Here is a 128,301-nt window from a genome sequence, read left to right as displayed (position 1 = left end):
GCTAAACAGAAAAATATTTTGTCAACACAGAAGAATTCGAAGAATCTGAGGTTCTGTAAAAATGAAATTATAATCTGCTGGAAAGACAGAAAATAGCTTTTCTGCTGGAACCCCCCAGTTAGGTCTCTCAGTTGTTCCTTGCTAATCCAGAGCAGAGATTCTAAACATGAGAATTTAAACCCTTGAAATAGAGGGGTTTTTTTGTGGGACATATTTCATTCATAATGCCTTTCTCTACTTTTTGTTTTGCTATTAGCTCTCTTCCTTTCCAGTTCTATTGGGCCTAGTTTTGTTTGAAGTTCTCTTTTTCTGTTGTCACTGTCTGTACCATTTGAACAACTAATATTTCCGAGATGCTGTCTTCTTAGTACAAACAAATTAAAGCTATTTCATGTATTACAATATTTCCACAGAAATAACTTTGAGTCATACGTAGGAGACAGAGAGATATTGTTGACTTCAGTGCTTTTATTCAGTTCTTATACAGTTCCTATCTAAGGCTGTCTTTGAAAGCAGATAAAGCTACTTACTAAATTACAGTATTTTAGCTTTTCAAAATCATAAGATCATATGAATAATTTTAAAATGTTAAGCTATTGCCTTAGATTTTTAAACCATTGTTTATGAATTAACATAAAATTGCAAGATTTAAAAAATGATTTGAATAGTTGGAAAAGATTTTACAGTAGCTTTCTGTATCGTGGATAGGAAAGCATTGCCTCAAGTGAAAGATGCAAGTACAGTGATTTACTTGTGTTTGGAATTTCTGATAGGTTTATAGGCACTGGGGCCCTGATCCTGTACTAGACTGATGTGCTGATACAGCGCTGCAGTAGAGGTTGAGAGGGTTGCTGTGGTCACAGCATCTTTTCTGCTTACCATTACTTACTTACACAGCTGCAGGTTAATAAGTGCCTGAGATTGGCACAATAGATTATCTCCATTTTGCCCTGATGAAAGAAAAGAATTTTGTTTGCATGCATCCACAGCAAACATTTTTATTTTGATTCAATTTCCAGGATCATTTGGATATAGAATTAAGATTTTAAATATGAGTTAGTGGACCTTGTACAAGTCATGCCACAGTAGCCACCTGAAGCCTGTAGCCACCTCATCAGCAAGAGTGAGAGCACTGCTGACCTACATCTTCAAGCCCTGGCAGGCTGGGGTGGCCCCTTTTAGGAGTGCTCTTGGAAAGCTGCCTCTCTGATGGGCCTGGTCTTGCTGGAGTTTTGGAAAATAAACTGAAAAACAGAAATTATGAGCCTACAATGTGGGAGTTCATTCCTTCTAACTCATAGCATCCAGCACCCCAAAATTATGCTGCCACCAGTAATAGCAAGATTGTGGCAGTAACTGCAGGATTTTGTCAGTAAGGGGGAAAGAGTCATCTCAACCTGGTTTAGGGAACTATGCAGGTCTTTGGATTTGGTATTTCTCAGATCATTAATGCAGTCCCACAGAGAGGATGTACTCAGTCCAGGAATGAATAGTTCCTGGTGACTGGGAGAGGTTCCTTCTGGTGCAGACATGGCAGCAGGATGTCACAAAGCACATTATACCAGCCTTCAGCTCAATTCCTGATGCAGTAGGCATGCCAGCCTTTTCATGAGGGATCACAGGAACATCCCTATAACAATATATTGCTCTGAGGATTTTGAGCCACTCTGCCATCAGAAGGAACCCTGGAGATGGGCTAGCACAATCAAAATGAAACAGGTAGTCTGAGTTCAGTGATAGCACTAAACCAGTGGCCACACGCAGCCTAAAGCAGAATCTGAGCCCCAGCTGACTCCTCACAGACCTCTTCTTCAAAAGTATTTTCTAGCCAAGATTTATTGTGAAAGATATTTGTATTGTTATTTAAATAGCCAGGAAAGGATTAGATGAAGCTTTGGCATTGAAGAATGGGGAAATTCACTTACAGTGAAGTTACATTCCTGAACTCTGGGGGAAGGATACCTTTCCTTGAGATTCTGGGGTAAGAACACCTGAAATGTGCATATAGGGTGAAGATAGCAGAGAAAAATTAATGGCTTATCCCATGTTTTATTTTCAGTGACATCATCGGTTCACATACAGATTATCTTACTTTGGTTATTAGCATTCTGGTGCTGTTCTTTGAAATAAAATACTTTGTGAAGGTGAGATGTGATTAAGTAGCTCACACTGTCTGATGAGCTATTAGAACGGTAATTGTAGAACAAACAGGAATAAATAAATAGGCTTTTCACCTCTACAGCTTCCTAAGCAACGTAGATGATGTCTTCTTCTTCTTCCCCACTAAAAAAAGGTAGATCTTGGGAGAGATATGAAGGGGAGGGAAGCTATATGGACAAGAATGTTTAGTACCCATTGAAGAGAAACATAACAGAGGGATATATTTGTGTCATAAAGGTACTGAATGATCAATGCTCAGGTCTAACTTGACTTAATTATCTTGAAGACATGCTTCCCTCAAGTAAAAGCTCTGTTTTAAATCAAGAACAGTTTCTTTGATTTACAGTTAAAACAAATCAGATTTCCATCCAGGTCCACAACAACAACAAACAAAGGTGGTGAAGGAGTGATCGGTCATATCATTTGAAATATTGATCAAGCAATTGAATATTATTTAGAGAGAAGGGAAGAAAAAAAGTGTGGGGAAATGCCAACATGCATTGTTCTGTAAACAGACTCTTGCAATGGGACATACAGATTTTACAACTGCATGACAAACTCGCTTTCCACTGTAATGTACAGGAAATAATTAATTTTGCATTTCTAAAATGTTTCCATTCACAGTTTGCCTGGAAAGTTTTAATGTTCCTACAGAATATTCCAACAGTATCAAATTGACGCTTTCTGAGGGAAAGCCATTCTACTCAATAATTTTTTTTACCTTTGCTGGTTATTTGTACATCAGAAATTTTGAAGTTACTGTTAGGACTTTTTAAAGGAGTATGACTGAGGTAACTGAATTTGTGCTGCCCAGTCACATGCATAACTCCCATTTTTTCCCGTATGCTACTCTGTACAACTCTGCTCACACTGTTTTCACAGCTGCCTCATCTATCATCTCCCACACTGCACCTGGGGTTTACACCCTACTTGTCCCTCCTGCATTGTGTTTCATAAGGGGTAGGTAGGAACTGGTGTAATGAGAAGATCAAAGAGCTGAGAGAAGCCAGGATGCGAGATATAAGGGCTGGATGTGGGAAGAAACAAGGTGGCCAAGCCTTGCTCTGGTAACTGCAGCACTCCTTCTGATGAGCAGTGGCTTCCTGGGGAACATAGGATGGACTGATGTCTATGTGCAAGACTGTAACTTTGTGTCCCAAGCCTTTCTGCATGCCCTGCCACCTGGTTTGCCACTTCTTAATGTTGAGTTCTGCTTCACTGCTTTTCCTCTTTACCACACAGGTCTGCTCTCCACTACTATGTACTGAGAATAACTGGTGATTTACAGAGAAAATGGAAGTAAGCTGCAAAACCTCACTGTTCTGTCGCTTGCAAACTACAGTGGTGCTAGATTAAGGACATGACTTTTCTTAAAGCAAAATCTGAAGTGACTTACCTCAGAAATGACTTTATTTGAAATTTGGAGTTTGTGGTTGTTTAGACTGAGGAACAAAATTGCCTCTCCCTAATGCAGGTTGTGGTTAACCAAAGCACTTTTGACAAGCCAAGTGTGGTGCTGTGGTTGTGCACACTGAGGCAGCTATGGCTGTCGTTTACTCAGAAGTGTCAGCATTAATATTTTCTCTGAACTAAGAATGTTTATCACTGAGGGAGCGCTCCCAAATTTTTCTGGAGCCATTGATCACACACATTACAAAGTGCATGGGAGTGTATCGGCTTTAAAAAACGCTGCTCAATCACTGGTGAGGTTTGGTCAACCATTAAAGAAAGTCCTGAACACTGACACAAGATGCACTAGTAGAATGCAGGGTTTGATTTACTTTTAGATGGTGAATTTAATTGCTTTTTAACAAAGACCATGTCATTCAGAAGAAGTTGGAGACGAAAACAAGTAGCGAAATGTGTTGCAGATACAGGATAAGACTAGAAAATGATAAATGTAGTGCCTATCTTTAGAAAGAAGGGAAAGCAAAAGCCAGAGACTTATGGAACAAATAATCAAACTAGCTGCAAGCACAAATTGGATTTGTCAAGCACAAATTGTATTATACCAGCCTAATTTCCTTCTATGACAGAATAACAGGCCTTGTGGGCTAGGAAAGAAGGAATAGAGTCCATAAATCATGACTTCAGTGAGACTTTTGTCGTGGTTACATATGGAATTCTCATGAGTAAGCAAGGAAAATATGGTCTAGATAAGTCAGTTCAAAACCATTTGGAAAATTAAAGGTAATAGTTCTCAGTGGTTCACTGTCAAACTGGAGCATGTTTCAAGGGGTAATGTCCCAGAGGTCTGTCATGGGCTCAGTAACGTTGAGTGTTGAACATTCATTCAGAATGAATTTCATTAACAACATTGCTGGTGAAATAAAGAGCATACTTGTTGAATTTGCAAAAGATATCAAGCTGAGAGGGGCTGCAAACACTTTGAAAGGCAGAATTAGAATCCAGACTATCCTGGTATCTTGGAGAAGGGGATGAGAACAAAATGCTGTGCCAGTCCATAAAGGAAAGCCCTACACTTTATGAAGGAAAATCTGTGCTCCAAAACCATGAAACTGGGAATAAATAACAAGGCATGAATGATATGGAGAAGAGCTAGAAGTTACAGCAAATATGAACTGAAGATGCATGTTACAGCAAAAAAGGTAAACATTGTACTGAGCAGTATATAAGGAGACACACTCTGTGACATACATAAAGTGCAGGTATGGCATAAGCTGGAGAACTGTGTTCAGTTTTAAACACCACATTTAAAGAAAGATGCAGGTGAAGTAAGCTTGGTCTGGCTATTTTCTTTATTCTCCTCTAGGCTCTTTGGCAAGATTAAACGAACTGGGCTTATTCAATTTAAAGAAGAGAAACGAAAGCAGGCAGGTTAACCATCTTCAAAAAGGTACATGGCAAAAAGGGTAGGAATAACCTCAAAGAGGACAGCAAGCAGTAAGCAGGTTACATTGCAACAGGAGAGGTTTAGTTGAGATATTAGGAAATATCTCAGAGCAACAACAACAAGACACTATATAGGTTGTCTAGAGAGACTGGCATCTTCATCATTGCTTGGGTTATGGTCTGGTTAGATAAACATTGATCAGGAAAGATTAGATATAGCAGATGAGTCAGGGGTGGATAGATGGCCTCTCCAAGTCTCTTCCTGTTTATAATGAATCTTTAAATATGTTGTATTAAATATTAGTGTAACAAATGGAACTTATAACAATCTTCAGTCACAGGATGTATGTGATGATAGCATTGATAGGATTTCAGTATCAGAACATCGATGTTGTACTTTCCTGCCCTGAGCAAAGCAGAGCAGGACTGGCCCTTGGCATAGGCAAGGCAGGTGTCTGCCTAACCATCAGCTCACCAGGCCCAGCAAAACAACACACTCCTGCCCTTTGCGCTGCTTGCTCCAGACCCCAGAAACTGAATGTGATAGAAGAGAATAATGTCTTCCCTCTCAGCTTTTCACAGATGAGTTAGACTCTAAGCCTGCAAACTCATCTCTACATGCTTAACCTGAAGTTTTCAGACACAGGATCTTCTCTGCACATAGGAAAAACTAGAAAGGTATTTTTACAGGCAAATCATCTGGTCTAACCAAATATATTATCTCTTCCAACAGATTTTGTTGCATGGTACACTGGACTGCAGGACTTGGTGCTCACTGATGGTGTGTGCCAGAGGGGCAGTGGTGCCTCCTGAGGGGACTTTGAGAAGTCCTTGGTGGCTGCGGTCACCCCAAGCTCAGAGAGAGCAGAGAAGGGCAGGGAGGTCGAAACAAGAGGTGAATGGGGAGCAGAGGCAAAAAGAAGACTCACCATTCACCCACCCGAAGCCCATCTCTGCCCTGCCACCCCTGTCAGGCCTTAATTTCCACTCAGCCCTCAGGCACCCCAATTTTGCCCCTAGTTCGTACAAAGTCCTTGCCATTTCTGGGCACCCAGACACACCAGAAGCTGAACAGCCTTCAAATCCATTTCTCTTCTTCCTTCTTTCAGACAAACCCACTCATCTTCCAGGCTGGACTCACCAGCAGCCGTCTGCTCCTCACATACCTATTAGCAGCAAACACTTGCCACAGATAAAAAGAAAAAAGGAGTAACACTGCGGTTCCTCACTTCACACAACTTCAAAGCTATTCTCTTCATCAAAACACTTAATGAATCAAAGTCTGAAACAGGAGAAGCAGATTATAACAATGAATCATATCACTGCAAGATCGGTTCGTAACTGCTAAGAAAGGTAAAACAAGATGTGAACGTTCCTTCTTAATGATAAAATAAGGAATATAATATGAAAAAAGTATAAGTAACTATTTAAAACAGAGTGAAGGCTTTAAGTCACCTCTTCCTTTTGAGTGCTTGGTGACTTCATCTTCTGCACAGTTTGTTCAAGTCCAGAAGAAGTGCTTAAGGTTCTGCATTAATTAGACTGTATTTCCACAAATTGTAGTCTAGCTACCCCTTTTCTGACCTACTTTAGATATTTATTTAGACTTGAGTTTGTGCTAAATTCAGAACTGGGAAGTATTTAAATGCTGAGTCAATCTCATAAGGAGGAAAAGAACCAAAGCCATAAGAGGAAGAATCCTTTTCATAGTTCCTTTAAGTAAAACCACTTATGGTAAAGACAGCAAGTAAATGGTAAAGAGGATGTAGAATTGGCTGTTTTGTGGCATGGCTAGATGGGGCACTACACAGCTGGTACATACAGAGACTCTCTGTTTCTTTCTGGAGTTATTTCCACCTCTGTCTCTCCCTGTGCACTGTTCTGGGGACATGGTGCCTAAATGAAAGCAGATTTCTACAGAAAGCTGGTGTCTGAGGAGTGCAGAATTTCACAAGGCAGTGTGTGCTCTCCAATGGCTGTATGCCTCGGGGATTTTTTTTTTTTTGGGTGGAGCAAAAAGAGTCATCCTGTCCTTAGAGTAAAGAGCTTTGCGCACACCAGCTCAGCACCCTAGCTGTTGTGTGGGTCCTTTTGTTCTAGGAAGCCAAAGCAATATTGCTCTCCACTGGTCCTGAAACGAGTTTAGCTGCTAATGTAAGTTGGACAAAATTGTTATCAATACCATTAGGGACACTTTGAAACCAACTCTCAGATGCATGTGACTTATTGGTGTTGCTCCGTCTGTGTTAGGAGCTCAAAGTTTTCAGTATCAGCTGCAGTAGAGACTGTCATTACCAGTGGCAGTGGCGTGACTGTGCAGTGGGACTATGCGTGACCAGTATCCCATGCTGTGGGGAGCAGTGCTCAGTAAGAGAATTTTGGTCAGAGGATCTATTGCTCAGCTATTGCTCAAAGCAGATGGAAACCTTCATTCAGAATGAGTTCTTGCATTGTCCAGTATGAGACTCCCTAGCTAGTGAATATGCTGTCATCAAACAGTGATGTTCCAATCTCAGGAAAAACCTACAGACCCACTGAACATTTCAGATTAGAGCCTGGAATACTATGTATACCTATGTTTTTATGTATTATGTCCTTGTTGTCTGTCAACGTTGGCTAAAGAGGATGAGAGAAGCTGTACTTACAAGAACCCCTGGCTGCGCCATGTAGGCACCTGCTTTGACTCTAAGGCTCTGAACAAAGCCAGCATCAGCTCATTACTTTGGCTCTGAGTAGTTCCTGGATGAGACAAGGGAGATTCCAGTCTAACACTAGCTTCCAACAGCTTTATACTGATAGCAAGGCAGATGAAATATTTCCCATAGCATTTTAAGACTTTCTAAGGGCTGCGTAGGCTGTGCTGTCCTCCAGCATGTTTAACTACAACGTACTTGAGGCTTGCAGATTTGTTCCTATGGAGTGTCGTGTGAATGCATGTCATACCAGGGCATTTCACTTATATACTGGTGACATTGAAGAAGCATATTAGATAGGTGTTTCTGGTACAGTGATCAGCAGTGAAATGATTAACTGTCCTGGCATTTAAGTAACCATAATTAGGCTTTCTGCGAACAGCCCTTTGAGATAAATAATAGAAATTCACACCTATCTTGGTCCTACCGTTTTTCAGTCTATTTGGAGGCAGGCTTAACAGGAGAACGGGAAATGAGGTGTGTAAATCTGCTTGAGCATCTTGGGCACTCTGCAATTGTTTTAAAGAGCTCTGGCACTCATTGTCTTGGCCTTGCTAGTTCAGTCTTTTAACCTACTGTTCCCAGAATCGCCTCCATGAATAAAAGTATTCCTGGCTTGCAGTAAAGGCTTCCTTGAGAATTATTCTGCTAAGAAGCCACAAATCTTACTTCTATTCTAAAATGGATGCCTCTGAGTATGGCTTGATACACCTAGAATATCTGTGGGAAATAAGTCCAAGATCTGAATAGCTAATTTAAGTACAAAAGCTTTTAATATCGATCCACTTATTGTGAATTAGCATATAAAAGAAAAAGTTCTTTAATTTCCACTGTCAGTTTCTTTCCATGAAGTCTGAAGAGATGCATGAGAGCAACTTGGATTCCAGAGAGGTTTGTTGCAGAGTGAAGGACTTAATTTTAGAATAATTTCCAATAAGTCACCAGGAAAGATTATGGGTTGAAGGTTTTTGCAGGATATTAAGAATTATATCATCCCTTCCAGACCTATCTGCAAATCCTGTGCTGATGTGATAAATAACCTTATGGTTAACAAAAGACAGGGAGCAACGAATGTCCTTGCAAACTAGAAGAGGTCTGTTTTCCAGACAGTGAGGTAGTGAGAGCTACAGTTGTTGTTCTAATGCTGTTAATGGGCGACAGTATGCTAATTAGTCAGATTAACTAAGCGGGTGAGTCATGCAGTAACCCTTCTTGAAAGAAAGTGCCCATTTTGAGATGCTAAATGAGAACATAAATGCAATCAGGCATAGAATTCTTGAAAGATAAGAGGAGTGCAGACCTGCTTGTTAATGTAGCCAGTGAAATTAATTCTCTTTTGGAGAGGGGCGCATTTTTTCATATTCAGGGTTCATTTTAATGGGGAAGGGTTCAAAACCTTCAGATATATACAATGCATTTCACTCAAGTCTAAGTAGCTTTAATGACCTAACATTACAAAGATATTTCTGATATTCTCTGTTATGTTTGCACCTTCAGAAAGACTTCTTTTTTTTAATTAGAGGCATTCAAATGTTTCAAATGAAGACAAAACTATAATATTCTGGAAAAAAACCCACAAAGCCCTCTCATCTATAATTGAAGTGAAAGTATTAAAAATGTTTATTGGGAATGTTCAAGTTCTTGTACTGAAAAAAAAGAGCCTCCCCTCATTTGAGAAATCAGCATCGATGCACACAGGGACCACATATGTGGTGCTGTCTTGGTGCTGGCAATCACAGCTTAGGGGAAGGGAGGGTGGTGAGTGCCTCACCCCAGCAGGGAGGACTGAGTGTCTCTCTGCAGAGGAGATTGGTGCCATTTTTTGGTGTATATGATTCCCTCCTTTCTTGGTGGCTGCCTCCAAGCCCATGGTGGCTGCATTTTAGCCTGTTTTAACCTTCATTGCTCATTAAGAAGATTCACTTTATGGACTTTCTCATATTTGGACAGAAAAAAGTGAAACCAAACCTGACCTAAATATATTTTTCTGGCCATGGAGTGGATCAAAAGAGACTGGAAGTGATTTTCTTGGCCCAGGGGAAGTCGTGATTTCCATGGCTGCCTGTCTTTCAGCTGCAGGCTAGAGCCTGTCTGGGAGAGCAAATGCTTTTGGACATGATACACCTGCAGGGGATAAGAACAGGCCTGAGGCTATTCGACTTCACACTATGGTGTAGAGATCAAGAAAATGTGGTGCTAGCAGCTGCCATACATTGTCTATGATACTTTTGGTCCAGAACCAAGCACAGGCAGCCAGGTAACCCAGGTGTGTGGTCTGAAAACCTTGTCAGCTTCCCAAGTATCTGACAGGGAGAGAGACAGAGAGAGAGAGAGAGAGAGAGAGAGAGAGAGAGGGTGAAGCACTTATGTGCCAAGACACAAGCCCATCTCTTAGTAGCTACTCAATAGTCACACATAGAGGTGGTATTTGCTTGTGCCAGCACCTCAAATTGTCATTTGTACACAGTGGGGTTTGCAGTTGAAAGCCTCTAGTCATAAAAGCTATGTCTCTATGTATGTTTGAGCTACCTGGGCAGGTAGACAGCACTGCAAGGAATATTAACCCTTTGCAGAAGCTTGAGGGAATGACCTTCAGGAGGTTTCTGTGGTGATCGGGACCCTGAGAAGATAATACAGACTTACAGAATTTACTGGCAAAATAGTTGAACATATTCTGCTGACTCATCATTTACCAAAACTGGTCATTTTTCTTAAAGGTTTCCTGTGCTTCCAGGTTGATTTTAGGATAGCTCATGGACAGTAAGATTGCTAGAAATGCTGGCTATAGTAGTCTTCCTTCCTCTCTAACCCAAAATATTTTCAATTCCATTGTAATGGCTACTGGTTTCTGCCCTAAAGGTGGCTGCACTTAGATGATAGGTGTAGTGATTCCTATATATATTTGCAATTCTCTGAAGTGCCTTGAGGCTTGCAAAAGGCACTATATAAATCAATTAATAACAATATCAGAGGTCAGTCAGCCAATAAGAATACAATTTAGTTTAATGAGAGATAAATAAGACAGACAGAGTGAGAGGGAAAAGGAGCTAGAATGCTCTGCACTGAGTGTCAGGCTCTAAATAAGCTGGCTCTTCAGTTTATCACAGTGATCATCACAAACACAGAAGATAATTGTGTCATTGCCATTTCTTAGTCCAGTGTAATATCTGTTACTGGTTTTGATGTCTTACTCAGCTTTGTACCAGTATGATTTTAGAAAGAGTGTACATTATTTTCATGAAAACAAATATGAGCATGAGAAAGCATTTTTCCCTTGCGTGCAATTCCTACTAAAGAATTTACATTCTTCTAATTTACTGGTTTACTGCACCACTTAGTGCACTCCTGAGATGTGCAGAATGTCCTCGCAGTTAAGAATGTGCAGATGAAATTTACCCTTTTTGCACTGAATCACTCACTCTTCCCTTGGAAGTCACCATGCTCTTTCCTCCCTCTAAATCTCCTTTAACCATTCTAATGAAAGAATAGATTATTCTGCACAGCTACAAAATGGATACAAAATGGATGGTTGACACTTTATTTGGAATTTAGGACAGTTAAATATTTTTGTAACCAACCTGGTACTAAACAGGCAAATGTGAAGAATTTTTTTTTACATTTGATTCTTCTTATTGTATGAGTCTGTGAATGTATGAATGAAAATTCTCCATTGTAGCCTGAAATAAAAAGCAGGGCTGCATCATGCTCCTCAAAAGCCTCAAAAGTTGTCAGAAGACACAGGGGACATGGGGCACTAACTCCTAATGGGGTAGAAATGGGGACAGGGGAGGCGTATGTGCCAAGAAGAGGGGGTGTTTTGTGTTCTTTCCATGCTGGCACACAAACTGCCAAGCCTCTCTCTGTGTTTGTGTCCAAATGAAAATGCTGGGAAATGCTGGATCATGCCTTGGGGCCCCACTGCCCTGGTCTGAAGGTCTGTTAGGAAGGGTAGCAGCTCCTGTCCAAGCCTGTGCACATCTATCCTTTCTGTGGCTATTGTGGGAGTGCAGATGATGCACATGGATCCAGGTGCTCAGAAATGTTTCAAGGTTATAGAAACAACCATTAGCGGCAGAGCATGAAACGTGTGTCTAAAGCAGAATAATGTGGTATGAAACATTCTCAATGAGCAAGTCCACATCTGACTTGGTAAGGCTGACTTTAGCTAAAATTTGGCACAGTTTGGTGTAGCATCATTACACGAAGAGCCTGCACTCCTGGTTATTTCCAGGCATCTCCGTTTTTAACTGCATCTGCATTCACTGCCTATTTGTATGTCTGGCAGTTGCCTATATCCTGATCTTATATGATGCCCTTCAGACCTTGAGCCCTATGGCCATGGTTAAAGGAGGCAAAAAAAGTGGAAGAGACATTCCTAAAGCTCTTTGGCAAGAGCAGACTTCATGCACGTCAGCATTTCCAAGGTATGAAAATCCTAGAGTAAAGCATGATCTTCCTTTTCATGTGCAGCTTGCATCCCCTAAAATTCCACTTATATTTTTGTGTCCTTTCATGTGCCTTAAAATAACTGCCTGTGCAAATGTGGGGCTGTCTGCTTCACATGCACCTAATCCACATGCAGAAACTCAGATCTGGACATGCAAATGTTGCATCTGGAAAAGAAGGGTTGCTTTTTGTTATCCTCCACCCCTGAAAAACATAACCAAGGATTAGCTCAAGCTGAAGCCAGGCTATAATGTAAATAGACAGAAAACAGAATGGCTTTTATTTTATCAAACTTAACGTCCCAAAGCTCTGCTGATTTCCTTGTCATTATGGTAGTGATTAATTTGACCCAGAATACTGCCACCCACTGTTAGAGCCTTCACTGCATCCCTGTTGATAGCTCTCATGACAGAGATTACAGTCTGCCACTGTGTTGTCCATAGTTAGTACCTGCCAAAATGAGATTGGCCTATGGTAGCCCACTGTCCATGAGAAACTCATTGAAAATTAAACATGCTTTGGAAAATTAGAGGATAATTCATCATCTAATTGAAACCAATGACTACAGAATGAAAGCTTTTTTTTTTTTTCCTCATTTATTAAGTGTTGTTCCGTATGTAAAGGATGAGCTCTTGAGTCCTCTCTGTAGCTTCAATAACTGTTCATTGATGAAATCTGGATGATAATCTTTGAAATATAAGGGTACAGATTCTGCTTTGCAGCTGGATCACAATTCAGTGATTTTGAGGGAAAGCACTCACACATTCCACTCCCTAAAGCAGTTTAGTTGAACTCTTTTTTTTCATCTGTTCTCCAAAAAGAAACAGGGCCAGAGTCAGGCTGTGTAACCCCTTTGCGTAACTGCTGATAGTGTCATTGTGTGGCCTGGGCCTATGGGCCCTCGCTATGGCAACATCTAGGCACAGCCCAGGGAATACCAGGGATCAGCCGGGGCATTTGGACAAGTCAGGGAATGGAGGAGAGAGGGGTGAGTTAAACTGCAGTATATAAGCTAGGCCAAGCCATGGCCAGAGAACAGCTCGTGGCCTGCCTTATGTGGTAGGTAGAAATGCAAGGCTTATAGTGATTGGAATATAAGTTAGTCTGAGACTTCACTCTCTACCATTTCGGGCTGGACTAGTCTAGTATCCAATTCACTTCTGCTGGCTAAGGCTACAACCCTGTATTTTTTTCAAATGCAAGAGGAATGACCAACATTATTGTAACCCTGAATGCAAAGACTCAGTAACCACATCCAGTATCACTAAATATTGCAATAAAAGTTTTTTTGTGATGTAACTCAGAGCTACAGGGCCAGTGCAAAGCATTTGCCAGCATGAAATGTGATTAGCCTGATGTTTCTGGTCTTGCTTTTTACATGCCAAGTTCACTCACTCATGTTAAAAAAGGGAGGGACAGAGAGGGAAAACACGCAAAAAAATCAGAAAATCTCTTCTGCCTTTGTCAGAGTGAGATACAATTAAATGAGTCAACATTCTGGTTAGACACAGTGGTATTCCCAGAACAGTAACTTAGCTGCTATAAATGTAAGTGGATGTGATGCAGCTTGTAGTGAAGTCTGCAATAAGGCAGGGCAGAGCTGGACTTGGTTTTAGTCAGTCCAGTCCACTCCACAGATCCCAGCCACATGTCTCTCTGGAAAATGCAGGCTGCATTTCCATGACAGACCTTGGGAAGAGAAGGGAAAGCAAGGCAAGTTTTGTTACAGACTAAGCTAGAGGCCTCTGTTTACATCAGGCACTGCTTCCATCAAACAGTAGTATTTTACATCTCATGAGATGAATTTGGGATAGGCACAAAGATGGTGAATGCTCTCAAAATAACTAACCAAACTGGAAACAACCGAAGTTGATATCCAATGACATTTTTCACAGAAGAAACAGGAGAACTGGTGTTTTCACGATCTGAAGCATAAAACCATACAGCCATGAAAACTATCCTCTCTCAAGCCGCATCTAAAAAAATATCAGGGAATGCAGAAAATGGCACATTTGTACTAGTCGAAATGGACCACTGTTGGATAAGTGTTGCATCTTTTCATTTCACATATTGTCACTATTCGGTAGCTCTTGAAACCAATGGAATATACAATGGAAAAGTGAATGCTTGGTGAACAATTCACAAGAGGTGGTGGTGTGCCAGACGTAACTCTGTAAGTGTATTTCATTTTATTCCACAAAAAGAAGCAGAAGAGCTTAGAAGACAACAGGATTTTTTTTCTAAGTGCCCAACCACTGATTAAAGTGCCACACTTTCCTACAACAGATTAACCTTTATACAGTCCTGTAGGTAAACATCATTCACTGAAACTTAGTGGATTGGACTCAGTACTTGAATCCTGGAGAACTAGGTCATGGCTTTCATCCTCATCTCCAAAGGAAATGTTGTTAAGAAGCATTTATAACTTCTTAAAATACAGCTATTTCACCATCTTGAACAGTGCCAAAATATCAGTCTGATCAGCTCTGGACTGGGTAAGTTATAGGGGGGGTCTTAATAGCGAAGGAAAGACCTAGTTGCAAAGCTTGAATCCACTGTAACTCTGGACTGCATTACTGTCTATTAGACAGGAATCTTCTGGTCTCCTCTGCACTCATTAAAGCGTAGCTGAAGATAGTGGGCCAGCTGGAGATGATCTAGAGGAGAAAACTCAGACTGCTTGTAGCTGCTGAATTTATAGTTGGTGAGGAGACACTTAAAAATCACAGGGTTAGGGAAAAGTGAAGACTAGTAGTCTCTGGGTTTGCAAAAACAAGCTGCTGCAAAAGAGTGGGATAAAACACTTCTTGTCCACTGAGAGTAGGAGAAGTAAAAGTAACTCTAAATGTTGTGTCATGCATGCACGTTTTAGGTGATTTAATTGTTGCAAACTTTTTGGAAAATATTTCTCTTTTAGGTTCTTCATGGAATCATCTCTTAAAACTAATGAGACAGTTAAGTTAGACATTAGGAAGCATTTTCTAAAGATGAGGATGATTATATACTGTCACATGTCACTACAAAGGTTAGGCAAGTCAGACAACCATCTGTAAGGAATGTCCTGGGTATCACTGGCCTCGCCACAGCGTGGGGATGGACGGCGTGAGCTCAGGAAGCCCCATTCTGTCCCATTTCCTACCACTCTAGCAAGTTAGAAGATTTACTTTCACCCTGAAGGTGATCATTCAATCGTGATTTTGACCTACAGTTTAATGTACTCTCTTACTATAGCTACAGACATCCTCCTTCTGGTTATGCTCCCTGCTGTGACTAATAGGATCTTCAGAGTTAAAGAGGTGATTTTTAAAGAAAAAGATCCAAGATGCAGTGCTATTACCAAGTCTACAGCTTTAGCAAAAACAATGGCACAACATTCCTAATATCCTACTGAAGAAGTGCTGTTGGCCTCTGAAGTTCCAGTTTTTAGGGTACTTGTATGTACATGTGTGTTTATACACCTCTCTCAAGACTTAGAGACCCATTACTACACAAGAAGCACCAGATCTTTTGTTACTATAAATACAACGGATCACCAATTTAGGTATTCAGTATTCATAGCAAAAATATGTTTAAGGTATACTTATTCTGTTCACATGCAATATTCTTAATCAGCCAAAGCTTTCTGAAAACAAGTGGCATACTGAATTGCTTTGGACAAATGCAAACAAAAAATGGAAACAGGTTGCAAAGGATCAGAATCTGAATACCACACAAGATCCTGAGATATAAGCAAAGTTTATAAATATGATTCTTCCAGTGTGTTTTTCTGATTTTCTGTTTTGTGAAATGGAAGAACCATTTCTTAAAGAGAAAATCAGATGGAAAAAAGGTATTTTACAAAATACAACCTACCTCAACCATTAATACATATTCCTGTTGAAAACACTGTGATGACTGAAAAACTGAAGCTTTTAAAGTGATGATGCCACTTTAAATAAATCCAACTTTTTTTTTTTTTGTCGATGCTGAAGGAAAGAAAATGTGGGAAAATGCTAATTTGCTTACACCTCCTTCCCATGCTTCCACTTTCTAAATAGTTTCCCCGTATCTGTTCACTTCTAAGGCCAATTAAATCTAAGTGCAACAGTTCACAAAAGCAGATGCTACTTGACCAAGATTTCTGCTCTGTGTGCAAAAAAATCAGGAGAAGGCAGCTCAGGTTTTGCTAATATTTAGTTTCTTGCATTTTTTTTTGCTGGGTAAAACTGCAGATGTCATTTAGTTGATAATGGGAGTCATCGTAAAAATCATGTTAGTTGCCCTGTTCTTATCCAACAGTGTGTCAGGTAACATGGTACCAATATTCTTCAAGAAAGATAAGTGATACAAAGGTACTTTTCTGCTGCAGGGAGAAAACAGAGACAATTAGAAAAATCACTATATATATTCAATCTCTGTTTACACTGGTTGACCACATCTCTTGTAAGCACACATTTCTCTCTTGCTTCAGATATACAGAAATATGTCAGCACCAGAAGTCTCCTCTCGTTTTACTTTGCAATTCAGGAATGCTTTATTAATCAGTGTAAGATGCATTCATTGAACTGGATTAATCCTGCATAAGTAATTTTGAAATTTCCTGCTGAAGTTATTTTTCATTTCTGGGAACAAATCATTTATTTGGATTTTCATATATCAGGATCACAGAGATTTGCCACAGACAGATTTTAATTTTAGTTTCATCTGAGCTGCCTTATATATTAGGGTATATAGTTTTGCATGCGAGCATCTTCTAAAATCTGTAATTGGTGTGGAACACTGACATGCATAGAATACATCTGACAAGGTCCAGAGAGTTGCGTTCAGTCTCGCTGATCAACATCTATGCTGCAGATTAACTGAATCTTTTATGGCATTACAAGCCCTCTAGAATTCATTAGTGTACTTTCGCTTCCTGCTAACCACTCTGACCTCCAGGGCTGCCACTGCTGCTTCCTCGGGCTGAATTTTAGCAATTGAAACACTGATTCTATCCTGTTGCTGCACCACCACAGAAATGAGAATGTCTGTCTTAAACTGCTCAAGGGTGCATATGTTGACAATTACAGTCTCACCATCTTTAGCAGCCACTTTTTGTGATTTCTGCCTCCTTTGTCTGTACCAGGAAAGCTCCATTTAAATATGAAGCTGAAAAAAGGCCTGTGCTTTAAAAGCAAGAGAACTATAGTATCTTATTGGTGAGTAATTATAACATAAAGAGGTATATACAATGAGGTTTGATATGGATTTTTCTTGTAAAATGGCTCACAAATGCAGTTGAATATAGAAAGTCAGTGAATTAAGAGTAGGAAGGAGGACACAAATGTGAAGGAAAAGCTCCCAAACAATGCCAGCTTTTGGGAGCTCGGTGCATAGTACCTTTGAAGCTAATGCTTTAATCGGTGAACAGCCTATTCCCTGAAATGCAAACTGAGCCCTCTTTAAGGGTATGCATATAGGTTGCAAGTCAGCAGCAATCTGATTTTCTCAGGCTTCTTGGAGAGTAGGTGGGAACACAGCTCAGAGTCAGGGACAGGGAGATAACCCCAGTCACTGGTTTGTTCTTTAACCCCAGTCACTGGTTTGTTCTTTGTTTTATGCCCAGCTCTTCAGAAGGACTGCTCTTCTTGCGTTTCCCCCGGCTACCAACGACAGCTCTCCCCCTTTGCCACCCATTGCTGGGTGCCTGTCTCACAGAGAGATGCTAGGCACCTAACTCATGGTTTTGTATTTCACCGAGGTCCACAAATCAAAGATTTGAACACTGTAACTCCAAAGTACCGTGCAGATTTAATTCTTTCTCCTCGACAGCTAGAACACTTTAAATGCATTGGCTGAAAAAAACCAGGAGAGGCACCATCACATAATGTTTATTTAGTTTAATGTTCATGTCGTCTACTGCATTTTCTCTTGCCTCTCTGCTATTCTTTACATCATCTCCCCTGTCTTTGCTTTTCCAGATTGCTCTGATGTGCATTTCTGAGAAACCATCTCTGCCTTCCTCATCATTCCAGACCTTCCTTTCTCTCTGTCCTTGAGCCACCGGAGCTTTCCACTTTCTCATCTCTCAGACTCTTGCTTTCTATTTTTCCCAATTTTTCCCCCCACTTCCTTACTTTTCCCCCTAGCTTCATTCCCTTCCTTTCTAAATCTTCTATTTGGTGATTCCCGTTTCTCCTAGGTTTTCATTTTTCTCCCACATTACTTTAAAACATATGCATAATCTCTCTTCTTCCCTTTCTCTTCTGCCCTGAATCAAAATTATTACTAAACCAGCCCCTCTCATCATAGCATCTCACTGTAGTCTCTTCACTGGCATGCGTTTTATATTCCTTGTAAAAGGTTTTGAAAAGGATCTCCTCTCTTTAAAACAGGCCCTTCAAACTCTTTCGTTATGCCTGCAGCCATCTCCGAGCACAGCTTGTACTTGCTAAACTGTTTGGGTCAGGGGCCGCCTCTTTCTTTGCTCCGAGCACCTATTTTGCATAGGAAGGTCCTCATCCAACAGTTAGTAGGCACCAATATAGGCACAAGCATAGTAGCTAACTATGCTTCCTGGCAAAATCCATGCCTTCCCCATACCTTCTCAGCCTGGCGATACCTGGTGTCCCAAAGCCTTCACTGCTCACCCGTGCCAGCACTTCCCCTCCAGGAATGGAAATGCCCACAGGTCACAGGCTTAATCACCACAGCAGGGACTTTTTGAAGAAGAAGGAAATTGCATGGACTAGTGTTAACTTCCCCAAAGCGAGAGGGTGTGTAACTGAGCGGTGCCTTTCCACTTCGCCCGCCACGAGCTGCCAGAAGGGGCAGAGCAGAGCATTGCGCGAGCACATGGCAGCATCTGTCTTCTGCTGCAGGCAGACTCTACCCACTGGCCCGCCGGTCTGGCTTTCCTGGGTGGAAGCACCGGCCAGGCGTGTGTGCTCAAGGGAGGAAGGTGATCCACAGTTTCAGCTCTTGGAGAACAGCGAGACTGTTACGCATGGCCACAAAATAAAAGTGTACACATCTACATGATAAAAAAGTTCTAAAGAATTTAATGTAGATATTATTTATACATACACTTTGTAAGTAGGAATATGGCAGACAGTTGAATTAGTACATAAAGTTTTATTTAAAGTTTTCCCCCTACAAGCAAGCTTCATTTACACAGTCTAATACTGTACAAAATTTACATTCTTTGTGTGACTTGTTCAGTTAGCACTTTCCTTGGTCATGCCTTCCTGAAAGATAGAAAGATTTACATACAGTCCTCATAAATCTTTAAATTATCTTGGTAAAAAAAGAACCACATAAAAGGACAACAAATATCCTTTACAAATGGTACATTTTAGTAGAGACAGGTGACAATCAGTGTTTAATGGCAGACCGTATCCTGATCTTAAATGTCATTCAAGGTTTCCTCATTTAGTACCTTAACAGTTTCCTTTTTATATATATTTATATTTATATATTTTCAACAGGAAAGGAAAAAAAAGTCATGATTGCACCAAATATATTTTACAAGGGATCCCTTGGATCTGAACAATATAAATAAATACAAAACCAACTAAGATTGCACTATATAGTAGAAATGGACTGAGATTTTGGGATATACACTCCACCTTTATGAGTTCCTTAGTGATGCTCACTGGAAAACTCCCCAACAGCACATTCAAATATTAGCATCTTCAGATAATTATTTTGTTTAAACAAATTTTTTCCAGGCGTGCAGCTACCTCATCAACTGGTTTATTGCATTTGTATGGTATCAGTCTTTACTGCATTACTCCAATTTTACAACTGTGTAATTCTGCTGCAAGCAAGGGAGTTGCACTGCAATAAAACTGGACTGATGCCAGAGAGAAACAGTCCCATGGTATTTGCTCTCCATTATTTATATTGCTCTCAAGCTTCAATATATAGTGTAATTTCTGAGTACATTCGTCCTCTTCCTATTTTGCAAAGCAAATAATGAATTCTTCCTCCCATCTATAGCCTCTGCAGCAGAAACCAACCTACAGTAGTTGCCCACTTCTTGCTTAATGCACTGGCATTAAGTCCTATCATGAAAAATATGCACAGGTTTGGAAATGCAGGATTTGAGTCTTCTTTGCCTTTTATCTGATGCAGCCAGTTACAACTATGCAAATTAAAGGCCCAATTCTTAGCTGACATAAACCAGAATACATCCATTGGCTTCACTGGAGCTATGTCAATTTAAATCAGTGAAGAAGACAGCCCTGAGGGTAATGGATGCAAAACACCAGTAAATCACAATGGAAGAATTTTACATATGCTGTGCTGAGGTGTAGATGTTTAACAGGCTCAGATTTTGTCTTTGCTTCTGCAAAGCCAGAACAGAAAGACATAAGCTTACAACATGGGTAGCCTGATTTGTGCACGCAACTATGAGTTCATAAAGTGAGTCCTAAATGCTACTGGTCCCATGTGGCAGCACTCTGAACTTGCTTTGCAATGTGTAAATAATTACACAAGCTATAAGGCAGTGTAAGTCTAGCTTCACATTACTTTGGATCAATAGTAAAAATCTTTTAGAATATGTTTTAAGATCAGTCACTTAGAGAATTTTAACTACTTTCCAGGGTCTCTTCAATACTGTGCATAATGCTTTAAGAGGCCAAAGTAATACATGTATACTTAAATTCAGTGTTCTTGTCTTTGGAAGCAAATAGCAGATATGCTCATATTTAACAGGCTGGTGAAAACAAGTGTCGGTTCTGGTACTTTGTTAAGTGGTCATGGAAATAACCTCCTTACAAACCCAGAATTTAAGGTTTAGGAGAAAATTCTGTTGGGCTAATTTAGAAATAGTCATTCCATGTGATTTCAGTGAAGTGACTCTGAATTTACACCAGTGTGATTAGGAGAAGAATTTGATCCTAATCCCTGAAATGCAATTGCAAGAAGTGCTCTGTAAAGCATGGCTTTACACTGTAGTCTGCTTTCTGCTGCACTTACATGTGGGGACTTTGAAGGCAGAGTGTATCAGAAGCCAAGCTGTGCAAAAACTGAATGATACTTCTTTACCTTTAATGATCTTCTGATGCTGTGTTGCTCGCAGAGCATGTGAAATAGCTGTAGGTTAGGATTACAGAGGAGGAGACAATTCTGCAATGCAGCGTGAGCTTTTCACTATCTGAATTCTGAAGCATTCATGAAAACAACATCCTCATGACTTCAACACAGATCACATGCAGGTAGATACAATGCACAATACTGATCTTGTCTCTTCAGGCTGTATTTGAACATTTAGCCTTCATTTTTTTTTACCATAAATTTGATGTGAGGAATATCTCTGCAGCAGGAAAAAGTTAAAATCAGTCTGAAATGGCAGTCTGTCAGCATGTAATGTTCGGTGTGTTTTAGCTACTTGCTTCATCAGACACCGGCATCTATCTGAGATGGGACAACACTTTGTTTTTGTTTTCTTTTAGTTTGCTCCTAAAGCCTAAATATGGAATAAGGGTCAATTATGTAGCTTTGTTTTAACAGGAAGTCTGTTCTATTAAAATATTTACGTCACCCGTCATTATTTTCCCAAATGCAATCAATGTTCATGTCAGTGCTCCTTGAGTATCATTTGTTGTATGGTACGCAGGCTGGCAGTATGACAGTTGAGCAAGCAGGGCCTGCGAGTGGCTCAGCAACATCTCCTTCTAGTTCTGTCCAAGTCCCTTTCTCAGGACTATAGCAAATTGTAGAAGATTTGTAGGCCCCCTGCAGCAGAGAACAAAAAGTCATATTGAAACACAGCCTAAGTAAAATCCATGTGACACATCAGCTTTAAAGATGAAAAGCTATTTTTTTAAAAAGCGGCAGATGGTTTTGGTCCTTAGTTTAAGAACTAGTTTAAGAACACTTAAAGTGACTCCATTTTCACGTGGGCTGAGTGCCCAACCTTTGCAAATCAGCCTTCTTTACAAGCGTCTTATAAGCAGAGCTACAGGCTTTCAGCCTCATCAATCACTCTTGCCAATACATCTGATTTTTGTACTACCCCCTATCAGTGAACACAAACTAAAAATAACTTATCTAAAGAGAAAAGCACAAAGCTGAAAAAATACTACATGTTCTCCACAAGCTGAAAACAGGTAGTTCATCCCTCCCCTCCTCTCAGGCCCACCTGCATAAGGAGCACACTGGCCACAAGAGCTCAGGGGAATGGAAGGGTCATTGGCAGACAGCAGGTACTTACCATACTCCAGCTGTAGCCTCCTACAAGGTAAATACTGTCATCCAGAACTGCACAGCCAGGGCCACTGCGGCCCTCCAAAATAGGGGTCTGAAGAATATTCCACTGGTCACCTTTTGGATCATAGCATTCCACAAGCATGACATCAAGATGAGAGAAACCTGGAGAAAAAGATGGAGAAAAAGAGAATATGTATTACAACCATACTATTTTATTATTTGTTACACTATTAAATTTATTAATGTACAAGTATAATTACATTACTACGATTAGAGCATTACTGTTAAACTTTTTCTTAGAAAATATTGCCATATATGTTTAAGCCATCTCCTGTGATGTTAATCATTCTTTCAGTTCAAGTAAAGCTGTTTGAAGTCTTTACCATTAGTTCTACAGATCTTCTACAAATCAGAAGTACAAGTGCATACAAAACCTGAGCAGATCAGAAAGTAACACTCAATAATAATGTAACAACGATAAAAGCAGATTCAAGTAATATTTCACCTCACCTATCCGTGCTGACACCAGTCTGAACACGTAGGGAAAGACTGGTCTGGCAGCCTTTCTCGAAGGACAGCAGATCTAACCTATTCAGAAATCACTGGCTTAAATCTCACTGAGAAATCAATGACTAACAATCAAGGTAGAGCTAAGACAACTGATGCCACATAGTTTCAGAGGGACATGGCGCTTAGCAAGAAAGCTGTCACATTCAGGACCAGTTTCAATTTTCAAGCTGATTTAAGGGGTAACCTAAGCATGTGGTTGTGATGTGACAGTCATCTAGGTGACAAAACTTAACCGAAAGAATTGCTGTCCCGTCCTCCCCGGCTGAGGCGGGAGAATGGCTCCAGCTGCTGACTTTGCAATCACCAAAGAGCAGACGGGTCTCAAGACTCTCAAGCTGTGATGTTTAATAACAAATAGATTAATTGAACACAAAAGTAGAGCCCAGGAATCCTGGTTCCTGCTCTAACATTTAGGCATTTCTCCATCTCAAGCTACTTCCTTTGTCAAAGCACAAAATTATGACTTTTTTAATATACCAGGATGCTTTACTTGATTGACTGTCTTCTCCATCTAGGGAAGATGGGAAAGAGAAGGTAAGTTTGATTTTCTGGAAAAAGGCATTTGGTAATATTGGTACTTCCCAATGATGGTGCTTGTAAGATTATTTATGTCAAGAATGAATAGTTGTGATGAAATAATTTTGCATTGCTGTAAAGTTTTCAAGGGGCCACAGAGAGGCCACTGGTGTGTGCCCAGAATCAGTCAGAAAGCTCCCTAATAAACTGCAGTATGCACATGATCAGTGGTGAAGAGGTAAATGCACTGCTGACACTAGTATAAAGAAGCAGCTTCACAAAGGACTGCTTTGCTGTTGAGCTATGAGGGAGCCTTGCTCTTCCCAGCCAAGAGAGAATTTTATCCACACTTCAACTCTCTCCCTCTCCTGTTCACTTGCAGTTCCTTTTCTTGTTCCACTTCACAGAGGAAACCGAAGTTTTTCAAAAACCCCTTCCTCCAGACCACAGAAGGCTTTCCAGAAGCCTAGACATTAAATACGTCTTGCAACAGCAGTTCATACATACTAAAAGTATCTAAGGCAAGCACTGTAGAGGCAAAAATACAACGCTCATCAGAAGTTCCTTCTCTCCTAGAGGGTGCTGGGTGAAACTGGGTGAAGAAGGAAGGAGAAGGCAGGGTGGAAGCATTGCAAGCCTATGCAAACCAACCCCTGTCCTGTGGCTATACTGCGGGCTGTGACATCTTAATGTTGCTACTTTAGTAGGAGAAAAAGCCAACACTGCGAACCTCCACAGGAGGCTGGACTGGGAAGCCAACGTCTATAACATTTGCAGGTGTGTTTGTGCAGGCAACTTTTACCTCATCCCTCCTTTCACAGCTAGTCCAGGAATGCCCACCACAACTTGGGCTGGGGCTAAGAGGAGGCAAAGCAGCCTTCACCTGGCAGCAAGGGTTTCTGCACCAGTACCATTTACCGGGGAAATTTTACATCTAAGACTGTGCCCCCTACATGCACCACAGACACTCAAGATTTTCAAAAGCAGCATGTGATTTCAGAGTTTCACTGTGACGTGGGGGCCAGATCCGTTCAGGTGCATGGGCAAGTATTGCTGGCAGTTAACTCTTTCTTTTCATTCATCACTCTTTCTTTTGCATTACTGGCTAATTTTATCTGTTGCTGTTATGAGCGTTTTTATTGAAACAAGAAAGGAAAGCAAAAAAAACCCAAAGAAAAATCTGAGTATAAACTGACAAATATCATCAGGGGACAAAGGAGCAGGAACTGTGCATTTTGTCTGAACTGACTGGATTAAGCAGAATCTCTTTAGCAGTAATAGCAATGGCATGTAAGTATTAAGACAAGAATTCCAGATGCCTATAAGTAGTAGCAATTTTAATATGAGAGCTTTTCAAAAGGCAAAAACAAGAGACCTCTAAAAGGAATTAACAAAAAATTGTAATTAAAAAGCTACATTTAAAACTAAAAAGGGATCTAAAGGGTCTAGTCCTAATATTTAATGGCTGCTTTTTTTCATTAAAATGGCAGCTTGTTTTTGTGTGCTGCTCTGAATAAAGCTCTCTCTAACTGCACATTTTGGAAAATGATTTACAGAGGAAAATATTGCTGGTACTTTCGGGTCAAAGAATAATCTGTTTGTTTCATTGAATTCTTGGTAATGACAAATTGTCCATGCCTTTGAGTAATGGAAGCTCCCATTTTTATTATCTAAAGCATTCATTACTCATATATTTAATGTACTGTTATAATTTTAAAATAATTTGCATAAAATGTTTTCAAAATTGCTGGCTCAAGTGTCCTGTTAAATTGTGTTGCCTGCTTTTTAACGTATTTAACAACGACTGTCTAACAAAAATATTCTTTATCAGGAGACGGGGGACACTGAAATGCTTTTTCACTATTAAAAATGTGACCTTTCAAATGGTTTCCTCCAATTGCATACAGTCGATCATTCATTACAGCCAAAGTGTGGATTGCTCGCTTTGTGTTCATGTCCTGTTTTCGGGCCCAGACGTCCATCACGGGGTCATAGCAGTATAGCCAGGGGACATATTCTCCATTGTGAACACCTCCTGCAAAGTAAATATACCTTTGTTAATTAGTGTAAATAAAGACATTCATTGCCTTGCGGCAGGAATTTAGCTCTACATTTTTGGCTTCTGGGTTTTTTTGTACAGCAGGAACTGGTAAAGGCACTTGCCTGAAATATATATCTTGCCATTGTGAACCGCTCCTGCATGGGCTGCCAGAGGTTGCGGTAAGGAAGACACATAGCGCCATTCATTCGTCTCTAAATTATAGCACTCCACGCTGGATAAGTAGCCAGTTTCGTTCCTTCCGCCGATCACATACAAGTTCTTGTCGAGGCGACAGGCGTAGAAACTGGCCCTCCTGGAGCGCAGAACAGAGCAAAACAAAACAAGCCAACAACAAGCCAATTAGCTGTGTCAACGATTTATTTTTTTTCCTCTGACTCCCTGAACTGAGATAGCTGCTACTTCAAATGCTGCTTCAGACAGAAATGTCCAGGGGATTCACATGCATACAGCAATACGAAAGACTATGTCTGCTTTGCTAATCAAATACTCAAACACATGTTCTACATCAAATGAATACTTTATTTTGGTGTCAAACAATTAAGCACACATAAATCTGGCGGAAAATACCTTTCTCCAAAGCTGTTTGTTGCTTTTGCACGCCCACGGAAGATAAAAAGGTGCTCATTAATGTTTGGGGCATTACCTTGTAAGGGATATAACAACTCAGTAAGACAAAGTGAAAAATGAGGTAGATAATGTAACAATAATAAATTATCTTGACATTCACTTTCTTTATGGTCCTTCAAGGGTCATTGTTCCCAATTTACTAAGAGAACCACATCATCAAAATTTTTCTTCAATTATCATTTTTTTCTTCTTTCTGCAGTACTGCAAATAGAACAACTTTCCTTAAGCTAGGCACAATATTACATTTCCGCCCGTTAACTCAAAAAGGCCCATCTCCATTCAACTAATTTTGAACAAAGTTTTAGCCACCTGTCTGATTTCACATGCAACTCAGGTATGCAGGGAACTAATTAATTTTTCTGCTCAGGACTGCTGGGCTCGTATTAGTTTGTCTTCCTTGTGCCTCCAAAATTAATGGTAGGTGTGCACTGGTGAAGTAAAAATGGAACAGTAGACCATTGTGAGATACACTGGGGTAGACCATCCTGAGATACACTGTTTGGGGTCATCCTCTTCCAGGGACAGCTACCCTCGTTACTCTGTGGCCGCAAGGGTGATAGGACAGAGGACTTTAATTTTAAGATGAAGTGATATGAGAAAGAAAATTGCAAGAGAACAGAGCTGGACTAGGATGAAGTCCTGCACAAAATGTTGAATGACAAGAATTATAGACCCTCATCCAAACTTCTTTCCGGAGTGAAACACTACAGGAGTTACAAGGTCTAGTCCTGACAGCTCTGCAAAACTGGCACACAAAAGTGTGACTGCAGCTTGGCAAACCCGCTGCTGTCGCTAACACAACGCTCTTTAGCTCATGCCTAGGCACCCACACTTGCAGCAGGTAGCCGTTGCAAATTGCACTACCCATCTCCTGAATCACAAGGTAAATTTGGGGATCTCCGTGATCACATGCACTGCCAAGGGCTTGACGCTGCAAACTGGCAAGGCATACAGGGTGAGCTGCAGAGCACAGCACGCAGCAGTGAACAGCTCATACATGCCCCTGCTCCTCCCTCGGTTTTTCTAAAGTTGTGCCGTGACCAGAGGAACGAATAAAGCCTGGCTTACAGTGTCTCCAACCTGCTAGCTGGTAAGTGAGGCATTTAGGCGTGTGTTTCCTTCTGTGACAGCAGGAATAGGATCCCTCCTTTACCCACCTATTTTCACAAAATCGGTGGTACGTTAACATTTTTGAGGAATTTCCCTCTGTTAAATGTGGCTGAAACTGGCTTATGGCTTAAACGCTGGGGGAGAGGTCAGACAGGCACACACATATATAGCCACGGAAAGAGGCTGGGAGTCCAGGGAGCAGGTCTGAGGCCACACTGCCTATTTCTGGCCTCACTTGGAGGCCAGAGTGCATCTCTGACAGGTGATGCATGATTTCATCATGCTGGTGAGGAGCTGCGCTACGGAGCACCGCCTTTGCTCTGGCCTTGCCTGCATACAGGCAACGTGGATGGTGCAGGCTGGCACCCCTTGTTGCAAGGTCTCCTATGTGACATGGAGAGGGAAACACTGCCACGGGAATAAAGCTATGGAAAGCAAAGACCACAAAGAGACACTTAGCAAGAAAACTGCTAAGTGTCTCCAGCTAAACTGATGAATTAAATAAGACCATTTAATTTATCTGTCAATGGGCAGATAGAAGCTGATGGCCTATATTGCTCTGCATGGTTGAGCAGCAAATCGTGCATCTATGTTTTTAGCCTGATTTTCTATGGAAACAAAGCCTATTTGATTACACTGTATGGGTATCTATGTCTGCCCAAGTGTTGTCTCCTCAACAACAGTCTGCCAGCTGATTTCACTCTAGTTTGACAGCGTGTATAGGTGTTAGGGGTAATCAAGTGCCTAACACTTCCTGAGAGTAAATCACAGGCTAGATGCAAGAGTATTTGCCCCAAAGGCAGGGAAAGCGGCAGAGCTTGCATCTGGTTAGACACCGGAGCAGCTGCACAGGCGAGCACCATTGCACATGCACGCGCTGAGGAAAGCTTCAGCCAGGGCTCACGCTGCCCACCACCACCTTTCCTCGGCACTGCCTACCAAGGAGCACTTCAGCAGAAGTGATACCCCTCATTTTCCCAACCCTAAGCCCAGCAGAGTTTGGCAGCTTTACTGGGCTCTATACACAAGGTGTGGATTGTGGAGGATTGGTTGCCAGCCTTGAGGGGTTTCAAATTTTAGCTTACGCAAACAACCAGTCAGATTTATGGTAATAACTCTAATAAAATGTGCATCAGGATGCATTTTCAAAACCAAACTCTATGGTAACAAAAAAGGTATATACTCTTCCATATGAATAGCAGTTTCTTTTTTTTTTTTTAGTCCAAGCCTAATAAATAGAGCTAGGTACAACTGGCAGGCATTACTATTTTAACTAGGATTTTGTTAACCTTATTTGGTATGTGTACTCCTGGTTTCATCCACACAGTGTCAGTATAAGGAGCAAAAATGAAAGCGTCAGCAAGCTTTACTCTTCTGCTTGAATGTGAATATTTCCTCAGTAGCTCCTGCCACAGAGATTTTAAGGTTTTGTTTTTTTACTTTTCAACGATACATAGTATAAGGGGTGCACTGTGAAGTGATGATTTTTTAGATGGCTGTAAAATATGATCCAGATTAAAATATAATATACTCATGTTAGCATTGCAACCTTTTCCTCATAAAACTGAGAAGAGACTACCCATTCTAACAAGATAACTGGAATGCACCTTGGGATTTGAGTATGGACAGTAAGACAGCTATTTTGTAATTTTCTCCAGTATTTGATGTTCACCAGTCTCTAAAATGCTTTTCCTTCAACTCCCCTCACTCAATAATGAACCCAACTAACTTTTTCTCTTAAGCACCCATAAGAAGGAAACATTTCTAACATTTCTTTTTGATTCCTAAAGACAGTGAATTTATGCCCTGAAGCAGGAAATACAACTCTCAGTCTGAGGTTTAAAACTACCCGTGTTGTTACAGATCATCATAACATCTGGGCCTTGTTTCAGGGTCATTGCTGGAGTATATGTTTTGCTTTTTAAAAAATACAGTCATTTTAATAACAGATAATATTATTAATAAAGCCAGAGACAAAGAAAAAGTGTGAGACTGTTTTATCTCTTTTTCTGCCGCTTATTCTCTCAGTTCACTCAGCTTCAGTAAGGAAGCTAGCCTGCTCATTTCCACTTGTGCTTCCTCATGCCCTGGTACAATGCAGCACTTTTTGCCGACAAGCACTGCATGTGGTCTGCAAAAAAAACCCCTTTAAAATGGAATGTAAGAAGAAGTAAGGTGTTGTAACTGCTACTATACTCCATACACCTCCCCCAGCTCTGGGCTGAGCTGGTTTGATGGGGTCTCTCTGGTTCCAGGAATAGCATTGGATTGTGGCATTTAGCTGTGGTTCATCCCATACATTAAGGTATGGCTGCTACAAGGGTCACTCGTTCCTTAGATTTATCAGTCCAACTGAACTGCCTTCCAAAAAGCATCCCATTGCTATTGTATTGTTAGGCGAACATGTATTTTAATAGCTAACAAATCATTCGCTGCTTCTCTAAACAACATATACCTGAAAACACCACATACTTTTCAAAAGCAAGTCTTTTTGAGATGATCTTCAAATTAAAAGAACCAAAACTTGGCTTGAAAGAAAAACATGCTAATGCATCTGAATCCCTAATGGAATTAGACATTTCTTTATAGTTTGTACAGTGAAATCAATCTGATATGGATTTTATAATATGAGATAAAAGTTTACCCATCAAATATTTCATACAGATTTTTAACTTGAGAATATACTGCCTGTGCATGAGACCCATGTTTACCTGGCAGTCATTTCAAAGGAGCTATGACAGTCTACCCAGCCAATTATTCTCACACTAAAATTCCTAAGTAGGTTTCGACTTGATGGACCATAATGACCCAGAAGAAGCCATAAAACCCTCTGTCTCGTCAGTGGTGCTGGCATTACACCATCACACACGGGGCATGTCCCTGGGCTCCTGGGTGGACAAAATAGCCCACTGACTTTAATGGCAACTTTATCTGACTAAGGGGCTGAGAATGGGGATTGCATAAAAGCTCTCTCCTGTTTGCAACACCTCTGAGGAAGTCATTAGGAAGTCAACACATTTTAGAAAACTATTTAAAAATCCCTGTTTTTCAGCAATGGTCCTATGCTTAGGAGCCTTTATAGGAAATAATGGGCAAGCCTACGAATTACGTATCCTGAACAGAAGAGGTGACAATAAATGCTGTCACAATAAAGCCCCTAGTAAAAGGGACTATGTATGAGTGGACTATTACATTTAAATAAAACTGTGAAGTGCTGAGATGCTAATACATCACAGTTTATTACTGGGCAGCTGCTAAGCAGTCATAACACTCCACAGAGTTTCTAACTCTTGGCTGAAGGCAGCAGCTTCCACTACAACACAAGACTGAAGGCATATTCAGCACCTGGTATTATAAATTGGATCTATATTTTCTAGAACTGGCTACAGCAAAAGTGAAAAAATTGCCATTGTCTGCCTTCTCCAACCCTCAACTACCTACTTCTGCCTTCTGAGCTTTGAGCTTTCTCAGCCAAATAAACCCAATCCATCCAGGCAACTGCACATGGCCCTCAGGAGTTTTGCTTGCAGATACTCAACAGGCCTAATTAGGACTGCCATTAGGCTCCATGTAAGAGCTTCAGACTCCATGCAAAGCCCAGCCTACCTCCTGGCGTGCTGAGGATGACCTGCACAGCGGCACCCAATCTCACGCACAGCCCCGAGACTGCAGCGAGTCAGTTCAGGGAGCTGAACCAGAGGGCAGGAGTCACTCTGCTCTGGTATGATGCAGTAGTTTTTGGTGACAAGCATCACACATGGGTCTGCACATGGACATAAGTCGGTTGTACTGAATGCTGAACAGGGGCCCTTCAAAAACTCTGCACAGATTTTACCTCTGAAAATTTGGAGACAGTCAGATTTCCATGCATCTCATAATACACACATACCTGAATCACACAGCTGCATTGAGCTTAGTGTATTTATGACTGCAAGACACCTGATCATTGAGGACAGCAAACAAAAAAAGAGCCAAAATACTGTCAGCACATGGAATAAGGAGAATATCTTAGGAAGGTGGTGTGAGACATCTTGTACATACGATCTGTGAGAAGATGGATGTTGTTGAACTGAAGGATGGACAGTCTTTTGAATGTTTTTGCATAAAATGTTATAACTTTGTATTGCCTGATTTTAAGATAGTTTTTATGAAGAAATATGTACCATTCAGTTCCAGTTTGGTGGACTTTTTTCCCTGTCAGGGTAGGAACTGGGATACAGAGTTAACTTTAAGCCACATTTAGTGGTCACTGCTCAAGTTCACAAGCAGCTCTGCTCTTCAGTACACAGTAAGATTAAAATGCATGCTACCCTAATATGCACTGGCTGACAGCAATTTCAGCCAAACACCACCTAGGATCAAGAGTCCTCTGACAGGGTAAGTCAGGTTGAGGAGAGCTTCTCATGGCTGGTGTGGTGAAACAGGATGGGGTAAACACGTGAAAGTTTCTGTTCTACATAAGATATCTGACTATAATTATGCTTGTTTACTGCTAACTCATCACGACATTTCAGTCAGGGAACATGACAGGACACTACGGAGACTTCAAGAAACCCCTTCAGATTGTACTCAGGCAATCAGTAATTGCACAAAGTCTGTGGCTATTTTGCATCAGTTAGCACCACAGGATTTGGCATCTGGACTTGTGAATTTGGAATATTTAAAAAAATCAGGAGACAAAGGAGAAGCAACTGCACGCTGCAGTTTTATCTCCATACTTTCAATGCTTCTGTAGGCCTCCTTACTCCCAGAACTGAGCCAAACTTCAGCTGCTCCTAGGATGATAAAACATACATTGAAAAACACATAGCAGGTTTTTACCTCTCTTGCATGGGTGGAAGTTGTATCCAGCTGTTAAACCTGGGATCGTATCGGCTAACAAAGTTTGTACTGTGTTTCCCTGTAAAGATAGATTATTTTGACACTCAGCTGTTTGCTTCATGTATTTAACATCATGATTGTAATATATATTACATACACTTCACAAGTTGACAGCTTTTATGAAGGGTTCCCCCTTTTAAAACAATGTATGATTTCACTATGTGTACAGTAATAATTCAACAAACGGGGCACTACAAGGTTTGAATTAGCAATTGTTAGCAGTAAAAGTAGATAGAGATTATTCTTGCTCTCTGTAATAAGACCTTGAAAATGTGTATTTAGCTATAGTTACAGATGCTGTGGTACTTCCACAGCCGCAATAAATAACATCACTAAGCAAAATTACTGCCCCAAAGATGGCATTCCTGTGGTATTGCTATGATGAGACTATTTTGTGTCAGGTAAAAAAATCATAGGGAGAATATGTGTTTTTCTTTCTCCTCACTTCATGCCTATGTGCAACATGGTGAAAAAGACTGCGCAAATAACCAGGAGCTGCATAAGCCATCAGCATGGGGTATGCAGTCTTTGTACCAGGTGGTTTCTTCTACCATCTACTTTCAGTGTAAGTTCAGAGGAGTTACACATGTGCATCGAAGGGGGAATATACTCTTAGGGTTTTATTCCAAACGTGTTAGCTAAAATAGAAACGTGAGCAACATACACCAGCTAACTAGCTTATTCCTGCTGTCAAGCCCCAGAATTGTATTCATGTCTTCACGATATTAAGATTTCACCTTATTTTACATGTAGATTGACATCAAAGCAAGAAAACTGAAGCAAGAGAGTGCATGGCAATTTCTTTTAACACCTGAGACTTCAACAGATGAGGATCTCAGAAAAAGAAACCTTTGTTTATGTATCTGTGACTAAAAAATTTAATTAGCAGCTTCGGAGGACAGTAGAATAACCCAACTGCATATGTCACAGTTATATAAATGGTCACTGAGTATCCTACAAGGTGAATATTTTTGCATCGGAAAAGCCCCTGTGGGATTGGCTCTCTTTGCTTGTTTCTTTCTACACTTACTTCAGCTTATGTAAATGAACTATCAGGATTGTAGAGAAGAATAATGATACAGCTAAAATTTATATTTATAATAATTTAAGATCATGTTCTACAAGGAAATAGAAAAAGAAACCATGTTGACCTCTCCTTCTGGAAGCAAACTCATTCTCTCGCTATTAAAAGCATGTTCCATATGAGAAGAGGAAAGCTGATGACTGATGAATAATGCAGTATTTCCCTTCAAATCCAGCATGGTGCCTAATGAGGACCGAGGTCCCAGCATGCTGAGCACTACTCAAACACATCTCATAGGGTGAGATCCCCATACACTAAGGGCAAGTGGTAATTTTGCCATCAAGTTTAGTGAAGCCAGACTTTGTTATTGGTCCCTATCTGAATTCTTTTAGTCCATAAAGACAGAAAAAACACATGCATTGAGAGCTATAGATTCAATATGCGGCAAAAGCAATAATAGCAGGCATCTGATTAGCTCTAGGTCTCACTGTTCAGGACATTTATTAATCTATTTCTATTACAAAAAGAAGAATTACAATACAATGTAAGTATTGATCATAAGTTTGGAATTCTGCTAGAAGGATCTAATGCTGCTCCTTCTGAGTTACTACATCCTTCAGAGTTACTTTTGACTTCAGTGGTCATTGGTTACACAGCAGCTTTTAATTGTTATCATACCAGCCTCTGTGCTGTACAAGTGTTATGCATGTAGAGGATTGTATAGCAAGCAATGGCAGTTATTTCTAGTAAAGAGATAAGTTTTTAATGAGCCTACAGTGGGAATACAGGGTATAAATCTGGTCACTTCATGGAAAGGAAGATGCAATCAAACTAGAAGAGGCACAGAGATGTCCCTCTATGATGACAGGAGGAGCAGAGGACTAAAGAACTTTGCTCATTGTATCTAGCAAAACAAAAGCTGAAAGCGGATGGGAATGGCGTCTATAACACAGAAGAGGAACAAATCTCCAGGAGGGGAAAACTATTAAGCTAAAGGACAACTTTGGCATGAGAACGAGGTGATTTAGACAGTCAAAGAATACATTTAGACTGGAAATTAGAATACAGCTCCTAGTCATTTAGAGCCATTGGGTTCTGTAACGGCTTTCCAACAGGAGTAGTGGGGGGCTAAAAATCCAACTGCTTTTAGGAGCTTAGAAAATTTACAAAGAGGGACTATGCAATGCCTGTGAAAAGGCTTCAATGACCTATTTAAGCTGCCTGGTATAACTGTTTTCATTCCAATTTAATTTTGGAATTCAGTTTGAAAGACAACTGCATCTATTAGTTTGCCTTGCTCGTCACTCAGGAAGTACGCACACATCAGGAAGCACTTGTCAGAACCAAGAAACTGCGAGGAGTAAACAGAAGTCAGGGTTAGTAAATCAAGAGAATGGGAGGAAAGAAGACAGATGCTGTTCTGCAGGAAGGTCTCTGCCCCCATGCCAAAAGGCGAGGGCTCTGCAGATTACAAAGGTTGGTCCTAAATCCACACTAATGCTCTGCAACCTGCTTTCATCAGCATGCACTTAGGGAGGGATCCCTTGTGACTGGAAATGCAGCACGAAGGGCGGGCAGGTGCTCCCTGGGGTCGACAGGGCGCCTCGAGATCTGCAAGTGCGATGGCTGAAGAAGTGTGTAGCAAGCCTTCAACTTCCCCATCTCAAAGACAGCTCCATCCACTGAAACAACACCAGCACGTTCTCATGCAAACTGAAATCTTAGCAATGCTCTGGCAGGACGGTTCCAGTTAGGTCCATTTGAAGCCCCTACTGTACTATGAAAATAGCAGACAAAGGCCTTCACATATACGCAAACGAGTATAAGTGAGTAATCCCCATATAGTGCCCATTTAGAGTAAATCACTTCGAAGGAAGAATTAGGCCAGCAACAGCACAGGATGTAGCTAACGATTTTTAAGTCCACTTTTTGTGATGAGTAAGATCCATTTCTCTTGGGATATGTTTGTAAAGAGATCAGCATCAGTAGTGCTCCTACCTCTTCTATTCCTATCTTTTCTACAGAAAAATTGCAACTATTTGGTACTCACAGAACAAGGAAGCTGTTAGACTTCTGGTGGCAATGTGTTCAGCTCAAGACTTGATCTAGATCTAGGTGGCCTTAAAATTACGGTACTTTGCAGCTCACGAACCACCTTGTTATGACAGCTGTGTTCAACTCTTACCTTAGATGTGGGATACATACCCCTCCTTAAGCCTATCCATTACTCTGTGACTCAGTTTCCACATCTTAAAATTGTGGATGATTATACTTCTTTTTGTTCATCCTTCATGTGACATAGCTATTTAATTTTAAACTGTGTGGAACAAGGTCTGCCTCTATTATCCATATGCCTATCATCAAGCACAACAGGGGCTCTCAGTTGTTGAATGTGGCTGATACTCCTAATAATAATTGTCATTAATGCTATCTCCTGCTTAACATAAAATTCAGCAATAGAACTGAAGGGCTCTTCTCCTAAGACATTTAGTGATATTTTTAACTACACTGGAAATATGCTTATAGGGTGGACTGGATTGTTTGTCTCAAATTTTAGGAAGTGAACAGATGTAACAATTTTCTATAATTTGGTTTAGTGCAGATGCTGAAATGGGGCATTCACAATAAAATATATGCAGTATATGTAATTTCAGCTGGATCCTCTGGTGTTTTAAAGTAAAAATGTGTACCTGCAAGCTGTTTTATGGTTTCTCAGTCATAATTATCTCTGTTACACAGACTGCTACAACTACAACTCTTTCTTTGTGTGCAAGCTTTTTAACAATGTCTTGACAATTTTGTGAATTTTGCAAGGCATAGTATTCTCCTTTTGCTTTGCTCAGAAGCCTGTTAAATTGTTTAATTTCTCTTTGCGGTAAATTTATGAAGTAATCAAATCAAAGAAGGTAGCAGCAGATAATCTATATGAAAAGCTCTTGCACAAGGCTAAAAAAAGGACCAGTTTAAGAATCTCAGAGTCTAGATAATTAACACATTAACAACTTTAGCTGCGAGTATCTGGTTTGACAATAGAAAAGAAGCATTCATCTACTGCAATTGCATTATTATATTATGACTGGAAGGAGACTGGAAATGAAGGTTAAAATTCTTAACAGCTGCTGCCTGGTGCATGCACTTGAAAAAGTCTGTTCTGCTGCCTGTGGCATTTCTCAAGGGATGTGGGAGCTGATGAATGACGGTGATGCTAATGCTAAAGTACCAGATATTTATTACATCACTATCTAAACGTAGCCTTGACTAGTTCAACATTTAGGTTAAGGGTCCTCAAAATCACTTGCTAATGACACAGCAGCCAACCTGACAGACAGACACAGAAAAGTAGATATTGCTCACGTCTTTTAATATTTTATACGTACCATTAGGGTTCCACTGGTCTTCCCCTCCCAATACGAACAAGAAGTTTTCCACTTCCACGACACAGTGATGGGCACTGTTATATGGCATAACTGCAAGTAAAACAAGAATTCTTTATCAGCTCAGGGCACTGAGTCCATAAAATTTTTCCAAAGGTACAAAATATAATACTGGAATTATATCTGTACAGTATAATAGGGGAATGCATCACCCCAAGCATGTTCAGTGAATAAACAGCAGACAAAGCCACTTATCAATCATTTCACATCTTTCAATCTTGCAAATAACTGAGGCAAAAAGCTGAAATTCTGGTCCCTCTGCATCCACACGCCTGTCCAGCTGCCCTATACGCTGTTCTAAAAACAACTTACATAAAGGGGTGAAGTTGTCTGATATTTTCCTGAAAATAAACAGCTGCTAGGAATCCTAGTATGCTAGCAAACATTAAAAAAACCCTCAGCCCAGCTTTGTTCCGTTGGTAATGTTTCCACAAGAAGAGTCAGTGTGTTCAGTAGCTTTCTATTACACAGCAATGAACAAGCTGCATTTCCATACAGTTTTAAGTTTTTAAATTAAGGTCCTGCTGATTTAATGCCTTTTCCAAATGTATACGCTTAATTTCCTGTACAATGTCATTAGCAGCACAATCACACATTTTCTATTCATCTAATCAGGAAGCCCTTTGTTAACAAAGATCAAAACTGTGGCATTAGGTTTTCAATATGCTTTTTTTGGGGAGGCGTTGGGATTACTACAGACCAGCTCCAGTCACAATAAACTATTTATTATTTAATTTACATTTCCATTACAAGTACTAAGACACAAAAATAAAGGGCGCACATACCCATACTATGCACATATTATTGTGCTGCGCCATACAACACTATTGTAATATTATATGGTAAATGTAGACACAGCATTAGTTATCATACCACATGCAGTAGTTTTGGCCCAGTGACACCAGTAGGAAAAATGATGTCCTTGTTCAGCTCATCATATGGGCACCTTAAATCTAGGTGAGGACAAATGGGGAGGTGATGTGCATGTACAGGCAGGGAACTTATTGCTTGACACGGATCAACAGAGCACTTAGGAAACCAGTGCAGTGGGAAATCAATATGACTCAGGGCCAGCTCTTACTTTGTGCTCTTTTGCCAATGCCAAAAGAAAAAAAAAAGAAAAAAAGAGGCAGCCTATCTCACACTTGGATTATTTTGGGTGATATATCTCTCATTTCATTTGTTTTATTACCTTTTATTTTTCTCAAAATGCAGTTGTGCAGTATAGCATATGCAAATAATAATAATAAGAAATACGCACAGCTTTGTTATTTAGGACACATTTTCTTAAAGATCAAGTGGCCTCATTTAAGCTTCTTACTGAAGTTTTTGCCAAAGCAATGATGAATAAGTAAGGTACATTTTTAGTTTTCAGTAAAGGTCGAATATCATTTTCATAGTCTATGCTCTTACAAGTCATATAAGTGAAGCAATTCTTAAACTGGGCAGCTGGGTTCAGTAAAAATATATTAATTAAGGTTATTTGTTATTAGTAAACTGTATAACAAGGAAGTAATCCTACACTAGGCACTGCATAAGAATTCATACTGCTTATAGAAGGATGAAAGAATGAGAGAAATTTTTGACACCTTCTTAGCCCCCAAATCGTATTTATCTCATTCTTTAATCTCAGTCATTTTCTCATTTTAAAATCTTTCTTCTCTCAAAAACCCAGAACTTTCCTTGATTTTGTGGATGCTTGTACTACAGAATGAACTTGGGCCTCCCACAGGGAATGTGCTGTCTCCCATAGATGCTTGCTGGGGTGCCCCTGCCAAGAAAACTCCTTGGAATCAGTCTGCAGGGTCTTTGATTTTTACCTAACCCACTGCTCTATTACATTTTCAAATGATGCCCAAGCCAACGTTTGAACCCTCAACCAGGTTCTCCTTTGGTCAGTTTGAAGGGATACAGCATTTATTGAAAAGAACAGTGCATACATGCATATTTTTCTCATTTTGTGTTTTCATTTTTGCAAACACTTTTGTTTATTTATCCTCCATATTGATACAAACAGGGCCAGTAGAGGAAGAAATTGTATTTTAAGCTTTTCTGCCATTCCCATGCATATAAACTATGCAATAAGACTCCCACACTTATGATGATAATTAAACCTTGAAAACTAAGGGCTTAATCCTGGCTCCTACTTAACTTGATGGCAACATTCCCACTGATGCGGGATTGGGCCCAAATGACCTGAACTATCATCTGTAACTCATGAGAAAGCTAAAGGGAAGTTTTCATAAGGAAGGGTAGTAGTATTTGGGAACCAGAAGGAAAGGTGACTATAATAAAATATTGCAGACCTTTATTAAGACCTTTGTTTCTTACAGAGCTTTAGGGAAAACCCTGCTCTCAGTCTCATGAATGTGGACCACAATCATGCTCTGCCTGCCACCGCCGAGGTCGGAGGGAGCCAAGCAAAACAGGGAGGGCAGGACAACACCGTGGAGATCTCCAGGGGCGTTTCTGCATGGAAACTGAAATCACCAGCACTGCAGCCTTTCTCCCAGCTCATTTTCAGAGGCCCTCTTAATCCCAAATTCTACACAGAAAGCAGAACTGTGGGAATAAGCAACATTTTTACAGCTATAAAATGCCCTTTGAAAGCAGTAGGAAACTTTCGTTATAAACCATAACTTCTTATGAATAGATGTCTGTACAGGACCTAACTTTTGGTAGATACAGTCAAAATCGAGTGTCAACGAGCACGCTAAATTCAGCTTCCAGCAGCAACGTCTTCCCAAGCTCCCTGGGGCTGCCAGGGTGTAACAGGAAGAATTTGGCCCATTACGCAGTCTGGCCTACTTGCCGTTTTCATTAATTTTACACCAGCCTTTGTCTGCTGTTTTGTTTTAATAATGTGAAAATCACATCTTCGCATTTTTACATTTCAGCTCAGTGGAACACCTGCCTGCCCGGCAAAAAGGGTATTTGAAGAGAAGTTTGTACGCCACGCTCAGACACAGCCCAGTGTGAGTTTTTAGCGTGTCAGTCAGTGAGTTAGAGGGAAAGGGTAAGGAGAAGCTAATCAGGATGAAATGAGATTAAAGGCTGTCTAATTTTACAGCAACTGTGATCCATCAGCCACTGTGAAAGTGACAGTGGAAATGAATGATGGAGACAGACAGGTGGGGCTGTACATTTCACTGATTTATCCTCAAATGCACTGGGCCTTATTTTATTGAGTGAACATGACCGCATTTATCATGACTGTCATCTAAACCCACTTCCCTCCATTTAAAAAGGTCACTTTACTAGGAGGGAGTAGGATAGAGGCACTTTCAAAACAGATTTAAAATTTAATAACACATGTTTATAAAACCCTGTGCAAGAATTCTCAACTTTAATAAAGACCAGTTTAAAAGGAAGGAAAAAAGACTATTAAACAGAGGAAAAGATGAAGAAAAGTCATGGTCCTCTGAGAAACATTCTTAGCTACCAAGGTGATAGGTGCTAGAGCATTACTTGAGACAGACAGATATAAACAGATTAGACAGAGTAGGCAGGAGTCACCTCTGCTAACCCCCTGCCCCTCACACACCTTCCAGAGCTCTGGAGGCCTACGGTTAACAAACTTCTGCTCTTCTGGACCAAGAGCAGAAACAAGTGCAAGCAGTCCTAGAGAAGACAGCATTCCCACCAGCCCTCTTCTCCTGCAATTTATGAGTGCTCTCTAGCAGACCCTCAGTAGGGTGGAAAGCAATTTCTCAGATACAGGTAAAAGTATTCAGAGATTTTTAGGTTAAAATCATACTTTCGATTTACACTTGAGAATGATCTGGAAGGTAGTGGAGTCCAAGAGCATAGTGGCATTTGTTAAGAAATACCTCATTAAACAAAAGTCAGTGACATTGTTCAGGAGTGACACTCCTGGATGTTCTCCAGACATGGACGCAGGTAGGAGACACAGCAACACTCTGCATATTAGGATAAGCTGTCCCAGGCAAAACTCCTTGCATACGCCAAACCAGGACCTGCTTTCAAATCCAGAGTCTACCGCTTATAGCCAAATGCTCATGAAACAAAATGCGCTTAACCATAATGGCCTTGAAGTCAGCCGGACACAGCGATGCTCCAGAGAACCTCCTGCTTTTGAATCAGGGTGACAGTGACATATCTCACTTAGCTAACGAACAACAATGTGCACTGTTCGCCTTATCCAGTTTTGCTTAGTTTCTGAGAACAACTGCACATTTAGGAAACAACATCTGCTTGTTCCCACGTATTTCTCAAGGAGTCATCAATTCCTCCTCCTCCTTACAATCCACTTCTCCCTGTCTAGCCTCACTTCAACATTAACTAGTAGGGAAGAGGAGGGAACCGGAGCGGCATTTCTCAAGGAGCAGGAGGGACAACCTCTGGTCCCAGGAAATCTGAAGGTTGTGATACAGCCCACAGGCATTCCCTTCTTGCTAAAAATGCCTTTCAGAAACTGCATTTGATTCTTCTACTTAATGCAAAAAAATTTGTACCCATAGATTTTTCACTGTCCTGAACAGTTTGGCTCTTTAGGATATAGGAGGTACTATGATGAAAGCAAAGAAATCTTCCTCAGCTACCGCGCAGCTTGAGCATAGCCCCTTCAATTCTCAGTATGCGCCAAGAAGTCATGTTCATCATATTTAACGACCTGTGCAGGTGACACAAGAAAAGAGTCTGTTTTAAGGGCCAGGATGTCATTACCAGAGGACAAAAGGAGACAATAATGACCTTCCACAACATTAAGAGCATAACCTGTTGGCTACATAATATTCAACCATTGCAACCTGAAAACTAGGTAGTTTCAGTGCACTCCAGAGGGCAGATTAGCATGAGAAGATGTTTCATTCCAATACAAAAGGCACCTACAAAAACGCTTTAGAAGACTGTGATTTGCTCATGGCAGAGACATAATATTCCTTTCATTTCCAATCTTCTCCCCAAAATTTTAGTGTGATGACAGTTGGTCCAATTATTTGCTGTAAACAGAGCACAGATACTGTTTGCCTTTTCCTTGGTTCATAAATTACTTGCACAAAGACTGCATTTGTCACTGTATTTGTTAGTTGCTATTACTCACCAGGGAGGTTACGTAAATAAATGCTAGGGGTCCTCTGTGAATTGTTCACTTCAACTGTTAGTTATTTAATAATTGTGAGGAAAGACTGACCACAAATAAGTACATGGTATGAAATTCTAGTTTCAGTAAACATAGTGAGAGTTTTGCCATTGACCTAAAAGGTATCATGATTTCATCCACTGGTATATTCTGTTCACTAGACAATAAAATTTAGAAGAGGAGAATAACAAACAGTAAGTAGCAAATACCTGTTATCATACATATCATCAAATTGCACTCAGCCATCTCAAATTCAAGCAAATACTATGAACTACTTTTTCCAGTAGGACACCAGTGCCAACCTTGACTGTGAGTTCAACTCAGGGAGGACATCTGGGACAATCCAGCCACAGTCATCACAAGCAGAAAATCCTAAAATGATCAGAATGAAGCACTGTGCCTCAAAGTTACCTTCTAGAGCAAATACCTGAAATAGCCGTGGTCCAGCTACGCCACGGAGAACTCTACCAGCTTAGCTAGAAACATCACCATGCCTTCATCCCTGTGCCAGTTCTCTATCAACTCCATTCAAACAATCACACACAGGATGGGCACAGTTCATCTAGGAAGCCCCTACTTCAACTGAGGCTGCAGGTAACCAAAGTCAAAATGCCACGCAAAACCTACCTTCAATTCAAGAAAGCATAAGCATGAAGAAGTTATCTGGGCAGATGGAAGTCCTAGGAATCATTTATGACATAGTCAATATATTAATGAAAATATCACATTTTTCATTCAGTTGTGAACAGATGTTATTTCAGTACATTCTTTAGAATAACACCAGCCAGGCTTGTTCAGCTTGGTTCTCAGTTTAATTTTTTTAATGCTAAATTTTTCATATGTGCGTGTCTAAAATAGGACACCTAAATTCATACTGAAGCACCAAATAAGGCACACATGACCAGTATTCCTGGCATGCACAGCTCCTCCTGAAATAAATTGTTTTAAAGTGACTTGGATGTGATTCTGAGTACAGACCTGTCTACTTCTATGAGCAAAATTCACTCGATTGCAGGAAGCTTTACTGGGTTTTCAGCAAAACATATATCCGACTGTTTGCAAGAACAAACTCTACCCATATATTTTTTAAAGCTGAAAGCACACATTTGGGTTTCATTCGAATAATAAAATAAAGCTGGCCACTCGAATCAGCAGTGCTGAGTTTCCACCTTAATACCTGATGTTCCTCTATCAAAATCCTGACATAATCGTCGGTGTGCAGTGTTTAGGAAACCTATGCACACTCTGCTTTGCCCATCCCCTCCTTAGGTGGAAATAACTCCATGCAGCAGAACTGCCGATGCAACATCTGAGAAGCAAATGCGAAAGAATACACCAAACTTCTTGTCAGGGAGTGGAGCAGTGGGATATATTGTACAGCCCTGTGGGAATGCTCAAAATGACAGTTTTAGGAACCATGAACAATTCCCCCTGTTTTGTTATGCTCTGCTTAGACGCTAACCTGCTGAAGGCTGACCATGCCCACCCAGATCCCTTCACTGATTGCACACAATCTGGAGGCAGACAGTTTTTCATGCAATACTTTGTGTCCACCACTGTGAATCATGCAATGTTACCTCAGTGATGTTTTTCCCCAGGAGAATATGCTGTATACCTACTCAGGCCTAGATTTATGGTCTCTAAAGTAGAGCCCAACATATATTAGTGGGGAATGACATCTCGTCACATCGTCTCATGATGAAACATTCATGTGTGACACTTTGCACAACAAAATTTCCTCATGGAAGAAATGATGAATAGTCCCTGATGGGATAACACCACGGCATAGTTGCCAGAAAGCTCCAGAAAGAGATACCACATTGTCCCAGCGGAGACTTTCAGATCCTCCAAGATAGCTGCTCAAGGACATGTGTTCCCTTTACTAACAGTGCCAGAGGAGGAAAGATCCTGACCAGGAGTGGCGAGTTAATGCCCAGCTGCTTGTTTCCAGTAGCATCAGTTCATGGCTCAGTTTCTATCTTCCCTGAGATACTTGCATTTTCCTGCTCTCCTCTGAAGCCAACCTTGCAAGCTCAGAACAACCACAAACACTCCTTTCGTTTTCCTGGCAGGATCCTGCCTGTGCTGCTCACAGACCTACATTTTTAAAACAACTCATCACATGCAGTAAGGTCTTACTGGGTCCTCACTGCCCAAAAGGCTGAATTTTTCACTGTCTTCTCTCTCAGTCTCAGTACTTCCTATCCTTCTTATTTTCTACTTACTATCTACTAACAGATTTTTCAGAGGACCCAAAGTTGGTTTTCTTCCCACTAAGTCTGAAGTCATTCAAGGAGAAGAGGAAAAATCTGATTTTCCATTTGAAAAATTCTAAATGGGCAAGACATGTGCCCCTGTTCCATCATATTAGCAGCGTATTGTCCATACACTTAGAAGGTCACTCATAATAGTCAAAAGTGAAACTCTGAAAATTTCACCACTATAAATTTTTGGACTTTTCCTTTAAAATACTTCAGTATTTGCAACCAAAACTTTTTGTTTACAAGAGAGTCCAGCACTTACATAAAGCACCAGACACAAAGCAGAAGAGAGTAGAAGTATCTGTCCAATGCTTACCACCAGAAAAATAGCCAAGGAATGTCTACTTGCCCAGAAGACATATACCAGATACGCAGGGTATCTGAGGCAAGGTCGGAGAAGTCCAACAAGCCAGACTTTCAGCATCCCTATTGCACGGTACACAGAGGCAGGAAAGTCCATGCAATAATATACTAATGTGCCTATGCTGCCTAAAAAATTTTTGCATTTCTGGAGTCCCTGCCATGAGAAGTTTCAAGGCAATTTTCAGGGCCACAAGAAGGCACTGAGCTCACCTCTGATGGGCAGGACACTCAGACAACATATCGTCAGGGCCTGAGGGCACCAACGGTTCTTAATGGCTGTAATCAGCCTCCTCCAGGGCGTCCCCCCACCCCTGCCCAGGGCCCAGGATCTCCATTTCGGCTCAGGCTGGGGCACCTGCCCTGAGCTGAGCCACGCGGCAGGCACACGCCTACTTCCAGCCCTGGCCCTGGCCCCATCTCCCTTTGCTCCTGACGGGACTCCCTGGCTGGACCCGGCCTCGATCTATTGCTGGCCATGCCCAGGGCTGTCAGTGGAGCCATCAGCAGCCCCAGCTCTGCCGCCATGCTCAACCCCCTGGGTTGCCCCATCTCCCAGCTTGTCCACTTCACGGAGCTGCCAGCCCTCACTGCACCCTGACACATACCTGCAGGAGGGGACATGTTAGGCCAAGGTCTGCAGCCTGGACGTTCATCTGGCTCAGCACAGCCCCACTAACTCTGAGCAAAAAGACTCTTAGAGATGACCTGGCAGAACTTAAAGGTATCATCACCACAAAAATCCTTAGACAGAGGAAGGAGTTCAGGTACCAGGAAATGAGTGTCTTACAGGTGACACTCTTTCATGCCAGGCAGAAATAAATACGATTTATATTGTTTCTGCTCAGGATGGACAATGAGAGCTCATTTTAAAAAGTATTAACCACATGGCAAACAAATACAGAAGGCAATACAAGGAATCAACCCATGTAAACTGGGGAACGTGAAAGACCAGGTTACCCAACAGAAACCAGGTAGAAAGAGTGTTCTCCTAAAACTCTCCCTGCAGATGGACTCCCAAGGAAGGGAAATGGCAGACCCACCCACACTTTCCACAGTCAGAGAAGGAAACTTGACTCAGCTAGCAAAATAACTCTCTTACGTAAAATTCATACAGACCACTTGCTCTTGTGAATCTATACACAGGAGATAAAATGAGAATGTCTATCTGAATAAAATCCATCTATAGACTTAGACAAAATCTGTGTTAACTTTCTTTTGCTTTCTATAACAACAGTTCTGTGTAATGTTTCCAAAAGAATTGCCGTGAAAAATGTTGTGATACCTGCTCATAAAGGATCAGAAAAAATTGTTCCATATGAGCATTCATACCAGAAATTTTGTTCTGTCATCTCAAAAACTCTTTGTGGATTTAAGAAGCATCCAAACAGGAAACAGAAGCAAACCCATGTTTCTTAAGATTAAATATCAAGATGAATATCATAACACAAACAGCTGCTATTTAAATCAAGTGGTGTCAAAATTCATGGACTGAACGATGTTCACATAGAATGACTCACAAATAATTCACAAATGACACATCAGTGCATGGTCATGGACTGCTGACAAATAGGATAAAAGGTGAGGTTAATTTAAATCATGCTGAGACGGTAGGATTGGAAATGTACAGTATAGTAAATTGAAGTTATTTTTACAATTAATCACAAATACTTTGAAAATACACAACAAAGTTCCCTAACCTGGCTTGCATTCCTTGTTAAAGGAGTTAGTTAGTTTTGCAAACTATACTGTTCATAAAAGTACCAATCTCAATTATTCAGGTGAAGGGAAACTAGGCCTGAGACAGAAAGTCCTCATGAATAAATTTAGGACTCACCATGCTAATAACTGTGGCTGTGACTTGATGTTTGTGGAGAATGAGACTAACTTAAAGAGGAGAACAAAACTGGAAGGAGCAGCCAGGGATGGGACAAGGTCAGGTCCGAGGGGACATGGAAGAAGGGATCCGGATTGCAGGAAGAGATGGAAAAATATGCAAACACAGCAGCACATACCAATCCAGAACCTCAAATGCTTGACTCCTAATGCTCCTCTGCAGCCAGCAAATCTTGGGGAAAACTTGCGTTGTTTTACACCCATGCCCTGGTTTCTAGGGCACAGTTTCCACTGTGGATCAGTAGCTGCCTACATTCAAAAGGCAGGAGATCTGTACAGCATATCTACAGGAACCAGCCTACATGACACCTGTTTCTCAGTGTGCCTTGAAAATACAATTTCAGCTCCAAATATAAGGCAACAGAAGAAAGTTGAGGTGAAGCGGCGCACCAGAAGTCACAAGCTACCATTTCGAGAGGCTGCAGCACACACTTCATCAGGCACCTCTCGGTTTATGTTGATATGGTCTTCAAATAGATAACCAGGACATTTCCCAACTGCCCACCTTACTGAGCCTTCAGTCCCACAGACACCACAGACCTTTAGAAGCTGGCGGTGCTGCTAGAACATCTCCGCCTTTCCTCGTCCCCTGCCCTCAGGTACCATCCCATTCCTTGTGGTGGCTGATGTACTCATGCAGCCAAGGAATAAACAAACAGGACACTGTATGTGTTTTTCTAGGCACATTAAGTTTAACCTAGATCTGTTCCCCAATGAGCTGCACCGCCTGGCCTCACAAATTGGATGAGGGGGTGGTGGAGCAGCAACGAGAGGCCCTGAGAAGAAGTCTAAGACCGATGGATGGGTAGCAGCGCCAGCTTACAGCAGCTCACAGAGTTGGTGAAACCACAGTCTCAGCACATGAATCCAAACCATTTAAACGAATCTAATTGAGCGTTGCTGTGGTCCTGCCCCTCTCACAGCCCAGGCAATGGAGGCCCCTCTTCATGCCAGCAGAGCCTCTCACCGGCACCCCCCAGGGAGCCCTTTCGAGGCAATCATCTGGCAGAAAAACAACCTGGAAAACAAAAGAGTAGATTTTCCTTTTGGTTTAATGCCCTGAACAGCCTCACCAAGGGATCAAACTAGTTCCAGCACCGACACAGAGGAGGAGACAGGATCATGGGATGGGGTCTGGCGGAAAGAAACTTGAAGGGCAGCGATAGCTTCATCTACCGTATAACCGCAGCCCCAGTGCAGGGGCCGAAGCTGCCCTATGAAGGAACCAGGTAACAAGGACAAAGCCTCCTGACTGTAAGAAGTTGCTTCATCTCTGGAAGGTGCGCGGTGAGGGAGAGAGGAGACCCTGCCTTTACCACACATTTTTACTTTGGTGCGAGACAAGTACCTGAAGCTACTTTTTCCACGCTTACTTGTTTCCCCTGTTCTGAGAACATTAATTTTGTGTGCTGCGTTTCCTGGGCACCTGATTTGATCCCTGTGTCTGATATGCAGGAGCGCCCCGTGCTCGCTGCTGTGACCGAAATCAGTGGGAGAGGCAATCTGGAAAGCAAGGTCTGAGGTGTCCTGAAATGGGCACCCCAGATGGAGGGATACCTTTGACTTGAACCTCATCGCACCTCTGTTCCTTAGCTGCAAAATGGGGATCTGCAATCCTCACAAAGAGGATGGTGCAAAAACACAACAGTGAATGCCAGTGAAGCACTGGGCTCCTTCTGAGGGTTACAAACACTGCGAAGAAAAGCTGGTGAAGATATTCTGCCTTCAGAACAAGATTTTAGTAGCTTGCAATAGATGGGATCTACATGCTGAGCAACAGAGGAGACAATACTGCAAGCAGAAATTCAGCACGGTCCCTTCTGCGCACTGACATGTGACAAAGAATAGTATGTTGTATTGTCACAGATTGTATCCTAACGTCTAGCCAAACGAGGCCAAATTATGGCTGCAGAAGCAGCTTAATTCCCCCATTTCCTAACTCTGGAGGGCTTGATACTGCCATCTTTCTAATGCTCTTTTTAAGTAATCTGTGTTGGAACTAAGTAATTTTGTATGTGATACACCGTGCTTTGACAGGCAGCTAACCCCTTCTGTATCCTGCACCTATTTCGGCATTTCGGGATCAGTCAGGTAAGCACTGTAGAGAGTCCAAAGTCCATCGAGTTAACGGCACCAGTTGCGGGACCGTACTGTCGCATTCCTTTCTTGCCCGCCTTCCTTTCACCTGGCAGTTTTATCCTAAGCCACTAGATGGTGTACAGTGTTCTCAGCTTCCCCCTCCCCCTGGAAAAGCATTTAAATTATTTTTTTGGCTTTAGGTTTTACAGCCAACCAAAAACAAAGAGGTGAAATGCAGCACAAAAAAAGACATAGCCAGCTTCCTCCCAAGCAGTTAACTTCTGTTTGTTCCTCACGTTCAGTGTGAAAGGAAAGAAATCAAATGGAGTACACAAAAAACAAACGCGTGACGCACCAATTCTGCCAGATGCTGAGTCCCGTGGCACCCACTGACTGCAATGGGCACTGCAAGCGCTCAGCAGCGCTCTGGCTTTGGCACAGCGTCAGTCATACCTGCTTTGCCTCGTCTTGTCTCAGTTCCCAGAACCCAGACTGCACGAGCATCAGTCAGCGATTTCCCTGGCAGTCCGCACACATCTGCTTTTCTACTCCACACTCCAGTCCCAGTGAAATACATCAGGCACAGCTCCCTTCCTCACCAACGCCCGCCAAATCTCTCTCGCGCGCTCGCTCTCTCTCTTTTAATAATGATCTGGAAGCTGGGTAAAACAACACGCTTGCTTTCGACAAAGAGAGTGCTTCCTCTTGTCGGAGTAAGGATGGGAGGGAGGAGGCGAGGGAACTATGGCACCAAAAATCCTCCTCCAGCACTACAGGAAGAAAAAGAATCTTTCTGAAACAGTCGCTCCTTTTCAAAGGTGCTTTACTCAATGAAAATCCAAAACTGGATCGCATAAAGGCGGCCATATTACACCTCTCTTCTTCTTTCCCTAGAGAAGGATTTTTTTGGCAAAGGCACCCAAATGTTAAAGCATACCCATTCTGTAAGAGACATATGTAGGATTTGGGATTTACTTTTGCATATGCTGCCTGCTGCATTACACCTTCTCTCACTCTTTCCCCCTTTCCCAACTACTTACAAGAACTATCTGTCTCCAGAAATCATCCATCCCAGCAGTAACGCTACTTGTTATTAAACCCATATATAAAATACGGCCAAGCCCTCCCTGCCAACATGCAGCTTCCTCCAACCTCCCACCAAAATGCAGATATCTCAGATCCCCCCATAGAGCACCTTCTCAATACCCAGCCCAGCCTTGCCATGTCTTGGGGACTCCTATTCCTCTTCTCCATGGCCAGGAGAAGGGGAGCCAAAACAAAGGATCATTCTGAAGCCAGAGTGTCTTTTCTTTCTCCAGTCTGGCAAGGGTAGAGACATTTATATTTCCTCCTCCCAGTGAGCAGAGGAAGACTGTCTCAGGGCACAGCTGCAGCTGCTTGGGAAGCTCCCGGCACGGTGTGCCGGGCAGCAGGACAGCATGGGGTACATGCGCAATCAGTGCTCTTCTCTTCACCGCAAAATTGAGACAACTTGGGTTTGGTGGCCTGTCACAGCCAGCCCTGCTCAGGCCCTTATCCATGCCAGTGTCTCAAAACCAATCGCAAAAGAGCCACAACATAGACGTACACGCAAGCGGCACTCAGCACTTCCCTTAGGTAGGGTAACACCTTAGCGGTGAACTGGGATATGAGCATGAGCTGAGAGATCTGTGCTGTCCAAAAATACATCCTTTCACATATCCTGTAGGTGAAAATTCAACTCAAGCTTCGCTGCTGACAAATTTGGATTTTCACGAGGAGAAGCACAAGAAAAACGGGGCAGAAAAAGAAACACAAAGGAAATACAATAAAAAGTGCAGTTGAGGATTTCTTTTTTATTCATAATAAAAACACTGACAAAGTGTACAGTGCATTACAAGACATTAATACAGACTGACCCTGTCTGAAGAGTTGCAGTCTTCCTATGAATTAATAAAGACAGAATAATCCTAAATTCAGTGCGTTCGTACAGATATATCCATGTGTACACTGTAGGTCCGCATCTGACTAAAATAGATATGCTTTTACAAATATCAGGGTATTGCTGATACAAACAGTTTTGATTTATAATACAGAGCACGAACAGATGATCAAAGCAATTGCTCTGGTTTAAGCACTGTGCTTTTGAAAGTTACCACTTATCAGCTGGGCTGAAGTAATTGCTTCTAGCCTCTTACAATCAGAAAAAGCACTAGCTTAAACCTTAAAAGCATGAATTGGATTGTTTAAACTAAGATTTTACTGTGCATTTGTAACCACCTAGGAACCTGAGCACTAACAGGAACCATGGCTCAACCAGTGGGCACTACTTTGAAGAAAAGTAGGTGAGCTGGATCTCTTTCAATCCTTTGACCATAACCAAATTACAAAAGATTTAGACTCAAAAATATCCACAAGTGACAAACCAGTAATAATAGTAACTACCTACAAAATCAGTCTATTCCTAATGCAAGTGTACGTTATTTATATAATACAAATACATTGAAATTTTGCACTGACTATGCAAATCCTAAGAAACAGTCTCTGGTGTTTTTATTAGAGAAATACCTTCACTAACATTAAAAAAAAAAATCCTTAAAGCTGAACTTTAGACATTGAGTCTGTGAAGACAGCTCCATATGATCAGCTATATGCTATATGTAGACTTTCAAATGATATACCTACTGATTTAATTTGTTTTCTGACATAAAGAAGTACATTTGGCATTCAAGTGCAATACCTAGAACATGGGAGTGATTAGAAAAACCTGTTTGGAGCGCTTGCTGAGGTCAACGCCACTGGAAGTTCATTCCTATCGCAGAACCCAGGCTGCACAAATATACTTTTAACAAACATGTATACTAAGCATTTGTTTAACGACTTTGTCTTCAAATCCCATTACCAACCTTGTGGACTTCATTATTTGCTCCCTACCCCAAGGTAGAAGCGCTGATAACCCAAAGCATTTTCAAAAATCACAATCCAGACTGTTAAATGCAAGATGCTACATATGCTTGATGTCCTTTCTATTTACTTTCTGGCTTCTAAGTCTTTAAGGTGACACATTCAGGTTTTAATTTTCAACCATAAGATTAACCCCTCTCCATTTAAGGACCAATCAGGTGAAGCAAGAAGCTTCGTCTTAGAGTATTAAATCTGCAAGATCAGAGATAAAATTGTTAGCAACACTGCTAGTGTAACTAAAGAGCAACTTCCCTGAAATAATCAGAATTAGATACTCATTTAGGCTTAATTTAGACTCCAGACAAAGGGCACTGTCATTATTACTCTGTGACGGGATAGGCCCACAGTGGAACTCCGAGTACCAAAACTGTTATTATATAGTATAGAGATATCTGAACTAACCGTATACTACTGACTGGGCCCTGAATCACATGCTCTCTGGTTCTCTTTTGCTTTAAAAGTTTCTGTCATTCTGGGACCTGACTTTAACAGCTGTAACCAATAAGTGGTCAGAAACAGCACATGCTACAAAGGCACATAGAAACAATCAGCAAAACTGTAAATTATATACTTCTTTCCAGATTTTTAGTATCTGTCTGTAGATTACTCCAGGGAACCATCGTAAATCATTTTTAAACAGAGTGGACACTAAATTCATACCTAATAACAACTCCACAGATTTCATTGACCAGGCTAAATTTGGTCCACACCAAATTGTGGTCCACACTTTGCTTTCCTCTAAAAGCTCACACTTTCCTTTGCTTGTGTTTTTCCCCTGTGACGCTGCCATTCATTTTTGCCCCAGCATCTGCTGCCGGCACAGAATGAATTCCAGCTGCGGACGCAGAAGGCAGCTCTGGCGTCTTTCCTCCCTGTCCAGTCACGCAGACAGTAACAAAACCAACTCAACAAAACCCAGCCACCAGCTCATTGTGCCTGCACCCTTAACAGACATGTCTTTATATCCAGAAACTGTACATATCTGGGAGTCTTTCAGTACTTTGGGGCTATCTTTACAGCCTTGCTTCTGCATGGAGGCCAGTTTAGTGACGGCGGAAGAGATTTTCTGTCCCCAGCTGTGCTGGTGCAGGAGCAGCCACAGGCAGCCCCAGCACCTCCCCACCACCCGCAGCGCCCTGCAAAGGGTCCTCTGCCTCAGCCTTCTCAGGAGCCTTTGAGGGAAGTTGGGGCCTTTGATGAAAGCATTTGGTATAGGGCAAAAGGTAATTCGTGACTCTACAAGCAAAGCCAAATGACCTTGGTATTACGTGGTTAAATGGACAACCCTGAAGGATTTTTTTGCAAAAATGAATAGAAGTTGATGGATCAATAGAAGCTTTCCACATAAAAACATTTTCTCCTGAAACAGCAAATTTAGCATTATTCAAACAAATTCTAACATTATTTAAAGATTCATCCTGATTTTTGTTGAGCACTACTGTTTTGTGCCCATGTAAAGCTAGAAGACTTTTCTCTAAGGAGTCAGTGATTTTTTTCTGAAGATATTATTTTCCAATATTAAAAAATTCTAAGGAAAGTACTGAAGTGGCTACGACTGCTTCAAGCAGTCCTCAGAGAGAGAAGCCTATGGCCAGCAGTCCTCCCCCTGCGAGACGGGACCGGGCTGTTGAAACGAACCAGCTGGGGTGAAGCCAGATCATTCCCTCTAAGAGAGGGACGCTATGCCAGGGCTTTAGTGCTGTTGTAAATCTCGGAAGTTAGGAAAAACCGGAACTTCTGAGTGTTCAGGTGGCCATGCCCTGGAGTTCTGCTGGAGATGGTCTGCGAGGTGGCAGGACAACAACGGCCACAACCTTGCTGTTTGCTCCTGCTGGGTGAAATTCGCCCCCGTGCAGAAAGCCCCTGAAACACCCTACACATTGGAAAGACCTAAGTTAGAGGTTTGAGTCTTGTATGAAGCCCTGCACAGGCCACCTCTGCCCTGGATGTAGCTTGCTTTCCTGAAGCTGATGGGGGCCAGGAAATGCCTGGCTGATCCTAGCATTTGCGATTCTGCTGAATAAAACAAAGTTTAAATGAGCTTGCGCAGACATTAATGGCAATACAGCTGCGAGACAAGGACTGCCTGGGGAGTAGCCAGAAAGCTGCGATTTGGACACCACCGATCATCCAGCTCTGTACTGCTGGCTGCCATCGTTCTTAAAATAATTTTAGTCTCCTGGAGATAGTAGAGATAAACTCTGTCCGCTGTTAATGCACAGTGGTATAGAGTTGTTTACAGACAGTACTTAGCAAAATACTTAAGCATGTATTTAAACACATTGTTGAACATCAGTGTGATTAATATTTTGCTGAATTAGAGATAGGATACGAATACATTTTTCTACTGTTGTAATTTTTCATTATATACACTTATAAGCTGGTCATAAGGATTTTCTTTCAGTTTTGCATCAAGCAAATTAATTAATTTGAGAATTAAATTCTACCTTACTTATGCCTGCATAATGCCTTCCACATGCAGGAGGGCAGAAATCTGCTCTGTGACCTTTAATCAGACTTTTTTTTGGTTAGCGTTTAACAATTCATCTAGAAAAAAAAATTTTTTTTGCTTCTTTCTGATTTGGCACCTGTTTGACATTTCTTTCATATCATTTCAATCAAAAAGTACCTTTTATATATGGTACCTATGCTTATTAAAGCTGTGCACATACAGCAGCCGTAACTCTTGACCAGCGAGCAAGGAGTGAGTAAAGATCAGACCAACATATTCCAGCTTCAGTGTGTAAAACTGGGGGGAAAGAGGAAATGTGGCTTTCACATGAGTTATCATGGTAATTCTATTTATTTAAGCGATGCAAGCACAGCTGTCTCCTATTTTGTCCCTCTCTGCTTAACTCAAGGAGGAGCATTTACCATCTCCTAGTTGAAAGTTTGGGGGCCAAACCTTTTGTTGTCTTTTTTTTTCAGTTGAAACTCAAAATATCAGCCCACCCATACACAGTAAGATGCTGGTTATTGCCATCGCTTCAGAACAGTCACATCGCACACATTAATTTTGATGAAACAGGTTTGATGTGCTTAATAGTTTTGGCTGTAGCCATATCACCGTTGAAGACCTTTCTTTTCCTAATTAAAGCTAAACTGTGTGCATTAAGTATTTTATTTACTTGTAATACAAAGGGAAATTTTTAAATGATTCAGTCACAGATAAATTATTATTAGAAACCCCCAGGCTCACATCAGTCATCGGTAGCTTATGGTGTTTGCTAAACTAAACGAAACCTGGGTAGGCTTACCCTGCTTCGGAGGCAACAGAAACATAACCGGAAAAATCCCGGTTCTCTTTTGCTGGTGCCCTCACTGACTCCCGAAGGCTCCCGAGCGCGGCGCAGGCTTACCCGGGGGCCCGGGAACCGGGGCAGCCCCTCGCACCCCTCCAGGGTACAAACATGAGCCCCTGCAGGCACAGCGCGGCTGCTGGGGCGCTGCGGGGAGCCCCTGACTCCCTCGCTCCTGCCTAGGGAATAACAGAGGCCATCTCCGATCTAGCTGGTCAGGACAGCACGTTTTCAAGCAATTAATTCGTTTTCCCTAAAAGGCTGAGGCCAGGCCAGGGTTTGTACCCTTCCCGGTGCTCCGTCTGGTTTTAAGCAATGGGATTTCCACCATTTCCCATGGGAGGTTATTCCACAACCTGATAGATCTCAATGTCAGGAAGTTTTTTCCTGATATCCAGCCATAATTCATATCCATGAATTATGAGCTACTGTCGACATCACACCCATTGAGGCATTCCTAGAGCCTGCTTCATTTAAAATTATATGCTCTAGTTATGCAGGGTTTCTGTGTACTAGGGCAAAATGCTTTTTCTGCAAGTTAATTCATTACTATTCAATTTGCTAACACTTTTTTTCTGTGTGAACAGTTATTCTGCAGTTACGCACCCTATAGTAGCACAATCCCCATTTGGGAGTAGAAGCACAATACATAAATACGACAAAACAACACACCAAAAAACCCAGCTCCAAATAGATGTATTAATCTGTTTCTGCAGATACTTACTCCAGCATTCAGTTAAATGAAAGCAGTAGCTCATACAACACCTGATATGAGACAGAAAGCTTAGAAAAATAAACTGTCAAGTCTATAACAAACTTTATTTCTGTCTTAAATGCAAAGGGAAGGGAAGGGAAGGGAAGGGAAGGGAAGGGGGAAGTACTCTTCATCAAGCCTCGAGAAAACAGAGGAAAATTGAAAAGAGTACTACTTCCTACAAATAATGAGCCACCACAACACAATAAGGACATACAAGACCAAAAACAACACAGCTGAGGACCCAAGATGTGCACTTTTTTCCCTCAATAGCACCTACGAAACTGAGAAAGCTAATAGCTGTGTACAAAACACTTCTCAGAAGGAAACTGCCTTTTGTTTTAGGAATATCTGGGAGGAGAAAATTTCTATACAATGTATCAGCTTCTAAAAAAAAAAGTCTTGAGGATTTCTATGAGAGTTTTTATGAACACATCTTGCCCAGCTCGTGGTGCTTTGCCATCCTGTTAGCAAACCATTTATATATAAATAAAACATCACATTAGATACCGATAAAACAGAATGCTTTCTAAAGCAAGCAACACGAAAAACACCAGAGCTCATTTTCATCTCAAGACATGCCAAGCCCCCATTAATGCTACATAAGTCCTGGAGCAAGTAGATGAGAATAAACACATAAATTTTACCTAAAATCATCTAAGAAACAGAAAGCCATGTCTGTAGTGAGCACTAAATGCACACAATGCAACACCATTTTTCATGGGAGCTATTTCAGACGGCTGATTTTTCAGAGGCAGTGGCCAAAGAGTATTAAGGGACCCACACAGAACTGGTGAGAACATCTTTGGTGATACTTCCTTTCACTGGAAATTATGTAGCTTTATGGAAATCTGTATCCAGCCAGGTGGGACGCTCACTTTGGACAGAGGACAACCCACCCCCAGTCGCTACTCCTGCTCATTGGCTGAGATGACTTGAAATGTTGTAGACCCATTAGGGCAACATCAAGTCCAAGTTCCCATGTTCTGTCGCTCATCTGGGTTTACTGGTGAAGGGATGGTACATTGCCATTTGTAGCTTCACTGCTTTTGCTCTGCAGCTAGCCGGCAGCAGGCCAGCACGGACTGTGGGCAGAGCTCTCTCTGGTGGGGCTGTGAAACACCTATTGGGACATACCTGAGGGACTCACATAACTCAAAAAATTGTACTCTGACTTGGACAAAGCAGGGACTTGAACCTCACCTGCCTGCCTCTTCCATGCCCTCCAAGACGTGTTGACATGAGAATGGACATTTTGATACAATTCTGTTTTGCGAAAATATTTAAAGGCATTTGTTTTCATTTTGCCTTGGAACAAAGCATCAGAAGTTGCTGCAAAATGGAACTGTCATCCTCAGGTCATCTGTAAAGATGAGTAACTCAGGTTGAAAGATGAGGTAGAAAAAGATAAGTTCTGTGATCCAGGAGGGAGGTTTTAAGTCAAAGGTTTTGATTTACTTGCAGGGAGCAGCATCTCCAGGAATCAGCAGCTTTGTCACAACTCCGACATCAGCATCTGCTTGTGGGAATGGCACAGATCATCGGAGAACTCACCTGCCGTACACCTGCCACTTTCTCACTTGGAGCCACCCACTACTCACCCCTGCACGCTCTCTGTCCCTACCTAAGGACGTTTCGGAAGGGGGTTCTGTCCTGTTCTCTGGTTCCTGTCGGTTTTTTACCAGAAGTGGCCCAGGCTGAACAGAGGCTGTGAACAGGACATTCAGGTAACACCTCTGAATTCCACCCGCGCGTGGCTGTCTGCTGGTGGAGTTGCTGAGGATGAAGAGGAGCACATTCACCTGCCTTTGTATATGTGAAAGGACATGAAGAATTTCATACATCCTGGTTTCCAGACAGGTAGGTGATCAGAAGTTCACAAAGAAAGGGCAAAAAGTAGCCAAGACAAACTGAAAGACTGCTGAGAGCTTCTGCACAAGTAGAGTTACAGCAATGAGAAGACTGGCAGATTCAAAGACACAGGACAGCAAAATATAAGGGAACATGGAATACAGAAAGCGAAAGCTATCCAGAATCTATGATGCACCACACTTATGAATGGGGTGGGGGGAGCAGAATAATCTGCTTTACAAATAAGCAGAAGGGCTCAACTGAAATGATGAAAAGAGTAATCTGTGAATGATTTGCTCACACTAACCCTTCATTCTCTGAGGGTTTTAGCTGAAAGAAAGTGAAATGAAGTTAATAGGTTGCTTGATCAAGGCAGGCACAGAGGATAGAAGTTATCGCAAAAGATACACACAATCAAATATCATCTGTGTAAAAGCAGAAGCTAACAACATTGTAATTAAAAGGAAAAATACACAGGGCATAAAAAGAGAGAAGGCATTTCTTGAAAGTTATCTCAAATGATACTGCAGAAGAAAATAATATTTAAGACACAAATACAGCATTCATTGTGAAAACACGCTATGTTTTCATTCATTCTTAGAGCTCTATCTTGCTCTTAGATATGCAGGCATGCATCATTAATGGCACTTGCATGGTCGAATTCCCATACATCATCCTCAGAATGGGAGCTGTGGCTAACCTGTAGTATGTCACACACAAAAAATACTCTTTACTATCTTTATGCTTCTCACCACTATATTCTCACTTCTCTATACGTGAAAAGCATGTGGTTTATTGGCAATGTGTCTGACCACATTGAATAAATCTTCTAAAGCTGGGCTTAACGTCAGATAGTTCTGACACTCCGTCAACTTTTCTCTGTATGAATCTTGCTTCATGATCATACTTTCCTTGTATACAAGGTACTACATACAAGATGGAAAATACAGTTGGAATTTATGTTTAAAAATTAGCTTTTAATGCAATCAGCACATTTATTTATGAAGGAGAATACATGTGAGCATGTGCATATGTGTACATGCACAAACTTCTACATATATCCACCACATCTATGAAATCTGTCTAGTGGGTGATATCTAGACTTCTTGTGCTTTAGTATTGTGCTAATGCTTGCTCAAGCTTTTCAATGCAGTGCTGAAACCAGCCTCGACACAGCACTGAAGCAGAAGCTGCAGCAATCCAGCCTGCTGGGAAATGGAGTAAGAGATATGAAACTTAACAGGGTTGCCAAGAACTACTCATCAAGACACATTTTTGATTAGCATAAGTGTGTATTTTTCTCACAAGTTACTAAAAAGGGGGAAGAAATTTTAACTGGCATATGCCAAGAGATTTAATCTGTCCGTCTGACTCCACTCACATTTTACAAACGCTTTTCCTTTCCCTTTATTCATTTACCAATTGCTCAGAGGTAAATGGGGGGGGGGGGGGGAAACCTTTGAGTCTAACACAATACAAGTACCAGATACTATCATTCTTCAAAAAGCAAAAGCTCTACAGTGGTAGAATCTACTTAAAAGAAGTAACATTTCCAAAGGCACAACATGGGCATCTAGTGGTACTTAAACTGACATTCATGCCTTTGAAAATTTCTCCCAAGGACCCCAATGACCTCTGACGTAAGCATATAAATCGAACTATCTGTCATGTAAGTAACCAACTTGGAAAAGAAAATACTAAAGAGGTATCAGAGAAAACTAGACGAAGCACTCCGAAACACATGAAGGATGAAGAAACTCCTGGCGACTCCGAACAAAAGGAGAAACACTTCAAAGACATTTCAGAAAAGCAGAAGAGCAGGAACGCTGCTGTTAATTTGCTCAGGAAGGACAAAGTATCGCTCTGTAGAGGAAAGGATGGCTCAGCTAAGCGTTGCCGGGGAGAAGGAAAGACAACCTGATCCAGCAGAAATGATAGCGGCTGGGAGGTGGAGTGACCCAGCTGCTCTGATGCTGGCTAAGACGTGAAGCAAACTACTTTGCCTTCTTTTTACCTGCCCTCCTCTGGGGGTAATGCATAAATAAGAACGCTTGTGCAGCCCGCAGAGGGTTTTTAGGACCACCAGCATGCGTAAAGGCTTGTTGACATTCAAAGTGCTGTTGCCGAAGATGAATGGAGGATTGCTGTACCGGTGGCTGGCCTGTCAAAGCATATATTCAAGGGAAACTCAAAAAGTCAAAATGACAGAAACACAAAAATGTTGTATTCAGATCAGGCTACCCAAAGTGGCGGTTGCCTCATGGGAAAATGAAAACACAGCTGACCTGAGGAAAAAGGGGAAAGCGGACTACCTTTATCGGAGCATTTGGCATGAAAAAGTTACCGGCTGTTTGTTCTGATCAATGAGTCAGAGGAAAACAAATAAGCGACGACAACTTGATATTGTATGATTGCTGCTGGCATGAAGGTGAGAGATGGAGAAGGAAATCAAAGTGTCTGATTCATTGTTTGTCCTGGTATATTGACCAAAACAAGCAGACTTAAATATACTTAGTGAAGGGCAAGAAATTCAAGATAACTAAGGCAAGAATAAAAGATGAGCAGTAGAAGAGATAAGCTTTTAAATGAGGAGAAAGACGCTGGTTTTCCTAGCAAAACTCTTCAGTCTGATGAACTTCTGCACGTTTTCCCTTTTCTATCCAAATATATCACCTGTATTACACCTTTTCATTGGACAAGGATGTTGGCTTTCACATTGGTTTAAAACCCAAACCTAGTACAATACCTAAGCGTAAATGCATTACTGCCCATACGGGTATTTGCCACTATTTCGATGCTCACTGAATTCTCTCCATGGTTTATAGAGATGATGCGGTTATCTAGGGAGGTTGAAGAATGTTACAATTAACATGTTATTGAAAAACAAAGTACTGATAAGAAAGAAAGATCTGCTGCAGCTTAAAATGGATGGAATGTGCCATCTAAGAGTTTAGTAACATTTCCTAATATTTTATCCCTTTGTGCTCTAGAGAAAAAAAGTCCTGCATTGAATGGAGGAGTCACTGTATATCTAGATATATATAAGACACAATTTCTCTCCTAGCCATCACTTCTGATCAGACAGATGAATACATTGCTATAGAAAAAATATATTAAAAAAAACTTAAAACAATGACTGCATCATTTTTATTTATTTCTTGCATTCTCTGTTCAGGTAGCAAGAAATTTAATTCCAGTTGGATCAGTCTTTTGTGATATTTTTTTCTTTCATTTAATATACTTTTTAAATGCTCAGAAGCATTATGACAGAAAAGCATGTATTTTTTGCCCTGGTTTATACCCATCACCCTTACCATTACAACAAGACAAAAGCATTAAAGTAAAATTAATCACGTCAAAAGATTTTAGTAAAAAACAAGTGAGACCATGCATAAAGCATCGCTTTGTCTAGTGTGAAGTCACGCTCTGATTAAAAACATATAATGAAAGTGAAAGTAATACATCATTGCCTTAGCAGTAGGGTTTTTGGGAGAGCTATGCAATTCTGAACACAAAAAAATCTTTAGAGGCTCTGGTCTTTGAAACTTGCAATTATTGTAGAATAATTCTAACAAACACAACATTGTTTCACTCTTTAAAAGTTCAATTAATCTTAAATGGTGCAATTAAAACAAACAACCAAGAGGAGCTCTTGGATGAAACAAGGGCTCCTGGTAGGACTGTAGCTCACAATCAAAGCAGCAGTAGCTGGTTCTCACCAGCAAGGCACGAGGTTGGGGCACGGAGAGGCCCTGCCCCATATCCAGGAGGCAGCTCTGAGGGCTGTGAAACACCCTGGAATAACGAAAGCCCCTGAACAGGGCACAGCTTTGGCTGCAGGCAGGGTCTATCAAGCACCCATCAACAGCTCAGTCTGTGTCACTGGCAGCAGCAGCCTGTTGCTCTTGTGTGACACAGATAGCACCCAATTAGAAAATGAACCTGTGTTTGTATATTTGTAAGCAAGACTGAAAAGAAATCACTCGGTAAAGATTTGTTCACTGTATTTTGCCATGCAGTCTGTAAAATACTCTGCTCAGGCACAACTGTGCAATAAGAAATGTTTCAAATTATACAGCAGTGTGCACCCTATGAATCTAAGATTAGGACTGAGCCCCATCAAGTAAAATTAGGTGGTAGGAAATGCTTGCGATGTGCCACATGTTTCCTCCTTTTTTTTCCTTCAGTCTCTCTCTACTCTTTGTTGCCAACATAGAAAAAACAACTCTATGAGAAATACCAGCCAGGAAAAATACACTGTAATACTAGACTGTGAAAAATCTACCGATCCCTCGAGCCATAGCATTCTTGCCTATAGATGATGACATTAAAAAATTGGAAATGGGTGGGTGCTTCCCCTCCTCTTCTGGATCTATGAACAAGGCAAGTTGTTTTCCTGATACCTTTAGAATTACGCCCATTAGTACTGATGCGTCTGGTGCTTTGGGTAGCCAGGCAGAGAGAGGTGGGCAGTATCCCCTGCCAATAGATCTAGTCACGGAGGGGGAACAAAATGAGATTGTTACTCTGCCGAGCTGTCATACTCAATAGCTCGTGCTGTTCCACCTGTAAGTGCCTCCATAGCTCCCCGTGCGGCGCCACGGCTGGTATGGAGTCAGCAGCTTCTGACGGCTCATCTTTCGGTGCTCCTCATGCATCACATACGGCAGGACGTGGAGCACTAAGCAACCAGGTAGTAGTTGCACCAGCCGCTCTGTTCTCCCCACTGAATGGGAAGGAAAAAACAGGACGGGCACGCAGCTCCCTCTCAAACTGGTTCACGGGCCCTACTGAATAACTTCTGGGGCTCCCCTCAGCCACAGCCCAGCCACTGCACCCAAGACTGAATTTGCAGACTTCTATCCCACCTTTCCCACCCCCAAATGCCACATGCACAGGGAGCAGAGAATGAGCAACGCAGAAGGATTTGGAAGGGGAATTTCTGTGCCTATTTACCCCGGACCAGTAAGTATCAGTAAGTGCAAAATCTGTTCTTTTGTTGGTGCAAGGTTTCCTAAGTACAGGACAAAATCAAATACACCTAAGGCAAGAATCAGATAGCAATAGCTTGAAGAACCAGACAACAAGGACTAAAATTCTCCTCGTCACAGAAGCTCATGAGCATGACATGGCTTTTATTCTATCCCTATTCACTAGGGAGCAAACAGGCAACCCTTCATTTACACTGATGAGTGTGGGGTGATCTGCAGCTTCAGGACAGACAGCAATGTCTAAACAAGCCCTGCAAGTAAGAAAGAAACAGAAAAAAAGCCTCCCTCCTTCATTCCCATTCTACTGTTAGGATAAGAATAAACAGACCAATTATTTTCCAAAACTGCAGACTGGGAAAGAGATAGGAGTAAAAGGGTAGAGGGAGAAAATAAATATTCCTTTTCCTAAATAGCAAAAACTACACCAGAAATAAAGATAGCACAATGTCCTTCAATTCCCACATACCAACTAAATGTCATAATATGTTGACACGACATCATGAGTGCACCATACAGTCACCATAATATAGTGTGTTTAGTTTGCGGTCTTCTCTGAAACCACTCAGTCACAGTTCTTCTGATCTTTAGGTCCATGCACTCCTGCACTGTATAGCCATTCCAATGTTTTACAGAAAGAACAAGATGAAAATTCTACTCCAACTTGTCCCCACTTGCCACACTTTTTTATATTAATTTAGAAAAGCCGGGGAACACAGAATTGGCACAGTTGAAACTTGTATTTCAACCTTTTTAATGATTATTGCTACTATATGGCAAGTAGTAATAGTATATTCTAAAAAATCAGGCCTGTTAGCAGTAAGTCTTTTCAGTGTGAAAAGACATGCGTTCTCCTCCGTACTCCCAGGACAGCAGCAGTCCAGGCCAGCACGGCATCCTTTTCTGCTTTTACAAGAACACTATTACTCGTGTCACAACAGGACTGTGTGTTTGACACTTGTCATCTGAGTCACTGGGACAGATCCAGGGACTTTCAGGACTTCCAGTGCTGAGCATCAAGTGCTTGAACGTGAGCTAGCTAGGACTGTAACAGATGCATTATCTTTTAATCACAGCACAGAAGGTAACATGCATTAACCAGAAGGGAAAAGAGAGGTTTTGTTTACTATCTGTTCCAGGCAAAACAGAAAAGACTCCATTCTTTTCATAAAATTACGTAAAATTCTTCACAAACATCTCTCAACATTTGAAGCAATGACATACAAGATGGTGGTCCTGTTCAAGTACTAGTGATGAATTCAGGTCTGTATTTTTAACTACAACATTTAGGTACCCAGGAAACTGGGTCTAGTTTCCCACAAACTTGGAGATAGCATCACAATGTAAATAACCAGGAAATGAATAAATGTAATTCTTACAAAATCTTACATATCTACAGGTATAAGTAATTCAGAATAAAGTTATTTCTTTAATTTAATGGAGAGCTCAGATCTTGAAGCAAGAGTTATAATTCTCCTATCTAGCATGGTGAGGCACTGGATTATACATAACAAATTCAAAAAAAACAGAATGCTCCTGTCTTACATAGTATCATTGATTTTTCACTGACTTATCATCTTCCAAATTTTCTTAAAAGTAACATACAGGAGAATATTGTCGTATTTCATGATGCTGAAAAACGTCAAGTGTAGTGTGTCCCCTAGCATGGATGTTGTAGGCTTTTCAAAGGTACAGTTCATAAGCTCTTTTAAAATTGCCAGTCTTACCCAATGCCATCGACTATTAATCAGAGCACCTATACCTATGCATCTTTATGTTGCAGCAGTTTGAGAGAAGTTCCTAAGTTTTCCAAGAAGCCAATCTGCAAAAGCATTATTTCAAGTCCTGCATCATAGCAGTCTTTCTTTTTTTTTTAATTTTGCTTCATCCTCACCTGTGAATATAATATTAGCTTGGGTGTATCCCATTAAAGGGGTTTGGATAAGAGATAAAGAACAGAATTCTGTAAAAGGCGTTTTATTGGGAAGAAAAGCAGGTCTATTAGGAAATCCAGGTTTTACCAGTTGTCCAGTTTTAGAAGTATGGCTTTGATTTATGGATCAGAATTGCTCATTTATTATTTTATCTATACTGCTTTGGGCAATTTTGACAGTTAAAATTTAGTTTTATTGACCAATGCAGCCAGTTTAGCCACAAGGGGACTAATGCACACACAGCCTGCTGCACTCAGGAAGCTGTGATTTGATTCCATGACCAAGTTAGACTGGGAATCGTAACCAGTATAACAATAATTCCAAATCTCAATGCTCGAGGCAAAATACTTACTCTAAAACACAATCAACCCTTAAAAGCAGGTGGGAAATAATTTTGTGAGAGGAGCCTCCATGTACTGTTTACTGTAGCTGATGTATTCCACCAATGCCTGTGTCAGCAATGAACGCAGAGGAGCACAGAGGAAACCTTTCTTTAATGATTATGGACAACAGATAAAGCTGGAAGAAGGAAATGAAAATGCAAAAGAGAATCAAGGGTGTAATCTAAGTCCTATGGTTTACCAGGGATCTGACTCTGAGAAAACTGTCTCAAGCATTGCCTTCTTTTTTTCTAAACCAGATTATATTCATATATACATAAATATGCATGTATTCATGTCACAGTATAAAAGACTTACAAGTTTACTTAAAAAAACTTGCTGGAATGATTTTAAGCCAGTGTTAATTTAGGCCTATCCTATTATAAAATTAGCATCTTCTGCAATCTCCATTTATTGCTCCATTGTGAAGCCCCTTGTGATACATAAACAAATCTCTGAAGAGAAACAAATCAATAAAGTGTCTAATTTGATTAACCATGTTTTTAAATTCATCAAGACAACTGTACAAAAACAAACCACTTACTTGTCAGTATTTTCCACGTCTTCTTTTCATCATCATAATACTGAACCAAATTGCTGGGTAGCCGGTCAGGTCCGGGAGGCAATCCTCCAACCAGTAACAGCATTTTCTTATTGGAACGAATTCTTCACCCAAAACAAGAGGAAAGATGAACAACCACATTACTGAAGAGTATTTTTAGTGGCAACAAAATCATAACCATCAAAAGAATGTTCACTGCTTGCAGTTTTCTATTTCATTTTTTGTGTCTCTTTCCCCAATCGTGTCTCAACAATTTTTTGAACCAAGCAGAAAAATGATCAGAAAAGCTGCATATCTCTCTACTCATGGAATAATAAGCTTCCTTTATGCAATTTGTTAGAGGTTCATTCTAGAACGACCTTTTTCTTATATTATCCCTTTAAATCATCACTCTTTACAGCTGAATACACATGAAATGCTCTGGAGTTGTACTAAGGTTAAGCATTAAAGTTGCATGTCAAAAATCATATTAGTCAAAATCATTATTATAAGCCATTCTACACCCAAAGAACCTTGAAAAAATTAAGGTTATGCAGAGAGTTTGTGAGCCAACTCTTTAATCACACACTGAACTTCAGATATATAGTTTAGCACAATTAGCAGCACCGGGCTAATGGTTATGGGTTAAATGCTACTTACAAGCACTTTTGTTTGTTTAATTTAGTCCAGCCTCTTGCTTTCATTCTTCCCCCCCACTCTCCCCCTTCTCGTTGCTCTCCCCCTGTGCACCACTGGCTATAGCAACACCAATTGGTAAAAATGAGACTGTGATGTTGTTGTGAGCCTCCCCAGAGTGGAGCCCTGCCAATGCTTGCCACTGATCCAGCGGCATGAACTTGCTCAACTGTGCAAAGTCACTCTAATTCCCTCCCTCTGTTTTTCTACCTTCTCCCCCAGGGGGCAACCACTGAAAGGAGTGACTACCCACCCATCAAGAGCTGGCAATTCGCTGCTATTAACCGTGACCGTGATTCCCAATCTGCCTGGCAGTTCTTAAGAACAGGACTGCAATGTCTCATAGGCAATAAAAGCGGTTATCTGCACCCTGGCCTCCAACACTCTACCTGATGAATGGACGATTCCTTTGCAACATTAAGGGATTTAGCACAATTGTAAGTGAAAAGAGGAGGGGAGGCCCCAGACCCCCAGATGAGTTCTGATGCTTTAATAGTCACTTCACATAGAATTGAACTTTCATCAGTTATACTAAGCCGGAGAGTGGTAACACTGAAACAAAGGTCTACAGTCAAAATGTTCCTGCTAAGTATGATGGTGATGTAGCCTGGAAAAAACGCATTGATATGAACGTGCAGCATGCATTTGACAGAAAGCACCCTTGCCAAAACCCAATATTTTCCCACTAAAAATAGCAGCATTGTAGCACTCTGTATGTCATTAGTATATGTGCGTGGCACAGAATGCCATTAACCAAGCCCCATCACCACAGAGTTGCATGTGGCAGGGTAAAACCTCCGCCAGCGCTCCAATCTCAGCAATGCACTCCACCAGAGGGAGCGTTATGCCTGAGGTACACCTACCGATACCACCAAAGATTACCTGGAAAGAGTGCTGGTGATGCACTAATTCACCCTTGTACCAGGACCGCACTCCCCTCTTCAGAGGCTTGCGCAACAAACTAAGTTGCACTATCTTTCAGTTGTCTTTACATATACACTACCCCAAATGCACTTAATTCAAGAAGAGAGCACACAGCTGAACAGTTGATCCACACGGCGCTCAGGAAAAAGACCTTTCAAATGGCTGCGCAGAAGACAACTACAGATTGCAGATACTGCAAAATAAGACAACATCTATCACAAGGACGGCCGGGGAATTCGCTGGCAGCCGGCCTTGTTTGTTAGGAAATGAATTTGGGGCTCATGGAAGCTCCTGAACTGACAGCACAGAAAACGGAAACCCTCACTTCATGGGCAGGAGCCGAACAGCATGGGCTGTGCGACGCTGCACCACGCTCCCAGGCTGCCTCGCTGCCAGGCTTCGCTCCCGGCTTGGCGGGAGCCCCTGCAATCACTCGGGCTTTCTGCCAATCCAGCCTTTGACCTCTGCACGAAACCTACTACTTACTGTCGGATGATGGCTGTTACCTGCCCAGCAGACTATATCTGTGCGCGGCATCAGGAACGGCCTCCTGATCACTGTCAGCACTGCCTCAACTCCGTGAGACCAAGCTCCGGGGAAAGCTTTCATAAACACTGCCAGTGTCCTGAAACGTTCAATCTCCCCAGTAAAGTTTTTAATGAGAGAATATTTGACAAAAACTATGCAACACAGGAGCATGATAAACTATTTTTGGTAGGAGTTAGGGATGACTGCACATGTAACAAGTGGCAGAGCAAACCAGAGCCATAAGTCAGTTATGCATGGCCATCCCTAACAATAGAGAATAAATTGTTTATTCCAGCCCTCTTGTGTTGTATGTTATATCACAATCGACTCCCCGTGTATTGTAAAATTCAGAATGCCCTTGCAAGGTTTAGTTGATAAAGGAGTTTATTTTGATTTTCATCTTTCATCTGTGAAACTCCCTTCTAACTCCAAAGCACTGTGAAAAACCAATGAATGGCCAAGGCTCAATAGTTAAGGTGAAGAATGAAATGTCAGATGTAACTCTGAGTTTCTAGACTTCGGCAGCTGCAACTATCCTTAACATTACTTTTTCAGCTAAACAATCTGAGAATCTACTATATCGTCAGAAGGAGTGACACAGCTATACAGGAATGTTTAAAAATATATATATTTTTAAATGCTTAAAATGGAAAGTAATATGAACAGAAGCCCTTAATAAAAATCTAATATGAATGTAATAGCCAGCATAGTCTCCATCAAAAGCACAGGGAACTCTCAAATAACTAAGAAGCTGTGGATTGCTTTACCCAAAAAGACATAGAATTTAACTAATTTATATTGAGAGCTCTTCTGGTGAATTAAGTAAAGATAATGCAGTGACTAAAGACATGCATGTTTTAAACCAATGTGCTTTCTTGGAGCCAATTCTGCTTTTTAAGTTTTGGAGTGACTCCCTACATTTCAGGTTTTGAAAAAAATTCTCTGCTCTATTAGGATATACTATACCTGTGTTTCACATTGCACTGAGCAGTTGCACTGAAAATGCACTGAAAGCATTTTCTTATACTTAGAATCCAAAACTCTAGCTGCCTTTGATATACATACATTAGTCTGCACACACTTTCCAGTTTCTATAAAAGGTTTTAAAACACTTAATTCACCTTAATTAAGTCCCTGGGCACCTCATGTGGTGTGAAATGTATTTTGTCTACTTACAAGACTGTAAGCCAAAGTATATTTTAAGGTCAACATTTTCAAACTTGCATGGTTTGATTTAGGCTCACAAACCTAGGTATTTGAAAACTCATGCAGGGGCTTTCTTTTCAGGGAGGCTGAATACCCATCAACACACCTAAATCCTACCAACTTCAATGGTAGTGGTAAATGTGCATCAGCTTTAAGAAGCAGGTCACTTATTTCAAAGTCCGAACTAACTGTGCACTAACTGAACACTGGGCAAGACGCTGAGCGCAATTTTCTCATTATTCTACAAGGAAAGGACAGTAAGAGAACTCAAGATTCCTGACGCCCACCTCTACCCAAAGCTTTTTTGCAACCCTGATAACCTCATGGTAGTGGAAACCACATTAACAGGAAGTTTTCTTCCTGTAGATTGCTTTCCTTTATTAACGTAGCCATCAATCTTGCACTGCTCAGTTTTCCTCATCTGGGCACTTAGTAGAAGTTCATTCTACCAGGCAAGGCAAGCAAACAAGCCCCACAAACAACCAATTTGCTCCAGACTCCTTCAGCTTTTTTAAATGATGCAGTAAAGCTCCCTTCTCTGAATTAGTGAACGCATTGAGAAGAGAACAGAATAAAACATGGAAATGGCAATCCTGAAGCTCTTTATACATGGTGTAGTGTTAGATATCAGAAAGAAAAAAACGTATCTTAGACACAAAGGTGGTTATGGCAATCAATGAAAAAAAATGAAGGAAGACTCTTCCAACTACACTTCCCTCTTAGCTCAGGGCTATAATAAACCCAAATATCTAGATCATTCATTTTGCTTTAATTTAGACTATCCCCTTGGCCTGAGTATGGAGCGAGCCAGGGGCTTTTGAGGCCATGAAATTCACTCCTGCTTGAGCTCTGCCCATATATGCAGCAGAGCCAAACTGAACTTAAGATGTTTGGCTCACCAAATTCAGGCTCGAACACAACAGCCAGAAGACCAGCCCAGATTCAGCAAAGGCACATGAACGTGTGGTGAATTTTATGTATACGGATAATACCCATTTATCAATGGATTATGATAAATCAAATCAAAGGATTTGAGTAATTGGAGTATATACTGGCCAATATATTGTGGTACTGTTAAAACAACGAGTAGCAAAAATCATAGAAAAGGTGGGTTGTATCAATTAGCAGCAGAAACAAAAAATTACTTTAGGGTTTAGAATTCAACCTCAACATAATAAGCAAAGAAATAAATACACTGTCTTGATTGGCATTTTCAGCTTTTGCTGGTTAACCTTGAAAACATAATTTAATCTTCAAAAACCAGGACAGTCCTTAGCAATCCTTTTTCACCAGAAGTGCATCTGAAGGAATGCTGTGAAAACCAGTGTCCAACCGAAATAGAATGGAGAAGCTGGTTGTTACCTGCAAAGCTGAGCTGATGATGCAGACATGCATTTGCCCATGACTGAAGAAACTGTTTTCCCATCACACAGCATGTTATGAGATCTTTGGGAATCACCTTCACAAGTCCTGGATAGGCAATCCAGTGCAATAAAGGTGTCATACGAAAACTGCTTATTTCAATGGATTTTGGCTTCTGCAGTTGACTTCAGAGATAGCCATGATTAGCAACACATGTTTAATAGGAAATATCACAATCCAGGGTTTAACTGTGGATTTGGCAAAAGCCATAAGATACAAGGCAAGTTTCATTTTGGACTTTAAAAATTTGTGAGGTTTTATTATTACTTAAGCGAATTAATGAACGTTGCCACTTATAGGTGAACAGACATCCAGAATCTCTTCCCAATCCCATAAAACAACCAGAGGAAGGACCTAAACTTGCACAGCAATCAGATCAAGTCCTAGAGATACAGAGTGCTGCTGTAATTCTGACCCACCACAAATATTCTTCTTCTTAAGGGCAAAATTCTTCCCTAAAAGAATATCTAAATTTTGCCAAAACTGAATACATAAATTCTATCAAAACCTAAAGCATGTTAAGGATTATCTAGGTCTGTTGCAAATTCTGACTGAGAAACGACTTGGTTCTTAGGTTCAAAATAGTTCAAAGATACAATGAACATACAAGTGTTTCTTTAAGAACGTATTTCTTTTTCTAACTCTTCTAAGGGTACTATCACTGAAGACGTACATGGCAGAATGTGAATAAACTTTCTACTAATATTAATAATGTACCTGAAAACCAGTCTTACTATTCACTTTAGTAACACGAAGCTTCTCGTTTTTGCCTTTGATTCTCTTTATAAGCATGCTTAACAGAACTAGAATAAATGTTTTCATTGCAGCAGAGCTCACGGTAGTATTCACTACACAGGTTCAGTGATGTCCAAGACACAGCTGTTTTCCTAGCCGTTTCCTATGTTGCGTAACCAGAGGAAAGCTCTGCTGATTACTGATAGACTAAAGTTTGGGAACCTAAGTACTAAGTTGTGGGAATGATGTGCTGTGGGCATCTACTCAAGCGTTTTTCACATTTGACCAAAGTGCATTTTATTTATTGCACTTTATTTAACACACATATTATTTAACACACACTTTATTTAACACACATTTATTTAACAAATGCATGCATTAGAAAAAAAGGAAAGTAACTGGTTGCTCCAGAAGCAATTTCTCCTCTTTGTCTCTATCTAAAAAGCAAAAGTTTAAGGGTAAGTGAATCAATCTGACGTATTTTTGTCCAAAAGGCTGCACTTTACATGTTGCAAGGTTACTGGCTAAGCTTTTAAAGTTTCCTTTAAATGCCTTTATTTCTATAGTGGCCAAGCAATTTTCCATTCCCTGTATCAAAATGACTGATGTGTTTGGTACCCTGCATACGTGATTTTTCTTTGTGAATCCACTCCCACTGCTGTTACTAATTTAGAAGAGTCCCCCAGTAAATTCTGAAGAGTCAGGGTATTATTTTAACTGGAAGATATTTAAAGTGAGCATCCCTTCCTTTCCGGATAAGATCCTCTGAACTAATAGATAGCAGAAGAGTGGCCAACTATCCCAGAAGAGTGATATCTATCATCAGCATTTCTTTGGGAGGAACACGCAGTAATGTCCTTTACATCATTGTCTCACTGCATTACCAGCTTATTCCTCATGCTGACAGGAGATTGGTACCACTTCTTCAGAAAGACTCTCAGTAGTTTTCCCATATGGAAGCTTGCCAAGGTCGCTGTATCTATACATGCAACCGCTGTTCCCTATAGCTGGAGACAGGCTTTAATAGATGTTTTCTTTGTCTGCGTGACATCATGAAAAGTCAGCCAGGCTTATCCTCCTGAACCTCTCCTTTCTCAAAGGTACTGCTCCTCTTATGTCACAACTGTGCCGTAAGCAACTTCTTTGCAAGTTTGTTAGGAATCGTAGTTCCTGCACTGCTGTCACAGACCTCATTGCTTTCTGTACTTCCTATAATGATGGTATCTGCAAAACAGATCATCTGAGCACAAGTCTTTCTAAATTCATTGAGATCTGAATGCTAAAGATATTACTAACAACTCAGTGAACATATGAAGCATTGTAAGGGATTTGAATGAAAGCAATTTTACTAGTAGAGCTTATACTGGTAAATGAGTCACAAAACCTCCCCTGTCCTGCATCTTATTAGCAGAACTTGTTTTCCATATTGTTGGCAATTCTGTAAAATCTTGAAGAAATGCCCCTGGTCATGAATAATTTTTAAAACAAAACTGAAGAAAAGGTTTGAATTTTTTTTCCTTTCCCACCTCCTCCTTTTTTTCTTCTTTTGACAGAAGTGGACATGGAAATGTTTATAGAATGCGGTCAAATCTTCATTTTTCTCATAGAAAATTCCAACCAACTCTTTTTATTGACATTGTAGACTGTGAAAAGTCAGAAAGCCCCTTTTCTGCTTGATTATATATTGGATGAGTATGACTATAGGAGGTGTCTGCATCGGAGGCTGTGTCCTCCCCAGCTGAGTCTCCTTTCCATCAGGGAGCTGAGGAGAAGAAACAGAATTTGCTGCTGCCTCCTATAAGCTATGACTTGTTACTTTTTCCACTGGCTTTTTTTCTGAAAGGAGGCAGCAGTGAGGGGAAGACAGGAAGAATGAACTGTGGCATCAACTTCTATTTTCTTCCAGCTTCACTGCAAACAGTCTGTTTCCGTTGAACTTGGCAGCTGATAGTATTTGCTTAAAGTTCATTGTCTGCTTTCCAAGAATACAGCAAAAAGTGTTGACTAGTAACAGTACTAGGCATGACAGTCTTTAAAGAAAATTTCAGGAAGCCAACAAATATGAAAAATGATGCCAGGAGGTATTTAATAATGGATTTCAGCTTCCCATATTCTGTAAGTTCTTTAGATGGTAATTTGCTAAACCCTATAATACCAGGCAGGATCAGTTTCAACAAAATCAGCTGTAGAAAGAGATATTTACAGAGCAGCTGAGTCCAACCCAAAACTTTTATTTGGGATTCCTGTTAGGTTCCTTTATGTTTGATTTTTTCAGGATATACTTTGCAAAAGGATAATGATAGCCTTTCCTAGGTACGAAACCGCTTCGATTTATAAAAAGCACAGAATCTTGGCTGCTTTTCCTACGAGTTGTCTAAACAGATAAAATGGTGTTTTTTACAGACTATAAGGATTTTTTCCATAATGTTAGTTTAACAGAACCAATGCTTTTTTTCCTGGAAAATTGTTTTCTGTTATTTTATGTTCTACCTTTGCTCTCCTTCATTCCCCCCCCCCCCCCCCACCTCCACCAGAAGGCTCACTGCACTCTCTGGAGTACAGCTCCAAATAATTGCACTGAGGCAGCTCTGTTCCTTTTAGCAGTCAGTAATTACAGACTCAGAACCTCTGATTTCCTCCTCTCTGAGGAAAAACTACAGCGACTCAAGGCCGCAGCAGGTCCTCAAAAGTCCAAACACTGAAGGGGTCTGCAGGACCCTCTCCTCCACACCTCTGCTCTCCATGGGAGGGGGATGAACATCAGGGAAAGAGAGAACGGGAAAGCCTCAGATAGGATGTGCAGGCGGGTGAGAGGCAGGCGTGCGATGCAGCGTTTGTAAAAGGTGCTCCCTCAGTATAAATCATACCACGAGGACTATGTTCGATAGGGAACTTATTTATTTAGGAGGCTCTACACTATCTGTGAGCCAAGAGCTCCCCGACACGATAGTCCGGGATTGCGTTGCCAAAGTGGGCAAGCGCAGCACAGGACCTCACAGGGGACGGCTCCATCCCTTTTGGGGCTCGCAGGATTTGTAAACGAGCTGCACAGACTGTGGCAGTGGGTGGAAAGGGCACCTTTGCTGAAGTACGGCATTCCAGGAGGAAGTTCACATTCTCTCAGGCATTTCGCCCTGAGTTTGAGTGGTTTAATAACATTGCTTTTTCCTAAGTTGACTTCATTTTTCCTCTACAACAACAGGGGTTGGAATATAGCTAAGGAATTCTGCTCTTAGAAAAAGAGCTTAGAAATGCAGATTGCATCTGCACATGTGTGTGTCTGTGTTTAGAAAGGGGCAAGGGTGCAAATACCACTCTGCACCACAGCCCTGTACACAAGTACCAGGTGTATGTTTTCCATCTTCTACTAACCTGCCTTTGGGGTTTTGGCAGGTGAATTTGGATAAATGCAGCCTGTGCCTGCATTTCTGGACCCCCCACCCCCACCGTTGCCAGAAGCGAAAGCAGGCCCCACTCCTGTAGGACAAGGAGGAAGAGAAGGACCAGCTTGGCCAGCTGCGGCAGCCAGAGAGAGGGTGGAGATGCTGCTTAGCATTGAGCAGAGAGGCCGGGAGCAGAGACTGGCGGTGAAGTGGGGAGCCTGGCAGAGGGCAACTGGGAGAAGGGATGGGGCAGGAGGAGGGGAAGCTCAGGTAGGACACATCTGGGGAAGACTTGATCTGGTGGACTGGTGCAGAGCGGGCAGGGTGGTACGGAAGCAATGAGAGGCCCATGAAGGAGACCAGTAAGGAAAAACAGGTAGTTTGGGGGTTCAAAAGGCTTTGAAGCAGGGGGTTTTGAGAAAATGAATTCTGCAGCAAGGGAGGGCAAGAGATGGGGTAGGAGCTGGAGAAATGGGGACTATGCGCTGCCCAGGGACATAAATTTGGAGGGGCTGAGGGTTAACAAAGGAGAGCCACCCCAGCTGGGTACCTCGGAGAGGGATCCCAGCTGGCAGGAGAAGGAGAACGATAACCTGGCACCTTCTTCTCTTGTCTACCTACAGCTGTTAGAAAGACAGTTGCCCATAAAAGAGACCATTAAAACACTCCTTATAAATTGTTTCTTGCAATGAGCACTATAACTGGGCTGGGAAACTGGCTATCACCAATGCCACACCTTTCTCAAGTATTTTACCATTGAGGACAGTTGTCCCTTTAAGTAGACTCTGAAGGACAGTCTTGACCCCCCCCCCCCCCCCAGCAGTCATCTTATGCTTCTCCCTCCCTCCCCAATATTTAAGCACTGACACTTCAGCACCAGCCTGTCTCCACAGGCAAATGAATGCACATAAGGCAAGTAAGGCAAGTAGGTGAGACTAACTAGGATTAAACTGACTATAGCTCTGTGGTTCACTTCCCTCTAATGTGTCAGTCTCCATCCCGCAGCTCAGCTGAGAGCACCCTGGCACGGGTACAATTTACCGATATTAATCCAGGCGCATGAGACCTGCTCCCAAGCCCACTGAACAAACCGGAGGCTCACACTCACTTCATCCAAACCCTAACGCAAACGTTAATAATGCATCAAGGTATGACTTTCATCCAGACATTAGTTTTGGATCTGAAATATTTCTCACTTGCAACAGACCATGGGTATAAACATTACTTACAAACCCAAACACCGGGTTTAGGCTCACAAAGGAACAGGCAGGCGGCTAGCTGTTACAACTCACGACAATGTAATCCATTGAAAAGCAAACAAAAATGTTTTGCAACCACCAACCCCCCTCCCCAGAGATCCTGTGAAAACCTTAGCAGAAAAAGAAGCCAAACTGAACTGTAGTTCGCCAAATTTGTAGACAAATACAGCGTAATTTGAAAAGGAAATTATTTAATTGCCAAGACACGTAACCAGTTTCTTCAAATTTTTAATCTACTCAGTAATAAAATAAAACGCACTTCCACATAAATGGTGGGGTCTTGCACTGTTTGTAACTTTACATTTGCCCTCTTCATCAACAGTTACCGCCCTCCTACCACGAGAAAGCTGGTCACATCTCCTGTCACTGCTCAGTTTGTTGTCCTTTGCAGTAACGCCAAGCAGCACTACAGTCTGCGGGAAGCCCTGTCCCCCCTGCACGCACAGGAGCCCCTCCGCCCCCCAGGTAACTTCAGCGGGACCAGAATCTGCACGGCGAATCTCTCGCTAAGGTCTGTTAGTCCAGGGAACAAAAGTACAGCAACGCAGAGACCCAGCTGCCGTGCAGGACCGGGCCGAATCCAGGAAAGAGCAGGGTCAGACTTAGCCTTCTTGCTGCTTTGTCTTTTTATTTTCCTCCTTGCTCTTTCACTCTTTAATTCTGTATTTCCTGCCTACGACTTTTCTCACCTCAGGTCAGTTGCTTGATTCCCATCCATTTTTCCTCCCCCACATCTGAAATAGCTTTTCCAGAAACTGTTACTGACAAGAGAAACTGTTTCTGCCAAGAATTAGTTTTTCCTTTTGTTTCATTCACTCTCTTCTTTTTATGTGCCCGTTTTTCTTTGTTTGTCTATTTTCCTCTTTGGTATTCTTCCATTCGTTCTCTCTCCTCCCTTCAAAACTGCACTTCTTTCTCTCCCCTTTTCCTTCATTTGTACTTCCTTGCTTCCATTATTTATGCGCTGTCTCTCCCCTGGGGTATCTTATTTCCTTTCTTTTTCTGCATTTTCCTTCTCTCCCAGCCTTACTTTCCTCACTCTCCTCTGCCTTCAGCTGCCTGATTTAGCTGTAGAGCCACCTAATTGCTGCTGTGCCTCCAAACCCTGAGCGGAGCTGACCAGCCCCAATCCCCACCGCTTGCAGTACGGGTTGCAAGTGCTCTGCAACCGATAAACAACGCCAGGCCGTAGCAGGCTGCCTCTTCCCACCCTGCCTACCCCATCGCGGCTCTCAAACACACCTGGCCGCAAAGAGTTACAGGCAACGAGACTCTAAGATCGTCACAATGTACTGTAAAAAGGCAACAATCTTTCTGTAAAACACTGATAATAAGCCCCGTACATTCATTTTCTTCTGTAATTCTCCCTTCTCTGCCTGCAGCTGTGTTATCTCCTAGCACAAATCAAATGCAATTTACAAACTAGGAGTTTTTAACCATTTTCATTGTTGCAAGCCCACGCGGAAGCAGTAACAGTTCCCACTACCTCATTCATCCTTACAAGTCAAATTCTTTCCAGCAACCCAGTAATGCTCTAATCCAGAACTTCCTTAAAATTATGAAAGTACTATGTGCATTATATCATATATATTAGATCAGATAATAAAGCACGGAGACGTTTTGACCAACTAAATGCCCTAGTAAAGTCCTAAGAGTCAAAAAGATAACTGGAAGAGGAACATTCTCTTTTACCTAAATGTATCTTTTTTCCTGAGAATTACAGAAAACATGAAATGGAATAGAGTTATCTGTATCTCTCAGGGACAGCCAAAATCATTTAAGCTGGAGGTACTGTAATAAGTTCAGGATCACTGTACTGGGCCCAATCCACTCTATGCTGAAAACAACTGGATTTTTGTCTGATGTCAAAACTGATTACGCCCCAAGAAGCTTTTACAGCAACACTGAGGCCTACTTTAGGGGAAAATCACCAAAGCCAGAAAGTTCCAGTGTAAACCTGAAAAAGGGAGATCAAAGTCAACAGAATGACTAACTTGCTTAGGGTTACATACCTGATTAAATGCCACATCAGAGCCGAAATACCCCCCTCCCATGCTAAAGTCCCCAGTTGAAGAGGGTACGGCAGGGTTCAGAAGTTGAGAATATTACTCCTCAGCTTTGTAAAACTGATCATTTAATTTCTGTAGTTTGAAAAATAATTTTACAAAAACAAATGAGGGAGTTCAAGTGTTTACCTTCTCTTGGGAATTCCCAGGAAAAAATATGCTCTCCCTGAAAGTAAAATGTTTTTCACAGAGTCCTGACAATGCAGCACAAAAGTCAAACCAGATACCTCTTAGACCAAACATCACTAATACTGCAGGATTTGCATTTGTAAAACAAACTTTATAAATTACTCTGTTCACACTGCACAGACCAGATTAGGATCCAAAATTGCTTCCCACAGTCACACTAGTCCTCAAGCCCTGACAACAGCAGAAACTGGTACTGGTCAGAAAAGTGAGCATATGCTATTCAGAGCATAAAGAACAAGTTTAGAAAAGAAGACACTGCTAGTTTTACAGTTGTATTTCAGAGCAAAATGACCATACTTTAAGCTTCCTGATATACACTCATTTTGTTTAAGAAATAAAAGTAGGTCAAATTTCAGTGTACTCCAAAGTGGTAGTGTGCATATGTGTATACATATGTATGTGTGTGTGCTTTTTTGCTTTTTTTTTTTTTAAGTAGCATGCTACAAAAAAAAATTGTTATTAAAAGGCAAAAAAGTTATTGGCAAATTCTGAGTGTGATTCTCCTATTTTCTTCAATATGCAGTAAGCAGATGACTGTGCCACTGTGCTGCTTATATCTGTCACTAATACGTATTATACTGCTTAAGTGGAACAATTAATCTCCTTCTACAGGTGGTGTGAATCTTCTGTGAATAATGTTTCACAAACCTCTCTTGAAGTTCTAAATTATCAAAGTCACAATTGCTCACAAAACAAGCAATGAAGTTTCAAAGTCCTTCTCTATGTAACAATTTTTACCTATTTGCACACTTACATAATTGTCCAGTTACTTTAAAGATTTCCAGACTAGTAACTTGAGAAAGTGTTTGCTAGTATTTTTCCTTAAAATTAAATTTTACTGAATGTCAACCTGTCAAAATCATAGTTTTAGAGAAACTAAGGGGAACAGGCAACACAAGTCTGGAAACCTCTGTCGTTTGGAGTATGTTTCTTCTGTTTGTTCTCTCATGTTTACGAAGACATTTGTATACTTAGGCAGCTTGATGAAACCTTAAAAGGATGAAGACTCAAAGACGGACCTTAGCGACTGTTACAAAATTCCCAGGAACAGCATCCAAGACCCAAAATGAAAAAAATACCAATTGTATTCTGTATCACAGAGCAGTTTAACATCTCCAGTGTTTTAGCATTTAAATCTCTCTTCTGTAGAAACATACATTAGCACTTACTTGAAACGTTTTACCTCTAACTTCAGTGACACCAGAGAACTCAGTCAGTAGAAGCTAGTTACAATACTGTCACTAAACACACCCTAAAGTTGAGAAGGTGACGGTGTGTTTTCACCTATTACAGCCAAGTCAAGGGTCTCTGAAATATTATTATCTGCACCTACATGCAGACCTATTGCAAACAATAAATGTGGTATTTGGAGTCTCCCATAGGCAACTGCATGAGTACAACTTTGATTCTCATCTAGGTCTACCTAAAGCCCACTCCTTTTGTGCACTCTCCTGCTTAGGGTAAAAGACAGCTTCCAGCAGCCGGAGTATCAGATTCTCACAGCATCCATGACACTTGTAAGCGCTCAGTGGTCAGAACACCACTACATATCCTTCAAATGACATGGACCAGTGAAGCTGGAAGGTATCGCCACTGAACCACGCCGGCCGGTATCTCGGCAATCCACCAGGACAGGAGCCCCAGCACGCCCCAGGTGCTGTGTGCAGACTCTTGACTAAGGAGGAGCCGGTGGGTTTTGCATTCGGAGAGTCAACAGTTTTGAATAGTGAAATGTAAAGGCTACACACCAGCTGTAACAGCAGCATCTCAAAAACACTTCACAGTGCACAATGCTTGTGTTCATTTTTCGTTGTAGGGCTCAGGAGTGAGAAGCGCTTAGGCAAGAGGTACAACACAAAACACTAACAGAGCTAGCTACCTAGAGATAATAAAAGAAGGCACAGCATTTCTAAAGTTAAATCATCAGGGTGCCTATTACAATTAAGATATAAAGAACTCTCTGCATTAATACTCACTGAGCATATTATCTAAAATATTAATGTACTATTCTTTCTTGCTACTGTTAGTCATTAATAATATCCACCTATTAGTTAAAAGGCAGAATAATACATTCTAAGTGTGCTTTGAATTTTGCACTGCCGCATCACCGTATTTGGAGGATGGTATTATCTTTCCATTTTTGAATGAAATGAAGTATAAATGTATTTTAAAGGGAGAAAAATAAATGTCCTCTTCATTTAGGGTATATTTACTATTCATTAAACTATATGCCATGCTTCTAGTTCCTAACACCAACCTCATATTGTCAGTCTTTGACATCATGATTCATTACCTTATTAAATGAAAATAACTGACATGTCATAGACATAAACACTACGAAGTCACAAGTTTTCGTGCCCAATACGGACATTAGCTGAACATCAGTAATACAAGAATGCGTGTGAGTAATAAGAATATTTATAAAGATTATTAAGTAGACTTAGGACTCCGATATTACAGCTTGAAATGTCCTGAAGATGCAACTCCTTATTAAGGAGTAAAAATGGGGGGCGGGGGGGGAGAAGAAAGCAATACGGCCTGCAGTAAATAATTAGAAGGGGATTGCAAATCGCGGACTTTCACCCGCCCGGGGAAGCTCCCGCGCCCGCGGGTCACCTCCAGAGCCGGGCGCGGGGGGCTGCAGGGCTCGGCCCGACGCCAGCCCCACGGCGGCCGCCGCCGCCTCCCCGCGCCCCCCCCCCGGGCCTCCCCCGCGCCCGCCGCCGGAGGGGAGGGGACGGAAAGTTTGGCGGCGCCGCTGCGCCGGGGCGGGCAGCTCGGCGCCGCTCGCCCCGGCCCCGGCCCCGGCCCCGGCCCCGGCCCCGGCCCCGTCGGGGCCGCCCGCCGGCTCCGCGGCCGCGGCGGCGAGCCCGGCCCGCCCCGGCGGCGCGGCTCACCTGCTGGCCAGGCTCTGCCGGCAGTGCTGCCTGAAGGGCATCAGGTGGTAGTTCATGGCGTCCAGCAGCAGCTTCTGGCACACGGGGTCGGTGCGCATGAAGTCCACCGACTGGACCCGCTCCACCAGCTCCGGGGCCGGGATGAGGGCGAAGCGGAGGCGCTTCATGAGGTCCGGGGCGTACTGCATGCGGGTCTCGCGGTCGTGCTCCAGCCACAGCACGGACATCTGGAAGAGCGCCAGCTCCGACTCCACGGGGGGGGGCAGCGAGTCGAGCAGGGCGCGCATCTCCTCGAAGTTGAGCAGCAGCACGTCCTCCACCAGGTACTTGTTGGCCAGCTTCTTGGTCTCCTCCAGGCCGTGCAGGGCGGCGATCTTGCACACCTGCTTGTAGTTCTGCACCGAGATCTGGTCGTTGAGGAACTGCACGCACAGCTTGGTGACCTGCGGGATGTGCAGGATCTTGCTGACCGACAGCACCTCCTCCACCGTGTCCAGGGAGAGGGTCACGTTGGCCGTGTACAGGTACTCCAGCACCAGGCGCAGCCCGATGGACGAGCAGCCCTGCAGCACCAGGTTGTTGATGGCCCGCGGGCTGGCCAGCAGCTTGTCCTCCGGCGAGGAGGACGGCGTGCCGGGCTCCTCGGGCGGCTGCGGCTGCGGGTCCTTCGGCGGCGCCCCCAGCCCGTCCTGGGCGCCGGGCCCCAGCCCCAGGGCGTGGGGGTGGCCGCCGCCGCCGCCGCCGCTGGAGAAGAGCGATCGGAAGTACTGGGAGCAGGAGGCCAGCACGGCCTTGTGGCAGTGAAACTGCTGGCCCTGCGCCGTCAGGGTCACGTCGCAGAAGAGCTGCTTCCTCCACAGCAGGTTGAGGCCGTGCAGCAGGTTGTCGCTGTGGCTGGGGTCGAAGGTGGAGGTCCTGTCCCCGGATCTGGACATGGCGAGCGGCCTCCAACACACCTGCCTTTAAACCCTCCTCCAACCTGGGCAAAGGGGTGGGTGGAGGGGGGTGGGGAGGGGGACGACACAACAATAAATACAGAGCTTTAGACGCCCGGAGGGCTCATCTTCACCGTACGTGCGGTGCGGCCCGGCCCGGCCCGGCCCGGCCCGGCCCGGCCGCCCCCCGGCGCAGCCCGCGGAGCCCGGCCCGGCGGCCGCGCACGCTCGGGGCCGGCCCGGCGCGGGGCCTGGCTGCGTCCCCGCGCACCGACGGGCTCGCTGGGTGAGGCCGCAACTTGGGAGAGCGGGAGGATATTTATTTTTTTTTGACCTCCTCCCTCCCCCCCGCACGCACCGGCATACATACACGCACGCCACCCCTTTCTCCTCCCTCCGCGGCGCAAATTGGGCTGCTCTCCAGGGGAGGAGCGAGGGGGCGGGGGCCGCGTCCAAAGCTCGGCCGCCCCCCCTCCCCGCCGCCCAAAAGCACCCAAGCGATCAAAGAAGCGAAAAACACAATCCTGAGCCCACCCCAAACTCTGCGATGCCCGGAGAAACTGCCAAGTGACTCAAACTCTGGCTGCGAAGGGAAGCGCCCCCCCCGGCCCGGCTTCCCCCCCCTCCTCCTCGCTTTTGCAACTCTGCGGCGCCGGGGTCTGCTTCACCCCGGGGGGGGGGGTGTGTGTGTGGGGGGTGTTTCTATATGTGTGTGTGTGTGTGTGTGTGTGTGTGTGTGTGTGTATGTGTGTGTGTGTGTGTGTGTGTGTGTGCCGGAGAGTCCAGGGCGGGGGACCCGGCGGCGCCAGGCACCAAAGTTGAGCCCCCTCCTCCGGCCTCGTTGGGAGGCTTTGCAAGACTTCGCAACCCGCAAGAGGAGGAGGAGGAGGAGGAGGAGGAAGAAGCAGCAGCAGCAGCCCCCAGGCCCAGAGAGGGGCCGCCTGCTCTTGTCCTGCCCGGCTCGCTTCTCCTCTAGGCAGAAGGCGCCGCTGCCGTAACTCCGGTAACTGCGTGAAGTTCAAGTTGGGGGAAGGACGGGGGGGCGGCGGGGAGCAGGGCCCTGCCCGGCGGCCGCGCTCCCGCGGCGCCCCCCCTTCCTCCCCTTCCTCCTCCTCCTCCTCCTCCTCCTGCCGCGGGCGGCCCGGCGCTAACCTGCAGCCGCACCTGCGGGGGCTGCGCGGCCGCCGCCGCCCGCGCCGCGTGGAGCCGAGCCCGCCGCCGCCCGCGCCCCGCGCCGGATCCCGCCGAGCCCCGCGCCTGCCACTGCGGCGCGCTCCGCCCGCCCGGCCCCGGCCCCGGCTCTGCCCCCGGCCCCGGCCCCGGCCCCGGCTCTGCCCCCGGCTCCGGCTCTGCCCCCGGCCCCGGCCCCGGCCCCGGCCCCGGCTCTGCCCCCGGCCCCGGCTCTGCCCCCGGCCCCGGCGCGGCGGCAGACATCTCCCGGCGCCTCTCCCTTTAAGTGGACCCGGTCAGTCCCCCCCTCCCCAGCACACACACACACATGCACACACGCATGCACACATACACACACGCACACACACACACACTCCTCCTCTTTCTCCCTCCCCTCCTTTCTTCCTCGTTTTGCCCGTTTCTCGCAATCGGAGTTTATTCTGCAAACGCGGTTGTTACACAACTGCCCCCCCGCGCACGCCGCCAGCCCGCGCACACACACACAGACACCCCTCGCCGCTCCCCCGGCAGCAAACGCGGCGGGAGGCACGGCAAAATGCACGGAGACGGGTAGACACAAGGCCAGAAACTTACCTGCTCCACAACCAGCTGCCAAAGTAAAGGTTCACTTAAGCTCCCCCCCAAAAAAATCAATTGTCCCTCCTTTTTAAAGGTTTGCTCGCTCCTTCCAAAAAAAAAAAAAAAAAAAAAAGGGAGAGAAAAGAAAGAAAGAAAAAAAAACCTTCTGGTTCCCAACTCGGAGCAGTCACTCTTTACAATTTATTTTGTCGTACATCATTTGATCACCATGAATTAGCAACAGCAAGAAAATGTACGAGAGAGAGAGAAGGAGAGAGAGAGAGAAAGAGAGAGAGAGAGAGAGAGCGCAGAGCTTTCTGCAAGAGAAGAAGAAGAAAAAATGTACGTGTGACAAATTATGCTACCAAGAAACAACACATCATTATCCTTGGGCCTGGGGCTCAGTGAGTCGTAACGAGAGTAATAGGAAATCCACGGTTGGGGAGAGAAACGGTCGTGCATGGCCGGTGGAGAGAGACCATACAGGGGGATGGATGCTGGAGAGACTCGCAAAATTATGGCTCAAGGCTATTGTAAAAATTGTCGAGCGTAAATGACTGCGATTTCAAACATCTTTGGAAGAAAGAAGGGGAAAAAGCGAGCCCCCCCCCGCTCTGCCTGCCTCCTCCCGCTCTCCCTCGCTCCTCTCTCTCTATAAAGAACCGTCAAGTTTTAGTGCGCATTGCTAATTAGTCAATTTCTCTCTGCCTTCACAGGCTGGCGACTTTGCTGCTGAGCTGAAACTGCTAATTTCTGTGACCAGCTTTTTTCTTAGCTGTGATCTGGATGAATGAGTAGCTGTCTCGCAGAGATGACAAAAATAAACTCTAATCCCCCCCAAAATTTCCACTACATCTTTCTCATGCATAGATTTATGATCTTCAAGCGCCCTGTGCAATATGCAAACTTTTTGCGGGTGAGTGTGTGTGTGTGTGTGTGTGTGTGTGTGTGTGTGTGTGTGTGTGTGAGTGTGTCGAGGGGGTGTCGCAGGCTGTGGTATTCAGGTTGCACTGGATTTGCTTTCTGTCGCCACTCTACCCCCACACCCCGGATGTGATGGAAATAATGTCTGATTTCAGTACCCGAGATATTTTCACTCCCCCCCCCCCCCCGCCACCCCGTTGTATTTGTATTATTGGTTTGACAGGATACATCCTCTTCCCTTGCAAATGCGATGAGGCTGGAGGGGTGGAGGGGAGAGAAAGAAAGTGAGGCTACTAAATGGTGTTAGTGGTAAAACGTTCCCTTTACATTTGTTCCCCTGCACTGTTCAAGATTTATGATCTTGTTTGAAGGCATATTTTCTCTATCGTTTTGTCTGGTTAGACAACCGTCTCTGAACTTCACTGTCAGCTCTTCAACAGATAAGGGTTCAGAAGTCACATTTTTTTTATTGGAAGATTAGCATATTGTCAGATTTGTCTTTCAGTTTCGAGACTTTGCAATGCAGAAGCCTGAATCAAATGGCAGGAAAGCAGCTGCTATTTCACAAATGTAACCTTTCAACTTTCTGCCAGATCTGATACCTTAGAAACGTGCACAGCCCATGGTTTGGGCTTTTGTTTTTGTTTTTATTTTTTGTTGCCTTATAGTTGTAGCAAGCAGAGGGAATTCTCGTTGTAGGCATTTGGGGCTTTTTCTTTCCACCAAGGGGCATTTTGGTAGAGGACATGTTCTCCACACTTTATCTCATGATATATTGCACCCTCACATTTATAGCTCTGTTCTTCTGTTGTCAAACCTCCAATTGTCCAAAGGAAAAAAAAAAAAAAGGAAGAAAGAAAGGAAGAAAAGGCAGAAGGTATGCCCTTGAAGGAAATGCACATGAAAGGAGACTGGAGTGAGCACTTATGGAAAGTTTTACCTGGTGTGAAACATATCAGCCCCATCACATTTCCCAGATAATACTAAGGCTTTTGTTATTAAAATATGCACCAGGAGTGTCGCTTTAAAAGCCAAATCTTATAGTCTTTCTCTTTGACTTGGCCAAGGATGCCAAGGTATTTACAGAATTGGAGTCAGATTGCTCAGGAATGCAAAGGAGTGAAACTGAAAGGCATCAAACCCATTTTCACTTTTATTTATTTTCTGGTGACCTTAAAAAAGACATTCTGCTATAGCTTTCCATTTTTCTCACCGGTCAGATTCATTCCTTTAGATTCCCTCCTCCCTTGTACCTCAATTATTTCTGCAAGAGATTTCCAACAGAAATTGGACAACTGCTGTTGTTCTAGGGCATGATATTCCTCCCAAAAGAATGACATTGTCATATGCTGCTTCTGAAACCATTTTCTTTGTTTTGCTCCTGTTGTGTCTCCCCTTCCTCCCAGTTCTGCCCTGCTGGTCGCCCACGTTTTGGCCCTGTTCAGGTGAAGAGAAGCATGAATTATAATTCATGCCGCCATTTCAACAGTAGCTACTCTTTTCAGTGATGTGTGGTGTCTCCAAACTGTAGTAGATGGGAAGAACAATTTTTATATCATGCTCATGCTGTTGAACTTTACTGCTGTAATGGCTGTAAATAATCCTCAAGGGGTTTTGTATCATTTTTCACTGAATGATGTGTCACACACTCCTATACCACTGTAAGCTGCCAAAATATGTCTATGACAACATGTAGCAAGTTTCTGGGACCAACATACTGGTGTGTTTTGCTTATTAGTGAAAAGACCTGGTTAATTTTTATTTAACTTTGCTGCACTAGCTCAAGTTAAGATAAAGTTCAGCCTTACTGATGTATGTGATTGCCAGTCACTTTATGAATTACAAATTTTTAACTTTCTGCAATTAAACTTTTTGAATTAAATCATGGTGGACAACCATTTCCAAAAGTCCTAGCTATACAGGTTTGTAATGACTAGAGTAATCTGAAGAGAGAGAGAGACTTCAAAGTTCTTAACTCACTTGGGAGCTTTTTAAAATTTTGCACATTTTTCCTGCAGAGTACAAGGTTAACGTTCATCTCTTAGAGGTGGCAATTGTCAGTGGAAAATACTGCATATTTTCTTTCTTCAGGGGTTTCTTCTGCACCTGCACCAAGTAAAATTATCTATATTTTCTATGGAGCAAAACTGGGGACACTTACCCTGTGGTATGAGCATGGACTTTATGTCTCTAGTTTACAAGCCTAAGAACACCACAGCCTCCAGGGAAACTTCTGGGGATCAAAAGCATCTCCCCAGTGGCGCTGAACACTCCTGAGCTGTCCCTGTCATAGCTAGAGGACCTTGTCCCTAAGCAAGATTTCCACAGAAGGGAGGGCAGTGCCCCATATTTCCATCTTTTCACAGCCAGAGGTTAGCAGATGTTGTGTTTTTACTTGTCTCCCTTCAGCTCATCTGTTTCCTTCCATGCAGCCTCCACTGAGACCTCACGGAAGTGCCAGTGTAGAGACTTGTAGCAAAGAGGTCAATACTGCAAAAAGAAGTGGGGCCCATCTTGCAATTAAAGGAAGAGGCTCTCCTGCAGAGAAGGTCTGCATCAAGAAAATCTAAGGTATTGTCTTAAAAAATGCAGTGAACAAATTCAGTAGCTAAACAAGGTAAATACTTTTCAGTAAGAGTAATTTTAAAAAAGAGAAGTTTTTAATCCCTATATAATATCTGTGCTTGTAATATGAAACATATCTCTATACAACTCATGCTCTGCGGGGGATTTTTTTGCATATTTTGTTGTTGCCATGTACACTGCATTTGACACTCCAGCACAGCTGGAGTCCAATCAGCAAGTTATGTGTGTAGGATCTTAATTATTAAGGCCAAAAGTAAGTATTAGTTCAGAACATCTGTTCATTTGCCATTGAGGTCGATGGCACATAAAGGAGTTCAGCTGGCTGCAGTGTTTTGGGCACAGAAATTGCCTTTTGGATGTGATCTGGCCTCCTGGACTCTCTCAACAGTTTGCATCTCTGCCACTATTGCATTTCAAATGGTGAAAGAGATGCGACTGATTGACAGTGCCCACCAGAACCATCCACTTGGGGATGGGATCTCTCATTGCAGCAAAGGAAAATTGTTTTCCGGAAACTTAAAGAATATGGATAAACTGGATCATCTTTGCAGGGCAACATGCCACCTTAGTTATTTGGACAGCTCTTAGGTAGTACACATATTGCACAAATAAATGAGCAATGGCAATATTAGGCGTTATCAGTAACACTGCCACTCATGCCAGACATTGTTATATAATCTACTTTGAAGTTTTTGACGTGGAAGTTCATCGGCTTGCACTTCTGAAGGTGACCCTGAAGGCATCATCACAACAGCACATAGACAAACTCACTTAATCCATGGTCAGATAGTGCCAATTTAAGAAATAGAGCAGGAGTGGAAGAAGGGAGGGGGTGGTGGTGGTCTCTATTACAGCAAAGGCCTGGGAGTCCAGACGTCTAAATTCTCACCACTGTTACACCATGTCTGTGTCTATAATTGCTTGTTCCCAAACAAGGGAATAGGATAAACCACATAAAAAATAACGTCTGGCCTGGGGACCATCCACAGCTTGCAGGTGCCTTGTGCTTCCTTGAAGGGGCTTTTCCCTGGAAACCAAGGAGTTTTCAGGCCCCGTAAGGAGCTGGGAGGGAGGGAGATCTGAAATCAGAAGTTATCTTGGGTCTAGTAGTATAGATGTAACAACCTTGACCCAGGTGCATCCCTTAATATCTCTGTGCTTCAGTCAACAAATGCTAAAAAGGCTTCTCATTATTGTGGTCCAAGGCTCTCCCAGCTTGTGGTGCATCTGCCCTACTGAGCACATCTGCCCATCTCCACACCCAGCTGGATATTTTTGAATGTTTGCTATTACACTTGTCATGCCAGTGGCTGTCACAACCATGTGGCTCTAGAGACTGGCACAGCTGGCCCCAGAGGTGTCACCGAGGTCCTGATTTCCTCTATTGTGTCCTGGTTAATCAATGTTTTGAGATTCCCCCAGGAACACTGACTGTTTTTATTTATGCACACGGGCATATAGCAAAGTGTTGTTACTATGGCTGAATGTATACAGAGCAGAAATTTTTCTATAAAAAAAGAGTCATAATATTGTTAGGAGTTCAGATTTTGCTCTGCTTGTTCAAAGCTCCGATGGAAGTGGAGTGGGAGCTCCTAAACTGGACCCTAAATGAGTGATCCTAAGAGCACTGAAAGACAAGCTGTTCTTCCTCCTCTCCCAGTTCCCAACAAGGAAATAGGGTAAACCACACAAAAAATAAAGTCATTCAATGCAATGCTGTGCCATCAAGATGACATGAATAAAGTTTATAGAAAACCAATAGCTTCTGAAAAATCAGAATATAAGGTATTGCCTCTGAAAGATTTATTAAAATAACTTTGGGGGGGTAGAACTCAGAACTGTTAAAAGAAGCAGCTAAGCTTGGGGAAATTGCAATCTAAAAGCAAGGTGGATTAAGCAAATCCTTCTGTACAGAACCATGTTACAACTAGGAACCCTCTAACCATCACTCTGAAGAGCTTACGCTCTGGGACTTGATATTCAGGCACATAATATGAGCTTTAGTGATTGTGTCTGCACTGTAGTCCCAATTAAGGGATACTCTGTTGTGCTTAAGTCCATTTCTGTTCAGAAAGCATTTAAGCATTTCTTAAAGCGCATTCTTAAGAGCATTCCTGAAAAGGGATGCTTTCCTGACATAGGAGACATGTCTGCGTTCACCCTGCAGTTTTGATTACAAGTCTCTGTTTCCCAGCCCAATGCACACAGGACTCACTGCAGAACTAGGAGGAAGAGTCATTGGTGGCAAGTGGCACCACGATGGTCCCAAAGTCCTCGTCAGGCTTCCTAAGGAGCTGGCCCCAAGTGGGACAGTGCTCCTTCCCAATTGCTGTATTTCTCGAGGCAGCTCCAAGGGAAGGCAGCGTTTCAGGGAAAGGACAAGCTTCAGAGCAGCAGGAACTAGCTGGATTGCAGTGGCTAGCTTTGGAGTATGTTTTTATAATGAAGTAATATATAATCCATAGGTTTAAAGTGGCTTTCACAAGCCCCAAGGGAGCACCACCAATTTTTAAGGGAGAGAGGAGTACAAAAACACTTTTTTTCCTTACCTTTGCTCCATACCATCACATTTTTATTCCCTTTCAGCCAAACTACTGGCAAAGACTTTGGTTCTACATCGCAACTCGTATTGTGAGGACAGAAATCTTTCCCGTAGGGCTCCCCTCGAACTGCCCAAAGTTTGTCTCCTCCCCCTGGATCTGGTACAGAGGACTTGTAGGACTTGGATCCCTGGTGAGGAAATAATGATTTAAAGTAAAATGTAGCTTTAACTTTGACTACCAAGATATTTATTCATTAACATCATGCTGGGGCTGTAAGTTAAAAACAAGTATAAAAAAGCAAAGCAAGTGCAAGTTAAGATTTACCCTCTACCCTGACTTTGCCCTGTCTTTCTAAGATAACCCACAGAGGGTTCTGGCCTGGCGCTTCTTGCAGGGCTATGTTTAAATAGCGCAGCCTTGTCCTGCTGCAGAGGGGAAAGAGGAGAGCTCTGTTAACTGACACCATCTATCATTACTTTCTCAGTAAGCAGAACTATTCACCACTGTGGAATAGTCAACATTGTTTCCTGTGCTGTTTCTTTCCCTTATTCCAAAAATGCATTTTTAGAGTGAGAAACTGCTAACTCAAGTTAGCTAGTTTGCAGAAGGGGGGAAAATAAAGTGTGGAGACCGGGCTACATGAGATTAAAACCGGCTAATTTTTAACTTTATGTAGCCAGTGGAGGTCAAGCGTTATTCTGCTAACTGGAGTTGACCCTCACTAGTTAGGCACTGTGCTTTTGGAGAACTCCAGTAGCATCTCAGACTTAGCCCATCTAGCTACCCAGATATGCAGGGATCTCTGTCTTGCTCTCCTAGGTCCAACTGCAAAATAGCAAACCTGAGGCTGGCATTGCCCTGCAAAAATATCCTTTTTCATCAGATGTAGGTTTGATAACAGATACTCTGAATGGGGAGAAAATGTTAATGGGAGGAGGAAAAAAATCTCTCCACTTTGTTAAAGTGTTTCCGTACTTCTCAGAAATGTGGACAGTTGTGTCTAGGTTCCTGATTTGAATCTGGCCCAGGCAGTAGAAACTGAAAAGAAGTCACCACTGAATGGCTGGCAAGGCCATTCGTGCCATCAGCCAGCTGCGTCAGTCCAGCGTCTGGTTCACACAGTAAAAATGCCCCTTTGTTTGGCTCTGGGTGACATTGTCTTCGAATACAAGCAGATCTGAGGCCTGCGCTGGCAGATGGCGGCATCCCACCTGCTCACAGCTGGAAGTGTCCCCCTCTCACCTTTTCAAATGTTTCCATGGTGCCAAATGGGGAACGTGAGGAAATCAATACTGGGCCGATTCCTGTTGTACCACTGGGTTCAGAGAAGACTAAAATCTTCCCTGTCCGCAATAATCAAATTCATTCATGAACTGTGCACGGGAGGCAAAAAGCGAGTATGAGCGTAGGTATCATTAATTTTAAAAAATGGATATGAAACAGAACAAAATGATACTTGGTGTCAGAGCACAGTCACCAGAACACATCATCTCATTTTTTTTTCTTTGGCTCAAGTTGTCTGGGTGATTTTCTGGTACCGATCGCTCACGAGAGAACATCTTCCTGTCTGCCCAGTGCCTCATATTCATTTATACCAAGGCATAAGTAAACATCCCAAATATCCTAAGGCTGAGAAATGACATTGGAGGAAATGAGAACGGATTCCATTTTAACGTCATTCAAGTACAGCTCCTCGGCAGATGAAGGTTCATTGCTGAAGTAAAGGGATGGTCCTAGTGGACTCAGCGCTTGCTCACACATGCTATGAATCTGGCCAATAGTCTTTTACCGATGATAAAACAGGGAGACAGGTGAAACGAAGAACATCCCTCTGCTGAGAAATTTCATTTTTTAAAATTAGACCTCCTCTAGTTACAAAAGACTGCTAAACTGTTCAAAATAATAAAACTTTAGGATTTCTGTCTTCCTTATTTCAAGAAAAGCTGCAATGATTTAAAACAAATATGATTAAAAGGAAATTTATATATTGCACCTTGACTTTGGTTTCAGACCTGAATGGATTTTAACTGCCAAGCGACAAGCCCTTTAAAATGGGATTAACAATGGAAAGTCTGGCTTTTTTTCAAGCCACCATGGTGCTGTGTTAACATCTAGGCTTCTTCACAGCCCTTGGTCCACAGTCAAGAGCTCCCAGTGACAGACACCAAGGCTAAAGCTACAGCAGTGACCCAAGTTATTCTGGAAGTTACAGCTCAACATACCAGATTTCATGCAGCGGCTCTGATGACAAAAAATGAATTTACCACATGGAATTTCACAACATATTGTGCGGTAACTCAGAAAATAACTTGGGTTACCATTGCACACACACATATATAATACACATTAACGGCATTTATAGACACTGATCTATTAAGTCATTTTCCTACACTACCTTCAGACCTTTCATATGAAGCAGAAAAACCATCATTAAAGCTATGGTTTGCCAGACAATTACTTTGTCAAATCTCAAGAAATTGCATAATAAATTGTATACATGCATCAAACATGAACAGCAGAGGGGTATAACAAGCTGTGTATTTCCAGTCCACTTGTTCTTTCATCTAAACAGTAGCTTTTGTTTTGAAGAGTAATCCTATATTCTTTCCAATGCCTGGCATAAAATGTGCATATACATTTATCTATCAAACTAAGTAGAAATAATTGAAACACTTAATATGCACAGTAATAAAGAAACGCACGAACAACTTCATTATTAATGTCTATTGATTATTTATGCTTTCAAATAGGCAAATGTAGCTACTAATATTTTATCATGTTAGTCTATATGTGCATTTTGGCTTTACCTGTTTATTGGCAAATTTACTATCCACATTATGGGTGTCTTTATTGCCGTACACTCATTTGCTACGTGCATAACTGAGGTCAGTTTACGAACTGACTAGTGTTTACTCAATTTGATTACTATGTAACATTGCTGAGACTATTCCCCCTTTGGAAAATTAACTGTACAAGGAAGCCCAGTAAATCTTTACTTAAAAATTCCAAACTTTAGATTGATTTCAGCAGTGGGTCTGTATTGATCTAAAAAGCTTTGCGTTCCTAACTAAAAACTAATCTTTATTTCACCCTTTAGTGACTGCAGCCATAAATATGCTCACTCGCGCTGGAGTTTAGTGGATTAATGGTTATTGGAGATTGTGGCTTCCAACAGAGGTTGGTAAACCTTAACCTTTGGAGGACAACACGAAGGCATTTACCCCTTGTCATCTGTAATAGCTAGGTCCATTTCTGACAGTTCCCTGAGTGTTAAAGAGGAGGCAGAGCAGGGGATAGGAAATAAAGTACTAGCGGCTCACTTTAGCTATTAATCACTTATTAGACTGACTACTGTATCTGGACCTGACCCTTTTTCCGATGCAAAGGCACTGAAATGAAACAATTTGCTTTGTTCGTGACACTAGGAAAGAATTCTAAAATTTCCAAGCACGAGGATTAGTCTGCTGAATTAATCGTGCCTCAAAATTAAAAGACAGAAGTCTCACGTTCCCTTATTCCACACTGTTTGTGGGAGATGCTTTATGTGAGCCAGGACAGATTTTCTCCCTGTCTCTGAGAGAGAATCTTTGAAGGCAGCTGGCAGGAAACGTTATGTTACATTCCACTACAGTGAGTTATTAGTTATTACCAAAAACATAATTATACCAATTGTTATAAAAACCATAATTGCATTAATGTCTTAAAGTAAGGTTTATTCTGGAATGTCATGTTCTGAAATAGATGTCAATTAGCACTTAAGTTATGAACAACCCATCCCTACAAAACTTTAATTCGCTCAAGTCAGCTTAAGTTACTCAAGAAAGTAATGTGAGGGTAGAAATTATTCCCACATGTAAGGACTGAAGGATCTGCCCTAACTTTTCATTAAAGAGAATAATGATTATTGAGAACATAAAAAAATTATTTCATTAGCAATACAGAGGAGGTTTCGCTAGAACACGACATACACAAAACGGTAGATGTCAAGTGATTATATTAACAGACACATTTCAATATCCATTGTTCCAGAAAATATACTAAACTTAAAAGAGAGATTTCTTCTGCAAGAAATATTGACTGGCGCCTGCCTAAAATCAAGGGAGAAATTTGTTTTTCATAAGCGTGTACCATCTTGTGACAGTTGCCTCTGTAATTATTCCCATTTGATTTCATGAGGGATACCAGTGTAAAAAAGGGTAGCAGCATGGGGTCCTGAGTTTTTGGAAAGTGATCGTATTTTAAATTTTTCTTTCTATTTCTGTTAATTCTTCTATTTTTGCAAATCAAATTCCCAGGAAGGGAGATTGCTTTTGCAATAGCAGAGAATTGCAGTTCCTGGCAGCTGTTGCAAATGATTCTAGGCAATTTATGTCCCTGGAGACATTTCCCCAACATCAAGGTAATCAGGGCCAGTGGGATATAATCTGGGAACAATTCTAACAACAGGTTTCTCATCTTGGACCAAAAAAGGCGCTCCCAGGAGACGTGCAGATAGCTCGCTGTGCCTTGACATTCACTCCTAACACTTAGCTGTAAATTTTGCATCTGCTTTGCTTATTAAACTAAGAGCATTGATTCAAACATTTAAACAAAGGTAACAAGATTGTAGTAATATCGAACATCTGCTAGGTGGAACGTTATCCTTATTTTGCAGTTTCATTTGTCTTACGGTTTGCCCGTTCCTTCCATTCTCTCTGACTCACCTCCTGGTTTCAAATTGCATTAGATTTCACCCAAGAAGATCCGTAACATGCGGCTGCACTTGGGGTTGGCATGCCACTGCTTGGCATCCTCCCCAAGGTGGGGAAGCAGGATTTGGGGGGATCGTAGACAAGCTCTGGCTAATAGCAGCAACCTTTGGAGCCTCGTAAGGATAATGGCAGTTTTAATAACAAAAGGCTGGCTTTCTTAAATGTATTGGTTTCTAGAAATCATTGATGATCTGGGCTGAAGTTTCCTTTCCCTTCCTTGGCAAACCAAGCCTTAAAAATGTCATGAGAGTGGAAAGAATACAGAGTACCTCTACCGCAGGAGGCTGAGGGGACAAAAATCTGCCTCCGTCTCTGTCTCCCCGCCAAGCACATGTAGAGAGTATGTACAAAATTGTGTCAGTTAACAGTATCCTACAAACCTTAGCTCATTAACAGTCCTAAAACTTCATGCCGCAAAAGTAAATTTTCAGTAATTGTGGATAGCTTTTGATTGTACTCGGGGTGGAAACAACAAAGAAATTAATTTCCAGCTCGTGAGAAAATGCTAAGGCTGATCTCTCTGGTTAACATTTTCAGCCCTTTCTGAATACGCATGCTTTTGATGCAGCACTGACAGGAGTAGCAAGAGGGCTGGAATTTGTCTTTTTGGCCCAGCATGAAGCAAGAAAAGCATGTACTGCCATGCACAAGACAGAAGAGCTATTGCTTCTCCCTACAGCACCAGCTGTAGAGATCTTTTCCTGCATTCAGGAGATACCTTCATCTGTCTGCGTGCGACTGCCAACCTGAGGAATGGAAGGAAAAATGAGTCTGCCTCTGACTACTTGTTCCCATGGCAGAGCAGACCTGGAGGTTATCCCAGCCACTGCTGCAACGTTACAGGTCTCAGGAGCACTGAGCTGCCGCGGCCACAGCGAGCACTGCTTACCAGAGACCGCCACGTTCGTTCCTACTGAATCCGCTTGGAAAAACTGCTGCTGGGAGGGGACGTCAGCTGTAAATGCTACCAGGTTAGTGGGATAACGAAGTATGATGGATCAGTGAGATAATGGCCCAAAACAGGGGGAAATAAGAGTAAGGAGCTGATGCTTTCTGGCCAGGGAAGCAGTATGTGGAGCTGAAACCTTTTTTTGTGAGGAGGACATGCCCAGAGAGTGTCGCAGGCATCCCTGAGTGAGGGGGAAAATATTTGTGGGAACCTTTGTTAAATCTGTGGGAGCCTGTCACACTCTGTAGTCTCACTGAGCTCTAACTAGGGCCACCTAGAGTAAGACTGCTGTCCTACTCTGAGAATGCTCTGAAGCAGCTAAGAGTATTATAGGAAAAGTACAAAGAAATTAAAAATGACCATATCATTTCACACAGCAGTAAATATGTCATAAGGATTTTTTGTCACGTGGATGTGATGCACATTGGGCAGTAAGAAAATAGATTTGATCAACAGGAATAGCTGCTTTAAAGCTAATATGATCTACTGAGTCACAAATCCTCTTTTTCATAATGCTTAAATGCGGATTTACATGATGGACCATAACAACTCCAAATGCACCATTTATGTTTATCATGTAAATAATAATGAGTTTTCAAATTAGAATGCAGATCAAAATAGCATGCTAGTTATTCAAATGGCTTCTTGGTTCAGAAATTCACTTTTTGAGTAGTTCAAAAGTATGAACTATTTAGACTGTGAGCTTACATTACTGAGACCCAGGTGAGTAATGTGCACATATGAGTGGTCCTGCTGAATTTAGTAGGTTTACTCAGCTGTATTAAGTTACTTATGACTGTATGTATCTGCAGGAGAGATGCCAAAGTCAGTAAACTTCCCAGGACACTTTATTTTTTCTTGTTGACTTTCAAGAATTCTGTGAGGTGACCACTAAGGTGCTACAAACATTCACTATTTGCTACTAGGGAAACAATTTCTGTGCCCAAGGCATCTGTGGCATGACCATCAGTTTGCTAGTTTTGGTAGCTGATTCTTCTTCCACAATGTAGTACTTGAAAAAAGAGAAGCAATCTAGCTGGGATCATATTTAAGTGCATGCATCTTCCAAAAAGCTGTGCTCCCCTCTCTCAGCCTGCCTTTGCATGCCTCAGTTTCATAATAGCCTTCCAGTTTGTGTGTACATGCACAAATGTGGGAATCTACAGGAGGCATGATTGCTCCTGCATTTGGCATTTAAATTGTAAATGGTTAAGCAATAAATTACTCTCAGGATTGTCCAGTGTTACTAGAGAACAGCTACATTTTCACCCTTGGCACTGGGACCTCAGCCAGAGATGAATTCTGTTGTTTTTCCAGGGCTAAAACCCAGCCGTGTACAAAAGGCCAGTACAAAGGTCTACATATCATTCAAGTCCCCCCTCAGCCCTGAAAATCAATCCAGATTGCCATAATTTGTAGCTGACAACAGACATTGGTCTGCCTCTCAGTTGAAAGGTGAGGTCTAAAAATAACCAAGGCCCAAGTATTTGGGGATTAATAGAAAGTCCATGTGTTTTTTTGCATTATCTTTTCCTGTTCTGTACCCACCTCCCCTTATACAGAAAGAGTCCATCTTTTTCTACTTCGTCTGAGTTAATTATAACTTGCATTGAGTAGTGTCATGGAGAGAGACATAAAAAGCAGCAACACTAATAGTACTCAAGGGGAATTTAGCAGCTCTACAGCAGAACAAAAATCTCCCAGCAAAGAGTTGTGGCAATAAATGAGCCAGTTTGATACCAGTCAAATTCCACATGCAGATAGATTTATTTGCTTTATATTAGCTATGCTTTTCCAGCTTCATGAGATATAGATATTTCTGCAGGAAGGATTCCTCCACTTTTAGATTGAGAGGTAGCATGTCCCCACAGCATAAAGCATGCACTGGCCACTGCGCCGCAATGACATTGGAGTTCAAATGAACTTCTGTAAATCTACAAGAGAAAAAAGAAGACTGGGACTTGGGCAGTACTTGAAAGAAAATATTTGGACTTATATTTCACCACAGAGTTGAGGAGGGGCAGGAGATTTTCTTAGTGCCTCTCTTTGAGACAAGTCAGAGAGAGCCAGAGGCAACCAATGGCCGAGCGGTTTGAGGGCTTCCCCAGCCTGGGACGCTCCTAAGCTGTGTGGGTGATCTCAGGTCACCGGCACTTTGCAGTGCACAGAAGATGCAGGAGCAGTGGAAAGCTCATCTGTGGTGTCAGTATTTAGCTGTTTGCTTTTGCTTAATTTCTTTATGGTGGTTTAGATGTCAGGCACATTCTCAAGGCTAATAACTTAAACTGGCAGCTGGAAGGGACAATGTGAAGCTACCTGCAGCTGAAATCCCAACCAGCCCTTTTACTTCAAAAAGATCTCCTCCTTTCCTCTTGATTATCACTAGCTTGTCCAAAGCATCATATTCTTCCACCTGAAATTCAGCTGGAGTCCTTGCTTCTTTCTCTCACTTCCTCTCTCAGTACTCTTCCCTGACGCTTCTCAACCAAGGTTATCAGCCTTCCCCTAAGAGGTCTGAGTTTCCTTCTGCTCTTTGGGTAGATTCTACCTTGCAGGAGGAAAGTGACAGAGCATTTTTCAGAGTTAGCAGGAGACAACCGCAGCAAGAACTTGCTGGTGTCATTTAACTACATTTTACTTCAGAGCTTTCCTTCATGATGGCTGAAATCCTATTTGTAAAGTGTGCGGCTATCCATGATCCTAAGTGAAATGTTAGCACAATGAAGCCAATGGTATGCACACCGTCCCAGTTCAGAATTTATACCTTTGAGGTTTCCATTTCCTACAGAATGTGTTCATATAGAGATGGGCTGGAACTCATGCCTAAACCCATGCCCTGGGTCAGGACAAATCCAGATATAAAGGAAAAAAATTAATCTGAATCTGCACTTTATACCTGTCACCTAACACCAGGCTAAAGTAATGAATTGTTGAATGCTGGTGAAGTTGGGAGTGAGCTCCAAAGGCTGGGATCTGTACCCGTGCGTTGCTTTTCAGGCTGCCCAGACATCCCCCTGAGCAGTGTTTCTGATGGGGGTGGTCTGCTTGGGGAAGCTGCACACCATTCCCTTTGCCTAGAGCAAAGGCAGCAGAAAGCTTGGCAGACCATGGATCTCTGGAGAGTTTGAGTTCATGTGCGTTTCCCTTCCTCTGTGCAAAAAGATAAAGATTTTCTGCTGGTCCTTTTAGGGCCCATTCCTACAGCAGTGAAGACATCCAAATAGTTGCTACAAGCTTTGCAAATACTCCATAGACTTTCCTCTAGATGGAAAAAAAAACAGATTTATACAAGAAAAGTGCTGAAAATTGTGATGGTAAGGAGCAAAGGTAGGGAGAAAAAAATCCTATGATGTGCTGATTAAACACAGAAATGTGTAAGAATTCATGATGACTTTCTGTTCATGTTTTTCAAGTCAAATTTAACTTGAAAAGTTACCTCCACTTGATCTTCCTCAAAGGTTTATGGAAAATAAACAGAGTTCCTGTGGAACTGCATTGAACAAGCACCAGATATAGAGCTCCCTTCCCCCATCGCCTTTCTGCACCTCTGCAAAGACTTTACTTAATGATTTACATTGTTCAAAGAGTCACTCAAGCAGACCAAGTGGAATTCCACCTGATCGGTAACATAGGATACTTCCTATCTGAGCTGGCATAGGAGCTGTTTATTACCTCTCCTCATATATGAAGAGCTATATGGGAACTGCTGAGGTGACTACAGATTTTGGGTGCAATAATCTGTGTTTTTTTGTAGTTGCATGGAAAAAAACCTCGTATAGGATGCCATTAAGATAGCAGGCAAAATGAATATAAGCACACCAACACATTATCCAGCCTCAATGGTACATGCTACATTGTCTCCATTATCAGACAAAGAAAACCTCACAAGAGGCAGAGATCAAAGGGTTAGCTTTTCAGTGATCTTGTCATGCAGCTTCTTAAATGATAATGTAAAGGTTTTAAAAAACATTTACCGTAATTTCTACTAAGTGTCACAGCCTAGTGAACCATTAAAAGTGAACCAGCTCACTGAACCGAGCTGGAGTGAACAGATGGAATTCCACCCTCCCCATGCTTGAGAGACTCCACGAACAATGCAAAGTCTTCTTTCAAACCTCCTCCTCTGAGCTCATTACCCAGTGCAAATATGTGGCAGGTTCTACCGTCACAAAGGCTGGGGCTCACCCTGCTCCTCAGCCAGGCTGCGTGGTATGCTTTTTTAGGCAAAATTTACTCCGCTTCCTACGCTTGTGCAAATCCTTTCTTTGTTCTTCACTTAACAGGGGCGCTTGGAGAAAGAAGGGAGACCCTGATTTGAGCTTCCCAGGGTTTTGTGGATCACCGTCAAACTCATTTCCTCCAGACTTCACTTAAAAAAGAATTCTCTGGAAACTGATGTTTGTGCACCCACAGTTCTGAAATTCTAGCAAGAAAGATGTAGCCCAGGCGTTGTTGCTGCTGTTGCACTTGTTCCTGCTCCTTTTACATCTTCCTCTCTGCTTCCCTGTCTACTCGACAAGTAATTCCACACAGGTATGCATGGTCTTGCACTCTCCCCACTAATTTTTTAGAGTGGTTTATGGGCTCATGGAAATTTGGATCATTATCACAGGCCTGAAATTTCCACTAAGTTTCGTGATTTTTGTGAACAGTGTGAACCACCTCCTCAGACCAGCTTACAGCAAAGCCTAGTAGGGTGCCCACAAGCGCCAGCAGGGCGTGCAAATCAGTCCCGCAGCAGCTGCAGGGAGAGGCAGTCTGCTGCGGGAGCTGGGGGATGCTGGGTGCTTGGCAGGTGCTGAAATGTTTAAGAGAGAGAGGATTCATGCAATATGCTTCAGTTCCAATCAGAGCTGTCCTCTCCCACCATGATCAGGGGTCAGTTAGGAGCCAAGGAGTCTCAGTGATGAGTGAAGCCCCTAAAGGGACCGGTATTGCTGATGTTTGGATGCCTTAATACCCCAGCCCCAAATTGCAAGGTCCCCATCTACAACTTGGGTCGCTTGGTAGACCTGACTTGGGCTGGGTTCATTTTTGCAACATGTAACTGGAAAAAATCAATTGTTTTTCATCTTTCTCTTTGAAACCAAATATACAATTTCTGCCACTCCACAACTTAAGTGCCTGATTCCTCTCTGATCCGTACCACTTTACTCCTGCGTAAGACTCTGTTGAATACAATAGTGTTCCTAATTCCCATGGTAGCAATACGGTCCAGAAAATAGTCATGATCCTCCCTGGTCTGTTCCTGGCTTTGGCCTCCACTGTGGGAACCTGACTCACAGTGGAGCTTAATATACAATTATTGGGCTTAATATATGATTCAGCCAGTAAAATTCCTTCAGACTGTGAAAACCAGAAGCCAGCTGTCTTCAGTATTCATCCCCGTGTGGTTTTGGCATTTTGCTGGAGGTTCACTGATGTGACAACTGGTGCGTTTCCAAAAAGCCCTTTTCCCATTTTCAGCAGTCTTGTGTTCTGAAGCTATCTAGTGAAAACGGAGTATAAAATTCATAGTTGAAGAAAAAAAGTCACTTAAATTGGTCCTTTCCAAGGTTTTGAGACTGTCTGTGAGTCATCAGTCCAGCATAAGAAAACTCAGCATTTTATCTTCAGCTTAAGCATGCTTGCAAATCAGAAGAGTTTTATTGGAGCTTGGGTGCTAGAAATTGGGCCTAGTTTGAAATCTGGAACATGGAAAACACCCTGGTACCTTGAGCTGCCCACTTTGCGAGGCTGAACTGAAAAAGGTGATCCAAACCTTTCTGGACACTGGAGAAGTCTGGAGCCAGGCTTCATTGGTCATATCATGGCATGTCTGGCTTGTGATCTGGACTGAGAAATAGGGGGCTGTGGGGAAGGGAGAAGGGAGACACTGGCACCTCTTTCCCTGAGAGAAGCAGCAAGCTTTGTCACGGTGCTCAGGACAGCAGCGGGAGACGCTGCCAGCTGAACAACATCCCTACAGGGGCATGAACTGCTGCTCAGCCAGGCATGGTGAGCCCTGTCTCTGCCTGGCGAGGCTTGCTGCTGACTGCAGCAAGCTCCAACCAAGGACATCCTGTTTCTCCCCAAGAAGAGGCAAAGTACTTTCCTCAGCACATTCCCCTTGCCCACCATGCAGCATCTTGTTTGCACAAGCTTCTGCTGTCTGTCTGTCCCTCTACTCTTACTAGGCAATGCCTTTGGTTTCCTTTCTCTTACTAGCCAGGGCAAGATTTAGCCAGGCGACTCTGGTCTATATGCCACTGGTTGAGCAGAATGAAAACTCTGCTCTCAGAGTCCTCTCTGGTATCACAGATTGTGGCATTCAGGAGAAGAAACTGGGAGTTTGCTCAGACATGGCAGCTGAAAACAGGTAAACTGCAAACGAATGAGTTAGCTTACTTTGAGAAGTTGCTGCCCCCCCCCCCCATTTGGAAGCTGTTGCTTTGTCAGCTGAGAGGCAGAGTAGCCACGTGTGTGCCAGGCTGTTCTCTGCAAAATAAAACAGCTGTGCTTGAACCACCTCTCTGATCATCTGACCATGCCCTTTGAGTAATTTATGGATATCAAGATGTTCTTCTGCTTGGATCTTCCAAGTTGTTGCGGCAAGTGAAAATAACCACCTTGTTGCCAGGGTAGATCATGCTCTGGTTCTTACGTAGCCACTTTCAAATGGCCTTCAACATCGCAAGAAGGGGATCAGACCCTTATTGTACAGGAACGGTTATCCTGGATTCCAGCAGCTGTGAGCTTCCTAAAAGACCCACTCCTGCTATCAGTGCCTGTCCGAATAGCCCTAGCTTGTACCAGCACTTTGCTGAAGCCACTGCAACTGCCACCTGAATGAAAGCCTGAACACTGGTCCTTTAATTTGCGGAAACAGATACAAATGAGTGCTCCATGTTTCATTATCATCTTTCTTTTTTTCTTCTTCTTCTTTACCATTTACATTGCATGCATACACTTGAGCAACTTGGCTTCAGTCTTGATTGAAATATTTAATGGATATTATTCATTGTTGGTATTCTCTTGATGTTGTTCTCATTCATTTTAAAACTGCCAAACCTTCCCATTTTTCAAGGATGCCTGGCCTTTTAAATAAAGAAAGCATTTTGATACCTTTATTACATTTTGTTGAGGCCACATTAACTTGTTTTTGCTATCATTTTGACTTTGATTCAAATAAACTGGATAGAAATAGCAGTCCTTGCATTTCTTAAATACTGCATGCTTTTCCATTATTGTCCACAAACAGCTGATTCCAATCAACTTTCTTCAACTCATTCCATCCTCAGAATTGTTGTACTTTTATAACCATTCACAAATGTTCTCAGAAGTGTTTCCAATTTGATGATATTATAACCTAGCCCTAAGGGTTTATTATCTTCCATATTATTCATTTCACCTAGTTTCATTTCCTTGGACTAAGTTCAAAATAGCCCCTGGTCTTGTTGATTGCTCCTCAAACTGAAAAAACACGTTGTTACCACACTTAGAAACATGCATCCATCCTTAATGACTCCACTACTGCTATGCCTGTCAATGTCAGTGTGATTGGAATTCCACTATAGTCACTGCCTCTGTCTTTTTACAGCTTACCCCTTATCTACATAAGCGTTTCCTGATCTAGTACTTTGTTTTTAATCACTTCCAGGTGCATGCCAGCTTTCTTCTTGGATTGTTTCATACCTCTTAGAGGTCCTTATTCATGCTTGATACTTGTCCGCTATTTTACAAGCTGAATGGAAAAGAAATAGCATTATGAGCTGCATACTGCCTATTTTTGGATTTCCCCTCAATGCAGGAGTAGGGCACATCTTAGAACATTTGCCGTCTATGCCAAGAATGGCTACTCAGGTGCAAAAGAAAGTGGAGGAAGTAAATAAAGGGAAGACACTCTCCCAGATATTTAAGCCATATGTATCCTTTTCTGTATGCAGTTCTCTTGGGTAAAATAAAGCAGAACATTTAGGATGCTTCAAATAATACAAGCCTCCTCCTGGTGAGCAAACCATGAGGGGGCTTCCTGACCCTAGCAATGCTGCCGTGCCAGCAGAGAGAAACTACTCTTCCATTGCTTAGACATACGCTGAGCTTTTGCGAGCCTAATTTGGCTTTTTATGTAAGCAGATCTTCCTTAAACAGAATTTTGAGTTAGCAATGAGCCCTTTACACTGTAATCCTGGGGAAGGTAGAGTCTTTCCCTTCTTTATTAAAAAAGTAAGTTTTAGTCTCTTGCATGGCATGCTGAGACCTTGGATTACTGAGAGGGGTGGGGAGAGTAGCTGACTTCCAAGGCTGTATAATCTCACTGATGATGTTGCTAAGACTTTTGAGATTTTAAAAGGTAGCACATGCTGCTAGGACTCACTGAAATGTGCTCACTTTGGAAACCCACGCAGGCCTTGAGATCCCCTAAGCACTGGCCGTAGCAGCGGGGAGACCTAGGGGGCCCACCAGCAGATTGCTTAAAAAAAAAAACAGGCCTCACTGTTGAGGATACATATAAGATAAATACCAAATGACATTTAAAGCCTTGAGAAGCATTGCTACACAGTGCTGCACGTGAGGAGAAAGGGTCTTGTATATCACTGAGATGCCCAGCTGATTGCCATCCTAATACATCAAAACCACAGCCACAGGAAGGATGCCTCCCTTCTTCCGAAAAGGGGTCCCTATGCTGCACGGTGCTGAGTGTGCTGAGCCCTCCAGTCACTTCTCTCAAAATGGAGAGGGGCAACACCTTGCAGGTCTGAGCCGAGGCAGCCAGCAGGGCTTCTTTTGTTTGAGCGTCCCCACCTAAACCGTGATATGCACCTGGCAGATATTTCCAATGAACAGCTAGTGCCAGGGTACTTTCTTACCATTTCAGCACCTCTTGAAGTTGTTTGTGAAAGAATTACAACGTCCATTCATTTTTCATATGCCTGCCAGTATAATGTCGTCCCTCACCTTGCACTTAGGAATTGCCCATTCCGTGGTGCATGTCTAGTGTTTATTTCAGTGTCTGTCAGAGACCCAGGGTTAAAACTATCGGAGGTCCAGATGACATCTGGCTTCTCAGCTCCTCCAGAATATTGGCTGCAGTGTTTATCAGTGCATTATTCATCAAAACTGATGATGCAAAGTACAACATGCTGTCTGCAGCTCAGTGTAAGAGTGGAAAGAAGTTGGCAGAAATGCCTAGTGTTCTGTGAGCAGCATGTAATCAATAGTCTGGGTGCTTGTTCACTTTATGTTGATGACTATTCCCTCTGGTACATCTTTGTATATTTTTGGGTTCTCTGTATTACCAGCTGTGCATTTTTTTTCTCTCTCTTCTTGATACCAGCCTTGATAGAACAGAAGGGGCAACCTTTTGTGCAGGAGGTGTCAAATCAAATAAACTATTTGCACAAAGCCTGGAAATCAGAATCAGAGAAAAAAGATTTGGTTGAGAATTTCCATGACAGCTTGATATTTCCTTGCTTTTTCTTTTTCCTTTTTTTTAAGGAAAAGGAGATATATTAAATGTGGCAGAGGTAAAAACTGCTTTAACAGTCAGTAAGATTTTGAACTAAATTCTGCTCTCCAGGTAATGTAAATCTAGCAGGACTCCAGAGACTTCACTGAAGTTGCTCCCACTTACACCAGTCTAACAGAGCAGAATGTGAATGCTTATCTTTAATGCAAGAACTTGCAAAACAATAATCAGATTCTCAGCTGGGGTAAGTTGGCATGGTTCCACTAAAGTCAATGGACCTAGGCTGATTTACACCAGCTGACGATCTGCCCCAGTATCTACCACACACACACACACACACACACACAGCTTATTTATTTTCAACATTAAACCTGCCTGTGAATTTGGTGCTACAAGAAGTGAAAAACAGTGGTAGGTGTGTCTTATTAAAAAGGCACATTGCAGATAAGAACTGCATTATTTTTCTTACAGAACTTCCCTTAGCATGTCTGTATTGATTTGCAAATTCTTCCTATTCCTGTCCAATGTAAATATTATAAAGAAGAATGGAACTAGAGAAAGGCTGTTTCACTTGTGACCTAAAGCAAAATATCAATATTCAAAATCCTGAAATGGAGATTTAGCGAGCACTAATTGTCCTAAACAAAACATAGGGGAAACAAAGCAAAACAAAATGTTGCCACCTCATTTAATGGCTTTTCTCGGAAAAGCTGTGTGATTTTTTTGTTTTTAAAGGGGCTTTTAAATTTGTAAGTTGGAAGGAGCTAGAGCTGTGGATCTGTACACACTGCAGTAGAGAGGGGCTCCAGTTTGTCGGTTATCTGTCGTTCTTCCAAAGCCACTGAAGGTTAAACTGTGCATGGAATGGACATGACTACTGCTATGTGTGAATAGTGGGTCAATCCCAGAGTGACATTTAGCCAATTTCCTATATTTGTGATATTCAAACAAGGCCACTAGTAAACAATAAGTCTAGATAAGAGGAGCTCACAACAGAAAAGATGGGCTTGTAAATCAATGGTTTATTTACTCCTTCAGCAGAGCTCTTCTGTTGTGCTTGCAGGACTGAGAAAGGTGCAGTAGGGTATCTAAAGAAAAAGAAACATAAAATTAAAGTGACAATGAGTTGCAGATTTGAAGATATTTGCCTCCAGCCATATCAGTGGATGTGAAGTTGAAACTATGCTCATGAAGCTGTGTAGACTCAAGAACTACCATCTTCAGGTCTTCTGTCACATGTTTTTCTTCCTGTCTGAGACAGAAAAATGATTTAATAACTTCAGTCCTATTGCCATAGCTAAGCAACCTTCCAAGATTCATTAAGTGCAGAAACAGGGGCCTTAAGGGCTCACAGGGAGGAAATGTGAGGAATCTCAGATGGTCTGTTCTGTACCAACTTCGTCTTAGTCACCTGGAGACATTTTTTCAGGAGCTGCAGAATCTCTCATGTTTGAACAAAATAAAATAGATAAATTGATTGGATAAGAAGCACTCCTCTGCTAAGAAGGAAGGCAAGGGAGAAGATTTTGTACTTTTAAGGGTTCTGAATGTTAGGTCAAAAGACAAAATGTCCTTGAGGATCTGCAGGACTGAGAGGACATGGGTTGTGCTGGAGTTGGTGCCTCTGCCTTGGCTCTACTCCACATGCTTTCTGCAATATGTGGAGTATGTCCTGGAAGCATAATCTTTCCTAGAGGAGAGTTCTGATTAGCTCGTCAGACTGACCTGCTCATCTTATTTGTCTCAGTTCAGTAGGCATGCTGCTAAGCTCAGGCTTTTTGGATCTCTCTGAGTCATGGGGTGCTTTGGCACAGCAGATCTTCTGGGCTGGGAGTTAAAGAAGTGACAATGCTGGAGGCAAGTGATTTTTGAGAATCATGGACGAAAGGAGGAAATAAAGAGTGAAAGTGGGTCGCTACTGCTATACTCTGATATTCAGATCTGGTTTCGATCTGAACCTGTCATCAAAACATGCCACATTCAGCCTTTGTCCCTCAAGGGACTCTGATGCCAGGAGAACTTGCCATGCGCGAGAGAAAGGAAACAGCAGTATTGTGCTTACTCATAAAACAATCAGCAAGACAGAATTTTATTACAATGGCAGTTTTGCCTGGATGCAGATGGCAAGATTTGGACTGGAACAGTTAAAGAATTTGCTTACAGTTATACAACACGTCAGGAGTCCAGTCAGGCCAAGGACTGAGACGTGGTGTACCGTCCTGTAATCGTTAAACCATTCGTCACCCCCAGCTCCAGTACTTAGGCTTTCAAAGGCTGAGCACACCTTCCACCAAGTCAGACTATGGAAAGTCCGTCCCCAACCTTGCAGTCCATAATTAATGGTCTGTTTGCATAGTCCAGTGTCCTTCTCCTCTCCTCAGTGTTCTCTGCCCTTCAGTGAACCCCTAGATCTGTGTGACATGATACTCTTCCTTTCCAAGACATATGCATGATAGAGATATCGTTAAGAATCGTGACATCTAAAATATCCCCATTTGCCTGAGTTGGCAAAAAAAAAAAAAAAATCATTCAGGGATGTTAACATATTTAAAACACTTTTTATTCCAAATAAGAATGAAAATTCCAAAAGCAGGGTGCTTGCTGAGGTAAGGGTAGGGGATTTTATTATTTTGCTCCTTTCAGTAGAGAAATTTTTTAAAACTCAGAGTTTGGCAAAGTGCTTTGCAGATCTTTCCCTTGGTAGACTGAGGAAACAGAGGGAAATGAGTAGCTCTGGGAGGCTGTGGGTTCACACAGCCAGAAAATGAAGCAGGAAGGCTAGTGAGGACCATCAAGGCATATTTTGTGGGAAGATGCCAACTCACAGAGGTAATATTTTCCTGTGGAAACCTGCTCTGGCAAAATGTTTTTGTCAGATTTATTTCAATATAACTTCTTGGGCTCTTGGAGGACAAATAAGACTTCACCAACAGTAGCTGATTTAAATATCATACCACAGTGTTAGGTTACCCCCTCCAGCCCAGCGTGGAGCACCAAGAGGGTTTTCATCTGGCCTCTCCTTTCCATGTGGGGCTTGCATAGCCTCGGCCTGGCATCGCTCCCCTCAATGGGAAGCTGAGGCTTCCTCAGCATCCTGGTGCCCAAGTATTCCCGAGGAGTCTCCCATCCAAGTGCTCCTATCTGAGGGTGGCCAGGGCAGTGGGGCAGCAGCACCATGCTGCAGCCAGCTGAAATGCACTGGGGCCATGCACACCTCCCAGCAGCCCCAGTAACCTCTCTGCTGGCAACAAGGGCCACTGCCTGCTTCCAGTTTTGAAGGCTTTTCTTTGCAAGGGTGCAAGCAGACACTGGCTTAAATAGCTGGAAACTGACTCAGGAGAGTTACTGAAACATTTGTCTTCATACCCTCAGCATCCTGCCTAATCCTTTGTGCTTCCCACAAGGGTCTCTCTGCAAAACACACAAGAAAACATTTGCTCTACTTCACAGGTTTCCAAATTTAAGTTAGGCTGGAAGTATTGGGCTGGAACTTTGTATCAGGGATGGAAGTACAGACTCTCTCAGTTACCAGCTCACACACTGGCACATACGGGCACACAAGTTCCCCAAGTCAGTAATATTTTGAATGACTAGCAGGGCATGGCCTGATTTCTGAGCATCAATGGGAATGGATTTCCACTCCACATCTGAAGGCACCACCTTCGGCAGCTCCCCAGCAGCTGTGCCGCTGGCCCTGTGCCTTCCCAGGCCACTGCAGGTACCCAGCATGCTGAGGTGCCCCAGCACAAGCTCGTGCGGGCTTGGCTTCCCCAGTTGTATTTTATCACCTCTGGAAAAAAAAAAAAAAAAGCAAAAGAGGGATTCCTTTTACACTTTATTGTATAGGGCACCAAGTTTTGAACTAAAGTTCAGAGGAGCTCTTGTGTAGTGTAATCCAGCTGCCTTGCCACTAAGAAGGGGCCCATTCAGGCCCAGGTCAGCTCAGCATCAGTCTCCAAAGGCATGCGCTTATCATGTGTACTCTACAATGAAAACGTAACTATTACTCTTGCTGGTATAATACACACAAGGATTTTAATTTTGAGAAAGAGATGGAAAAATTGTTCATCAGTAATTTGGTTTTCACAGTCTTGGGTTAAATCCTGCAGCGCTACAGGTGATATTAAAAAAACCCCTTAGGAAAACGAGGTCATACATAGAAATTTGCTGCAGGACCAAGACTTTTGAAGGGAGTTGTGATTTTGAGTGACTTGGGTTTGGAAAGTTCAGAGTATCTACTCTTCAGGAAAACAAATGATGCCCCATTAGATAGGTATTCTAATTCCTAGATAATCCAGATAATCTAATTACTACTTACTTCAGAAAATATTGATCTATTTCTCCTGAGAAGGAAGACATAGATGCCATACTTGCATGTGCTATTTCCAGAAGCTTTGCCTATGATTACATAACCTTATAAAATTATTGCTTATGTAGGAATAAAATTGCATAAGAACAATTCACTCAGAAAAAAAAAAAAATCAAATGCTTCCACTTTTAGTGGCATAGTCATGGAATGAGTCAGCATTAAAAATGGAAGAAAACTGAGCTTTTTGCATTTTCCTTCTCAAACTAACCAGTTTGGATTATCCATTTTTTGACGTATCTGCACATCAATTGTCTAAGCAGTTTATAATGTCATAGTCTCATTTTGTGACAAATGTGAAATCCAAATGTCATCCAAGTCCATCAGTAAATGAAATGATATTACCTTTACTAGATATTATATATATATCAAAAAAGCCTCAGATTTTTTGCTGTTTTTAAACACAAAAGTATATAATAACAAAAAAGTATAAAGACTTATTTACAAACTCATCAGAGAAAGAGATAGGATTGCGTTTATCACAGACTGGGGAAAGGGATTTTTAATTCAGGTCTGAATATAAACTCCATGTTGGGCACTAAGTGTTGCAGGTATAATATTTCACATGTACATTTTTGACATATGCACTCAGGTATTTTTACCTGGAGATCCATGGACACAGCTCTGTATGGGCACAAATGGAGTCTGCTGAAGGCACAGCAGAAAATTTATCCCTAAAATATTGATTACTTTCCTGGTTGTTAAATCACTATTAAAGCAGGTTGAAAACTCATTTGCAGTCTCTTCTAATACTACTAGTGTCACAAATTACATCACTTTTTAAGAAGATGGATGTTTCCAACGCTGGGCTCAGAAATGCCAAGTGGAATTAGCAACTTTTAAAAAAATGCATTTCAGTGTTTATTCATGGTGACGAGTGCTTCTCTCACTGTACTTTCATGCTGCTGGCCTCAGTAATGTGGCTGCAGTTTTCTTTTAATGCACAAGCATGGGGCAGCTCCAAGGAGGAAAAGGAGAAGAAAGCTTGGCACGGCCTAGGCTGTTGAAGCGTGCCAAGGGTTGAATTCGACCCCTCCCGCGTGATTCACTCCAGTGAGCCGGATCCTTCTGAATGCTCCCAGTGCTATGACCACCTGAATTATAACAAAAATATTTGAAAAAATATTCTTGAGTTGTATGTAGAAAGGGATTTCACACATAAAAGTGGCAGGCAGAAACCTTAAAACTTTTTTAAATATTAGCGTGGGCCAGATGCACACACTTGGAAGCCTCTCTGCTGCCATTATGAAAGAAACAACAAATAGACGCAAGCTTTTCATAGAAGATGGTTTGCTGAAATGGGATCAGCTGGTCATATGCCCCTTCCAAACACCGAATAAAGCAATAAGCTATTATTTCCCAGCTGTGGTGTTCTAGCACCGAGATTGCTACATTTCTGTGATGGGTTAAGTGATTTCTTTAGAAAACACTTCAGAAACCTTTAAAATCCTTTATACCTTTTAAATATAACCAGAGGGCTCAACACTGTGTTATTTCCTCTTCAGCATTATTAGCTCTCATGACAATAAATAATTTGACCACAAATTGGAGTCTGTTGACCACAAAGATGGGGCCTCTGTTCAAGCGCTGTGCTTGGCATTTGGCTTGTTTCGCTCTCCCTGGCTCTCAGGTAACCGGAAAAGGTGCAGGCAGGAATTTGTCCTCTATGTTGACAAGTACGAAGTATATGTAATTCCAGTTGCTTGCCCCGAGTAAACGACTGGAGAAGGACAAAGACCATCTTTGAACTTTGCTCAAACCTGTTTTACAAAAACATATAAGGAGCCAGTGAAAAATGCAGACCAACACACGAACATAACCTATTGTTATTTGGCGTTCTGCGCTCAGGATTCCCGTGATCCTCTGCTACTGCCTCTTGGGCTGATTCTCCTTAGCCAGCACTGGCCTTAAAACGCCTAACAATATGTGCTTTCCTCAGGAGAAGTGTTTGTAGGACATGGCAACCAGCTGTTACTCGGAAATTCGTACTGCAGACGCCTGCACTGCCCCTGAAATGCAGGAATACTAGATTTTATAGGCCTACCTTGAAGTGATGTTTTCTTTCTTCATTTGACCCTTAGTTTTTATTGTCCTGGGAAGCTCTGTTTAGTGCTCTGTGTTCATCTATGGTCTTACAGAAAGAATCACAGAAAACATTAAATGAACATATTAAATAATATAAAATAGAACAAAGTACAAATACATAGAAGCAAGGTGCTTTTAAAAGGGACATTTTCTCATGGATGAGGACAAAGAGGTGAGCGATGATGCCTCAGAGCATGAATTGTTGCTCTTTATGTGTTGCAGTGGGAAATCAAATTTACAAGAACAGTAGGAAGGGTGCAAATAGTGAAACCCCAAGCAACATTAGTATATGCAGCTGAGCCACAGCACCCAAGAGACCAGAATCTGGGTCACAGCTTTGTCTTACCTTACAACATGATGAAATGGCCCCCGAGGAGCACAGCCAGTGACCAAAATGCAAGAGAGAAATCTGGATACCCAAAAGCCTCAGGAATGGGACTACAGTTTCTCTCTATAGAAAGGACATCTGAAACCTAAAGCAAAGCCCTAAAAGCAGAAAAGTGTGCCTGGAAGAGAACATCCAGACCCCCACTGTGCCCAGTATAACACATCTTTGTCTATTTTTTCCTGCAATCATGATATAACACAAGGAATGCTGGCTGGGTTTGTTGACTGTTTTTGATAAGCAACCACATAATGTAATGAACCCGTGAGAGTGAATTAGTTTCTGAGTCTAAGTCCAGTTGGAAAGCGCTGTTCATGCAGCAGCGAGCAGGCAAAGCCCGAATCCGAGGCTGGCCCCGGTGCTCTGCCCTGCCTGCCTGCAGCAGGCTTCAGCACTGCCGTGGCTGCTGCCACCCACCCTGCCTGCTGCAGGGTCAGTGTTGCAGGGATCTTCACGGAGAGTGAAAAGTGCATTGCGGAAAGCAACAAGATACTGCTGGCATCATATTGCCTCTTATCTACCCCTCTTCTCCATCCCTTTACAGGCAATTTGGAAGACAGTAGGACTTTTTTTCCCCCGCTCATTCTACTTTTCTTACACACTTTTTCGTCAGGACCTCCCCCTGCCATTTTTCTTTTTTCTCACTATTTTTTAGTTTTTCAATGCCTCTTGCATCAGGTATGACAGCTTTATGCCCTATCATACCCACTATGTGAACAGGGTACCTGAATTTTGCCAAAGCATGAGCTGAGACAAAGAGGCTGTGTCTAAACTGCCTATGATAGTTATATTTCATTGATTTTCAGAGTCAAGAAGCATAGGGCAGTTATGTCCATATGGTATTTAAGGACCGAGCTCACATGAGAATATGATATTTCATAATTTTCAAAGCATCTAAATGTCTGCTCCTGCCTTGAACTTTCACAGGAACCAGAATTGCTCAGCACATCTGGAAGAAGCAAGATGCTGATATTGTAATGAAGCCTCTGAAAGACACAGAATAATAACTCTGACTTTCTAGCCGTTTTTTCCTGGTTAATACTTTGTTCCCTTAGCAGTGCAGGGAACACTACAGCTTCCTGGCACCACTAGCCCTCTCCTTTGCTCCAGACAAAGCCTACAAAAAAGCAACAAAGCCTATAAGTGTATACATATACTGACACATAAGCTCAAAGCTGGCCTGTTCCTAGAATTTGGCTTTATAGCTATTCTGGTTAATAACAACACAATGTCAGGTGCAGACAGAGCCTTCTGCCTCCCAAAGTTTGCCTTTTGTACATGCCTTCCTCTGCTCCCAGTATCTCCTGACCTGAGGGTGACACAGTTCGCAAACTACTCTTGCTGCAAAGAGCGAAAAGCTTTGTGGTTTTCCAGCACGGTTTCCAGCCAAAGCTATTGCCAGAGCTCCATCTCCATCTCCAGCAGAAGGCATGAGGCAACAGAGGAGTTTTTCAACAGTGTGCCTGGGTTGCTGCCATCTTCTTGTAATTCCCCATCATATAAATCTGTGATGTCATCTCTCTCCTCTCCCAGGCCCAGGCAGTGACAAGTTGCCCTCTTTCCCCCTCTCTGACACTCCTAAAATCCAGTTCTTTCCTCTTGTTTTTTTCTGCTGTTGAGATTACAAAAAATTCTCATCTATATCATGTCTCAGCAAAAAAAATCTTTTTCACCCTCCTCCCTCCCTCTGTTGTCTTAACCTTGTGTAGAAAACTGTTGTAGCTGTAATCTGCTGTATTCCCCCTGCAGAGACACGTTCAGCTCTCCTCACTGAGACACCTGTACTGGTTCTCTTACGACTGAATCTCCAGATCCCGTTTTCTCCTATGCCTTTTTGCCATGCTTCTTCCTGGGGAAGTGCTAGCGCTTTTCCACCCCTCATGTCTTCTTGCAACTTCCCACGTGCCAGGCTCTCTCAGAACAAGCCACCCACTCCCTGCTCTTTCAGAGATTGAGTCTTTCATGGACTTTTTCAGTCATCAGTAGTGATACAATGTATGCTATAGTTGTCTTGACCTTTAAGGAGAGGATCATGTTAGCGTCTTTTCCACCTCCATCTGCCATTGCATGCCTCTTGAGAGGAGCTGCATCTCTCCTCATGTCTGCAGATCACCATGAGCAGGCATGTCTGGACAGCTGCCCAGTATGACCCTCAAATAACTCATGTCTTGTTCAGTTTGTCACACCTTGCAAAGTGTGGTCAGCTTCGTAGGGGCTCTGCTCTCCAGGTCTGTGTTTGGCAATACGTCCGCTCCCGTTTCCTTCTCCTCTGTCTGCCTGATCTTCACATTATTTGTTTTGTCTCCTTTTTGGAAAAACACGGCAGCTGTATTGTTGTCCCAGCAGTGGTGATGGAAAGGTTAATTTTGCAGTGTCCATGATAGCTAGAGGCTTCTGTGTAAACACTTCTGACATTTCACCACCGGGATTTGTCACAAGTCAGAATAAGATCATATTCACCTGTTTAAGGGCCCTAGAGAAGAGTCTCTGGCATCTTTGTGCTTAGGACTGCATTAGCTTCTCTGCCACAAATCTTGTTTTCACACACTAAGAAATCCACAGAAAGTTCGGTATGCAAGACTGAAGCTATTTAAAAGCTATGTTTTACATGTGAGGACATACTAGCAAAATGCAAAGCAGCACATGAGAGAGGATAATAACGGTCAAAAAGAATGCATTAATAAAATAGTCTCCTAGAAAAATGGATGGTCTTCCTTAGGCTTAGACGAGAACTCGTAATAATCTATTGCCAAAGACGAGGTGAGCCTTTTTAATTCCTAGTCCCCTTTGCATCACTCCACCCATAGAGATGTCATGGATTCAGGGTGTGGATCAGGCTGAGTAAATGAAATGTGCCTTTCTAATGCACTTTGCTTGCTTCTGTACCTGGATTTCTAAGTGCAAATCTTGTCTGGAAGTGAAACAGCTCTGGGCTGTGTCACAGCCGTTTGGATACTCTCTGTGACTTCTACTGCACAACTAAAGAGAGACCAAGACAATAAGCTGCTCTTATGAGCTGCTGGGGAGAGGGGCTGTAAACTGAGGGCAAAACTTGCCCTAATAATTTTAATGGCTGGTATTTAAGGCACAATATAAATTTAGAGCAAACAATATGAGCTAAACCAATACAATATAATGTGTGATTTGCAAGTGCTGTTGCTAGTTACTCTTTTTGTGCAACTACTGTAAAATGACATCCAGCCCAGGCTAAGTTAATGCCAAGAGATGGGTTTGTGTTCTGAGCTCTGCTATGCCTGAGCTAATTTTCTGGTTAGCAAAAGCATAAATACTATAAGTATCCAAGAATAGGTAACGCATGCAAGTTTGTGGCAAGGAGATAACAAGACAAGTTCACTAGCTGGCTTAGTTTTACTGATCCAGACACAGAGATGACCACTGACAAGCACAAGAATGTGATATAAGCAGCAGGTTGCAGCTTTAAGCTTTTCAAGGGGGCAAAGTTGGAGGTTCAGCTCTCCAACAATCTGCCCCAAAACAATATAGGCCACCCTCAGCCACAGAGGAGATTCATTTCACACTCTGAGTCTCCTCATGCCCCTTCCCGCAAGGGGCACAACGGGGAGGGGGAAGGAAGGCTCATTCTGTCTTAATTTTGGCTGTGTCTGCCCTGAGCCAGCGTTTCTCTCTCCTCCCAGCTTCAGTGCATGGGATGTCTCTAGTCCGTAGGTCCTGGTGCAGACATGCCACCTGTACACTGCATAGCCTCAGCACCAGAAGCACGGCACACACCACTCTTGCCAGGGAGGGACTTCTCCCAGGCATGTGCTTCACTCACCCTGCTCACTGCCCTGTGCGACCATCTGGCAGGGAGGAAAGGGGGTAGCACTGTGCCCAGAAATCACACGTATCTTGTGAAAGCAGCACAAAGTCTTCATACAGCTACAGCATTACATCTGCTTAACAGGCAGGCCCCCATGGGAGATGGTGCCGCCAGGAGGAAGGAGGTCTATGGAGGCCTGGGCAGGAGAGCGTGAGATGAGAGCTCCCCATCGGCAGGGACAAGATCTGCTTTCAAACAGGCGGGACAGCCAGTTCAGGGGCTGCGCTATTGAAGGGCTGTGAAATCTGCTGCAAGACAAAACTATCGTTAAAACTCCCAGAGGCTGATGGAGTCTTTCCTAGGAGGTTAGAAGTGCCTTGGGCCTGACTTAGCCTTTCAGGCTGGGCTCACACCCCACCCACGGCAGCAGGCTTATTCCTGTCTAGAGGAGGTAGAGATGCTCGCCCTGGCACTGGTTTCAGTTTGGCAAATTTCACCAACATGACAGTCAACTAATGCCCCACTCTAGGAAGATGCCCACATTTTAGCAGCTACACAGGCACCTCTTCACTGAAATTCATGACAGTCAGATGCACAGAGACTGAATGTAGATACAGATATATAGGTATATATGTTTATCTAATGTCCTGTGTGGTTGTATCAGACCTTTCACAAACTACCAAGGTTTACTAAATGTGGCATCAGCCTGTACTACTGTTATCCAAAAGAAAGCACCAGAATGATATTCAGCCTCAACTGGAATGGGATTTTCCAGCCCTGGGGTACCGCACTTGCCGCAGCAAAGCTCCCGGGTCGTTGCGGACCTGAAATAGCGACTGCGCTCCACAGAAATGAAGTGCTTGGCTGGCTTGGCTGCTGGGGCACATCTGCTCAGCAGACAAATGGGAAAACATGGCCCCATCTTTAAGATAGCTACACTTGGTAAGGCCAGGTAGGACAGCAGGAGCTGCCTCCTATTTCAGTCCACACCATCCTGGTGCTGATAACATTATGTGTTAAAAAATGGGTGCCAAACCAGTCTTCTAATTAGAGTAGAAAGTATGTGTGGCAATTAATTTTTATTCTTGATATCTACTGGGACATAATAACAAACAGGACACAATAGGTTAGTGTGTGATGCCAGTCTTTAAATTCACATGACTCTGCACATAAACACTAAAAATTTTTTTTATCACTACCAACACCTGAATATAAAGCAAAGGAGCCCCTGAAATTGTCATTATTATTTTAAATGAGTGAGCATTAGTGCACAACATTGTCAGAAGGAATTATGCACAAACCAGGGTGCTGAACTTCCCCACGGCTGTAGGATTCTCTACAGCTGAGAAACTGGTAGCAATAGGAAATAACTCCATTCAGTGTTTAACGTGGACATGTCTGAATTACACATGCTGCAAGAACCTTCCATTGTTCACCTTACTAGTGTGAGTATATAATTTTCCTGCTGTCTTTTTCTCCCTTTTGTTCTTTTCAGCTATTTTGTGATTAACACTGTCTGGGGAAGAATTTCAGTATTTTCTGTGGTTTAGCAGGATGTGAGTGAGGTGGTGCTGCTGCATGAATCTTTTAAAAGCAGCCTAAGAAATATTTAAGACCTTAGTCTAGGAGGAACAGCTCTCCCAGGCATAATTTTTGGTGCTGGTTGCAGCAGGGAGCGTATGCTGTGAGGAAAGTATTATTTTTCTAAATGGAAGGTGTCAGATGGTCACGCAATGTGACTGCATGTTCGAGATCACTGCCTCCCATCTGCAATTTGTGACGTGTGAAAGATTCTGCCCAAATGTGCTCACCAACTGGAAACCCTCGGCACTTTTTTTTTCTTATCAGGAGAGACCAAGATAACCAATGGTTTTACAGATCAGGGATCCTATCAAATTAATATCATTCTAGGATAAAATCTGCTTTAAATACAACCACTAAACTCCAGCAAAGTTAACTAGTACATACAAGTTCATTCAACTGATTAAAAATCCCTACTAGTAAAACAAGAAAATATACATGGAATTTTTTTCAAGAAAGGTATTCTGCTCTTATCTTTTAACCAAAGGCTTGGTATAAAAAATGAGTCTCTTCCAGCACTAATTAATGCCACCTAATTATAACACTTACTAGGCTCATGTCAGGCATTAATATACTGGGGACGGTTTCTCCCTGTCCAGCTTTCCCCTGGATCAAAGGAGGTGCTTGCTTTTTGCAGCTCCTTATCGGTTAAGGAGATGCCGTTGTGGCTGGGGCAGCAGCTTACTGATGATTATTTGCCTCTGGAAGAGAATCTGCAGAATTGCCAAGGGGGGCAGGTGCTCTGGAAAGGGATGGGCTGCCTGCCCATGCGGCCCCCTCTGAAGGGCCGGTGCTAACGCAGCACCTCGCCGCCCATTTGAGCAGGGCAGCCGCTGGCAGGGGCCGCGTGCAATGCCTTCCCTACTGGGAGGAAAGCTAGGAAGGCCCTTTCCAGCTAGGAAAGCCCACCTGAAGGGTTATGAGCCAGGAAGTCAAACCCTCGTCCTCGCCGACTGCCAGGGGCAGATGGCGCCTGTCGCCCGGACTGCAGGGTGCCCGCTTCAAGGACATGCTTGTTCAGTGACTGCATGGAGCAGCGTAGCTGCGTTGTGGCCGGTTATCCCATGTCCTGGGTCAGAGAGGACAGAGACTGGGGCTGAGAGGTGGTAGTCAGGCAGCTCCCCCAGCCTTCCCAGCTCCGAACGTCCTGCCTGGCTGCTTTACCCCCAGCTCTGCCATGGAGCAGTGCACAGTGACACAGCTGTGACCTGCCACATGGTTACGGTGCGGCTTCCTAGTGCTTATAAATCCCTGACAGCCCCAAACAGGAGATGCTCTGTAGGTTCAGGGGATGGATAAACCCAGCCTAGCCACTGGAGCATCCTCCAGTGTGTTATAGTCAGAGCTGCCAGCTACCAGGGGAGAATTCCTCTCCTGTGAGTTACTATTCTGGATGATCAATAAGCTCGTTGTGTTTAATTTCCCTTTTTGGTTCAGCCAGGAGGTAATACAGCAGGTACCTCTGCCATCCCCCCAAAAAGAGCAGATGTGCTCGTGACTCAGCACTGAGTGCTTGCTCTAGGAAGGGCTGCTGACCGAGGCTCTGCGAACAGCGCAGTCACAGCTGTGACTGCAGGCATCTGCACACAGCAGAGCTAACTTTCACCCAGCTATTACACACACTAAGAGAAGTGGGACAGGAGAAGCAGAGACTTTTGCAAGTTGACTAAAGCTTCTCCAGGAACCTAGGAACTTGCCTACATGCCAAGGACTTTGTTAAGGTTATTAGCAATTGCTATTCACACCGGGTTTAATTAGATTACAGGTATCTCTGCTGTCGCCCATCATCATGTAGTCAGACTTTACAGGCCTTAAAAAATGTCAGTGAATATACAGTGCTGGTGTAGTAGCTTTGAGTAACAGTCCTTCATCTGCAGAGCACCTATAGCAAAGGTAGTGACAAAACCTTGTCTGCATTGCCTCTGTCATGGGCCATCACGCTGATTTGGAAAAGAGGGAAGATTTTAGCTCTGTATCAGCTCTTTTCTAGACCTCTCCACCGGGAGAAATACCAAGCACTAGCTGGGACTGTGGACTTCTTTATTCAAGGGCTGGAGTGGAAAGTTTCCTGGATCAGGGAGGCCGTCTTTGTGTGGAGCCACCTCAGGTCAACCTGCCAAGCTCTGCTTAGCCTTCCTTGTGCTGGTTGTACAGGAAGGCAGTGAGCTTTCTTCGATGGTTCATAACCATCTTATAATTGGACAGGAACCATCCTTACCAGCTTGTACCCGTATATGCTTTACACACATTGTCTTTAGGTTAGACAGTTGTTTTCCATCCCTGGGTTTATCTTTTTTCTTGCCTTCTGGATACCCAGACATGGAGGAATCATATCTCCTGAGAGACTGTTTTATACACAAAAGAATATCTTCTGATATTCTCCCATACAAAAAGATTTTCAGCCCCCTGACGAGGCTCCCAAACCCTTTATGGTACCTGGCCACTCCAAGTTCCTCTTTCTGGAGTTTAATCAGCTGCAATGGCTCGTTATTTCAGAAAATGCTTTGCCCTTGCCTTGCACAGAGGTATGAATGTTTCTGTATCTGTGCCACAGCTACCTGACCTGATATATTCTAAGTTGCATAGTTTCAGCATGTTGGTTTTCCATAGTCATCCTTTGATGTACTGGAACACCCAGGTCCCTCTCTTCCCAAGTCATATTTAAGCAATAAGCTCTTAGTTTACTACAGGAGAAATGAAACACTGGGATCCTAAAACTTTTTTAGCTAGGAGAAGTGAAGAGCTTGCTAAGGGCATTTCAAAATGAACCTGAAATAGAGCCAGTTTTCTAAGCTATTCGGGCATGCAGGAAGATTAAAGCCCTACAGTGTTTCCATGCATATCTTCCTGCACTTAGCTTGAAGCCTGCCTCACCCAGCTCGCATCTCCTCTCCAGCCCATGAGTGCCAGCACCCCAGACAGGTTGCTATTAGCAGAACTTGCACTCGTACAGCCCCAAGAGGAGGTCTCTGTCTGCCAGTTTCAGCTTGATTCAGCAAATCAATACCCTACCCAAAGCCTTCCAGCCCTGATTTTTCTCTGCTCTCCCCACATAGGGAGTGATGGCAGCTTTCTGACCATATTTATTCTTACTATCCCCATAATTACTTTATCTTCCCCCTCATTTCACTGCTGTAACAGCCAGCTCCCAGGTGGTGCCCAGTGGTTTTTGTCCATCAGCCCCAGGGCCGGCTGGGATCCTCAGAGGCGCTGGGCTGAGGGCATCCACCAAACCTGGGAGCAGAGTAAGCCATGCAAGGGTTAGGACAAGACTCCAGGATGACAGCTAAACTGACAGTTGAGGAAGATAATTTTGGCACCATCATAATTGAGTTCACTTGCTCAGGTCAAAGGTAACAAGGGTTTTGTTTTGCTGTGGTTGCTACCTTTGGATAAGCTACCACTGTTTTTGTATGGTTTTATGGGGCAAGTTGACAGAGCAGATGAGGAACTCCAAATAACTATCCCTTTGAAACCTTTAGATCTGGAAACTGATATAATGGTTCAGATGAGTGATTTTTTTGACCTTTGTTATAGCTTCTCATAAAAGAATCTGGATCTCTGATTTAACACTCCCTCTCGTTTTAATTTTGTGGCAATTTATGTGCTCTTTACACAGGTGTGAACAACTATTCTTAGATGTAAGGCATCTGTATTTTTAACTTCTATATGGTGAGTATCGTTTGGGTATCCAGATTACCCTGGTTGCTAGAAAGTAATTTCATGTACATTGACAGAAAAGAGAAAGGGAATAATATATGTTCTCTTTTCACCGTTGTCTCAGGTGTCTAAGTTAGGGCTGTGAGAAAAAAATGAGGTCTTTTTGCTGATTAGATAGAAAAATAAAGAAAAATGTTTCAGATTTACTAGTAAATCTAGAAAACAGTAACAATAAAAACAAGAAACACTGTTTGCACCTCTTTAATTTCATTTTATGTTCCCTTTCCTGTATTTTCTGTAAGTTTGCATCTATGAAGGAAATTTTTAAAGCAAATTAAAAAAATCAATTAAATTTGGAAAACACGTAAATTAAATAGTGCCTCTGAAACCAAGTAAAGCATTCTATCCATGCATTTGGATAAAATTTGTTCACTAAGGTCAAATCAAATTGAAAGGCTGAGTTAAGAGCTAGTTTTCATTAAATAAACTTTAAACTTATTAAAATAACCCCCTCCCTCTCACTATGCTTTGACCCTAGAGACATTTATGGAAATTTTAGTTAGAGCAACTTGAGATGGGGGAAGAAAAATATTAAATTCAATGAGCTTTGTTTTTGCTGGGGAAATCCAAACTGCTCACAAATTTGGGTTAACATATAAGAATATTATTTAAAACATCAAAAATTCTCATAAAGATACTTTGAAAAGAAGTGTTTTATTTTGGCAATGCCATGTTTTTTCTTTGATAGTCTTTAAATGAAAAACAGACTTCTTCAGAAACTGATCAATATCCTAGAGAAAAAGCTAATAAAAAGTTTAACAAAAATATGGAGTTGTGTCTATCATTTGTTTATCCTGTGAAAAGGAGGGGGCTAGCTGGAAATGACAAACATACAGTGAATATGTTTTGTTGACATTTGGTGGTAGGCAAGTAAAATGAATGAAGAAAAATAACCATTGTATTTCAGGGCCTACAGTCTGGTGAGACATTTTCCATTAAATAAAGACCATACTGGTGGTTTTTTTTTTTTTTTTTTTTTTTTGTCTGGAACAAAACAGCAGAAGTATTAAAAGCCCAGAACAAAAACCCCAAGCAATAGCCCAATGCTCAGAGTCTGTCACCTACTCTGCCCCCAAATGTGGTGAGCGGAACTGAGAACTGACCAGAACATCCCCAAATGTTACGTGCATGAGATAAGGAGCTCGGTGGAGAGGATTTTGAAAGAGGACTTTGTATTGTTAAAGGAGTCGCCCAAGCATGGCGAGGGTGGAATTCCATCTGTTCAGCTCAGCTCAATGAACTGGGTCACTTTCAATGGTTCACTACATTCTGACTATCTAAAAAGTACAGTTATTATGCTTTTAAAATCTTGAGCTGCATGACAAAATCACCCCTCTGTTTTTTTTTTTTCTCTCTTGTCCTTGAGTTAGCACCTCTGAAAGTGGGTTAAATGTAGTTCATAACCTAGAAGATGGGTTATGTGTCATACATGACATTGGGCTTTCTGGAAAAGAGATGTGAGCAAGTCCGCTTGTTAATAAACACCCTTCTGTCAGAACAATCCTTTGCAGGATTTTGTTTCCTAAAGAACGAATCTCTTAACATTTGGAAAATCTGACCTTCCAAGACCGATCTTTGCGTTTCAGCCCTCATGAAGATCTCTCTGCGTTCTCCTGGAAACTGACCTCTGACTGCAGCAAAAGAAAAAGCATTTTCATGGCCTTACTGCACAGTTGTTCCAGGTTGTTGTAAGAACAACTACAAGAGCAAAGGAATGACATGTAAAGATAGTGTCTTTGGGGGCCCAAAAAACAATTTGCCGGAGGTTGAGAAGAGGAAACAAAGTAGTGCACAGTTCCTAGATATTCAAGACTTCATGGGAAGAATTTCAAAGCACGGATCACAGACTGCCTCTGAGAAATAAGTCTCAAGCTCTGCATCCAAGGTTGGCTCAGGAAAAGAGAAGGAAATATATCTCCCTTTGCCTAAATATGGCTCTTCCCCCAAGAACATGTGGGTTTAAGAAAGTGATCTCTCCTCCAAGATGTGGAACTTGCTTCTTACTCCTAAATTTAGTTATATTGTATCCCTACATTGTTTGTACTGGGGCAAATTTATGAGAGTTTTTTAAAAATTTATAAATACATTTTCCTCTGCACAAAGGGTTTAATAATATTTAGCTGCTTTCCAAAGGTGATTTATGTTGTTTGAAAGAATACAATGACACCAAAACCAGAGGAGTTAAAGAATGAGCACAGCTCACCATCAAAACTATATGGACCTCTAAACAGAATCAACTGAAATCAGCACTTTGGAATTTAATGTGAAGAACACATTATGGAGTCTGCAATTAAAGACTTTTTCCCCCTAGATGGTCACATAAATAAATGAACCATTCAAAGTGAATCAGTTCACTGAGGAGCAGGAAAGTGCACAGCAACAGCTTTCTGACCACCTCCTGACATGAGTGCTATAACTTCCACCCCCTGACCTCCCCCATACCCAAATTCCTCCTCTCTAGTCCATTTGGGTCACTGGCAGATAAGTACCCAGGATGAAACTCCTTGTGGAGATACTTAAAATGCTAAGCACTAAATGCACCTATTGAGTCACTGCAGACACGGTAATGTATATTTAAAGTTCTTTCTTTCCACCTGGCAGATGAAACAAGTTCAATTTCGGTGCAAAGCAGCAGCACAAAATAATGGTACCTGACCACAGCCCCATGGTTAGGCCATGCAGGTTGGTTTGAGAAAATCAAATCTCACAAGTCTGGCAGGAAAAGGTGATCTGCCTGAACTGGAGAGAGTCCTCAAGATACAGCAGGCTGTTGCTGCGCTATTTTGATTTGGGGCTTTTTACTCAAGAAAAAAATTTCAGGCATTTTAATTGTGAAGGAACAAATACAGGCTGCAGACTGTTTGGCTTCTTGCTACTGAAACATTTGAGTTTTCACTTTTTTGATAGGAAAGCACAGCAAACATACCACCAAATTAAATATACACCAATACCAGAATTATTTTTTTATAAACCCAAGAGATTTTAAGTCTTATTGTTAGGTTATCATGCAATGCTTGCACAAATCTTCATTTGCACTCTGTGACCGATTACATTCAGTTGTCTCTCTTACTTTCCTACATACATTTCTTCAGTCTCTGACCCACATCTCTCTAACAGCCTCAATAGAAGAAAAAGAAAAAAACAAGCTTTGCAGTTAATTTGCAGTATAGTTCAAAAGCAAACCTTTGGACATCTCCCAAGAAGTAACCACTACATCTGTTTGTTAGTTTTATTCAATTTTCCTTCTTGTGTCTGAACTGACCTTGTATCACTGCCCTACCATTTTGGGTTTTTTTTCCTGGCTCTCTAGTTCTCCTATGGGTGCTGGTGAGGAGACCAGCCCTGTGGCATAGGATATTGCATCAGTCCATTGACCCTCTGTTCTGTTTTTATTTTAATTTAATTTTAACAATTACAGCAATGTCACGAGATGCAGATCTGGGCAGCGAACAGTGTGTCATGAATTCATTCTAACCCAAGGCTGAATGCCTCACAGGATACCCTCTCCAACCCTTATCTAAGGATACATACGTTATTTTTCCTATTGAAGAGGTGTAGGCAGTCTCCCTCCTTTCACCTGTGCAGCCAGTGGGGTCACTGAATGGGGTGACCGGATAGAAAGCTGCCCTTTCCCTTCAGTCTGTTTAGCAGTGGGGATCATCCAAAAAATTGGGGCTACCCAGCTGAGCTCCAAGGCTCAGGTAATTAGAAAGGCAGAGGAAGAAGAGCTTTCCTTCAGAGCTGCACTAGTAAGTCACAGGCATAACTTATCCCCAAGGTAATGGAAAGCAAAAAATTTTTAATGGGTAGCAATAGGTCAGTTCCTGCAAGATGCTAAGTGTCATCGGCACTCCTGACCTTCATAGTAGGTGACAGCATTGCACATTTTTCAGAAGGCACTGCTGAAGCTGCAGGGGCAGGTCCCGTAGTTATATTTCTACAGTGCCCTTCCCTTAGAGGCCTTACAGTAACGCTGTCTCCAGATGCCAGGAATGGAGGGACTCAGAGAAGGTGCCATTTTTGAAAATAAAACTGTGTGTGACTTGCACTCACTTAACCTGAGTCTGCATTGTCTTGCAGTTTGCTATTACTTATGTCTTTGCAAAATGAGAACAGAGCACACGCTGGACAGTCACCCTGGTTTGGGAATGTCCTGAATCTGTAGGTAGTAAAGCTATGGAGAAAATGCTTCTGTGAATTAATAGCAACAGAACCTGGAATTTTAGATCCCAGCCCCCTTATCAAATATTATATTAAACCTGTTTATTTAACCTAGTGGTTGTTATGAAACAGAGCCAAAAGAACCTCCTGCCTGGTAGGCTAAAATCATCCTTTTTTACTTAGGAAGAGCCTAATGAGCAAAAAGAAGAGAAAGAATAGCACTCTGAATCAACTACACCAATATCTGCTTCCGAGTCATTGACAGCTCTGAAGGAAATGCTCTCAAATGCTTATGGATAATGGTCCATCAGATAAAGAACAAGATGAAGTGTCAGGTGATAGCTGCTCTGGACCACCAAATAACACAAGGGAACAGGATCACCAGTTCCTTAAACATCTTTCTATATAGAAGACGTAGAAGGAAAAAAAGCTGTATTAGAGTGACGGACTTCAATCTGAGTGATGTGTGCAGGAAGTCTGCTCCTGGCAGAACTGAAATGTCCTGAGAAGTTTTTAAAGCATAGATGAACATTTCAGAACTAAAAAACAAGCAAACAAAAAAATCCATGACCCAAACCTATTGTATCCAACATGGGAAAAGTTATATTGGAGCTCATCTAACAGAAAAAGAGAAATTTATATCTGAACTAAAATCCTGCTCAGGACTGTAAGCTGGCTATGTTTGTTATGTGATAACAAAATACAACTTGAACCACCAATACATGTATCTGGTGCTTTAAAGGACAGCCCAAAACAACTGACCCATGTAAGCTGGGAGAGGAAAAAAAAAAACTAAGCAGAAATCCTGAGTGATAACTGTGAACTGTATGAGAAATAGGTACCTCCCCCCCAAAAAAAATCACACCTCCATACATCCAGAAGAAAGGCTATATTGGTTAAGAAAGTATGGAAATATAAACAGCTACACCAAATGAAAAAAAGGAAAATAAATTGGAAGCCAAAAGCAGTCAACATATGTTAGAAGCTGGGAAATACAGAAAATTGATTAATTAAGGCTAGTGGACACCAAGAAGAAATCTACAAGATAGAGGAAAAATAAAAGAAGGATCTTTTCAGACTTTGAAGAATAAAAAGGGTCTGAACTGAAGGGTATAAGAACAAGATGGATATGGTAGAATAAACACTTATAATATAAAAAGTTGGAAGCATTCAAGAAATCTGTCTTTTGCATTTGGAGAAAAAACTAGATCTATATTCATATGATATGAAACTACTGCTGGAATATTTCCCAGCATTCTCAACAATATGTAAGGCTGATGTTAGACAGCAGTTACTAAGTTTAGATATTTGAAATCAGCAGGTCAAATACATGTTTTTATTAGAGCTAGGCAAGGACCTCTTTAGATTGTTAACATTGATTTTCAATAATTTTTGCAACAGTCTGGTTGTTGCAGAGGAGGAGTAGAAAGGCAGTGTTGTGCCAGGATTAAAAAAAGAGTAAATATGATGGCCCAGCTAGCTACAGACCTCTCAGTCTGATGTCTGTCCAGGGTTTTGAAGCAGGATTGTTGGTAGAGGATTTGATTAATAGAGAATGTAATGTAACTAGTGACAATCAACATAGGCTTATAGAAAATAGGTGTTATAAATCTAACTTCCTAATATTTTTGACGAGATTATTAATTTGGTAGATAATGTAGTATATGTCGATTTTGGTAAGGTATTTGACCTGGTACTTCAAAGCATTTTGATTAACACACTAGAGCGGTACAAAACCAGTGTGGCACACATTAAATGCATTAAAAGTGGGTAAATGATATGTCTCAAAATGTAATTATAAACACGAATCACCACTGACTGTGCTTGCTGCTGGTGGGGTTCTGCAGGGATTGGTTCTTGGCTGTATATCATTTAACATTATCAGTGACATGGAAGAAAACATAAAATCATTATGATAAAGTTTGCAGATGACATGATGTTTGGGGCCATGTTAAATAATGAACTGGAGAGATATCTACTACAGAAGGGTCTGACTGCTAGTAAAGTGGGCACAAACAACATAATTTCAGTACAGCTGAATGTGCAGTGTAATCTAGGGGAAAAATACTTCAAAAAGAGCGATCATGTGCTCCAGCCTGATCCTGCACCCACAGCGTGGTGTCTGGGTGTATAAACAGGAGACTATGGAGTAACAGAGAGATTCGGTTACATTAATGCTGTCGAAGTCCTGTGGCCTGTTCTTGGGTTCACAATTCAACCAGGTTGAGGCCAAGCTGTAGGTGGACCACAAAAGAGTCTCAAAGGTGACTACTTTAGACTTACATCAGAAAACATGCCTTATTAAAAAAGCCTTAAGGAGCTCTATTTACTTATCCTGAAGGAGAACAAAGATGTTCAAGGAGAATGGAAAACGGATGCTAGGTGAGTCCTCAGTTGTATAGTCAGAAATACAACAGGACCCAGCTGCTGGGGGCTGAAGCTAGATCAGTTCAGACCCGTGAAGGTGCTCATTTTTGGCAGGGAAGAAAACGAACCACTGGCACAGCTTGCTCAGGACTGGGGATGACTGAGCAGCAGGAGGTCAGCCTGTGACGTCAGACCAGATAGTGTCTTTGGGCCTTAAAATTTATGAAGCTACACCATAAATGAATGGCTTTGCAGTAATGATGAATACAATCAGTCTGTCCCAAATAAAGAATGTTTTTTCTTTTCTTCTTGAAGCTAAATGTTGTTAATTTTGCTATTTAGAGCCATAGATTCATTGCAAGGCTATATACAGTGCTAAAAGTAGAAGAGACACTCCGTTCAGGAATTGAAGGTTTAACAGGTCCTACTAATAAGCCCATTATTTCCATTTCCTAAGCAGGCTACTGTAGATCTCACTCTACCTGGGAGCTGGATAAAAACAGCCAGTTAATGTACTAAAGGTCAAAATTTCAGAAGTGCTCTACAAATGCATTACAATCAACTATTAATAATTCTCTCTTTTTTTAAGGGGTCTGCTCATGTCCAAGGGAATGCCAGCTACATTTTTCTTAATGTATGAGCACAAGTTACACATAACAACCTAACAACACAATACTGCCTCTTTAATGCTAATCTATTCCTTGCAATCTACTAGATACATGTAGAATCATTGGTGTGTATCAAGAGAGCAAAATCAGATTCTGAAAATATCTGAAAGGATGCACTAGAGTGTACATAATAATGTATTTTAATCTGCCAGGCCTTAAAATTAATCATGAATTCCCACAGAGATTTTAATAATTTTGAGATAATGTTTTTTTTCATATAGTGATATTCTTGGACAGAGTTCTTGAAATGCTACATGGAAATGGGTGGGGGAGGGAAAAATGGGGGCCATTTTTCAATTATCAGGTTAGATAAGATACATATACGAAAGCTACTGTTTAATTGGTTGTTTCATTCTTTTTCTTCCACCTAACAGATCAGTATCAGTAAGGTACCTCAAACCCAAACTTTTACGACATCATAAAGTTGGCATACAGCATAAAGTTGATCTCTTTGGGAATATATTTAAGGGAACAATTCTCATCAGTAAATGCACGTGCTAAAGGACTTGAAATGTCCTGGGGAAGTCTGCAAGCCCCGACGTTTGAGTGATGAGGTTAACAGGGGCTCCACACTGGGGTTTTTAACAGGCGCAGACTGTCATGACAAAAATACACCTTTAGGGTCTTGTCTTTCATTTTGTCCTAACATTTTTGTCTCTTTACGGAAAACAATACATCATGGTTCTTCATGGCTTCAAGTCAAAGCGACCTTCAAGTCACCCTCACCGAGGACTATATTTTTGGTCTGACTACCTGCAGCTCCTATATTTTACCAGAGCCACTTGTAAGGTCACAAAATAGGCATTATAATTCTCAAAAACCTATTTTATGTTTTGTTAAGTGCTCTGTCTTTGACAGGTGGCCATGCATAAGATACAGTAAACAGCATATGTATTGCAGAAGGCATATGATTTTCAGAGCCAAAAGCAGGGTACTGTTCCAAAACAAACTATTGAACTCACCAAAACAATGTATTTTTAATACATGTGGAATTCAACCAAGAGGTCAGTTGTTACTGTGCACCCCTTCTACTGCTGCCTGAGACAGATTCACATCAT

At 42.3% G+C, this 128,301-nt stretch overlaps 1 protein-coding gene and 1 long non-coding RNA gene across 2 annotated transcripts; one reads left to right on the top strand and one right to left on the bottom strand.

Annotated features, from left to right (window-relative positions):
• Nucleotides 1-19,148: 19,148 nt before the first annotated feature.
• On the bottom strand, nucleotides 19,149-81,361 carry KLHL14 (kelch like family member 14). The gene is made up of 8 exons (XM_026119642.2): nucleotides 80,245-81,361; nucleotides 64,943-65,064; nucleotides 36,496-36,585; nucleotides 32,035-32,113; nucleotides 25,578-25,768; nucleotides 25,291-25,449; nucleotides 22,333-22,490; nucleotides 19,149-21,854 (listed from the first exon to the last, which is right to left on the bottom strand). The coding sequence occupies exons 1-8, from the start codon at nucleotides 81,177-81,179 to the stop codon at nucleotides 21,714-21,716; spliced, it is 1,875 nt and encodes a 624-aa protein (XP_025975427.1). The 5' UTR covers nucleotides 81,180-81,361; the 3' UTR covers nucleotides 19,149-21,713.
• A 92-nt stretch (nucleotides 81,362-81,453) lies between these two features.
• LOC112994967 (uncharacterized) lies at nucleotides 81,454-101,790 on the top strand. Its single transcript, XR_010387982.1, has 5 exons — nucleotides 81,454-82,182; nucleotides 83,645-83,844; nucleotides 86,285-86,423; nucleotides 94,270-94,703; nucleotides 98,965-101,790. It is a non-coding gene; the product is annotated as an uncharacterized LOC112994967 (long non-coding RNA).
• Nucleotides 101,791-128,301: the final 26,511 nt, after the last annotated feature.

The sequence above is a fragment of the Dromaius novaehollandiae genome, chromosome 2 (genome assembly GCF_036370855.1).
Source record: "Dromaius novaehollandiae isolate bDroNov1 chromosome 2, bDroNov1.hap1, whole genome shotgun sequence".
Lineage (NCBI taxonomy): Eukaryota > Metazoa > Chordata > Aves > Casuariiformes > Dromaiidae > Dromaius > Dromaius novaehollandiae.
The sequence above is the reverse complement of the archived record's forward strand: the minus strand, read 5'-3'. Positions and strand labels throughout refer to the sequence as shown.

Coding starts and splice junctions, on each gene's coding strand:
- KLHL14 (XM_026119642.2), bottom strand. CDS start 81,179: ATGTCCAGATCCGGGGACAGGACCTCCACCTTCGACCCCAGCCACAGC. Junction 36,586..64,942: donor GACGTGGAAAATACTGACAA/GTAAGTGGTTTG, acceptor TTTTACTTGCAG/TTATGCCATATAACAGTGCC. Junction 21,855..22,332: donor GAGGCTACAGCTGGAGTATG/GTAAGTACCTGC, acceptor TCTCTGCTGCAG/GGGGCCTACAAATCTTCTAC.